Source organism: Oxyura jamaicensis, assembly GCF_011077185.1.
Source record: "Oxyura jamaicensis isolate SHBP4307 breed ruddy duck chromosome 4 unlocalized genomic scaffold, BPBGC_Ojam_1.0 oxy4_random_OJ72816, whole genome shotgun sequence".
Taxonomy (NCBI): Eukaryota; Metazoa; Chordata; class Aves; order Anseriformes; family Anatidae; genus Oxyura; species Oxyura jamaicensis.
The window spans coordinates 550,156-694,334 of NW_023303850.1; the positions used below are offsets into that span (position 1 = coordinate 550,156).

General features: G+C 42.7%; 1 long non-coding RNA gene across 1 annotated transcript; it reads left to right on the plus strand.

The window, feature by feature from the left end:
- The first annotated feature begins 13,180 nt into the window (after positions 1-13,180).
- LOC118157211 lies at positions 13,181-113,939 on the plus strand. The gene is made up of 9 exons (XR_004746580.1): positions 13,181-13,270; positions 16,512-16,578; positions 41,305-41,406; positions 84,229-84,348; positions 85,516-85,549; positions 86,254-86,379; positions 98,270-98,457; positions 101,631-101,742; positions 113,798-113,939. It is a non-coding gene; the product is annotated as an uncharacterized LOC118157211 (long non-coding RNA).
- The last annotated feature ends 30,240 nt before the right edge of the window (positions 113,940-144,179 follow it).

The following is a 144,179-nucleotide window of genomic DNA, read 5'->3' on the forward strand; positions in this document are numbered from 1 at the left end:
TGAGTGGGGGTCCAGGTGCAGGGGCTTTTATAGCCCCCAGGACAAAGAGGGGCGGGCAGATCCCACAGTGACATCAGGAGGCCTCGGTGATGGCCGCTGTGATGGCGCGCCATGCCCCAGGCCCAACATGGCCGTGTTGGGAGGGGGCTTGTGCGGCCTGAAAGAGGCCCTCGTGTGGAAGGAGGAGGAGGGTGAGGGGGGCTGAGGGCCCCTTCCCTGGAGGTGCCTCTCTCAGGCCGTTTTGCTTGCCAGAGAGACAGGCTGCCCCTTGGGCACAGGGACTGCCCTCCGCCTCCCCTCCTGTGCCCTGGCCTGCAGCTCCCTCCTCGTCTCATTCCTGGGGTCCCTGTGCCACCAGAGGGTGGCAACAATGTTTTGGGAGGGTTGGGGGTCTTCCATTGCCCCCAACCTCTCAGAGACGTGGCTCCCTGCAAGAGGTGCAGCCCCCCATGCTTGACAGGAGCTGGGATGGGGCGAAGCATGCAGATATCCCATCTGTGGGAAAGGGTGGCGCGGCCGGCCTGCGCTAGGTCTGCCAGCAGTCGATCAAAGCCCTGCTGGTGTTCGAGTGGTGTGCCAGCCCTTCCTTGCCGTCCCCAGCACCTGCCCCTGCCCTTGGAGCATGAGGAGGTGCCATCCCTTGTGCCCCCAGCCCCAAGGGGTGTCTGGGTCTGAGGACGGGAAGGCTGCCCAGCGGGTGCTTGAAGATGAACCTGCAACACGAACAACAACAAGGCCAATGATAATAATAAACAACAGCCAGTAAAAGCGCTTTCCTCTCTGCTTTGGGGTCATTGGTCCCAGCCAACAGGGGTTCACGAGACCTGTAGGCTTCTGCTTCTTCCGAGGAGCAGCTGTCTGCGTCACCCTTTTGAGGGACCTGCTGCTGCTCTCTGTGCACCGCCATGCAGCTCTGCAGAAGAAAGAGCCCCAGGCTCACACGTTTCCTTTCCCACTACTGGCTTCTTAGCTCTGCCCGCACGTGCCCTGCCTCCAGTCCTGCAGCAAGGCTGCTGGTGGCACAAAGCTGGGAGGAGCGGCTGATCCACCACAAGGCTGTGCTGCCATGCAGAGAGACCTGGACAGGCTGGAGAGCTGGGCAGAGAGGAACCTCACGAAGCTCAACAGAGGCAAATGCAGGGTCCTGCACCTAGGGAGGAATCACGCCATGCGCCAGGGCAGGTTGGGAGCTGGCCTGCTTGAAAGCAGCCCTGTGGAGATGGACCTGGGAGTCCTGGTGGACAAAAGGTTGAGCCAGCACAGGGCCCCTGTGGCTCACGAGGGCTGCCGGGCCCTGGCGTCTCCCTCCGCTGCTTCAAGGGGCCTCAGGGAAGGAAAAAAGCCCTAAAAAATACCAAAAAGCCCTGCCCGGCACGATCTCCTGCTCCGCTGGAGCACGCCTCTGCCCCCGAGCCCACTGTCTTCTGTCAGGGATCTCTGTGCAGGTGCACAGCTCTTTCACGTCTTGGTAAGCAAGTGGGTGTTTTATCAACGGGCCCTTCAGCCTAGGCGCCGTGGTGAAGCGGTGTTACCAGGGTGTGCAACATCATGTCCTTCATTTGTGCTTTACCTTCATGTTTTGGAGTGGTGGTGGTGGTGTAATTTTTGCTGTTGAAAATAGTGCACAAGTGACAATGGTGCTATTAGTCCTCGCTGCTGAAGTGTGTGTATTATTTGTATATGGCTTTGGGCTTGCTATTCTTGGGCCTGCAGAAGTCCCTGGAAAAAGTGAAATAGGTATTTTACACCTCGATTTGGGGGAAAAAATACTGAGGGATACTTCTCTCCTTACAGTCCTCTTACTTCTCTCCTTAAGTCATCTGGCAGTGACTCTGAAGAAAACCAGGTGGTAATGGTGATGATGGGCGGACTCAGATTTTTAATGGAACTGAACAAAAGTGACAGTGAATTGTTAGGTTTTAATTTGAACTTCTTTAATTAAAATCTTTAACCTCTGAATCCCGAAGCTCATTTAGAGAATCTAATGGCGAAAAGTGAAGCGAAACTGTCTCTCATTTTGAGAAAGCAGCAGAAATTGGAGCCAGGGTAAAATTCTTCCTCCTGCTATCGAAGCTGGCTTTATTTGGCTAACAGGCCAAAGCAGAGGCCTTCAGGGATAACCTGAAACGTGTTTTTAGACATGAAATGCACAGAGAAGACCCTGTATCGCAGAGAAGACCCTTTATACCGTCTCTGAATACTTTGATGCTGTTATTACAACCTTCCTATCTGATTTTGTTTATGATTACTTCAAAATTACCCTCCTGGTAAAATGCACTATAAACTTTAATTGAGTTCTGCTAAGCTCGCCACACTGTCAAAGGCAGGAGGAGACTGTCATGGCTTTTTTATGTGCAATATAATTACTCGCTTCTATTTCCTGAATGCTTTTAAAAAAAATTGTAGATGTTAAGAGAAAGCCCAGAGCAATAGAACCTTCCCACGCTGTGGACTCCTCTTAAGCACCTCGCATATAAATTTTTCCATCAAGCATGGTGTCTTTACATCTTTCATCTGAAAGTGTCCACATATCTTCTCGCCTTGCCAACAACAATGTACCACTATGAGAGAGTATGAAACTGTATGAGCACTACCAGAAACCCGGATCCCTGTGGTTCAAAAATACCTACCTGGTCCAGGCAATGGAAAATGGCACAAGCTGCAAAGAATACAAGCCAACTAATAATGTTTTGTGTTCTGAGCAGAGAACACCAAATTTTGGAGGTTGTTTAACCTCGAGTGTGCAAGCAAGAGTGTTCAGTGAAGGAAAAGGGAAAACTAGCAGGCTTCTGTTGAACCAAAAAGAGTGGGTGTGTCTGTCTGGCAGAAAAGTCAGCCCTTGAGGCTTGATATTAAGTAACTCAGGTTTCTCCAGGAGATTGCAGTGGCTGCAGTGGTTTCCCAGTAAAGCAGGCCTTGTAAGCTACCATGAAGGAAGGAATGGACGGCACCACAGATTTGTGGTACATGAACTGAAGGTCTCAGACTACTGGTCACCTGCTCAGAGCATCCTGAAGGCCCCTTCGAGGGAATTGCTGAAAAATGAGCACTTTTAATTTTGGATGAATGCATTTGAGGAGTTGCCAATTGAAAAAGACTTGAAAGAAAACAAACAAACAAAAAAATGTTATCAAGAAAGTTGTGAAGAAGGATCCATCTGAGGATAAAAGTCCCTTCAACCACAGTACCAAGTCATAGGCTGCTGGAGCAGGAGTGCTGAACTTCCCCTGGCTTCCTTAGAAATTGTGGTCTAGTTCAGCTGGCACACTGACCTCTTTTGCAGAAGTGCAATGTTGTTTGTTAAAGTGGCTACCAAAAGCAAAGTAGATGTTTTTTTTTTGCTTAAATTAGCAAACTGAAATGAGTACCTAGCTATTACAAATACATTTTTTGGCTCGTGGGAAAGAGACAAGATCTTTTTTCAAATGAAACGTTTATTCATGGCAAATTTATTTGAAGGAAATTATTTCATTTGTATATATGACGTAGGATCATAATAGGATTTTTCAGGTAATGTTGATCTTGGACAATCCTGTGCTCTGGTCATGGCCGTAGCTAATTCATCATTAATATGTAGGCAGTTCAGATTGATCCTTTAGTTCTCAATCTCATCTTAGTTGTCACCTCTTTATGTCACTTCTTTGAAGTTGAGGAAAAAAAGTCAAGGTAAACCAACTGCAGGAGTGATTTTCTTCTACTTTGATTCTGAAACTTTCTTTGGGTTTCTAAACCATTTTCTATCTACATAAGCTTCTGGGACTTGTATTCAGCAGAGCAGCAGTCCATCTGATTCCAGAAATCTCTGCAATCTGTAGTGTCTCGTTTAATAATGCAGCATAAATAATTACCAACTTGCTCTGCATAATTGATATTTCCCTTGTTTCCACTGCAGCTTCCTGATTATGTTGACAAAATCATACTTCTAGTTTCTCACCTTTTAAGTTCTTACCTTGAAAACTGAGTACGTCTGCTTCGTTAATTCAGTGTAGGTGACAGCAGGCATGGGCCATGGCCCTTAGTGCACTGATTACATGGAGATGATACAGACAGTTTCTCATTAATATGAATATAATCAGTTTATCGTGGTAGGGTCTGGAGTTTGCAGTGAAACAGGGCTCCCTAGTTCTAAAAAGAGCAACCTCAGAGAGCAAAACAACTGAAAAATACAAAAAATGGAATTGGATGGGAAGACCTGCCGTTAGTGAAGTTTAGATAATTGCTGAGTTCCCCTTGGTGCAGTGTTCTTTTTCCAGGCCAGTCCTTCCCAATATTGATTTTTGCTGTTGCTGTTTGTTTGTTTATTAAACCAAAGATCTGCTTAACATCTCTTTGTAATCTTCATCCCCGTATTGTTAAACTAGCATTAGATTAGAACTGAGTGAAGACTTAAGTTGACATTTTGGATTTTGGCCTCCTGTTGTTTGTTTGGTTTTTTTCTCCCATCACTCACTTTTCTTTTGTGAATGATTTTGTTGTGTGCTCTGTTCAAATCCTGTGACACAGCTGACTGATGGTCAGGAGCTTGATCTTCTCGTCTGCCCTGCATTTCATACAGTGAACCCTCTCTGGTGGGACAAGCTAAGTTTTATTCCCTGTCTGTTTACAAGAGTCCTCTAGGGAGTTTGTTTAACATGTTTCCTTCAAAACCTACTCACTGGGACACTCTTCCTACAGGCTCATAAATAAATTAGAAATAAATTGTGGGATGTCATTGAGTTTGGAACCATTTCGGTTCCCAGCTGGTCTATAATCCCATTTGAAATAAGGAGCTGACTTTCAGTCAAAATGAGCAACCTTGCAAGAGGAGAAGATAAATATTTTCTCTGTAGTCATCTCTACCTGTATCTTAGTGTGCTAAAGGTAATCCTCATAAGTCTTAAAGGACATGCAGATAATTTCACCCTGTTTAATTTTCTTAGAGGTATTATGGACTTGGTCCTGGAAGTAAGCCCTGGTTAGGACTTAGCAAAACTCTTGTTCATCTACGGTCCCCGTGCTCCCCAAAGAAGTGGCTTCTTACTTTGAGTTACACACATTTTTTTTCAGCAGGATCCTGTTTGTCCTGTGTCTTGCGAAGTCAAGTACTGCACAGTTGCTGACCATGCTTTTATTGTGCAGCTTCTCAAACATGCTTGGATTTGACCCTGGAGAGACATTTCTGAGGGTAAGGAAGTACTGCTGCAAAAAGAGATTTGTATTCTGTGTTGTGTTCCCACTCGGGAGGAAGCCTGGCACAAGGAAGCCTGTGATGGTGCCTCATGTAAGGCAGAGAGATCAGTCACTTGGCTGTGACAGATGCAGACAGAGCAAATGGTGAAACTGGGATAGAGAGGGGACAGAAAATGAGGGGTAACAAATGATGAATGTTTGGGAAGTGCAAGTGCTTCCCTGACAACTTCTCTCCAGCTCCTAAACAGATAATGTCTCTTTTCCTGGATTGTTCCTATGAATGTGAAGTGGCAATTATCATCCACCAGCCATCAGAGCTGGATGCTGATACGGAGAAGAGAATTATATGCTTCAGCCGGAGACCATCAGAACTGTACAATTCTACCTTCTCTTTTCTGTCTGAAAAGGTATAGAACCGTACAGTGGAAAGGCAGGCAAATAAACCAAGTGTTTGAAGTTCGTCTTTATTTTGATATAGAACAGAATCATAGAACAAACTGAGTTGGAAGGGACCCACAAGAATCATTCAGTCCAACTCCTGGCTCCAAACATGACCACCCCAAAATCAAACCGTATGCATGATAGCGTTGTCCAAATGCTTCTTGAACTCAGGCAGGTCCGGTGCAGTGACTACGTCCCTGGGGAGACTGTTCCCATGCCCAACCACCCTCTCAGTGAAGAACCTTTTCTTAATATCCAGCCTGAACCTCCCCTGTCACAGCTTCTTGCCCTTCCCTTGGGTCCTATCAGTGGTCACCAAACATATAGTGCCCGCTCGTCTGCTCCCCTCATGAGGAAGCTGTAGACCTCAATGAGATCTTCCCTCAGGCCCCTCTTCTCTAGGCTGAACAAAACAAGGAACTTCAGCAGCTCCTCATACGTCTTCCCCTCTAGACCCTTTACCATCTTTGTAACCTTCCTTTGGACACTCTCTAACAAGGTTTATTTCTTTCTTATATTGTGGTGCCCAGACCTGCACACAGTGCTCGAGGTGAGGCCGCACCAGCGCAGGGCAGAGCGGGACAATCCCTTCCCTCGACTGACTAGCGATGCCGTTCTGGATGCACCCCAGGGTGGGGTTGGCCCTCCTGGCTGCCAGGGCACACTGCTGGCTCATAATCAATTTGCTATTGACCAACCCCCCAGATCCCTTTTCACAGGGCTGGACTGTATCTCCTGCTTGGACCATCTTCCACACTACTTTCTGGAAACTGTTGAGCAAGATTGCCTTCCCAGATGTCTAACTTCCAACATTTGATATTTTAGGTGTCGAATGCTTGGCATTACTTACACTGTTTCCCCTCTCGTCCTGTTCTAGAATCTAGGGGCTGTCCTGTTACCTGAGGGCTCCAGGTAAAGAAAGTCTCTGCAATCTGCATAATGCTGATGTGCCCTTGGTTTTGTCCTCAGATGCTGTCTTGAACAGTTAGGAGCTTCTTGTGTTGTGTACGTGTTCTCCCTTCCTAAGTCTTGTACTTACACACCCTCTAATACTGCAGTAAGTCATGTTTCTAGTATCTCTGACTTATGGCTTATCCTTTCCATGAACATAATTTCACATACAGGGGCTTTATTTAGGGTATTTTAGTGTTTTTTTTTTTTTTGTTTGTTTTTTTTTTTGTTGTTATTATTATAATTAAGTGAATGCTGTTTGTATTATAAAAAGGAGCCAAGGGAATGTGCTTTACATTTGAATGGCAGGGAGATAGGTTGTGAGGTTCTTGCATTCCTAGGGTGGAAGTGCAGAGAAGGTGTTTGTTACCTCCCAGAGGTGCTTTACATCTTGTTGGAGGAGATTCTGTTGCCTGAAAGAACAAACAATCGGCCTCGGTGCATGCTCTGTTCCCATGGAGGTATGTTTGACCTCCCTGGTTGCACTCCAGCTCAAAGCACACTGCTGTTTAAATCCATTTGGGATGAGGCAGAGATGGGTAAATGGCCTTCTCTTGTAATGCAGGAAATGTGAAGTTTAGGAATATAAACACAAGGAAATGCATGTTAATTTTCCTTATTTATTCATGCAATTATCTGCCCAAAGCAACACACCTCCTCAATTCTAACATTTTTTTTCATGCAGCTGTAGGTTCACAAGATGCACACATCTGGCTTGCAAGCTGACACAATACCTGTGCTTCTGCTGCTCTGGCTGTCTTGTATTACTGGTTGATCTCCCTCTTGGGCTGAGCTTGCTTTGCTCACCTCCATTTCCCACTGTGAACTTGCCGTGGTGCTAATTTCCATCAGCTGGTCCAAAGAGCTTGTTTTCCAAAAGAACCCAGCAGAGAAATGTCCGTGTGCTCCGCACCTCGCAACTGCTGTGACAAGGCCCTGAGACTAAAACTGTCCTGGCAGCTACGCTCGCAAACCCCAAACCCACCCAACCAACCGGACAGCTGTCGCAGCTGCTTACCTGTACCTCATGCCATGGATACGTGTGTGCTGTCAGCCTGAGTTACAGCAGAACGTTACAGAACGTCTTTTCCAACATCAGAGCGTTCAGTCTTGAATTTTCTTCAGTGGGGAAACAAAAAAGTATCTGAGCGTGAAGCGTGAGTTCAAGCTGTCTGTTGTTCGAAGCTCTGTGTTGTGACATTGACTTGTTTGGGTGCTAGGTATGTTAGCCTCTAAAAGAAATTCTGTTGTGAAAAGGATATAGAGGAAGCACAGAAATGCATGTGTTTTTCCTTTAGTTCTCTGTTTGCTTACATTTAATATGTGAAGAGAGGGAACAGTTTTGATGCTAAATGCATGAAGGGAAAACACCTAAATTTGGGTCACATAGGCACCAAGCAGGTTTATTTCACTTCTGAGGTCACAAACACAAAAAAGTACTGTAAGAAATACATACAAAGTCCTTGTTGATTAACAGGAAAAAATCTTATCCTGAAACACAGATTAGATACTTTCCACTGTCTTACAGAAGGCAGATTTTGCAAGCTGTGCCTCATGTTCAGGTCTCGGTGTCTCAGATCACAATTCAGGTCTCCAAAACTTGCCCAAAAAGAAAATTCTGACTAGAAATATGATTCATTGGGCTCCTGATTTCTGTCTGTCCTGGGGCTCTACAAGGCTTTTGAACTATTTCGAGCCTTGAAATGATTTGTCTGCTCTTCCTACATTACAGCACAGGGTATAAACCTGGATGAGCACAGTTAAGAAACAAAATTAGGAATAAAGTCTGTCTGTCTTTGCCTAGGATATACATCTTGGACTGTGCTAGAATCTGCAGAAATAAAATAAAAACAAATTTAAAAAAATAGTAAAAATAATAAATATTAAAAAAAAAAATAAAACAAGCCCAGAGTGACTCAAGCCTAGAAACTCCAAATAATTAAAAAATGTCTGATGGGTAATGTTTTAGTATAGAGTATATATGAGTTCTTTTAACGTTAGCAAAATAGCCTCTTTGGTAACATCTTCAAGGGTTTGTTTGGAACTTGGAGGCTACAAATACAGCTGAATGAAAATGATGTTTCCTCTCCCTGCTGTGATTATCATATACCATATGGTATGTCTTACCTAGGTTCCCATGAAACTCTTGCCTCTACATAAATGCTGAAAATCAGCATGATTTTAAAAAACAACTAAAGAAATTTGTAAGTCCAATATATGGAGCTCTGGCTCAGGAAGACTGAACCCCAGATGCTGTGAGGCTGAGAGTATGCTGGGGGGAACGTGGCTAGGGAAGAGGCTGAGCCATGCCCGAGCTAACCTTGAAGGGACATGATGTGCAAGTGCCCATAAGGACCACCTGGTGTTGGTGCAAGACTCCTCGTGAGTAGGACCAGCCGACACCTGATGGGTCCTACTGTCTGGGACCGTGTTCCATTCCTCATTTAGCTTAATGCTGTACAAATTAAAAACAGGCCTGGTTTTTGTTCTACTGATGCTCATTCCTTGGGCGTTGTGTTCTAGACAAAGTGCTTCCTTCTTCTCTTGGTTGCCCGATACAGCTCTTGGTGTCACCCAGGCACGTACCTTATGCTGATTTGTGAGCTTTTATCTCTGCCACAGAACAGCTGCTAAACCATTTCTTCCCCTGGAAAATGGATTAGCTGGCCAGATGGGGAAACTGTGATAGCCCAAGGTTTATGTAAATACTGCAGGAATTCCTGTCACCACCCCAGCCTAGTGACAAGGTTTTATACGAGCACTTGTGTTGCTGCGGAAGGAGGCTAGCCAGTGCTAGCAGGCTTGTCTGTGGTGGGAGATGTAGCTTGAACACTCTGGCAGCGATCTTGTTTTAATGTGGGTAAGTCAGTCTGCCTGTGCTTTAGCTCTTTCAGTCGTAGCCTGGGGATACAAGCATCAGGAATCATGCAAGAAAGGGGCTAAAGACCACAGGATGCCCTAATACTATGCTAATGGATGCGTAAGTACCACAGGCAGCAATAGGGAGCAGTACAAGGCTCTTGTGTCCCTGGTATGCAGAGTATGCTGTCTAAGAAATGTGTTTAATACCTGTAGAGATGGTATTCGTTATTGAACTTGCAGTAATTTCTTCTTTGTGCTTGTGATTTCCCTCAGTAGGTTTAGGGCAAAGGTTACCAGTTGGGTTTAATTGTGATAAATGAACATTGTTTTAGTGAGATGGGCTAATACACTAGTTAGCAGGCTTCACTGACAAGCCCCAAAGGAATGTTTCTAGGGCAGCTTGTAACAATCAAAAGAAGGCTTTTTCCAGGGTCTTGGCCAAGTGTGACCTCATACCATCATTTCAGAAGATGCCAGTTATAAGTTTGTTGCTTGACTGCTTTTATTCCTTTTTGTTTTGGGGGCTTTCTTCCTCAAACATATCTTTGTTTGGCAGCCTTCCTGAACATACTGTGCTGCCACACTATGAATGTGTCCATATGCTCTATTTTTAAATAAAGCTTTTAACACAGCTGCTGTTGTCACTGCTATTTGCAGTGGAGCATAGATGCCCAAGCCCTACTGGGGTTGATGTTACAGAGGCACAGCAAGGATACATCTGCCCTGCCTTTCAGTTATGATCTCAGCAGCTGCAGTAACTTTGCTGCGTACCTCTGTCCACAGGGACTTAGCGTGGTAGGAGGCTGTAGTTCTTTGATCTGAGCTCCATTTTCCTCAGATCCTTTGACTCACACTCCTTATTAGTCCCTTCTCGTCTTGAATGGTAAGGATGTATTCTGTGTTGTGATCTCCGAGTCAAAGGTTCACAGAAATCAGGACTGGAAGGAACTGCAAGAGGTCTCTTTGCGCTGAAGTGATGCAGGGCCAGCTATATTTATTATCCTTTATAGCTGAAAAGAATATACTAGTTTTGTTTTTTTTCTTCTTCTTTTTGAAAGGATAGACATAGATCTTCTGATTCGTAATTGCAAACTTTATCATGTTCTTGTGTTCTTAGATGACTGCAACTGCAGCAGCATTACTGTGAAGTTATTTATGGCAGATGATCCTGAAGACCCCTTAGGTCTAGAGAAGCCCAAAGCAATCTATTCTATTGCTTATCCAGAATACTCGGTGGAAATTTGCTCTTGTAGAAGCTGTAACGGCTCTTACAACCCTGTCCTTTGCCAGTGGAGACTCGCAGCTCATTTTGTGCATATTTTGTTTTTATTTTTTCAAGGCAGGATGGTGATAGGTTTTGGGTACTACTCACTTTTATGGAATCTGATAACTAATTCCAGAAGTAACTAGAAAGAAGTTCAGTGTAAGGAGAGAAAAATTCAGTGTAAATCATTGCAGCTTTGCCACTTTGAGTGGGTTATGTTGGTTGGCTGTGAGTCTGGGCTTGTGTTTGACTATATATCTGAAAAATAGTCTTGAGTAGTAAGGTATTTTTCCCTAAGAGTGGATGCAGTGGCTTGATTTTACTAGGGGCTACCTCCTCTTTCCAAAGCTCCTGTTTCCAGCAGGACAATTTCAGGAATCAGGGCTTGTCTTGGGCAGGAAGTTTTGTCAATGCCATGCTTGTAGCGATGGCTTTGACGTAGGTCACACTCTCCCCCCTGTGTTTTGCCATTTCACAGATTAATGCAGTGTGCTGTGCACAGACCACGTAGGGGCTGTGTATATCATGCTAACAGACAGTGTTTGCAAAAGCTGTAATTCACATAGGCAGAGCCACAGCAATGAATTAGTGCTTTTGGCATTTGGGAGAGAAAGCCCATTTGAAATCCAGCTGCTTGCCAGCTGTGGCTATTCAGAGTGAATATTACACTGACTGCTTTTTTCGCTCCAACTTTTCATTTAAAAAGTGTAATGAATGATTTTATTGCCATCTTAAAAGTCTATTTATAATCCATTCATCACAAGATGAATGTGTGCATCTCGTTCTCGACCTCTCTTTGATACTGTACAAAGCAGTGTTACTTAGTTTAAAGTTTTCTTGGCACAAATGTTAGACATTCACATTTCTTAACAGCTTGACTGACCTTAACTGTTCACTCCTGTACGTCTAAAATGTGAGCTTTAATGGGTATTTAATACATATCTATTTCTCGCTATTTTTTGTTTGTTTGTTTCTCTGTACCTCTTCTTTTCACAAGCCTTGTGCTGCAATATCTGGGGAATGACTAGGAGGGCTTGGAGGTTTTTCAGTATGGGCATAACCCTGTTCGTTCATTCTTAAACTGCTGTGGGTTTTTTTATACCTAGGTGCCTGAAGGAAGGTATCTGATAGTCATTGCTCTGTTTTAAACCTGCTAGCTCAGGTAGCTAGTAGTGAAGGTACTGAAGGTACTGAAGGTAGGTAGTGAAGCAGGAGCAGTGCTAGCAGAAAGAACAGCAGAGGCTTAAACATCCAAGATGGGCAAGGAAGGGGGTTTAGATCCTTCACATGTGTGTCTGGGCATCACACTCAAATATTTCCTCCTATAATTAGGAGGCCATTTTCTGCCTTGTGTTCATGTGTTTGACTGCCCTGCCTCAGCTTTTCCTTTGGAAACTGGGAGATTTATGTGTGTGACCATGTTGTTCTAAGACAGTTTGTCATTCCGTACTCTTCCATGCTGGCTCTTCTGTCCTGTGATTATTAGAAAAATTGCTTTTCTGCCTTACCCATGTAGGGAAAAAAAAAACAGTCAAGATAATTTCTGGAAAAAAATAATAATAATAAAGGCAAGACAGAGATGCCTCATTCCTGCAGCTTGGCAACCTGGGTATGAAGCCAGCCTTGGGGTAGAGCAGGAGCTAGACTTTGTTGCTGTAAATCCTCCTTTGGAGGGGCCTCTCTGACATTGCTGCCTCCATCAGAAGCCCAGCCTCCCAACCCGGGAATCTGAAAGGAGGGCTGGAACAACACCCTCCTGGGCACAGCTGGGCTGCAGAATATTGGAGGCTGCCCTCGCTCCAAGAAAAACAAGCTGGAGGCTGTACAATCTGGCCGCTGGGAGTTCATGGCTCACAATGCTTACTCCAATTTAGAAAAAAAAGCTACTTTTTCATAACTGCCTGCCTAAGCAGCAAGAGAATTGCATCCATACACAAGTGGTAATTGAAGGGAACAAGAGAAAATGAAGCTGAAGGATTTATGACAGGGGAGGTATGAGGTACGGAAGAGGGATCTTAATCACAGAAAGCCAGGCACGTAGATATGCCTTGTGCAAAGGTGCGTGTTTCTGAAGCCAGTGGGTAAGATTCAAGGCTGACCAGACAGCTTGAGCCCTTGTTATGTACTAGAAGATCGAGAAAAATGTGGCATGTACGCAATTTCCCTCTTTGTTTCTTTATTTCCTTGTATGTAGAGCTGGGTCTGTGCAGAATCTTGTCTGGTATGCTGTGGCAAGTTCTTCCCTTGTGCTGTCAGTTTCTTTTTGATAGCAGAATGTGAAGCACAATGGCATGTTCGGAGGCACCAAAATTCAGAGAAAGTTGCTCATCCTTGCTCTTTTATTTCTATTCATGATCAGAAGTATTTATGCACCTAGCAATTATTCTCTTGACCATCAACTGAAAGTACAATTCCAGCAACAAAAAAAAGAGTTGGTTCTTAAACAGCGAGGAGCATATCTGCCACTCTTGAGTCCATGACTTCATTTCTGTAGGGCACATAAGAGCAGGCAGCGTGTCAGCGCTGGTCCCCAAATCACCTCACTTCGTTGTGAAACTTCCAGTCGGATCTGGGCTGTGCAAGGTGAGCCGGACAGTTTGTGTCACACCAGCAGTGCAGGTGATAGTATCCTTAACTCTTTGCGTTAACTAACTCCCACCGCATCCACCTTATCTCCAGCTTCCTTCTGTACTTGCTTACTGGATGCCATATTTTACTGTTGGGATGTATTCAGTGTTACTCTGCTTTCAAAAGTTTCAAGCTTTCTAAAATATCACCGTAACCGTATTCGATAGCCTTCTTTTATCTATTGCTAGCTAAAAAAGAAGGAGAAATGGCCTGTGAGAGGTAGCATTAGGGATAAGAAACTGAGAAAGCAAAAGAACATTACTTGCATATGACTTACCAGGGAACTAATGGACTGGGGAAAAAAAAAAAAAAAAGAAAAAGAAAAAAAAAAGGTGCAAATGCATTTTTTTTAAGTGTGTGAATACTTCTAATGATACAGACAGCGTCTGCTTTAGTTCCTACTTGTGTTGCATGTGATGTACAGCAGCAGGAGTCATTAGCTGCCCAAAGAGCTCCTCGCAGAGTTGCCACTCCATCTGTGGGTCTGTAAGTTGTGCTGTGTCCCTGCTGAATCCGGACTGCATCCTGCACCTGCTTGGGTTAGGAATGGGGGAGCTGCTTGCTTAAAGCTGAGCATGCACACCATTTGGTGGGGCGTCCCGACCATTCTAGAGTAATGTGATATCAATTCTGGGGTTGGCTAAGAAGCAGAAATAAATACTTTTTAGTGTATCATGCAGTTAATTCTGATTTATATACCGTGTTTTGGAAACACACAGATCACCTTGTATCCAAATCTGGTTCCCAGCATAAATGGTATTTTTTTCTCTCGAACTGAGATTGTCTAACGTTCCTTAGAATCCTTTTAGAAAAACAGAATTCTGTGTAAAGCTTGAAGTCAGCTTTCGTTTATTTACTAGTCTGTATTTCATTTTCTAAAGGGTTTCTCTCGCCCAAGTCCTTCAAAGCTATTACCTGACTTCATGAATTTCCAACTTAGATACACCTGCGGGTTTGATTTCGCAGATAATTCTGGGTCTTTGTGGGCTATTTAAAGTGGCTAAAACTGCCCCCTCCTCACAAAGTCAGGCACCTACTTACCTTTGTGCAGATTTAATCTCTCTTTGATGTTTTTGCCAATGTGCTCTCCAGTGCTTAGAAGTCTAGTCACAGAAACTAAGAATAATATTGTTTGGAAGGACCTTTGCACCTTGGAAAGTCTTGCTAGTAATTGTTGTAAAATCACTGTATGAGTTAGGAATATGTTTTTACTTTCTAATATGAAAATCAAACCATGAAATTAATATTCAGACACAGTAGAGTAGTCCTTTTCATTACTTAAATGGGCTTAATTGGAGTTACAGCAATTTTAGATGGCGTACTAGAGCACTATATAAATTAGGTATGCGTTCCTATGAATAATACAGCCATTATCCAATTCCCCTTCTTCTTAATTTCATTTTCCTTCTTAGAAGAAGTGAAAGCTTTTGTCACCTACTTAATACGAATGATATTTTGCTCTTAGGAAGGAAATAATAGAACGATAAATGGTGCCACATCGTAAGACAACAGTGGGAATGTCACTGGGAGCAGTGGTACAAGGCTTTTGTCTTCTGCAGTAATAAGTGCCTTGAATTTTGCCATGGTTTCAGCATGATGATAAAGTGTAATGTGCCATGACCTGCTGCATTTAGCAGACAATGGCAAGATTTGGAGTCAGCAGTAAAACCTCTTTGTTGCTTTTTCTACTCGTGCTCACATCTACACTTGTGCTTGTTTTCCTTTATAACTGAGCAAGAGATGTCTGAATGTACCGCTGTCGTATGCATCCGTTCAGAAATCCTTCCTGAAACAGCGACACTGCTCTCTTGATCCTACCTTTACCAAAGTGCTGCTCCCAGCGTGTAGGTGCTGTACTGGGTGGTGGGTTTGACTCTGTTAGTAGATGAGAGAAAGGAGATGCATCCTCGAGGTCACCTAATATTTTTGCTCTTGGAAGTTAGTGATTTTGTACATGTTGCTTAACCTCCAAATTATCCAGAAGAGTGAGGATCCTGGACAGAGGTGTTCTAGGCAATGCTATAGCTTTCAGATGGAGATGCCACTGAATTAAACTTCCTTGTAGTACCTATTTACTCAGTGTTTCTAATAGGTGACCTCGTATCCCTGCACGGAGCAGTATGTACTTTCTATGGAAAAGGTCCTATTTTTCAGACTTTAGAAAGCCCACCACAACTTCCATTTCCTCAAATGAAAACATCCTCCATGTTGTTATCCTTCAGCAAATGCTTGAAATGATTCTACTAAAATGGGAAATTTCTCTTAAAAACTATTTGTTTCAAAACCTCTTTCCAGAAAAAAAAAAAAAATGGAAAAAATGGACAATTGAACTTTTAATTTGCATTTGATATTTTATCCTGCTTCTCAAGGAGCAGTCAAAGATTTTAGTACCCAAATGAGAATTGGGTTTGCAAAGCTTCTCAGCTTTCTCTGGAACTTGAACGTTTCTGACTTTGAATCTTTCGAACATCCTCTCATAACAAAGTTGCTGAATAAGCATATTCTTTCAGCTCAATTCTGGGCTACGTTTTAGGGTCAGAGTTACTTTTTTAATGGCCATTTGAGCCTTTCTGATAGTTTCCATTCTCATAGTTATTCAGAAATGTGCATGAAATGGAAATGGATTTGAATATTTATCTTGCTTCCCTTTCCAATTACTTGCCATGCTTTTTATAGGCTTAATTTTTCCTTCAGTATTTATGATATATTCTTGTCTGACTTCAGTTCTGAGCAGTTGTCGTAACTGAGACTTAATGATGGTTTTTGATGGTGAGTATAGATGCATTCAAATAAAACATTTTATTGGAACGTGTTCTAAAAACTCACCGGTGGTATTAATTGCACCGTTAGTGATTCAAACAGCGAACTGAATTTTTAGTTTGTAGAGCCTTATAATATCAGCCAAGTAAATCATTGATACAAAACAGTTTGTTAAAGTACCTGAAGTTTCACCTCATGGCTTAGGAAGCAGTATTTGTTTTCTTTCCTATATTCAGTTGAACTTGTTCACAGATAGTCTATCCTATATGCACTTGAAGTTCTCAATTTTTGTAATGAATATTTCTAGAAGTATTTTCTTGATCAGCGAGTTTTTGTGAGCAGTTGATTGCAAGTAATTGGCAATCAAAATGCAAGCTGTGCTGATTCATTTTTATTAGACATATCACTTATAACAAGGTATTGTTTCTCTCCCCAGACAGAGGTTCCATTTCAGGGAAATATTAAAGCAGAAATTTCAAAGGGACTTCAGAAAATGCTTAAAGGTAAGTATGTTCCTAAGCACTTCACTGAATTCAGACTATAATGAGAGTAATTCTTAAAAGCAAGTTTCTGCTATGAATACTTGTGTTTATGAGTTTTAAAATCCACTTTCTGTCTGTGTTCTCCAATGTTAATTTAAAACTTGCTGCTTCCATTAACATCCCTGCCAGGAAATTCACTTGCCAGAAATAGCTGTAGAGAGGGAGCAGAACAAGAATGTGAATGCAACCACAGCAAATGCTGTTTTTGAATGAATAGTCAGGGGAATAGGAGGTACAATTCCAATCTAATTACAGCCTAAACAATGTATGTCATCCATTGAACTAAAGGATTTACAATAAAGGCTTTTTTAATGTCCATTATCTAGCCACCCAAATATGGAATGAATTTGTTCACTCTTTGGTGTTGTGTTTTTCTCACACAATGAGTTATACAAGACAAACGGATGTTTACTGCTCTCAGGTTCTTCTCTTTGCCATTGGTACAAAAGATTTTCAAAAGCAGTGGTATTGAATTAAATGTACCTATGCATATTGACAGATATGACCAGCTCCCTCTCTAGTTTTGTCATGTAATTTAAGGAGTGCAATCCACAGCACTCCAAATGATGTTTGTCATGTAATCTACAGCATGTCATACAGAGGAGCTCAGGCTTCAATAGAATCTCATTCCTAGCTGGAGGCTGGAGGTGGAGTGCTTGGTGCAGGTAAGGAAAGTTCACTGCATGATCAGAGCCTGAGGAGGTCAAATTTCTTCTGCCACCTGCCAATAGATAGGCCTGCTGTGCAGGTTGTTATGAAAAGGCAAAAATGCGTGGTGGACTTTTTTTTCTGGACAGAGTGTGATCTGCCCAAGCCTATGTTTAGGTATCTAACCAGGGGATTGGCAGTTTAGGCTATCCCCAAGTGATTTTAACAGTATCTTAGCTCACTCAATAAAAAAAACTTCATTTACAATATTTTAAAATGCTTTTCAACAGTTAAACACACATGCATGCACACACAGGTTCAGTGAACTTTAACGTATCTGATGTCATGCATTTAACTGCATTAGAAACCTAATCTTATTTTGGATGATTTTCTGAGTAAGCAGTGGATACAGAATTTTCATTATCAAATGTCTGGTTATTATGTGTGTAAAGTATTAATGATGTAATTTTGTAATAGCTGAAAATATATTCACAGTGGTGTTGCATTTTACTTGCTGAGTTTAAAATTGTAATCAACAACCTGTTGCTTAATTTAGAAAAAAAAAATCTGTATCAAACACAAATATTAACCATTGTATCTTTCAGTGATACTTTTAATAACAAAAGAGCTGGAAGTCACTTAAACTATCAAATGAGTATGCGTGTGTCCATCCTTTACTAAGGAAAAGGGAGGTCTTGCTTACCTGGCAGAAATCAAGGAAAGAATAGTTTCTCCTTATTGTTTTACAGGTATTTCTGTGCAGTTTATAAATGCAAACACTTGGAGTATATCAAAATACTGATTTTTGCTTTCTTATCCGCGTTTCCTGGAGTACGAGGGTAGATTTTGATTTGATGAGAGAAAAAGTTCTGAGAGATCGTGTCCCACTCAAAGCATTGTGGCAACTTGCACAAATAGGTGTCACTTGCGGATAACTAAATACAGATAGATGTGAAACAGTGTAAGTACTTTACAGCTTGTTCTCTGCAAGAGCATGGAGGTGGAAGAAAAGCCAGAGTGCCAGCGGCTTGTTGCTAGGAGAGGATGGAGTCCTCAGCTCTGCTACTGGGTTCTCAGCTCTGCTACTGATCTGCTGTACACAGTCATGTTGTTTCCCCTTTCTCTTTCATTTTAAGTATGTTACAGCATCTTTATGGTCACGATGAGGCAGTAAGCTCAGTTGGTCCCTATCAGTGCCTTCTTAAATTTAAATCTAGGACAGCCATCTTCCACTGCAGTGTGGGTTAGGTGGGAGTTTACCTCTGCTGTCACCCGCCATTTTCTGCATTCTCCTCCTGTGAAATACAGCCCCACTTGAGTAGGAGTAAAATGGGTTTATTAACAAAGATGGTTGGAGAGAGGAAGTGTTTTAAAGCTACCTGGAAATTTTAAGTTGGAGGCCATGTGGGACTTCACATGTACTGGCACAACGCTTTGCCCTGAAGCAGCAGAAGGTTAAGGAGCACAGTGTCTCTTGGATATCCATCCCTACAAGCATGGTTGCCAAGGTTATTATACGTAAGCCAAGAAGTCTATAGTTCCTGTTTGATAACAGTTGCTGTTTCAACCATTTTAAGTATTTTCTGTGGTTTTCACACACAGCGGTTTGTGTCAGAAGGACACAGATCCCTCAGACAGTGACTTTTACAGGCCTTGGTAGCTGTCACCTCACAGCAGCCTATAGCTCAGTGTGGCTCAGTTTCTCCTGGGAGCATCACAGGCTGAATTTTTAAGCCTAGAGCCTGGGCTCCTGTGTTGATTGTTGTTTCTGTGCTGCTCCCTTTTGTATCGCAGTGTGATGCTGACCCAGGAGTTCACGGCATGCTGACATGTACCAGACCTTTGAGCAGCATAATACTCCCAGCAGCTTCAGACAGAGGTTGTTCAGCAGCAAATGAAGTTGGTCAGCCAGTGACTCAGCTACACACACACACAAATTCTCATCCCATTAATCGCCGTTATCTCTGGGAACCTATCAGCTTGCCTAGCAAACGGCTTTTGCGGAGGGCTTTGGAGGGCCATCAAATTCAGCTTGCTTTAGACAGCTTTTATAATGGACCCTGCGCAGGTCAACCACAGGATTTGAACTGGGGAATTTCAGAGCATTAGTGAGCCAGGAAAGGGCAAGGGCTGTCATTCTGAAGCAATAACAGAGTCATTAGTGACTGAGGTCAGCTAGCAAGCAGAGGAGGAGGGAGACCACACCAAAATGCATGCAAGCTGTAAAGCAGTGGGCAATCCGTGTAAGGTGTTTTCCCCTTTCACACCGTGCCCTGCTGTCACACCTTCCTTCCTCAGTCACAGGGGAGAGAGCCCAGCGTTGAGGTGTACAGAGGTCACCTCCATGCCAGCCCTTTCACTCTTCACTCTTTCAGCAGTCGGACTGGTGTGCTGGTGGGGTGCACTTCAGCCCGTGAAACAAGCACATGTAGCATCTATTAATGTATTAACCTGGCTGACCAGATGGCAAAAGGCTCCACACTGCCCTGAACTCTCTGAGAAGAGACTAAATTGGCTAGGATTCCCTAGTCGGGGTGAGAAATGACAGAGGGAGGATTACGAGAGACTTTTTATGAAATTATGAGAATTGGAGGATGAATGAGAACCTTTAGTTTGTGCCTTCTTATTAAGTAAGTGGGCCTCAGGTTAAAGCAAATAAAAGGAAGGCTTTCTCTTTACCAGCTGTAATTAAATTGTGCATGCAAGTTGTTGCTTGAGCATACTGTGGGGGTCAGGAAATGACATTAGAGACATTTGTAGAGTGAACGTCAATCCATGCCTAGTAAACATTGTGGTCCATCCTGCCGAGGTCTTCTCCTGCTGGGACGATTTTTAAACTTTGCACAGCCAATATGAGGGGAAATACCACTTTCCTCTCTGCATTGCTAAGCATGGGTACTAGCTGTTGTCAGAGACAACATCCTGGATAGAATGCTTGATATAAATCTATATAGTCACTTTGATGCTTTTAGGAAGTTTCTGATCCATCTCTGAATTAAGACATGGGGTCTGCAGCTTGGTACTTTGTAGCTTCAGCCTGTCAGTACGGAACTTTCTAATGGGGTGAACTCACTTCCCAGCCAGTAGACTGGCTGTCAGCTCACCAGGGAGGAGAGGGACGAATGATTTAAAGTAAATCATCCAAGAGCTGTCTTCTCTGATCTGCACCGTGAACATCCTGTTGCTATTGCAGCAGGATCTTCATGGGAAAATGAAAACACAGAATTTCATCTAAAGCATTCATTCTCCCAGAGTACTTTAAAGCAGACATGATTTTATATTCACAACACAAAAACTTGATCCATTCAGTATTTCACTTGAGCACGTCATTTATTTTCAATCTCCCTCTGAGTAAAGAAAGGTACTACAATAATAAATGAAAACATAAATTCCTTTGAATTGCTGTTCTTTGCTTACTTTTTATATTGCTGCTGAGATCTTTTTTTTCTAGCAGTGGTTTCTCTTCCTTGACCACTTTCCAGTCTATCCAGTGAAATTTCTTAATGTTGGCATTAAGAAGAAGAGAAAATTCTCTCTAAAATGCTGGTGGCGGGGGGGGGGGACGACGACACCAAATATTTAAGGATTGGTATGGAGAAAGAGACTAACTCAGTAGCTTGTGGGCATTCAGCAGGACTGCCTTCAGCTGCATCTATAATGCTGTGCATTTTTCTTCTTATTCTCTCATATCGAAGGTAATTGCTCATGACTGTTTTGGAAAAGTGTGTTCAGCTTGCATGTTGCATCACAATTTTTCTGTGGAAGTTCTTGACACTGTCCTGTTTGTGGAATAAAACCAAACGCCAGAGCCTGAGCATTTGTGATGAAATACAGTTCTTGTTTTCCACGTGGGCCTGCCGGTGACATGGAAATGCTGGCAGCACAAAGCAGCTGTTGTGACACAGCTTGTCAGGAAAGGAAATCTAGACCTTGGGCTTTCACTGCCCTGGGCTTCTGGTGACAGGTGCCCAAATTCTCCTGTTAAGAAAGGCTGAGAGCTGGGGATGTTCAGCCTACAGAAGAGAAGGCTCCGGGGTGACCTTCTTGCAGCTTTTCAATACTTAAAGGGGGGGTTGTAAAAGAGACAGAGAGCAACTTTTTGCTCAGTCAGATAATGACAGGTGAAGGAGGAATGGTTTTAAACTAAAAGAGGGGAGATGTAGAATAGAGGTTGGGGAAAATTCTTCACTCTGAGAGGGTGGTGAGGCCCTGGCACAGGCTGCCTAGAGAAGTTGTGGATGCCCCATCCCTGGAGGTGCTCAAGGCCAGGCTGGATGGGGCCTTGGGCAACCTGGTCTGGGGGGAGGTGTCCCTGCCCATGGCAGGGGAGTTGGAACTGGAGGAGCTTTAAGGTCCCTTCCAACCCAAACCATTCTGTGAAGTGGCCTGACAGGTGTGCTTGCATCTACACACAAGACATCACTAAGTCACAGCAAAGAGGCTAAGCATCCAGGGAGTACCAGTAACTAATGGGATTACCACAGAACAAAGGACTTCCAGGTATGAACAGAGCCATTGCATCTTTTTTAGTTTTACCACGGCAGTTTCAGTGAGCAATTCTTTATTCTAGACAAGGCAGATGCTGTGTTGTTCTTATAATTGTTAGTGCTACTGTGAGAAGGAAGAGCCAGCCTTAAATACTCAGGACCTAGCTCTCAGTGCATAGTGTGCAGTTGACACGTAATTTCCTTCTTAATCTCCTTTAGTGCAGTAATATACCCACATTTAATGTAGCTATGGAATGAGAAACCCCGATTGCTTCTATAGATAAATATTTCTAATAATTGCCAACAACGTGAAGTGGCTGTAATCCACAGTATGGGAAACAAGTGAGGCCAACAGGCTTGGGCTGCTGCTCATGAGGCAAGAAGAAATGATGCTTTTACGAAGTGTTTTGTTCAGGAAAGTCTGTTAAGATTCACCAAGTAGTTCTTTAGATAAATAACTGTCCTCCTGCCATTTTAGCTACATGGTGGATCAACTAACTGTGAGTTGTCCTTATCTTGTAAAACAGAGTCAGTCGTTGAGTGGAAGAAATGTGAATCTTTGCAAGTCCTAGGACATATATTAGAAGCCTTTAGACATTTAGAGTTGCATGTTCTTTACTTGTTAGCTGAAGTTTCTGAAGTATTTTTCCCAGTAAGTGATACTTCTTATACAACTGTCCCCTAGAGGGACAGCTTACAGTTCTAAATTGTTTATAAATTCTAATTAACCTTTACTTCAATAGATGCTGATTTCTGCTAGGTTAACATATACTTGGGGAACATTAAGAAGCTTCTATACAGTATGCTGCCTTATGCAGAACTTGTGACTAAGCTCATCATTTCAGTTGCTGTTGATGTGGCTTCATCAAAAAGCTCTTCTACGTTTTTATTTTATTTGATATTTTATTTCATTTTATTTTCCTGATTGCAGATGACAATGGAGTCGCAAGAGAATTTTCATACCATGCAATACTACCTGCAGAAAAGCACTACCATAAGAAAGCAGGGAGACAGGAATGGGTACACCAAGGGCCAGATTTAAAGGAGGAAAACATCTACATGTCTTATAGGCATGTAAATCCTTCTCAGGGTCTGAGTCAAACTCCCTAAGTCTTTTTAAAAGCTATTGGCTCCTTAAGGCCAGATTTTCAGCAGTATTCATAGGAGTGTTGGGGGACTGTGAACTTCGGTCAATTCAGCATTAAGCACTTCAAGATACAGATAAGTACCTAGTCAGATTTTCAGAGGATTTTCATAATATTAGGTACTTAGGCATTTTTCAAAATTATGCTACTGTCTGTATCTGCATCTTTAAGCCCTTAAATACTTCTGTAAATCCAGACCTAACATCTTTAGGCTGCTTCTGCATGTTAGACTTCAGCATTATTTTTTTTTTTCTGGTGAAACTAAATAAATGTCCTACTTTTTGGAAATCAGCAGGAGCTAGTCAGAACTTCTGAAGGTCAGACTTTGATTAGTAATGTTCTAAGCTCCCTGAGGTTTGTTGCTTTAGGTCTGTTAGTAAATTTTTTCTCGAGTAAATTTCTTACATTGCTTGGCTTCACACTCAGCTTCATTGTGCAGGGTTGGAGCCTCTGAATCATGCTTGGAATATAGCCCTGTGTTGGCAACCCGAGGTTGCTGATGTCAATGGGAGGTGCATCAGGCCCAAATTCCCCATTTGGGAGTTTAGAGAGAAAGCAGAAAACGGGCCAACATGTCCAGGAGTTTTTAGTCTATCTGCTTCTCATTTCATAGATGTCAGCTGAGGATAAGCACAAGACTGGAAGGCATTTCAGTATCAGGGTGATAAGGGGCCATAAGACTTGGGTATGTGTCAGGTTTTGGAGAAAAATAATGTTACTTCTCTTCCTGATAGCGTGAGGGTGTTGATAAGCCCCGAGGGATCATACCGCTCTCTGACAGCAGCATCCAAGATCCTCCCTCTGCTCTGGGGGCGTTTCATTTCAGAGAAATCTAGGTAGAGTAATAAAAGCTTCCTCCCCACCCTCCTCCCAGAGCGATTCCTCAGCTCATAGCTGCCAGTCCAGAGCTACGTCGGTAATGCTCCAGCATTCAGCCCAATAAAAATTTTGTCAAGGAAGCATAAAGTTCCTGTCAGATCTTTCCCATTAAAACTCATTTTTATAGCAGCGAGCTGTAACAAGCGCGCGCCTATGGAGCGGAAGTGTGAAATGATGAGAAATTTGGACAGTGTTACCAGCCAATGGGGACTCAGTGGCAGGCCACTTAGAATGCCTCCAGAGTACGGAGCGTGACAACCAGAATATTTTTCACAACAGATTATAATGTAAGAAATTTATTACAGATCTCAAAGGGGAATAGCCCACACCACTGATTCCGGTCCTGCCTCCCAGATATACTACTCAGATAATATAAAGTCATAACTCCCTTTAAATTATTTATGAGCCTGTCCCACTTTAGATTAGAAAATATTTCTACTGGAGACTTCCACGGTTAATATCTGTAGCCTTGTGTTTGATTTGCTGAAATGCACAGTTATTCCTGTTGTCAACAGGAGGTGCGTAGCATTTTCTTTTTCTGGTAGATATAAAGCCGTAGCTGGCTGTGAACTCATCAGAAACAAGACCTGAAACCATGACCAAAACCCGTAGATCTAATCATCGTCAGCTACTGTGTACAGCCAAGGTGGAGTAAATTTATTCAGTGAAAGAATTTGCATTGTGGGTGCTGACTGAAATGAATCTGATTTCATGGGATAGCTCTGTTTAATCTTTCAGGATGGATCATGATGACATGAACCAAACTTGACATTCATCAGATTAATTCCTCATTTTCTATCCAGAAGTAAGGAATGCTGATAACGTGCAGCATATTTGTAGTAGACAGCAATGCTTGTGTAACAGACAATGTATGTCAACTGGTGGTTCTGAGCATTCAGGGAAGGGCACACGGTGCAGTGACTTAAGAATTGGGGAATCACAGAATGGTTTAGGTTGGAAGGGACATTAAAGATCACCTGTTTACAGCCCCCTTGCCATGAGCAGGGACACCTTCCACTAGAGCAGGTTGCCCAAAGCTCCATCCAACGAAAATGTAAGTACTATGAGCTAGTGGCTTCCACTGTGAAAGTGGAGAGTTAACAAAACCGTGCATGAGTTAGTTTAAGAACAAAGATTGCATTGTTGTGATCTGCACCATAGTTTAGGCTGTCACAGACCAACCAAAGATTTCATATGGTGGTAAAAATGAAGACTTTATGAGCAATGCAGAACTAATCATGGAAGAGGTACTAGACAACATGCTTTGAAGGTAGCAAATTGTTTGGGACAAAGAGAGCCATAATGAGAGAGATTTAGCCACATCTGTCTGCAGGAGTTTTGCCTTTGCCTTCTGAGCATCTTGTGCCTGGTCATTATCAGATATAAGATGATGGGCTTGAGGGCACACAAGTCTAATCTGATCTATCATTTCTTCTATCAGCTGCTTCCAAACAGCAGTGTTCTTCATTTATTAGCCATAGGTTAGGAGAAGGGAACCAGAATGACAAGACAGACCAAGATCCAATTTAACAGTATACTCTCCTAGGGACCCTGTTTCTTAATAATGTAAGAAAATATCTGCAAAAATTCGCTCCCTGTTTTTCCAGTGAAGCTTCATGGTAATACTGACCATGAGCTGTTCTAAGGAGCAGTGCGTACCCTCAAATCCAGCAGTGGTGTGATGGTACACGTGCTGCAGAACTGAGCATGGCTTCTTACTATTTCACCTGTGAAAGAATGTAACTGCTGTGAAAACCATGCCCATGCTGCACAGGTAAGCTAAGAGAGAAATGAATATATCAGGGCTTTCATCTTCAGCAAGGTTTCGCTTTTAGCTCTTAGTAGTGCTGCCCAAAACTCAGTCTGTGTAGGATTGCAGATTCTTTGTTGTTGTGTGAAAGAAGAAAATAAAAGTACACTAAGTGATTTGCAGTAACGGTGAAATTAAAGGGAAAAGTGATAAAGCAAGATAAAGCGGATAATTGCAGAGCAGCATAACCTGAACAGAGCTACAGGTTACTATCTGGTTGGAGAACTTGAGCTTGTATTGCAGAATGCTTAGGAGAAAGTGGCTGAAGTCAGTCCCTTTGGAGTGGTTCAGTACAGAGGGATTGTGTCTTGGTACAATGTGATGGACACAATATAGATAGTCATATCAATTTACATCATTAAACATCATTGATACAAAATGTATGATATATGCGCAGTATTCGGGGTAGGTGATTTTTAACAGTGAAGAAGGCCAATGGGCTATGGAAGTAAAGGAATTCTGTTTTTCTTCTGGTGAGTCCAGTTGTGACTGTTTTGTTAGCCAACTGTAGAATACAGTAAATAAAGGAGGTACTTCTTTACCCGAGGAAAGGAAACCTTGTTCATTTTACTTACAAAGAATGGACAGATTCTCCTGTGGATTAAAAAGGAATAAAATGAATGTAGACGGTATCCCCAGAGCTGTCTTGATCCCTTAGGAAAGGAAAGAGGAGAGATTGGGCAGGAAGGCTCCCAGCAAGAGGTGTGAACCTCAGAAAGCTTCTACTACGTGTTATTTACAGCGTAACACAGAGGTGTAAGGACATACGTCTGACAGGCCAGCTGTCTGGTGGGATAACTCAGTTGTTGAGGGAGAGAGAACTGCTGTTGATTTCATCTTATTATAAGAAGGTTGAGTATGGTCATCATTGATGTCCTTTACAATTGTCTAGTTGAGTTTAGTGCAACTCTGGACAAAATATTTTTGTTGGCTTTGTCAGAACTCGAAAAGAAGGGTCTGTCTGCAAGCACACAGCTCGGCAGGACTCCCTCTTTTAATCTCTAAAGACCAGGTGGAATCAGGTCGGGGACTGAGAGGAAGCAGAAATGAAATGTCTCCCTAACATGCTCTAAAGGTAGTGTGGTGCTTGCTTAAATCTGCTTGGCAAGGACATTAGACCACCATGAACGTTTCAGTTCTGATGGATTTAAACATCCATCTGTGCTTTTCCTTAATTGGGTCACTGCGCTTACTGCTGGAAGTGGGGCTGAGGGCTCAAACTAGAGAGAAATTGCTTGTCATGCCCCTCTTCCAAAGGAAGGTTTGAATGAAATAGCTTATTTTTACTGTAAATTGTGTTGTTTGATTTTATATCCTGATGTATCGGCAATTTCATCACTTGGACATCTTGATTTAATGGTTTTATCTTAACCATGACCTTAATTTGATCATCACATTGTTCTGTCTTTAATTAGCTTGGTAAAATTGTAGTATATTAACTCAGCGATATGCTACTTTAAGTGCCTCTTTGCTTGCTCATCCTCTTCAAAAAAATTCATTTTAAGAAGTCAACAGAACTGGCTTCATCTATCAAATTTTGCAGTATGGATACTGTATTCATGGGGTGCAAATAACCTTCAGTGAAGAAGATAGCAAGCCAGTAGCTTTTGAGACCAACCTAATGGCCAAGTCCCTACTAGAGAAGAAGCATCTCTGTACCAGAAACCATAGAGTGGTACGAGGAAAATAAGCCATTCCTGAAAGCAAATCACAAGCAGAACACCTGCCGAAGTGCTCCCATGTGATGAGTTGTATGGATTAAAAAACAAAACAAAACTGTAAAATCATCTGGTCCAACCTTTAACCTAGCACTGAAATTCATTAAATAATTAATGTGCAGTTAATCACTCAGATGCTGCCCAGCGGTCTCTGTTTTCTGGTACCAAAGACAATTCAGTTATGGCTAGCCCCTAGAAACAGCCCCAAAGAAATGCTGGGAGGTGTCTTACGACGATATAAAAAGCCATCTAACTGTGTGCACCAATGCACAATTACATGTGCACAGCCACGCAGATGCTTCACGATTATATAAGCCATTTCAAATGTTTGTGGGATGAGAGGCATCGTTGCTGTCTTACAATGGACAGTAAGGACCCTCAAAGTTCAGTAGCAAGTAAGAGGTGAAAAGAAACTTAGAGGAAATACAGTTGAAACTGCTCCAGAACTTACAGTTTGACCAAGAACGTCTGCCTCCTGATTGTGAGTGTGGGATTTCATCTTGCACCTCTGCAAAAGCCATTGTGAAAAATACCTGGGGTTTGTGCTCTCTTGTTGTGTTTGCAAACTCCCTGCCCTGATGTATACCTCAAAAATGGGGATACACAGTCACAGAGGAGAAAGCAGTAACTTTCTAGAAATGAGCACTGAAGTAAAAAGTTCTAGTCTGAAGACTTAAAAGCAATTTCCTTTGTATTTTCTACCTCTCTGCATTTCAAATGGCAGTGTGGTGCAGTGCAGGGATTTACACTGGTGTCCCATATTAATATTTATCTATTCCTGTAAACCAGTCTCCACTATTTGTATTCCTATGGGCAGCTCCAGAGATTTTAGTTTATTTTTTCAATTAGCTCACACTTATTTGTAAAAACATACACATTTTTGCTTGATCACCTCTAATGCTTATACTGTAGGAAATGGATGTGCTAGAATAATTTTCAGGCTTTGTACTAAAATACCTATGGAGGTGTTCCCACTGACAGTAGCATGCTGTGCATATTCTCCAAGCAAGTTTTCAACACTTTATGGTTTTCTTCTGGATTCCTTGATACTGGTGCGTAACTTTCTGGAATTGTGGTACCTAACACTAGACACGGGGCTAAGCTGGTGTGGAGCAGAGCAGAAGGATTAGTTCTATTTGTTGTATAGGCTTGTCTTCTTTTGCTGTGTCTCAGACATTTATGTTTGCATGTTGGCAACAGAATTCTGCTGTATCATAGAATCATAGAATATCCCAAGTTGGAAGGGACCCATAAGGATCATCAAATCCAACTCCTGGCACCGCACAGGTCTACCCAAAACTTTAGACCATGTGACTACGTGCACAGTCCAATCTCTTCTTAAATTCAGGCAGGCTTGGTGCAGTGACTACTTCACTGGGGAGCCTGTTCCAGTACGCAACCACCCTCTCGGTGAAGAACCTCCTCTTGATGTCTCGTCTAAACTTCCCCTGCCTCAGCTTCACCCCATTCCCATGGGTCCTGTCACTGGTGTTTATGGAGAATAGGTCACCTGCCCCTCCACTCCCCCCTGTGAGGAAGCTGCAGGCCGCCATGAAGTCTCCCCTCAGCCTCCTCTTCTCCAGGCTGAACAGGCCCAGTGACCTCAGCTGCTCCTCATACGTCTTCCCCTCTAGGCCGTTCACCGTCTTTGTAGCCCTTCTCTGGACCCTCTCCAGCAGTTTCATGTCCTTTCTGTACTGTGGTGCCCAGACCTGCACACAGTGCTTGAGGTGAGGCCGCACCAGCACAGGGCAGAGCGGGACAATCCCTTCCCTCGACCGACTAGCGATGCCGTGCTGGATGCACCCCAGGGTGGGGTTGGCCCTCCTGGCTGCCAGGGCACACTGCTGGCTCGTGGTCAGCTTGCTGTCAACCACAGCCCCCAGATCCCTCTCTGCGGGGCTGCTCTCCGGCGTCTCGTCGCGCAGTCTGTACGTGTAGTGAGGGTTGCCCCATCCCCGGTGCAGGACCCGGCACTTGCTCTTGTTAAACTTCATGCGGTTGGTGATCGGCCCCATTTACCACAGCCCTTTGAGCCCTACCCATCAGCCAGTTATTCACCCATCATATGATGGTTTTGTCCAGCTGGATGCTGGACATTTGGTCCAGTAGGATCCTATGGGAAACTGTGTCAAAAGCTTTTCTGAAATCCAAAAAGATCACATCAGCTGGTTTCCCTTGGATAGATAAATGCTCAGCTTTTGGTCGAATATGTGCTTATCAGAGGGTGTTTTAAACATGCACAAAAAGCAGACCGAGGGTGGGAGAGACTTTGCTAGTACTTAGGATTTGAAGCTGTTTATCCAAAGCAGAGTTTGGGTGCAGCAGTCACACTTCAGGCCAGATTTTGAATCCATCACTCCAACCATAAATCATATATTCACAGGAGTGAAAAACTCAAATAGGTAGCTGCTGTCCAATGGAAAAAGTTTTTAATTGCCGCTCTAAACAATGTTGTTTTTAGCTTTTCACCAGTTTGGAGGTACCTGAAGGGAGGTACCTGAAGGTACCTGAAGGGAGGCTGTAGCGAGGTGGGTGTTGGTCTATTCTTCCACGTGCCTGGTGACAGGACGAGGGGGAATGGGCTAAAGTTGTGCCAGGGGAGGTTTAGGTTGGATATTAGGAAGAACTTCTTTACCAAAAGGGTTGTTAGTCACTGGAATAGGCTGCCCAGGGAAGTGGTTGAGTCACCATCCCTGGAGGTCTTTAAAAGACGTTTAGATGTAGAGCTTAGGGATATGGTTTAGTGGGGACTGTTAGTGTTAGGTCAGAGGTTGAACTCGGTGATCTTGGAGGTCTCTTCCAACCTAGACTATTCTGTGATTCTGTGGAGTGAATAAGCTCATGCTCTATTACAGCTTTGGCAGAATTTGAGTAAGTCCAAGTGGGTTAAATTTTTGTTAAACTTCATTTGGATGTTTATGCATTTTGTTCTGCTATATTAAATAGACCATCTAATAGATTTTGATTGGTAATGCAGCCTGAAACCTCCCTACTTAAAAGCTTTATTGCTACCAGAAGTGTGTGTTTTCACACTGTGATGTGGATCTTTCTGGTTGGAGGCTGGTGTTTCCAAACTGAGAGATCAATAAATTGCCTCTCTTTTTATGACAGAACTGAAATTTCCACTCTGTGTGCCCCAAGTTGCTTGGGGATAGTGCTCCTTAAAGGAGAATTCAGCTGTCACAGTGGATGAGATGCCAGCTTTCAGTCTGCTACTGAAAAACTCAAATTTGCCAAGATAGGAAAGTAAGGCTATTGATTAAGACAAGCAAGAGCCATCAGCTTGTATGAGCTGTTGCCTTGCCGGCTTCTGGGTGGTTAGTTCATATTTATTCTACTGAAGGCACTCACTATTTTTCAAAAGCATTTTCCATTCCCATTTTCTTTTTTCTTTTTTTTTTTTTTTTCTTCTGTCCTATTTATTTAACATGAAAGCCAGTTAAAGCATGATAGCCAAGTGGAATCAAAGTGAAGGAGAATTGTTTGCTTCTTCGTAACCAAATGGAGAAAGGTGTTCTAAGGAAACAAACAAGCTGTCTGCTATTCAGTGCCACAGGTGTGCTGCTTTCAGATTTGAAGGCATCCAATGGTGCCCATGTTCAAGGCTGCTCCTTAGGAGGAAATAAACGGTGTTAACTAGGAAGATGCCCACAAGTATATAATAATGCTGCAAATATAGTATCTCAGTGACTTAAAATTGCTATGAAGTTGCCCTTCAACGGTGTGCTGAGTGTCTGAGAAAAGTCTTAGTAGAACTGATTGATTGTGTTGAAGAGAATGACTGCTGCAAAGCTATTTCTTTTCTTTTATTGAAGAGCTGGGATTTTGTGTCATGTTTTCAAAAGCATCAGTTACCTGTCTCATGCTGAATCTGTGACAGGGCTGAAAGCTTCTTGTAATTTGTATTTGTACATTGGTACAGTGAGAAAGTGCCCTGCCGAGATGTTGCATCACTGGTGTGCAGGGCCTGTTTTCCACCAAGGAGAGCTGAAAGTCTTCAGGCTGTACTGAGTTTGGCTGATGACCGTGTGTAATTCAAAACGTGTGGCACTCTGCTTAGTTGCAGGAGTTTCTTCAGACCTTTCTGATGCCTAGGAAGGGGTCATATTGCAAGTTGCAGCCTTCTGCCTTGAAAAGTCAGTGTGCATCTTATCCCTCAGGCACAACCTTCCGTGTGTCTCCAACACAGAACGTTCCTGCATCACTGCCGTGCTGCAGATGAAGATGTAAGGGGGTGGCTGGCTGATAAAGAGGGCACTAGGCCTCCCTTTTGTGCCTAGGGGTGCGCACAGGTGGATGATACGCAGCCCTGCTGTGCATCAGTCAGCATAGCCTAAGTCCTTGCAGAAAGGAACTGAGCTGTACTTGTGTGTGGAGCATAGGTCTATGGACAGAGCTGGGCATCTTTTGCCAACAAAATGCTGCCTCTTCCACAGAGCAGGCAGGAAGAGCTGTAGGCTTTTAGATTTACCGCAGAAATATTCCATGGCTCTAAGTGTGTGTAGGTCATTAACAGAGTGCCATCTACCGGCCCATGGTGTCTGCGTCTTCAGGACAGGTGAAACGAGTGCTGTAGCTCACATCACATGGCTTCCAGGTGAGCCCTGAATGCAAGGGGACGGTCTAGCTATAACTCTTCAGCTGGTCACAACTTTTATTCCTTTTCCAGGCTTTACAGAGTCTGTAGCAATCCCCACATGCTGTGCATGGCAGAGCTCATGGACTTAGACCCACCTCCTGCTGCTTGAATCATAGAATCAGAATCACAGAATGGGTTGGGTTGGAAGAGACCTTAAAGATCATCTAATTCCAACCCCCTGCCATGGGCAGGGACACCTCCCCCCAGACCAGGTTGCCCAAAGCCCCATCCAGCCTGGCCTTGAGCACCTCCAGGGATGGGGCACCCACAGCTTCTCTGGGCAGCCTGTGCCGGTGCCTCATCAACCTCTGAGTAAAGAATTTCTTCTGAATATCTAATCTAAATCTTCCCTCTTTTAGTTTAAAGCCATAACTCCTTGTCCTATCACTACACTCCTTGATAAAGAGTCCCTCCCCAGGTTTCCTTTAGCCCCCTTTTAGGTGCTGGAAGGTTGTTATAAGGTCTCCATGGGGCCTTCGCTTCTCCAGGTCCTTGGGGCCTTCTCTTCTCCAGGCTGAACAACCCCAACTCCCTCAGCCTGTCTTCATCAGAGAGGTGCTCCAGCCCCTTAATCATCTTTGGCCCTCCTCTGGACTCGTTCTTATATGTCCATGTCTTTCTTGTGCTGGGGGCCCCAGAGCTGAACGCAGCACTCCAGCTGGGGTCTCACAAGAGCAGACTAGAGGGGGAGAATCACCTCCCTTGACCTGCTGACCACACCTCTTTTGATGCAGCCCAGGATATGGTTGGTTTTCTGGGCTGCAAGCCCGCACTGATGGCTCATGTTGAGTTTCTCTTCAACCAGCACTCCCAGGGCCTTCTCCTCAGGCTCTCAATCCATTGCTCTCAATCCATTCTCTGTCCAGCCTGTATTTGAGCTTATGATTGCCCCAGTCCAGGTTCAGGACCTTGCACTGGGCCTTGTTGAACCTCATGAGCTTTGCACAGGCCCACCTGTCAAGTCTGTCACGGTCTCTTTGGAACAGAGTGCCGGGTTGCCTGGACAAACTGATTTGATGGGTGGCTGAGACAACTTGTTTAAGGGTTGTGACATCTCACAAAAGGGGGTGCATACTTAGCTTCTACCAAACGTACTGCATGTCTTGTTCCTGTGCATGGCCTCAGGTACGCTCCCTTGGGTCTTCAAATACTTGGGTGGAGAAGCTGGGAAGTTCAGCTGCAGCACCAGAGAAATGCAGTTCATGAGGTTTGTGGTTTTTGTTGCTGTTTGTTTAATTAATTCAATAAATGTATTCAATGAAACAGGAGCCATATCAAAGCAATCAGCGCCAGGAGGTTCTTTATTCTTTTTTTTTTAGTTCATGCTGCTAAGCTTTATTTCCCATGCAGAGCAGATTTCTGTGCAGCACAGGTGCAGGCTGAGAGGATGGCAGGGGCCATCCTGCCTGTGTAGGAGACAGGTAGGTCTTCTAGCACTTGGGGAAGGCAGGGTATGACTGCGGGATTTGTAGCTCAGTGTTATAGTAAGAGGCGGCTGTGTTTCTTTTTGTTCGGCAGAGAAGAGGAGGTAACTTTTGCGTTTCTTTCTGTGGAAGTCCTCTGACAGAAGTCTGTAACGAAAATTTATCCTACAGCTTCCCTTGGTTAGGAGAAAGCAGTTTTTCTGCCTTGCAAAAATGTTTGCATTTAAAGGAGATATGAAAAAATCCATTCTTCAGTAAGAGGAAACTAGAGCCCTAGATAGTTTTTCACCAAGAATAGCAAGTACTAGAATAGACTGGGCAACTCATTCAGGTGCTAGAAGCCTCGGTCTCAAGCTCCTGTTAGAAGAAGGAGCTCAAACTCAAGCCTGGGCAGACGCCCAAACCGCACAGATGTTCCTGAGGAAGGTCTTTGTCCCTCAGGCATCTGCTGTCCATCCACTCTTGAGAATCACGGTGACAGCAGCTCTCCTTACAAAAGAATCTGGCATTTTTCTGCTGGAGAAATATATTTTCTAAAAGACTGCCATATGTCTTGAGCACACACTTTATTTAAACATCCAAAATATTGAAATAAGAAGCTGCTTGCAGAACAATCGCGTTATCATAAAACACACCCTGCTAAGAACATGATTTCTGTTTCCATTTAATGTGAGGCAGTGCTCCTCATTATTCTCTCTGCACACCGAGCTTCATCTAAATCAAATTGAACTGAAAAGGACAATAGTGCCATTGATTTCTAGTACTAAAAATAATGCATAATAACCTCACTGTACTGTCAAATCTGTTCAGTGAATGAAATTGCTATCACAGAAGATGTATCATTATTCATCAACTTTATTATCCTTACCAAGCAGGCTGGTATCTTCATTCAGGTCATTTCTATGGAACTTGACTCAAGCAAGAAGTGACAACATGATTGGTGTTTCTTGGTCACCCATGCACATCCAGGAGGTGTTCAAACATCTTTGTTCACGTGCGGAGAGCAGGGAGGTGCCTCCTGCTGAATGTGTAACTGGGTAATGTGTAACTAGGTGAGGGCATGCACACTGTTTTCTATTTTTTTTCTGTTTTTAATCTGTAGGCAACTGTGCCAGCCGCAAAGATTCTTGGTTTAAAAACACACAGGATTAAAATCACAACTAATTTGCTCTATGCTGCCAGCTAAATTATGAGCTTTTTGTTTTCTTGCTTGTTCAATACAGGGGAAGTCCTGTGCCATATTCCACTGGTGCGTTGGAGGCTCAGCTGCCATAATCTGGCATGGGTTCACAGATGACATCTCTGTTCTCCGAAATGCCCTATGACATGAATTGATGCACAAGTCTGTGCTGCTAGTGTTGGTTATTTGTAGATGATAACCGCCTCATTCTGGAGGGTCTTTTAGGCAGTCTTGGAGACCATAATAAGTAGGAAGTCCATGGCATCAGTAACATAAAAATTGTGAGAGCGTTACTCAGGAAAAGTGCTCAAGCCAGGTTCTGGTCAGAGAGAACCAACAAATGTTGACATCAACAGTGGATTTTATTGTATTGTATTTTTACTTCTTGCATTATTCTTCTTCAAACATTCACTGCGAAGAGTTCCAGATCTAATATACCCTGTGCTGTATAAAAGTTTTATCACTTCCAGCTGAAATCCAAAACTAATCTCCACCTCCTTGTTGGTGTTCGCATTTGCACTTCCAGAGGACCTACTGCAGAAGGGCAAAGGTGCCATGAGTGGGGCATGTTTCACTGGTTCCCAAGTCTGGCTGCTAATGGGAAATACCGGCACAGGAAAGCTTTTTCACGTGGTCATCTCAGCCTCTCTTGTAAGCTCAGGCTGACTGCAGGGCTTGGGGAAGGGGAGGTAGCTGAATCCAGCCTCTAATGTTTAAGCTGACTGGAGACATTTACAGAAGGTTGCAGTTCTGTTTCTGTGTGGGTAGTCATCTGAAGATGCACAATAAAATAAAAATATAGTGTGCACGATGTCCAAAGACTTTCCTGATAAACCCCATGTTTCTGCTCCCAACTTCTAAGGGCCCTGCACAATCCTGCCAGCATTTGGTTTAAGTTTCTGATCCCCCCAAAAAAGCCACTTATTTCCGTTACGCTCTTCTTCCCAAGCCCTCTTTTTCTCCATCCCCCTTGGATTTGTCTGGGGAGGAAGAGGATGTGAGTGGGAGGAACTGGCATAGCGCAGAGCGGTCTGCATATGGTGAAATGCTGATGGTGGGGCTGGAGACCAAAACCTTTTACCATCAGAGGCAGTGGAAAACTTACTGGCTTACCAGGGCCTTTCGAGGCATGGAAGCTCTGTTAGATGGCCTTGCAAAAGGATAGGAGCTCTCGGAAATAGAGCGGATCTTTAGCTAAATGCGAGGCCAGGGTGGCACGCTGCTCATTTAGAGGGCTGCTCTCCAGCAAGAAACTCCTTCGGCTCTCCTTGTGGCGTGGACTAATTCAGCACTGAGCTGGCCGTTTGCTTCGCGGGACCTAAGTGACACCTGCTGCGGGAGCGTGCTTCACACAGCAAGGCTGCTTGGTAATAACCCAGCTCTTGTGAACTACTGGCCACCGTCAGAAGGCATATTTTCCTAATAACCCTAAAATATGTTTTGTTTTAATGTGATTGTGGATATTAGGTTGAACCTTTCCCACTGTCGGGGATTTCTGAAACCTTAATTGCTTTTCCAGCTTAATTGCCCCTGGAATGAGATCAGGAATTAGCCTTTTGCTAATGGGGAAATATTTGAGAGCTGTTATGGCTCTGAAACTATTATTTTTAGACCTGAATTAAGATGGGGAAATGAGATGCAGATAGCAATCAAGGTTTCACCATATATACACTAGAATGCACTAGGAATTACAGGATTAAATGCAGCCTAAAATGAGCCCAAGAACCTGTTCCAAATGAGTGTTCTTGAGATGAAACGCCCAGCACATTCTCCCAGCTACATGCATGATGCTTATTTTAATGCAAAGGTCTTGTTGATAGGCCTCATTCCATTAGTAAATTCACTGGGCTTTTACATTAAAAGGACTGAAATCATTCTTCATTGGAATAATGCGCGAAGATTTTAAGGTTTGCATTTTTCCCTCGTCTTAAAGAAAAACTATGAGATTGAATAATGACCTAATTGGTTTTAGCAGCTGCTCTGCCAGCATGTGGAGAATTCACGCGGTATGTCTTGTCATTGGGAGACTTTAACCATTTTGGAGCACTCTAAAGCTCTGGGAAGCAAGGCAGTAATACCTTGCAGTACTTCTGAGGCATATGCAAAATTCGGGTTTCAGCAGACACAGCTTAAAGCACAGCAGTTGTGAGAGTGAAAACTCGAGTGTAGCAAATTAGCAGTTTTATTTTATACCCAAGTCATTACTCAAAGATAGAAAACTATGCCAGAAAAGCACAGCATGTGATAAAAAAGAATGTTATTTTTATTCTTAGGAAGAAACTTCCATAAAATTGTTACTAGTGTTGCGATTCTCATTACTTACTGATTTGTTTAAAGGACCCTTCTCATTTGTGGTGGTCCCTTTGACAAGAGAAACCACGCAAAAACCAAGAAAACAAACAAAAAAAAAAAAGCAGAGCCCTCAGTCAAAAAGTCTTGCAGTTGGAGCTGATCATTCTGTGTGTTAGGTCCTTCAATCATCTTTCTACCAAGACTTTTCAATTTGTGGGGCCTGTATAAACTAATATTTTGAGACCCTGTAGAAATGTAACATATGGTTCTTTAATTAAAGGCTGTCAAAATGCATATGTGCAATATGACCTAACTAAGATTTCATTGGGGGAAAAAAAATCACTTAAACCTGAATGTAAACAATTCTTGTTTGTTTTGGTGAAGCCAATGGGAAAAAAAAAAAAAAAATCCCACAAATTAGTCTCTAGTTCTTGCATTGCTTTTCTCTCTCTCGTTTCCTTTTACCCAATAAATGGGGCTGTTCCATGCTGGAGACCTCAGAAATCTTTCAAACCCTCTGGGAGAAGATATGCAAACATTCAGCTCAGAGATAGAGACAGGAAAATTAACTGGACCATCCTGGTCCAAGCAGGTGAGCTCGCAGACCTCTTTTGGGAGAGGATGGGGAAAGACATGAAGGGGCCCCCTGTATCTGAGACCTCCTGTCTTATGGCTGAATATGGTGAAAAGGGAGGAGACATACTCCCAAGGCGGTGTACGTGCCCAAGCACACCTTGACTTTGCTTGGAAATACAAATATGCCATCAAACTGATCCTGCTTGTCAGCAGAATTGAGGGGTCGGCCAACAAATGGAGGTCTTCTCCATGCCCTGATGTCGGAGAGGCCATGGGTTGCATCTCAGCTGTCATGGGAATGTGTGGTTGTGCTGCGGATCCCTTTCCGGGTATTTTCTCCATTAAGTAGGTAGGTCTGTTCTGGATTGCTCCTGGCAGTCATCTGGTCAAACGGGGGTTCCTGCAGGATTTTTGCACACTGTGCAAAAGCAGCACGAACCGCTTCAGGCTCCATGATGGCATGCTGGTTGTGCTGGCAATGCACCACTTCTGTTTCTACAGGATAAATAACAGAATTTCTAGGAAGTCTGAGAGCTAAAGCGTATCTGGCTCTGACAGGGACAATCAGATTTATATAGTTTTCTGACAGACAGTTAAGCTTAAAGCTGTACGAACTGGAAACACACTGTCAAGTTAATATTTTAGAAGCCAAAGGTTTTACGAGGCGAGACACTGAGGCCTCTTCTCACAAAGATGCTGCTGCTTTCTGCTGCGTTTCTAGAAGTCCTCAAATGTTGTGCAGCTATCAGACAAGATCCAACGCACGCGGATCTGATCCTTATTAATGTTAGTAAAAAGAACATTTTTAATGAGGGGCATGTTTGGACTATACCATGACTTACAGGCTTTGGAGTGTGTGTGACAGGCAGCAGCAGCTCTCCTTTATTTGCAGCAGGAACAATAAGCATGTTTGAAGCTCACTAATGCAGGAGAGATGATATGGAATGACTTAAAAGCTGAAGTTGGGTTAAGACTTTCCAGCCAGTGCAATGCTCTGAAGGTGTCCAGAAACGTGATGGCAGTTCCTTATTGCAGCCCCCTTATTGCACTGTTCCCCTCAAGTAATTTAGGAGTTTCATGGGCACTGGCACAAAGCCTCAAACCTAAAGTTTAGCTGCGATGTGTAGGTGCCAAGGCCACGAGGGACATGTAAGGCTGAGCATGGTCTGCTGGAAACAATTCTTCCATCCCTGTCCGTCTGTGTCCTGCCAGGAGGGTGGGTTGCTTTATGCTTCCTGGCTCTTTGTCGCAAGCTGCAAATTGTGATGGTGGAGTACGTTTTTCCAAGAGAAGACTGCTGAAAGTTAACGTGAGGTTTGTGCTGTGGAACAGGCACAACATAGGTTCTGCACTGTGGCTGGGTGGTCTGACTGCCCCTGGAAATGTGCACAGGGACCTGATGTGCACCGGTGACTACAGACCCTGGGGCCCCAAACTAAACTATTTTAAAGGAGTCTGGCTTTTACAAGTCAGGATTTGACCAGAACAGCTTGTACCCTGAATTTTGTCAAGATCTAACAAAGGCAAAATGATCTGGAGATGCCAACCTGTCTTAAGACTGTTGATGTGCTTTCTAATTTATTTGTTTCCTCCTGAAACTTCATAATTAGAAGAGAGTTTCTCTAGGTGACTGGGTTTGTCACACAGTGCAGGATCAAAATCAGGAGGCTTTTGGTACTCTATTGTCCCAAGTTCAAGGGGCATTCATATTTCTCCTTATGGTTGCTGCGTGTGGCATAGGATGAGGACAAAAGCTTGACGTGTACGAGTCTCTGTCAGGGTGAAGCACACAAATAATTATGTTATTTAAAAACTAAAAAAGCAAAACTGTTCTTGTGAGTAGCACAGCTTGTGCTCCGACTGTAATTCTGCAGCAAATTACAGTACTTTAGGATCTTCTTGCTGGAGGCACGGCTTAAACCTAATTTTCCCTCTTCTTATTATTACAAAATAATTGTACCTGTTTCTTCTACATTCTCATCAACTTTCAGTGTAAGGGTTTAACCAGCTATGATGCTAGCAAACATGTTTAAAGATGACAGGTACCTTTCCCCTCTACAAACACAATCTACTGTGTTTTTTGTTGTTATTGTTGTTGTTTATAATGAAGTAGTTCTGAAACCTAAATGTCTCCTTCATGCTGTAATATCTCCTTCAATTACATACAGCACCTCAGAAAAGAAACAAGTATGCAGGAAATGAGCAAAGGAGATGGTACAAGGAGTACGGCAGCGAGAAGAGCACTGGATTACTAAAAATACTTCTATTTTTGTCTTCAGCTGTAGGTATTCCACTTGACGAGTCCTGATTTATCTGTCCAACAGCAATTGACAGGAACACATTTTGAAGGCTTGTCAATTTGAGTTAGGTGCCTTCCTGCAAGTTGCTGTGTGCTGAGGAAGTGGGGCTCAGCGTGTTATTGGAGAGAAAAAAAAAAAAAAAAAGGGTAGTTTCTGGAGTCATGATGCTCTTCCAACAGCTTGTTTAGGAGAAGCAAAATAAAAAGAAAAAATCCCTTTGGGAATTGTACAGTGTAGCATAAATGTGTGTCTCATTAAAATGCTCTTCCCTTTATTATCCTCGTGTTTACTACAGTAGGGGTTTTGTTTGATGTTGTGATGATTTATGAGTGCTTCTGGAATGGCAGAGAAAGCAGAGTTTTGGGGAAAGGAGAGATGAATGATTGCCCTTATAAGACTATGGGATGCAGAACTGTAGTTTTGCTTGGCAATGCTAGTCTAGTTTGTAGAGTTCCAGTATTTCTGTAGTCTTTCAATGGGATACAAGCCTGTAATCATCAGTGCTGAATGCATATTTTTCTGAGTAAATGTTTTACTTAGATTTTAGATGTGTTTCTGGTTTGTGGGGGGGGGGGGACGGGGAGATTTACTTGGTGGCGATATCAAAAATACATTTGAAAGAAGCAAGAAGCTTAGGAGCATTTAAAATATTAGTGAACCTCAAGCAGTTTAGCAAAATTGATGGGATTTTATGAAATGCTTCAGTGTCGTTGAAGGAACATTTTTCTCGCCCTCTCCCTGTCCTTCCCTGCAATGTTACCTGAAATTTTGGCAATGTTGGTGATGATTTCTTTTGGTTTGCTGTTTGAAAACCTGAGTGCAGATGGTCACTTGCCATGAGTGACCCTAGCTCAGTAAAACGAGTGGCTTAGCTTTTTTCATTTCAGTGGAGTAAATCCAGAAATCAGGGGCGTGCTGGTGACTTGAGCATGTTACATGTTGAAGGTGAGGTTAGATTACATATGTATGGAAGCCACAGAGGTTTTGTGCAAAAGCTTTCATGTAGCTACACCAGCTTGGGTCAGAGGAAAATATTCCCTTTGACCCAAAGCCTTTGAGCCTCGTTGCTTACATTAATTTTTGATGAGATCTTTATATCTGTAACTTTTCTGTTTACCATTTCCTATTGACTTTCTTACAAATCCTTTGTTTGTAATCTGCTTGCTTACTTTTTGATGGGTACTTTAATAACACTTTTTTGAATTTAAATTTTATTTAATCCTTCCTATTTCTAATTACCCATATTCTGTAACATTTTAAAAACAGACCAGAAGCTTTGGCCCTGTGTGCCCTACAGTATATTAAGCCTTGTTTGGGCTTACTGCAACACTGCAGTCCGAGTTCTTGTAGCCTTGAGGGAATTTTCTTGTGTTTCTTAATTTAATTAAACATTTCCCATTAAGTTTAATTATATGTTAAGATGGAGAATTCTTCCTGACCCTACAACAATAAGCATTTACAAAACAAAGTACAGTTCTCACAGAATTTCTTCTGGGACATTATCTTGTTTGACAGAGCAAATAGTTTAACAGAGATTTTAATATTCAGAGTTTTTGTGAAACCTCTTTCTTTTTATCTCCATTCAGCTCACTGGAACCAAGTTTGCGAGACAGGTTTCCACAGCACAGTCGTTGTTGCTATTAAAAAGTGAGGATCACACCTACGCTGTCTGATTTTGTCCAGTAGTGGTAAGTTTGCACTGGTGTAGTGCTCACCCAAACATTTTGACACACAGTCACTTCCTGGGGATTGTCCATTCCCTGTTTTGAGGACATGGCAGTCAGACCGTATTGAGGTTATGCTCTGAGTTTGTGTGCTGTCAGACTGGCTGTTGGAAGCTTTGGCTAATGAGTAAGGTAACTAGGTGTGCAGGTAGCCATGCTGATCTTCATTAAAGTGCTGCAGTATCATCCAAAAGCTCCTTCAGTATTTTAAGAGAGTATTGTTGCAGGTATGTCACCAATATCCCATGTATTTCCGTATATCTCCTCAGTGGGGTAACATTTTTTTCCTTTATCTACATGAGAGCGATTGAAATTACAGATTGCTCATTGATCTATTGGGCAGAAGCTATTTCGTACTCCGTTTCAAAGTTTTGCGTTTTGGGGCTTTTGTGTGTGTTAAAGACAGTTTGCTATTTAAGGACCAAAAAAAGTGACATGAGAACTGTACATCTCACACGCTAAACGCAAGCTTGCTGAAGGAATTTCTTGAAGGCTGTTTCTGTAGTCTCCCAGCTGGCTTATGATAGCACAACATGAAATTCTAGAAAGAGCAGAGTCCCATCAACATCACATCTGTTCAGATCACTCGCTTTTTAGCTTCCATGCTGAAGTTCATAAATATGAAAAGAAAGAAGGCTCACAGTTCTGTCTGATATGCAGCACATTTTATGGTATCAAAATTTACTGTAACTATTTTAGTCAAATACATTATTCTGGCATGACCTAGATATAAACACAGTAATTTTACCTTTTATATAAACAGCTTTTCACATTAAAAAAAAAAAAAAGGGTTTGTAGGTTTGTTTTACAGTATTTATATGCACAGAAATACCTGCTATATAAGGTAAGCTCCTGGCTGTGTTGGTTTTAGTGGATTTCACTATAAATTGCCTTTATAAAGCAAGGAGGCTTGGAGCCAGCCCACCTTGCTTTCTCTCCCAGGTTGAGCTGCTCACAACAGGTAGGAAGTATTCAAAGGATGTTTGAAAGCAAGTTGTCTGTGGGGAGAAGCTGTTTCTTCTCTGTGGCCTGCTGGAGGTATGGCCTGCACTGTTGGTTTTAGGGGCTGCATTTTAGTGTAGGGCTGAGCTTGGCCCTGATAGTCTCTGCAGTGTCATTTATGAGTGGAAATGTTGTAGGTGAGAAATACCCAACCAAGTCCTATACCTTAAAAAGTTGCTCTAGTTCATGAAGGGATATTCATAGGCCACATCACAGGGGCAGCCTTGCTTTGCCAAGCTTCACAAGGTGACTGTACTTTGAGAGGTGACTTGCTTGGTGCCACACCTCATATAGCTTTCAGGATCAGCAGGTCAGAGCCTTGTTGGTTTTACGCTGCTCTGAGCACAACGCTACCATCACTTGTGGATTTATCATGGTTCTTGTGGTACCTTTTCCCACTGGTCTTGTCTGAATCTGGTCAAGTAAGTCCGTAGCCTCCAGAGATATACTTGGAAATCACTTACGTTGAACACAGATTTTAAAAAAAAAAAAAAGTCAGAAAGAAGGACTTGTCTTTCTCTTCCCATTTCCATTAAAATGCTTTGTTTTTTGAAGCCAGTCTCTTAATTTTGCAACCTAACTTGTCGTTTTGGAATTGTTAGAATTGGCAGCACAGTAAGGGATAGAAAAATGCAAAGGGTTCATGTGATTCCAGGGAAGACTAGGCTTGAGTTCATTCCTGAGGAGCTGTGCCAATGCTTAGAGAATATGCGTGAAAAGCCCATTTTTCTTAAGAAAATATGTCTGAATACACAAGGCAAGGTAGTCTTTTGAATAAGAAGATCCTGATTTTATGCAATCATTTTTCAAGACAAATCCTCCTTTAAGATCTTTATGTAGGTTGTTTCTGTCTTTAGCTCCTGCTCTTTGGAAGGATAAACATTGAGTCATGTCTATTGGTGTTTGAATTTGTAGTTTAAGAGGATCTGATAATGATAAATATAACTTTCCTTCCCTCAGTTAGTACAAGAGCAAATGCTGCAGTAAGTTGCACATGATACGTGTTTCAGAAATGCTGGAGACAGTTTGTTTCTTCCTTTGTTAAATAGTTTCAAGCTGCTAGTAACTCTTACTAGTTTTTGAAAACTAAAATTTTATGGTTTTATATTTGTATATAGGTTTTATATTCTGCCTAAAAAATTAGAAAGTTTTAGCTGAAACATAACACATGCCAAACATTTGTGGAAAGGTCGTGTTTATTTTTTGACAAAGAGCAGAAAGTCAGCAGTGAAGGTACCAGTTCTCTTTTTAATGAAGCTTGCTCCTTAGTATTGAGGTTACTACTTTTTGACTTAACAATACCTGTCATTGGTGATCCACCTGCTGTTTAATAAAACTTCTGATGAATTAAAAATGGGTTTAAGATTCCGTGTCTTACCAAACATGCCACGAGCACACGGATACTTTGTCTTGGAGATAGGGATATTCACACGCTCTTAAGTATTTGGAAAATACCACAGTGGCTGTACCGCATTGTATTTGTTAGGTACACAGATTTGTTAGGTCACACAGATGACCTCCTGGCACTGGATCAAAATTACTTTATCAGAATTCGGCTCTGCTGTTCAAGCGTGAGGGAAAGGGAACGCTAAAGTGGGTATAAAGCCTATCCAGCTGGACCCACAGGATGTCTTATTTCTTACCTGAGATAGGGAGATTTTTCTCATATCACTTGTTGATTCCTCACACCTGCCCCTTTATTCTGCCTGGTTGAAAACAGCTTTCAGGGAAAGAAACAGCACAGGGAAAAAGAAATTCTGCTAGAACCGCACATTGTGGCTGGTAACTCTGCATTTCTTACAGCCATGCTGCATCTTTGCTGTCGCTGTTAGGAATCCACTATCAGGTATGATTCAGGCTGTTGAAAGATGTGGAACTGAATTCTCATCCTGGTTGGCTGCGGGGTCTCCAGAGGCCACTGATCTCGAGAATTTATGCAGTGTATTTCCCCCTGCCTGGTGTCATGGCATGGCTGAAAACCATGTGGTGAATCCATCTGCGTAGAAAAGCTAGCTTATACATCATGGGGCAAGCCCGGCAGCAGGGCATTGGAAGAGCAGGTATAGCAGAGGACAGGCTGAGCATGTCTGGGAGCAGGTTTCCTGGGGCAGCAGCGGGGGAACTCCAGCAGAGACGCTGGATGGGATGGGTGCATGGTGGAGGAGGTTTGCAGCTGTAAGAGCCTAGCGCTGCCTTCTGGCTGAGTCATTGAACAATGCATTTAATAATATTAAAAAATATTGAGCAAGCAGCCACCAGCGTGAGAGGCAAACAACTTGATCTGCTTCAAGGAGACATGAAGGGGTTACTTTCTAAGAAGCAAAGGAAGGCACTTTTCAAGGAGTGGGTATTGAATTGTTAGTGCATGCTGTGTACGTTCCCCTCTCTGAGTGCCTACATTGGGTAGAATCATAGAATCATAGAATATCCTGAGTTGGAAGGGACCCTTAAGGATCATCAAGTCCAACTCTTGACACCGCACAGGTCTACCCAAAAGTTCAGACCATGTGACTAAGTGCACAGTCCAGTCTCTTCTTAAATTCAGACAGGCTCGGTGCAGTGACAACTTCCCTGGGGAGCCTGTTCCAGTGTGCAACCACCCTCTCTGTGAAGAACCCCCTCCTGATGTCAAGCCTAAATTTCCCCTGCCTCAGCTTAACCCCGTTCCCGCGGGTCCTGTCACTGGTGTTAATGGAGAAAAGGTCTCCTGTCTCTCGACACCCCCTTACGAGGAAGTTGTAGACTGTGATGAGGTCTCCTCTCAGCCTCCTCTTCTCCAGGCTGAACAGGCCCAGTGACCTCAGCCGTTCTTCGTACGTCTTCCCTTCCAGGCCTATCACCATCTTCGTAGCCCTCCTCTGGACACTCTCCAGCAGTTTCATGTCCTTTTTATACTGTGGTGCCCAGAACTGCACACAGTACTCGAGGTGAGGCCGCACCAGCGCAGAGTAGAGCGGGACAAAAGTAGGTAGTCTGGACAAAGATGCTCTGCTTCATACAGATGTTACAGCAAGAATATGGATGAGAATGGGGCTTCACCTGATGATCCGTGTTCGTTGTGTTACTAAGCATCTGGGTTAGGTTTCTTATTTTTACTCCTATCCATGTTTTCTTCTAAACAGCTATAGACCTTAAGCACGGAGCCAGTAAGGGTTAAGGGGTGCTGGGACTTGCAACACACCAGTAAGAGCAGAAACATCCCTTCAGCAGGCTAGCTCCAGAAGCAACGCTGAAAATAAAGACATTCAGAGATGAGGTCTGTACCCAGTTGCATTGCCTGGGTTCCTTCTCCAACTACCATAAACTGTTTTATTATTGCTACTTGTACAAAGAGTGCTAGTGGCCACTCTGACCCGTCTTTTTGTGAGCAGAGAGCAAAGAAAAATCAGGTCTGAATCAGGTCTGTGTCTGCAAGATCATGTATGTAGTCAGTTCCTACCCAGAAAAAGATTGTTGGCTGTCTGGTTGAAAATTGAGAAGGTACTTTGCTGATTGTTTCAGGCAGAGGAGTTGAACCTTAGCGTGCTGGTGCCTTGATTTTTGTCTTTCTACATGAAGCATTCCTTCTCTATTGGTTTTTAAATTATTTTTGAGCCATTGTTAGCTGCAATCTTAAATGGATGATACAGCTTTTCTGGGAAGGGGGGGTGTTGGAAGCCGTTTGAAAATTGGTATCGCCAACCTATACGACCAATAATTGAAGTGGTTTCTTGCAAGTGGTGAAATCAAATTAGCAGCCCAATTTGCCTACGATTTTCAAGTGAAAAAAAAAAAAATGGCACTCCTATTTTTGTCTGTGATCACTGCCTTGAAGATAAATGACTTTGCTCCTTGCTGCAGGCCAGTGTATGTAGCCTTAGACACTACACAGTGTTTTTTTTTGTTTTGTAATTGATTTTTTTATCAGAAATTTTCAGAACAATTTCAAACCCGAATATCTTCCCTCTGCCCTTTTATTTCTTAGTTGCTCTCTGCCTGATTTGGCTGTCAGTATAGTGCACTGACAAATAAATCATTGTCAGGGCTCAGCTCCCCAGTGCCGGAGTCGTGAGTCCCAAACTAACCCCGCAGTGCTGCAGAGGTCCTTACTGCACAGCTTTATCAAAGCTTGCTGACTTGGCGGCATCCCGTTGTGAAGGCAAACACACGCCTTGAAAGACACTATCTTCTTTACACAAGAAAAGACTGGAAACAAAGTGCTGTACAATACAATTTAAATACATCTAACGCGAGCAGTGTGACTCCTTTTGCAAGGCACGTGGCCCGCTGTGTGAAGCACTGCAGTGTGAGCTGGGCGACCAATGCCCATTTCTGTGTGACCTTGAGCAAGCAGATTCCACCCGTTTCGTTGAACACTTGCTGCATACCTGGCTCTCAGCTCTGGGCTTTGCTGTCTGATTTCCCGTGTATAGTGCTAATAAGCCATCCTGGAAAAGCCTCACTTTCTGACAGCGTTGGGGCCAATTTCTGCGGCTTGCCATCAGAGCAAGGGAAAGGTACAGCACTGCAACTCCCAGCTTCACTGCCGCCCTTTGAAAGCTTCACACGAGGTTCAGAAGACGCTAGATCATTGCTAAGTGTTTTGCTTTTGTTCCTTTTCCAAAGCATTAAAATCTGACCTTGCAGCCTGCAGAGGAAAGCTTCTTTAAAATACAAACATGTTTAATGAAAGTTGACAAAACTCAGCGAAGCCTCAACTCCGACTGATCATATGGTGCAAAAGCAAATGAGCATTTGGGAATTCTGCGCGAGGCCGTTTCAGCTTTGGCATGCTGGTGCTCGATTTTATGGGGTCTGTGGGTTGCTGTAATCATTTAACTTCTCACCGTACTGCAGACATTTGCAGTGAGCAGAAGGCATCAGATGTAGGATGGTGAACTTTTGAACTGCTGTGAAAGCAAAATGTGCTAAACCGGAGAGTGAAAGGTGATGCCACCAGCAGCCCTGGAAATTTCACTTCGTTTAGTTTTTCAAGGATAAGAAACAGATGAGAGAAAAACTTTGTTGTTGTCGTTGCTTGCTTCAATGAGGAAAATGGTAAATTCATTTTTCAAGACAAATCAGAGATGGGTACTGTTCGCTTCTTCAAGGAAGGCCCGAGAACAAAGACACAAACATTAGAAGCGTAGGAAAGTGTGCTAAGATTCTTGTAACTTTGCTGAAAGGTAATCAAAATAAAGCAAGAGGGGTTAAAAAGACTGCAAAGAACTTAAAAGATGAGTAACCTCCGGAGAGACCCTCCAGGAGATACTACATTTATATTACTAAAAACAATCTTCATCTGCAAGTTATCAGTAAATGAGAATTTTAATAATAAATTATCTCTGTGATCATTATTTTCTTTCTCTTGGAATGGCAAAAGACAGATGGCACCTGAGCTGTTGTGCCTGCTGCACGGTGCACGTCTGATCATCTGTGCTTGGGAACATGCACCTTGGCTCCCCTGCTGCCTGCTCGCAGGTCCCTGAGGAGACCTAGGATCTGTGCCTTGGAGGTAGAGCACAGAAGCAAGCTGTGAAGCCTGCTAGAAGAGCTGGAGAAGGAATCGGGGTTGTAAGCATGACTGGAGGATGGCAGCATTCACGTCAGACTTGGTGAAAGAGGAATGGCACAGACGTGGAACACAAAGGTGTTGCTGAGGAGCACAAAGCCCCTCTTGCTGGTGGCAGTACTTTTGTCCTGCGTTTGGAAGCCTTGCCCGGAGCTATGTAATTAGATACCTGCAACGAGATTTTAGCACTCTGACCCTAGACCCTGTAATTAACATTTTTTTTGCTTATAGGCACTTAAGAGAAGTATGCCTTGGGATGCATTTCTTCTTAGGGTGACTGCCAGTTTGTGACCTGACTTCTGGTGTTCGTCCCCTCCAATCTTACGCATGTATCCTTTGCTTTCCTGCAGGGAAAAAGAGATGCAGACATGTAAATGATCCTTCTGGAACTCTTGTACAGGATTTCATAGTCTGTCACAGAGGAGCAATCGTCTGTCACATTAATATGGTTCTTATTACAGTATTTATGTCAAAACCCCTGTCTTTCATCATTTTCATTAGCATGAAAAGTAAGGTTTTAACAACTATGGTAATAGGTAATAATGTAGCATTAGAACATAAATCTAGTGACAATACGGATACCCATGAAGTGACAGGGAGATGTTATGATTTGCTTCCAGCACTTATTTTAGGGACAGATTTGTGTAGGTGGCTTAATTTTTAGAAAGTATTCGCTGCAATTATCAAAGCTAACAGGAACTCTTGGCAAAGAGTAAAAGGTAAAAGAAATCCTCGGCCTGTAATTAAAGGCGAGAGGTTACAGTTCCAGATGAGCAGCTTTCTGGTGGTGCTTGGCACACATTCGCTTTCAATTCTGACCAACATGTGCCTAAATGTTGTAGTAACAGGCGGATTCATGGTCAGGCTTGGGTAAAGGAAGGACACTTTGAAAACAGTGTGTGTTTGTGGCAATGGGTAGGTAAAACGTTAACAAAAGTGAGCAGATCTCTGCTATTGAAGTCAATTATTTTATCTGTTAGGATATGCTTTATTGCTGTCAGAGCTGTGAAGAGGAATTCAGTTATCCAAACCAGGACTTGAACACAGCCTTGCAGTTAATTTGCAATGTAATGGACTGTTTAATGGCTTTCATCGGTCAGAAAGTTGGTTTTAGAAAGAGTGTGGGTAACACTTTTAAAGACATCCAAGTGATTTACAGCACTGGTACACAGAATCCCAGAATCATCTAGGTTGCAAGAGACCTCCAAGATCACCTAGTCCAACCTCTGACCTACAATGCGACATGGTGCCGAGAGGAGCAAGGATCATCTGCTGTGGTGCCAGAGCTGAATGCCAAGCTGAGGTCTCTTGGCAGCTCTGCTGCAGAGCCCTGAGCCCCTCCACCCGAAGCACACGTTGACAGGCCCAGAACCATCTTGAAGACCGTGCATAGCCTTGTGTTGGTCTTCACAGAATAGCCCATTTATTTTAAGGACCGGGACTGTTTCTACCCTGCAGCACTGTCTCCTCTGGCTGAGCTGTGGGATCAAGCACCACATCCTTGTAGCTGAAGATGTGCACCCAGCCAGGCCGTACGCACACTGACTTGCTCCTGAATAAGCCATGAGGCTTGTCTGCACGAGGATGGTGAGGCCCAGGAAAGTAGGACATGAAAGTGTGTGAACACAGGCGCTCTTTTTTTCCACTGCAAATCCCTGCATGCGTCTCATAGAGCAGGCCGTCACCAAGAGCACCTGGCTACTAGGTTCAGCAGCTGTCCTGTGAGCTGAGGCTCCGTCTCGGTGCACTGAACTGTTCCATCAAGCCCTTGATTGGTGACAAGGTGTATTTGTCAACTGCTGCCCTTTTAATTTCCTTCCCCTGAGTTAATCAGTCATTGTCACTGGTGGAACCGAGCTGACTGGTACTGGTGTTGGATTGTGATACAAACTTTTTGTCTGTAGAGATCAGAGTGCTCTGCAAATGAAGGTGAGTGCTCATCCCCATTTAATTGATGGCGAAAAAAAAAACAACCACGGTGATGAAAAGCAATTTCTGAAAAGCAGCAGAGCTGGTAGTTAGCTATTGGGAATAAAATCCTGTCTCTTACTGTCCCTGCGTGGGCTTCATAAATTTCAAGTGTGCATAATGTGCAGCAAGAGAAATGTTTTGATATATATCTTTTTGACAGACAAATCATAGCCTATCTTTGTGTTTCCAGACAGGATGAGCCTTGTTCTTAAAATGAGATTTCCAGTGTGAATATTCATGTTCACAAAACCAAATTCTGTTTATTTAAGTATGTTGCAGTATCCATAGATCCACAGATTGAAGCACATACTCCTGCCTGGTAGGTTGCTCGCTAGGGCACTCACAAAAAGTTTGCAACCTGGAATTAGCTGCAGTCAAACGAAATTCACTTGAATTATACAACTATTATCTTTGCATTGGTTCGAATCACTTTGTCTTCTTTTCAAAATGGAAGTTTGGTTCCACATGAATAATGAACCATCTTTTGTAATCCCCATCACCTTTGTTTCAGTACAGTAGATAATTCATGAAGATGGGAAGCACTGGGAGTCCAGGCTGTCGGCTGGTGCCAGTTTATGCCCTGGGTGGATCTGGCTCAAAGCCCGTCACCTGCAAGAGCCTGTCCCCTTGGAAGCGCACACACAGCAGAAGGGACAGCTGTGTTGTGTGACTGATGATGGCAGCAAGATGGCTGGTTGCACCAGCAAGCATTTATAAGACCCGTGCACGGGCAACAACTTCTCCAAAGTCCATTCTGAAGCAAACTGGCAGTTTTTAGTTACTCTGATAGATTGAATCTAAATGCCTTTAGATTTGCAATGGGCTGCTACAGCCACCACTTCCTAATTATGCTAGACCTTCCAGCAACTGGCACGGTTTTCTTGGGTTAGACTTCTGCTTGCATACGTTAACTTACGCTTACCTCAACATTCAGGAGCGTCGCACTCTACCAGTAACCTTTGTCTGGTTCATGCCTGCGTGCACAGGTGTGCAGATCTGCCGACGTTTATGCTTCCATTGCCAGATGTATCTGCAGAGTGACATCTATCTGCCAACGGTGAGCGACAAGCAGGAAGAAGTGCTGCAGTCTTTCTTATTAAAAAAAAAAAAAAAAAAAAAAAAAAAAAATCTGTTGCCTTTATATTTACATAGCATTGCTGCCTGATTATTCAGGAGCTCTGAGGCTTATCCCAAGATGATGATTTTTACATCAAAAGTAGATTAATGGAAGTCGACAGCCTCATGTCCATCCAAACGCAGTGTGAAGTGATAATAAGTATAGAATTGCTAGTCCGTAGGGTCCCATGTCACATACTCAGACTAGATAAATGATGAATATGTAATGAAATTACATAGAATTGAGACAGATGGCTCTAGCTTTTGATAAATGCATATATCTTCACAATCAGATAATAATGCCAATGTGTGGAAGATCAATTGGGATATAACAACTTTGAAAACGAAAATCATTTTTCTGCTTTCACTTTAAGATGCGCATTTAAATCAGAATCAATCTTAATTTAATTATAAATTTTTTCATCATGAAATTACACAAGAAGAAGAAGAAGAGAAATCCCAGGAAAAAAATACAGGGACATTTTCATCTTATTTTGCTTTGAACTGTAGTTATTTATCCTCCGCGTATAATGAAATACCATCACCAAAAAGAAAAGACAATTATTTTCTCTCCAATAGACGTTAAGATGGATTGATGATCCCCACTATAAAAAGGACTAAATGAAATTCTTGACATCTTTTCAGGAAGATGTCATTTGTTCCTATGAACTCCGGTTATGAGGAAGCTTATAATACGGTCCACCTGTTATTGATAGGGATGTTTAATATTTTACTGACTATTTAAGGTGCAAAGTCCTTGAGATAAATCAACTTCTCCTTCTGTCTCTTGATTTTACCATTTTACTTTAGGTACATCTTTCAGAGAATTGACATGATCGACTAGGGACATGGTGTAAAAATTACCATTTGAAATAACGTCATTACCAAAAAGTAGGGATTTTTGAGAACAAAGTAATTATGAAGCTTATTAAATTCAAAGTTTCTGCATATTGCAGATTAATAAAAAAGTAATGGCAGCAACTCATCACATAATTTTTGCATGGTGGTTGTGTATTGTCTGAATTACTGTCACTTCTTCTGAATTCAAAGTCCTTGCTTGTACAGATAAACAAATATATCTGTCCCTCATGTGCATGGGACTCAGGATATCTGTAGGTGAAGTGGAAAGAGCTCGTGGTTTTCTGCAGTCCATCAGCCAAACTTTGAGTACTACATAATGGAGAAAAAAAATAGTCAGCCAAAAGCGAATGTTTTAGGTACTGCAGTGCACAAAAAACGCCTAGTGTGTATGAAGAGTTTATAGTCTCTGTCTGAAATGGTAGCGAGGTGAGAGGAAATGGGATACGGAAGCAGTTTTGTGAAGTTGGGTAAAAAGTAGTACTAAATGATAGCCCCACAGTCCCCTGTGCTTCATGGCTGCCCGTGCTGCTCCTGTGGGAAACGTTTCAGGTGAGGTGGTGGCTGCAGAAACCCTGAGTCAGGAGCCAGTCCAAGGGAAGGTAAGTCGGGTCTAGCCTACACCTGGGGGCTTGCCAAGGGAAACCCTTGTGTTGTGCTGTACAAACCAGGCTGCTGGTTGCAGAGCCAACATGGCAGAAGCACATCTCCTCCCACACCCATGGGTTTGCCCCCTCAGTGCTTCCAAAAATCACTTGCAATGTTCTCAGAGTGAGTACCTAAAGCTGGAGGGTCCCTAATAAGGCTTAAGCGCCTTGGTACTCACTGAACAAGAATTCTTTTTATTTATCGTTCAAGTGGAAGAATCACTAAGTGGCTCAGGCATTTCTCATGGTATTCATGTCTTCAGCCTGCATTCATGTGAACTCATGGAGAATCTGGGATTTGATCTTAAAAGAGCCTATCACTATGATATGGCCTCGGGAGAAATTTTTTTCTGTGCATCGTATCTGTGATAGCTTATTGATCAAAACGAACCAACTCTGAAAGGAGAAAGTAATGCCATACATTTTACTTAGGATATTCGTGCCGTTGCTGAACAATTGCACCATGGTGAGCAAACTCCTTGCCAGTGGCCAGTGAGGAGTGCTCTGTTCTTGTAGATGTAGATGTCTTTTGTTTTCTATAATGCATTTTAAAAATCAAACTTCATTATCCATTAGGGCAAGTCCTAATCTACCTCGTAGGATGGCAAGAATGGAGAATTTGAGATCACTGGCCCAGATGTAGCCTGCAATCCAGTTTCATGGGGTCTGTAACTATTTAATTCTTTACATTATAGCAGGTTAACACTGTCAGGGTCATTAAAAGTAGTTGGCCACAGGTATTAGAAAAAACCCTTGGCTATCAGCAAGAAAATGATTTGACATCTCTGTGGTTTAGAAAGAAGTAAAAATGTAATTTAAAATCCTTATTTCGATACTTCTACTAGAGTATAGAAAAACTTGGAGAAGTGGAGATTCTGATCGGAGATTGCTGGTGCTATTAAAAACAGATTATCCTATAGGTGGAATTCACAGTAAATAGCTCTTACATATTGTGTGTGACAGTTTTAGCACCTGCACCGTGGATATATGTAGTGAGAGAGGAGATCTGCAGAAACGTAGGAGGAATGCCTCAGCGCTTACCGACCATCTTTCAGTGACACACACAGTATTTCTGGTGCTTCTCAAGCTTCTGCACCACTATGCCAGACCCTCTCACACCCTTCCTCCCCGTTTGCAGTTGCTGGTAGTACAACCCTGAGACACTTTTAGAGGAGGCACCGGGTAGTGAAGTTGGGCAGACTCCTGGGGAATCCCATAGCCATAGGACTTAGGGAACCAGTTGAAAAGGCCCCAGACCAACTCACCTCCAGGTTTGCTTGGTTCGTTTGAAAGCTGGGAAGAAGAGGGAAGGGGCAGAACTCATTCTTGTCTGGGAAGAGTAGCTAAAACAAGTTCAGGAAAGCCGTAAATGTGACTGTACACCTCTGTCCAGCACTTTATTTCCTCTGATAAGGTGAACATTTGCCAGTGAAGGCTATCAAATATTCATCAGTAGAAGGCAAAGTGTTGCCGTTCTCTTTTTTGTACCTTCTAATATATTTGCAGAGATGTATATGCTTATATCAGAGTCTCTGAATCTGAATTGTATCATATCCATTTCTGCATCTCTTTGCAATGGAAAATGTGTTTTTCTTCCTCCGTCTTTCACCCCCTCCTAGCTCCAGCTTGAAAGCTGTTTAAGTAAAATTCAAATAAAGGAATGCGCTAGAATTGGAAAGATAATTATAAGACCCAAATCCCTCACACTCCACTGGATTCTTGCCCTCCTGATGCGGACTCTGGATTTGCTTGTGAAAGCAAAGAAAAAGCTTTCTTTGGTGCATTGTCATTAAAACAGTTAGAGTCTGCAAATCCTGTACAGTCAAGACAACAGCAGGATTACGTTGGAATTAAAAGAACGAGCAACGGGTTCTGCTTAATTACAGAAGTTAGGGAGGGAAGGGATTTACAGACCACCCCATCCATCGCCCCTCCAGTGCAGGATTGTTTTCTCCAGAGTGCCACTTAGTCGTTTTCCATGGCGTTGCATGTTCCAGGTGATGGATCATCCGCTGCTCTACTGCTTCTGCAAGGTGGCCCACTAGTTTTAAAATGACGTTGGATGCCAGATCGTATTCTCAGCATGGACTTAGCTTGTGCTCATCTGGGGCCACTGAAGCCGGATGAAGAAGGAGGGGTAGTATCTTAGGTCAGTGTCAAGATCTATCCCTCAGAACTTAGTTTTTGGGTTGCTTTTTCAATTTTACCGCAGATTTCTTCCTCTTTACTTGCTTCTGAGCATTCAAAAACAGTTTGCCCCCATTATTTGGGTTCATGCCCTCTGGTTTCTTGGCCTTCCCGTACTGTTTTGGTAATGTGGACTTTGCCTATAAACAATAACAATACTTCTCTTTGATCATAGCTCAGCTCCTAGGAAATTTCCTACTGAAATATTGTGTTTGAAAAAACATATTGGAGGAAGCATTGGAATTCTTAAATATATATATATATATATATTTCAGAAAGCTGAAAGCTTTTACTTTTTCTCTTATTTAGAGGTTTGGGTTTTTATGGGTAGATTTTTGTGGCTTTTATCTCTGATTTAAAAGCCGAGCATTTTTTGTAGATAAAAAAGCTTTTCTCACTCTCTGTAACTAATGGCTTGCTCAGATTTCTGGGCAGTTGAATCTTCCTCTCAGATATCAGCAGGTTATATATAAAACCTTATTAATTCATCCTAACACTTAACTCCTCCTAGATGTGTGGCTGGGAACCACGTGAGAAATCCAGCCAGTACTTTGTCCAGCAAAACTGCAGTTTTCTATATATCTAGGCTCCTGCTAGTGTCCATTCAAGGCCTGGTTCAGTATTGTTTCTGTCAAGATTCTGTTCTCTCACAAAGGATGCAAACATTTAATCGCTTTTCCCTAAGCACTCACTTCATGAAGTTGGTCAACATTTCTGTAACAGTGGTATTTTACTGTCTTTTTTTCCTTCAGACACAAACTTTAGTGAAAAAGTATTAAGGTGTGTAGACGTTCTTACTTAGAAGTTTTCTGTTTCATATTTTGTATAATCCAGAAGGAAGAAAATTCCTAGCTTGAGGAAACCAAAGCATATCTTTCTCCCTGAAACCTCTGATCCTCCCTGACATGAATAGAAAAAGTCCCCGTGCTCAATATACCCCAAGAACAATATGCAGCATTTTCTGAACAATCCCTGCTTCACTCCAGGTTACTCAAATTATGTTCTTGTATCTTTCCGCTCCTTTCACTCCCTGTAAAGATGAGTCAATTATATTTTTGCTTCCTGACATTCAGTGTCCCTGACATTCACATTTAATACTATCTGTAGAATGTTATTAGCAGGATGCTTATTCTACTTTGAAGTTGCTCCAAGTGTTTGAATAGGTACATTGGCAAGTTTGTTCCTTGAAAGCAAGCTTCTCACAGACAGAAGGCTAAAACAGCAGACGGTAAAAACTCTTACATAACAGATGAAACTAAAGGGTTGAAGGGCAATTACAGTTAACATACAGCTAATGTATACCTCTAGAAATGATGCTACTGAAAGAAGAGCCTTTTTGCATCTCTGTTGCTAAAACAGCACACCAGCAATACTGACAGCGTCTCCCCCAGTGCTTCAGAGAGTGCCACAGAGAGCTTGGGGTTTGGCAACTAGGAGATGCCATGTTAGCATGTAGCTTGGCTGAAAAGTGCACTTTCCAAATTCTAAGCTGTTGGGCAAGATCTGCAGTGGTATTTTATATTTCAAAAGCAGATTGGTTTTATCAGGGTTTAAGGACTGCATCTCCTGCACCTTCGGTGAGTTAACCATCTTGATTTTAATAGGCTTCATCTGCCTAAGTAGTGTAGATGGTTTTGGAAGGATTTACAGCCTCGTTATGCACAAACAGGGCCCTTGCAGCTCTGATTCATGCTGCTCATCTTTGCCTCCATCTTCTCAGAAGTGCTATGGTTTAGCCAATCCAAGTGTTGGCTCAAAAAGCTATCAGACTTGTAAGGTCAGGAGCCACTAATTTAAGATCAGCTGTCTGAAGTATGTGTTTTGTCTAAACCTCTGTGTCCTCTGGAGAGTGGAGAGTGGGGTGGGAGGGAGCTCTTCCAGTCCTTTCTTTCAGTCTAGGACTGGATGGCATATCTATGCTCTCAGTTGAAAGAGCTTAGGAAAACTAACTTTTATAGGAACTAAATTCATCACAGTCGTTTTGTCCTGTGCTACAGTTTCTGAACAGATCCCAAGGAATTCCGTGTGCACAGTCCTGTGCTTGTGGCACTTGGAATGGTTTCAGCTAAGTATCATAATGAGAATAGAAATCCTAAAAAATATGCTGTTCTTTTTTCTGGATCCCTAATGTAAAATAGTGATGCTTTGGTTCCTCTTAGAAAGTTGAACAGCCAGCCAGCTTAAAGGTCTCTCCATGGTTGTGCTGTAGGCTATCTAGGAAGAGAGAAGATTGAACAGTCCCTCTAGATTATAGTTTTAAGTCCCAGTAGAACAAAATCCCAGGACAATTCTTTAAAACACCATTTGCTGTGGCAGGGGGAGATTTTCAAATGGGTAGAGATCCATCCATTGCAGTGATCTGTCAATAAACAGGGTCGAAACTAACTTTATCAGTAGCCTGAAGTATAGTTATAGAGTTGCACTCTTCCAGCATGGAAGAGAATAAAATGCTAGTGTAACAATCCCTGGAAGTAGTTGGAATCACAAAGCAGCCATCTTTTCTATAAACTGGATTAGCCAGAGGCAAAATGCTTTTATCAATCGATGATTGCCAGGACTTTTTTGTTTGTTTGTTTTATTCAGAAAGCTTTAGAAAGTAGAAGCTGAGATAAAGAGAAATGTTTTGCTTCAAAGTGTTCAAATATCAGTCCCTGCAGGCACTCTCTGGGGATTATAGTATTGTTTAGCAACTCCCTGATTGGGGGATTTGGAAACCTGCAACCACAGAACTGCAGTCGTGCTAGGAAATCATCGTCGTGGCAAAGGAGCAGCTGTAGTTTCTGGGCCAGGTTTCTTTGACTTCACAAGAAGGCCAAAACACCTTTAGAGAAGCAGCATTTGGGGTTAGAGTTGTAGGCAGTATCGGTCCTGTGAGGTTTTTAGGCACCAGCTCCTCTGTTGGAGAAAAGTGGTAATTCTTTTCCGTGGTCTTTTTTTTACTACATGCTTTTATGCCAGCAAAAACTTTCCTGTACTTGGCTGTGCCAAGGCAGGAGTTGTTCCCCCAGCTGTAGTGTACAGAGTTCTGTGGGGAGGTGAAGTCACCGAGATGTTCCTCAACTTTATTTCAGTAGTTATCTCCAAAGCTGCTATTCTCTATCATCAAGTAAGAGCCTGAAGAACTTGTTCTTTTGGGGCACCCACCCAAAGCAAGGCAAAATGCGGTGGAAGCAGCTTAGCATTGTTATTAAGGCCATGACACGACACAGTCTCATTGGAGTTGTTTTCGATGTGTAGGACTGGGGATCCTCAAGCTTTGCAAACCTTCATTGGTTTCCCACAGTACTGGCCTCTGACAAGCCCCCTGTGCTAGATGGGGAGAGTGACAGCTCTCTGTGAGAGTTGGATTAAAATTAAACACGTCTCCTTTCATTGGCATAGATTTGGTATCTTCCACAGCATTTGTTGGGTTCGGTGTTGTAGGAAGGATAATTTTTAGAAGGTAAGCATATAGGCTCTATTTTGGCTCTCAAAGGGACTTTCTTCTCCCATTGCCAGCCCTGCCGTCGGCTCACCCAATATGCTCATCTTTGAGTGAGAAACTATTTGAAGAATGGTGTGATAGGAGCATAAGCTGTTCCTCAGCCAGCCGATGCTCTTGGTAAACCTTCAGCGCTACTGTAGCTTGGAGATCTCAAGAAGGTGGTTGGAGACTGGATATTGATTTATTGCTCTTACATTTTGGGTCATTCACATCATTGCTTGTTGGAGTGCTGTTGTTGTTTTTTGTTTTCTTTGAAGTTAAAACTGCTGAAAATAATACAGATAGTGAAAATAGCTTAGCAGAAAAGCATCTTCTCTCTTCATCAAAACTCTCAACAGATCTTCAGTAAAGAGCTTACTTTTTGAGATCCTCTGTTGGGTTAAGTAAGGCAAGGACAACAGCTGTGATCCAGAAAAACAAACAACAACAAAACAACCCACACAACAACAGCCACAACGAAGCCCCACGCCACTAACACAAAATAGGCTGTCAGGATTTTTCAAATCTGTTACGTGACAGGTTTGCGATTTCAGCAGTGAGAGCTCTTGGCTTTTGGGAAGCCATGATCCTGTCGTGGCAGCCTTCCCAGCATGAAGTATTCCTGTCTCGTCAAAGAAGCTTTGAAAGGAACAAACGCCATTTCATCACTGTTGTGGAAAACTCTTGTGTTCGTGGCATTTTGTGTACTCTTTAAATAACAAAGAGAAATTATGTTTTATGATAGCCCAGCGATCAAAGGGCACAGTCAGCTGTCATCTGCAGCATCACCCTGCTCGTGTCTGTGGAGCTGCCAGGGTTTTTACACGATGCTCTAGCACAGAATTTCCCCACAGGCAAAATCCTGTCCGTCTTTTATTCCACACCATAGAAAGGACAGAGGGAGTTTGTTCCAAGTTGTGCTGTCCCTTTTTTAGGCATCTTTCAAAAATGAGGCCAGAGGAGATGAGCCTCCTGCAGATGGTGCCTGCGTTTACTCTCAAGGGTTGGCAGCCAGTTTGCTGCCATTCCTGATCAATGCTGTGGTGACATGGATTTTTGCCACGTGCTTATTCCTCTGTTGTTTCACTGTGTTTCCAAAGAAAATGGTTCAAGGAAAAGAAAGCAAACCCAACACTGTCGCCATGATAAGTTTAGATGTCTACTCAGTAGTTTTAAAACCTTTGTCTCTGCAGCAGGGTTGTGTTTTGGTCTCGTAGCTGGTGGAGAAGCTGTGTCCCAGCTAACTGGTAGCTGGTGTCTTTCAATGTCCAGGCAGATTGCTTCTGTAAAGGGCAATTTCTCTTCCACATGCTGCTTACTCCTCATCCGGATTCAAATACAAGATGGGAAATTGCAGCCTGATTTATTTCCTGAAAGGAAAAATCCTCTGTTATTGGAGTAAGTGTTTTGAGGTCCTCTTTGTTATTTGGTGCATCTGTGTGCAGCTACTGCATGCTACTGATTCTGTTTACTAATAGTTTCTGATTTTTGTTGTATTTTGAATGTAAAGAGTTACCAGAACAGGCCTACATTGGAAAAAATACAACAAAGGATTTCAGTGACTATTGTTAAACCATCTTTCTTCCTCTCCCCCGTATTAATATTCAGCCCTTTTCAAGTAGTGGTGTGCTTTCTATATAGCTCCAACCAATTGGAGAGGTAACAATAAAAGCAAATGTCGAGATGGTTGGTCCTTCATCAGCAGAGAATCGTAGCCTTAGGGGAGCATTTAAATAGCATTTTTTGAAGGACTCCTTGTTTAGAAGCTAACTATGAAGTTTTTCTCTTTTCTGAGGCCGTGCGCGGGGTATGAGGCTCAAAAGAAGGCAGTGTGCTACTAATGGACTGTGGGATGAAACCTTGTAGGGCTTGTAGGATCATCCCTGCAAGTGTATGTTGCCAGGGCCACTGGGGACCAGGTCTAGAAAGTGACTCCAGAAGCCCTGCAATATTACATTCCCAAGCAGAGCTACCTCTGGGTACATGTGGGCTTTGCTAAACCAGCAACGAAGGGTTTGGCTTCAGTTGGTGTCAGTCTGAGGTCACTGATCTGTCACTTGCATACAACAATCTGAGGGTCAGTGAGGGACAGACTGCAGCTGGATGACCTGGAGAGGTGTGGATGGAGCTTCAGAGCTGCTCAAACTGCTTCCTACCGTATTGCAGTTTTATCTCGAGTGATGAAAGATTTCCCATTCCTCAGGCTAGCCCCTTCTTTTCAAGTCTCCGCATCCTTCAGACTTCTCTGCACCCCCTAGTGTTGGTTTGCAGACACTAAGGAGCTTGTACCTTTCTGTAGGTGATTCATTCCTTCCCTATCACTTCTCTCTTGACATTTGAAATTGGATTTTGCAGAGGTACCACTTGCCTCTAACTGATAAGAAAGGTTCTTTCCTAGCAAAATGGATTTTCTGTCTTGCTCCTCTCCTTGCTCCCTTTATCTGCCCCCTTTTGCATTGTTCATTCTGTTCTTTGCATTCATTTTTGTCTCGTTTCTTTCCTCAAGCGCCCCTGCCCCCCTTTCCTTGTCTCCGTTTCTCTACTTTCTCCTCCATTCTTCACACATCCCCTGGGGCTCCTTTTGCAGACACTGCTGCTGCTCAGCCCAACCGTTTTTTTCTGGTGACTCCCTGAGCCTGGAGCTCCTGCAGTGGCCGTGCAGACTGCAGAGAAGGACGCCCAGCTCCCTCCTCGTCACTTCTGGTCTCTGATCTGGTCAGCTGTGGATCTTTGTTCCACAAACATTGGTTTCACTGGCTTGTTTGTTAGGGTTTCTGTTTGCTTGCTGAGCCACAAATGGGTGTGGTTGGTTAGCACCAGCACATGTGGTTTAAGAGATCCTGCTTGAATTTGTTGCCTTCCCAGTTCACAGAGGCTGTGGTCATCATTTCTCATTGGAGTTTCATTCTGTGCAAATAATTAAATATTGATTGAGGCCAAACAGACTCTAGGCCAAACAAATTGTAGGTTAGGCATTCACCTGGAAGAGGGAAACCCCGGGCATTGGTGAGTTAGCCACTGGGCTAGCTGCCACTCTAGCATTCTGCTGCTGTGTTTTCCAAATGAAATCTGATTTCTGTTCTGCCCCTTCTTCACAGGGATGAAGGGGTTAGGACAGCAGCCCAGATCCTGATCTAGGATCCCAGATCTAGGGCAGTGAGGAGTGAAGAGAAATGGAGCTGAAAATGAGCAATGGGGAAAAGAGAAGGGCAGGAGGGTGGCTGGATGTGCCGAGATAGTGACTGTAGCTGGCTGAGGAGGTCCAGTGATGGTCCAGGCTTGAAGAGTCAGGGAAGATTGGCTGAAGTGTCTGGGGTCTGGATCAGAGCACTGGACATGGAAATACATTGCTGTGGCATGAGGGGCAGCCAAGACAGCATCCCACCGCGGCAAAGAGGGCTGAGGAAAGGCTGGAGCTGAAAGCTGCCTGCAGAGGCTCTTGGCAGCACTTCAGGCTCTTCCTCTGTGTAACCTGGGGCGATTTTCTACCCAGTGCTCCTCAGGACTTACAGAATGGGCTAGGGGAGAGGGAGAAAGGCAACCCGCTGAGATCCTGCAGCTCTTTCTGCCCCTGGTGGCATCACTGCCCAGCATCTGCAACAGCTCGCCTTCGGTAGTGGAGCTTGTTGGGCTCCCACCGGCACCTTGCAGAGTTGAAAGAGATTTGAACTGCATGGCTCTTTTGTTTAGCAGGAATCACGGAGACAAAAACCAAGAGCAGCAATCCTGAAAAGCAACCCCACGTCACCTTCTACTTTAATATCATCTTTTCTTACGCGCCTGTGCTTGACTGTGACTCTCAAAGGATAATTCATTAAAAAACTCGCAGAAAATGTAGCCACATGAAGTGACTTGCCATCTCACTACTTTTGCTGTTCTGTTCATTCAGAACGGGAGACTTTTATCAAGTCTTTAATTTATCTCAAAGCTTTATTCCATCATTGCTCTATTTCCAATTCCATTTTAATAATAACAAGGCTTTCTTTTATTTACATTGGTGAAGCCTTGAATTCATAAACTGTTGGAGTGATTTTAATGTAAAATAAGGTTTTATCACTGCATATAAATATATTTAGCCTGAGATTCATTCTGAGTAACCTTTTGTGGGCTCAGAATAAATGTAACACTTTTTATGTGTACATACCACTAGATTTAGAACTAGATTTATTGCCATTGTTAGAGCGTGGGGGAAAATATGGGGAGTACTTTCCCAGTATTGAAGGCTGCACCACTTTGAAATAATAAACCATTCTTTCTGACTTCAAAGTAATTTTATAGACATATTTAAAGAACACTGAGAGTTTGTCTACTGCTTTTGTAAGTTTTATAATAAGCCAGAAGAAAAGACGCTTTGAAAAACGGTTTTTATTCGTTATTGTTTGTATTAAAAATACAGCCTGTGGACCATGAGCAGCATCAGAGCCTCACCGCATGCTCTGTGCTGAGCACTGGTAAGAAAGGGATAGTTCGTGGCAAAGATACCCTTGGATATTCCAGGCAGAAGATGTTTCCTCATTATTCTGCCCTGTTTTGCAAGCAAGATACTGTCGTGCACAGCCATACAACCTCCTGTTGTAGTGCCTCATTACCAACAGAGAAGGTTTTCAGAGGGAGCTTAGCCAAGGTCACAAGGGTGAGTACACTGCAGAGACAGGAGCTGGACACAGATTCTCACCAGATGCAACGTACCCACTCTAGTACCATGGTTACCTTCCTGACACGCACATTAACGTGGCTAAAAGTTCCTTGAGCATCTTGCCTGCTGCTGGATTTTTCCTTCAGCTTGTTTGATTTTATTGGCAAACTTGTTTGATCCCCTCCTCAAGCAGATATTGCTGATGCTACCCTTTCTCTTGGAAAAGTTTGGAGAAGTTATGTCTGGTGCTATTAGCTCTGCAGGAAACATTCCAATTGATTTATCAATCGTGCTGTAAAATGAACTATGCAACTGCTGTATTTTTATTAGAGAAGTGACACAGACAAATTTTGTCACAGGATTCGCTCAATAGCTGTTTCACCAGGAGCTTGGAGTGCCTTTCGAGCGGCAGTTCCTCTCAGTTATGGATATCCTGTCTTCTTTTTAGTTTTCTTGTCACAAAAAATATATGGTAACTACTGTCTTAGGTGAAATTGTTAGTGACTGAGCCTTTGACCTGTGTGCAAGAAGTACAGAAAGAGCTGAGGGAACAGAGGATGGGGCAGCGCCAGTATTCCCAAGTTGCTTTGGTGCTGTTGAAGAGAAAGGTGAGTTCTGGTGGAAAGCAGCACTGCTGGTGTGACTTTGTGGGTGCAGGGCTGGAAACAGCTGGTCACACCCATTGTCCGCATATTAAATCTTGTCAGTGTTCGAGCTGTGGTCTCCATCTCTGTGGGAATCTGTACCCAGCGTACAAAGGTCTAAAGAAGGAGAAGGAGAAGAAGAAAAAAAGAAAGAAGCAAGCATTATGTGTGTACACTTAACATGAACACACAGGGAATTGCAGCTTCTCTAGAAAAATGTCTGATGGTGCACAGATGGAAGAGTATTGATTGGAAAACTGCACATATATGTAAGTGTCATTTTTGTACGTGGAATACAAAGGTATGAGTTGCACCTTCTGCGTGTGTAACGTGTCTGAGTGGATGTTTTATATTGAATACATGTTCATGTGTCTGTCTTCCGTATGCACTGCGTGGAGCAGACAAGGCGGGTGGTTTCCACGTGTGCCCTGCGTACCTGAAGATGTATCACCTGTAGACAATGCCTGATCTCCACTATAGAGTCGGGATTCCTGGGCAGGCCAATACTGAGCTTTCTGGGTGAGAGCCTGGCATGACAGACATCAGTGCTATTCCTCTGAAGCCAGTATACTGACACTGATGTCAGGTTCGACCTCTTTTTGCTTATATTTTCTTTTGTGGAAATGTTTCTGTCGCTAATGTAGTGCACCAACTGCCTGCCAGATACATTGGACTAGGTTACCAGTGAGCTTATTTCATGGCTACTTTTAGAAAATGCATTTCTCAGACTATTTTTGATTACCTTTGTTCTTGCTTTTCTGGCAGGTTCTGCTTTTGATGTGTTTGTAATCATGTATTATTCCTTAAAGGAAGCGTTTGGAATCTCTCGGCTCTGGGGCTGTTACCAGCTTGGCACTCTTGCTTTGCATAGCTTTAATTTAAAGGGCAATTACTTTTATTTTCTTGGTGTGTTTGTTGTTGTTGCTGCTGTTTTTCCTTTTTTTGGGTGTCCTTCCTTCCCAGTACCAGGAGCTTTGTTCTCTGATTAGTGTCCTGATTGGCAGATAATGGAATTGAACCGCAGTCCCTTAAGTGCAAGAGCTTGCTCATTACCCATTGCATCTGGCTGTATTTTGTAGAATTATAAAGAGATTTTATTTTGCCTGGGTAAAAACAGCCAGTAATTGAATTCATGCTAAAATATTTATTTTCCTATCCATCCTATCCAACACTAGCAGATGGCTGATAGGCACATGGTGCTTAAAACTTTGAATGAGATTTGTAATGTTATTAAAAAAAAATCTGGATGGCTTTTGATTCAGCCTTGATACAAAGCGGAAGATTTCTGGGTATTATCTAGTTTGAATTCAAAATTAACTGGGACGAGCCCCAGTGAGAACAAAGAACTTTTTTTTTTTTTTTTCTTTTCATTTTTTTCCCCCCTGGATGCTAAAGCCAGTTGGGAGTGTTATGATAATCCTGTCAGATCACTTGAATATCACAATTTCATCCAGAGATTCCTCTGTCAAAGCATCTTTCATGTCTGATTTGGTATAGCTGTGAGTTTTGCTGCAGGCCACCTGGACAGTTCCTTGACACGTGGATACATACAGGCACTGCATTTCAGTGGAGTCTTGACATCAATAGCCAAAACTGCCAGCGTAAAGATGGTTTGCAAATGAGTAGAGGTAGTTATGTCCTTGGAGCAGAACTGGAAATATTTTTAAAATGGAAAACACTTAAGGCACATGTAGGGAGTTTATTTTTCTATTGTCTAGATGCCCTAGCACCAGCAGTCTACCTGAAGAACATGTAGAGCACAATGAAGCATCAAGGTTGAAGAAGCTGCAAGAACAGGGACACTGGACAACCTTTGCATGCTGTCTCACTTGGTGACTAAAACTCCTTTTCCTCCAGTTCCTTTTGTGGAATATTGTACGTAGCATTGCCCCTCCATTACTAAACAGCGTAAGGAAAGTCTTACTCTGGGGCCATGCATAATAAGAGCGATGGAGCCAGCTCTGGAGCAGAGATTTTTTCAGTAACATAAGAACACAGTGGAGCTGTGTCGGACTGGTCCAAAAGTCTGGCTCGTCCAGTACTGCCTACCAGTAAGGGCCCCTTGCAGCTGCTCGAGGAGGGAGTTTAACAAACAAGCCGCGTTTTGAACCATCTGCCCCACCTTCTGGCAATGTCTGGCTAAGGGGCTACCTGGATGAGGGGTTGCAACTGGGCTGCTGCACATAAGAACCTGAGAGACCTGGACCCCAGGAACTGAGCTAATCCAGTTTTTAATCTGCTTATTTTTTGGCTTCTGTAATGTCCCTTGGAGTTCCACAAACCAGTTACGCACTGAGTTGAAGAGTACCTCTTGTTTCTTTTAAACTTGCTGCACCGTCATTTCCATGGACGCCTCACTCTCACCGATAGGAAAAACAGCAGACAATAGCTCCATAGTCATCTCCCCACTCATAATCCTACAGACCTCCATCAAAATAATCCCTTTACCACCTCCTTTCCAAGCTCAGCTGTCTGCATCTATAGTCTCCTCCTAAAGCAATGCCTTGATTATTTTTGACAACCTTGAGGTGGAATGGTAAGAGCTGTGCTTGAAGCCTTGGTGTAAGTGCACCAGGAACGTAGATGGAGATGTAAGAAGAGTGCTACAAGTGAGGTCATCCCAAAATATTTTTTCCAGAGAATAAACATGTTAGAAACAGCAATCCCTGTTTTAAAAATAAGTCCTCCCCCTGGCTACTTACAAAGTTGAAAGGTTGTCTTGAGAGATTTAAAATAGTACCATTTTCTTATATTGTAGGTAAAGAAATATCAGATGTACAAAATAAAGGATATTCTGAACTGCCTTTAAACTCCCCATGCCCAGAATAAGAAACCCCCAAGTTCTGAAATACTTGAGTCACTTATGAGGGACAGCATTTTTCTCTGCCATATCTTAATTTAAATTGAATGCGTCATACGACATCAAGCGAAATGTGAGTTGTATCTTGAAAGACAGCATAACTCATAAATAGTGTAGACATAATCCAGTTGATGGCTTACTTATAACCAGACGAATCTAATATCCTTCTTAGCTGTAGGGGATGTGATTTTTGTATATGCTCCACGCTCCTGTAATTGTTTGTTGCAGAGGATGGTGGATTTGCCAGTTGCCATGAGCTCATTTCTTGCCTTAATGCCTTAATAGAGATGAATATATTTTTAAGGGTTCTTTGAAATCTCAATCATATTTTAGCAGTTTTCTGAATATAATTTTCCCATGGCAGAGAGAATCTGTGGAGAAAATGACTACAGGCCAAAATATTTATTAAATTACAGACTATTTATCACTGAGTTTGTTTGAAAAGATCCATATGAGGCTTCAGATTTTTTGGCCAGTCTCAAAGATATACAACTAGATATGAAATTTCTTGTAAAGTAAACTACATCATAACAAATGGCTTTATTGAAATTTGCCCAGAAAGATGTAAAGGAGAATGTCAAGAAAAATTATATTCCAACCCTAGTCTGACTTCTCAATCAGGAGAAGAGACAAAAAGTGCATTTCAGGAGTAGTGGAAAGGATTAATTTGAAAAATAACGTTACATCCATGTATATGTATTGGATCTGAAATGATCATTCATTCAAAAAAAAACCACAAAAACCTGTAACTTCTAGTTATTTGACACGCATCTAAACAAAGTGTTGGATATTGTGGAATAATTCTGTGAAATAAAAATAATAGTAATACTGTAGTTTTTGATACTTCAGATCAACAAATCTGCAATTATTCTGATCGGTTCATGGGCCTTTCATAAGTAACAGCATTAGCTGACATTAGGAGCTGTTTTGTGGTTTATTACCACGGCAGGTTTTATAAATGCCATTAGGAATAAATCACCAAAATCATTTACTTGTCTTGAAAGCAGCAGAAAGGAATAATTGACAACAAAATAGGAAGGTGTACTTTAGACAACTTAATGATGTTTCAGCCATTAAAAAGCCATGGGAATCTCAAAGTTTGAATATAAACTACTGTCGGTGTGGTTTTTGGTGGTGGTGGTGGTGTTTTTTAAAAATTCTTTTTTTTAAAAAAGAGCACTTGCAGTTAAATATAGTGTAAAGTCACATGCCTGAGCAGATACAAATAGGAAACATTGAAAGTCTGGAAGAGAATTTTGGATACACCGTGGTCTCTTCTGTCAACAGGACTATGTAAAAGCATCCTCCGGGTGAGTGTAAATTCCTGGATGCCTGCACTACCCTTGTTTGGATGTAATACCTATCAGTCGATGATATATATCAGTGGTGGAAACAGTGGTACTGTATAGCTCGTTTCTGTGCTAGAGAGAGAGAACCTGGAGAGCTTGGGGCTGGGAATTAGAAGAGGTACCCACGGTGGGTTTCTCCTTTCACTCACCCTTCTTACAACAAAGCAGCTCCAAATAAAACAAGAGGCTGCTCTACCTGAAAATGGCCATTCCTCATGTAGAACATCCTTGCTCCTTGATTAATGGCACATTTTCCTTTGATTTATAACCATGCATCGATTCAGGTGGCATCAGAATAGTAAGGAAAAAAATGAGGTTTATTAATAAGGAAACTTGCCTGCCATGAGCTATGCTGTGTGATTCTATTGAGTCTGAGCCCTGCCCGTGCTAGGTCCCTCTGGCACAGTCTGGGTTTTTGTTTCTCTCCCAGTGGGTAGAGGAAAGGAGCTGATGACCACGTGGAGTGCAAACCCATTCCCTCTTGCAGCTCTGAGCTGCAGCCTCGGTCTGCATACAGCCCTACAGCCAGCCTAGGGACAGGACCTCCTGCTGTTTGGCACAGGATACGTTTTTAAGTAGAAACAAACAGCAGCAGGGCAAAGGAGGAGAAGGCAACAGTAGGAAAGCGGTAGGTTTTACTTCAGAAAAAAAAAGGAACTGCTTCAAACAGTATTTTGATCCTGCTTTTACCCAGGCTCGTGGGATGAAGACACAAGCTCTCTGGTCCCTCTCAAACTGCCTGCTGATGGATTCTCTGCTGAGAAGGCCCATGCTTATTTTAACGTCTGATAAGTCTTTCATGTACTTATTTATCATGATGGTGTAATTAGTTACCTAGAACCCTTTTAAAATCTGATATAATGACACGAGCAGCTGGCTTGATGCAGTTGAACTGTCTGCCTTCCTGAAGTTACTGCAGCACGCGTGGCAGAGGACACGAGAAGCAGACAAAGCTGGCAGTGCCGACTGTGCCTGGAAATGTTGCTTGTGCCACTCTGCAGCTGCTCTCCAGTGGAGACAGGTATCAGCAATTACGTACGGGCATGAGTGTCATTTGTAATGACGGGTTTAACCTCCTGCTTTGCTTGCAGTTAGCTGTGCCCTGGAACCCGGGGTCAAGCGTTAAGGTTGTCTCTAGGATAACCGTCAAAGGGGAGTACATTTGACATTTCCCTGCTATGGGAAGCAGGTTCTGCACTTGACACTGGTGTCCTCATTCTCTGTAGGAAGAAGGCTTGGAAATAGGTCTGGGCGTGCCTTGTGGAGCCCCTGTGCTTTGTCATCTGCAGGCAGACCCAATGTCTTCAAGTGGCTTTAATGTAACAGGAGGTTCAGTACATCACCTAGAAAGCCCATCTTCAAGGTGCTTATGGGGTAGCTATTTGCACTGGTGCTGGGATCCCCAGCTTCCCAGAGAGTGTAGCTGTTCCAGAGCAGGTGTAGCATTAGTGCCTATGTGGGAATTATAGACTTGGAAAATCCAGAACTGGTATTTTTGGGAACAGATCTGGTTATGATATATTTTAGCCAGAGTGAATTTAGCTGCTTATAATTTTCTTGGCTGAACTAAGAGGAAGTAAGGCCAGAATAAGAGAGGAGAACAGGATTAGTTATTTGCTGTTGCTAGTGTTGTTACTGCTGGTCTCAATTATCTTGGGTAGTGTTTCGATGCTCCAGAGGCAAATGCAATGCAGTAACCACTCTGACTTGTGTTTCTTCTTGTTTGGATGTTACTCAGACCCTCAAAATAACTTTAACATCAAATTACTCTTTTTTCATCTGTGAATTCTTTGTATGAAAAGAAATGTGTTTATATACAACTTTGTGCCTTATTTATGATCTTTACATTTCAGTTGAGTGTGTTTATTTTCATTATTTTTCTTAAGATACATGAAATCTGCTAAGGAACAAAGAAGGACACATGCCAAAAGCTTGCCTTCAACGCTCTTTTAGCTGGTGCTAATTTTTTAGCCATTATTCAAGCAGCTGGCCAGGTCAGCAGAGTTCAGACAGCCTTCTTCTGTGCCACTTGCACAGAGCCTGCCACGAAGGAAGAGAGGTCTGCAAATTGTTAAGCACTTGGCAGTGCCTTCCAGTTGTGTTAGATTATAACTGCATCAGTTGCGTGATTAAGAGGAAGTGACAGGTAAGCAAAATGAGAACAAAAGGCTCATGCTGTTACAAGCAAATGTCACCATGTCACACATAACTGTTATGTGTATACCAGTACTTTCTCTAAACACACACATAAGAAAAACAAGAAATAACAGGAGAGGGAACATCTCCGTATGTGTGTGTTGTATACATTGACATTTACCTCATATATACAGGCCTCTTTCTGTGTGTAAGCAAATGTGTCCCTGGAATTATGGCACAGGGAGTACCAGTGTGCTGCAGACAGAGCCTTCGTATGTCCCATCGGTCTGTTTACTGGCTTGCAATTTTCTATATAGGCATTTGGGATATTTTTTTTTCAACAAAATGGATTTTGGAAAGGTATTTATCGAATTTCTAAAGGTTTTATTTCTCTTACAACCTTTTGTGGATCCAAGTAAAATGAGGAAGTATTCCATACTTGTAGTACTACTATTAAGTATTAGCTCTACTCTGAGTAGAAATGACTGCACTTGTTTTGTATCATTTCATAACACTGTTTTTTAAAGTTGAAAGTTCTGCAACTAAAAGAGCTTTCACGAATGTCCAGTAGCATGACAGTTAGTTGTATAGATCACAGAATCACAGGATGACGAGGTTGGCAGGGAAGATCATCTGGTCCAACCCCCCTGCCGAGCAGGATCACCTAGAGCACATTGCACAGGATGGCATCCAGGCGGGTTTTGGATATCTCCAGAGAAGGACACTGCACAACCTCTCTGGGCAGCCTGTGCCAGTGCTCTGTCACCTCTCAGTATAGAAGTGCCCCTCATATTCAGCCGGAACATCCTGTGCTTCAGTTTGTGCCCTTTGCCTCTCGTCCCGTCGCTGGGCACAACTGAAAAGAGACCGGCTCCATCCTCTTGACACCCTCCCCTCAAGTTTTTTGGAGTCCCCACCTTAACCTTGCCAGGTGAGACTTGAGCTGAATGTACAACAGGGCAAACTGGTGCTGTTGGTTTCCAGCATGTATCCCCCCTCTTGTATTTTTTTTTTTTTTAATTAACCGGGAGAATTAATTAATTTAATCAATTTAATTAACCAGGAGAATTTAATTAACAAGCGGCAGAGTCTTGGTCCCAGTCCTACAGTTACGCATACATCCCTGTCAGTGTGGGCCCAAGGAGCAGCATTTGGGTCTGGAGGGAAGTTCAGTTTATATTTTAAAAATACCAGCACACACATACCATATATGAATGAAAGTGAAAACATGAAAAAGCACAGGCAGCAAGTTGAGCACTGAAAGTAAAACAATGTTCAGGAGATAAGATCGCCTAAGTAACAGTAATTCCTGTCTGTTTCTGACCAGTACTGTCATGCACGGTTAATGGTCACATCACAGAAGGAGTGGGCTTTAATACTCAAGATTCACACGAGACACTCATAAATCCTAAAGAAGAGTGTAATTTTGCATCCTGGAGATGCCCAAGTTAAGTAAATTCAGAAAATATATTGACTAGCTTGAGCTTCTCTCATCATATTTCCACAGATAGAAAATGAAAATGCCATTCAGCTTTCCTGCTACTATACATAAAAGTTAAATCTACGCATATCATTCACTCACAGGCCCTTTGGAGGGAGATTTCTTGTGTTGGTAACAGCAGGCAGAAGCCTTTGGTTGCTGCTGGATAGGGAATTTTCATTTCTTCATATTTATAGTAATAAACCCACATAAATTCAGATACAATGTCCCATTTTGTGAGTACTTAACGTATGCAAACACCGGTGAGAAAGGGCTGTTGCTTTTGTTTCACCACCAAAAGATTATTTTGTTAAGTGTTTGCTTCTTGAATTTTCTTAGGAAGTTACCAGAAAATCTTGACTGATGAAATCTCAAGTGTGCAAGGGGAAAAAGCTTCACTAATTTCATTCAAAGAGAGATGAACAGATGTTTAATACTAGTATACCTGCCTATGCGTGGTTTGAAGCTAGCTTGAGTGCCTGACCCGGAGGCACCAGAGCTGGTCAGCCAAGCTGCCGGGAGTACATTTCTCACTGCAATTGAAGCTGATGTCTGAGCGTCTCTTTATTTCACTGGAGCCAGTGTTTCGCCCAGGTGTCGGACTCTGCAACTTCATATCTTGGGATGCTTTATTGATTAATATTGTACAAGGTATGTGTATCTTTTTTTCCAGCAAGCATACCTGTACAAGTCAAATATTAATGCCTAGGGTATTCTGTAAATAGCATTCATAATCCTTCTCTGAAGCAACTTTCTGTGAAGCCATTTTCCACTCTGTTTCTCAGAGAAAAACAAATATATAACAGAACTATGAAACTTCTTTCCAATATTTCATTTGCTGGCTTTCAAGCGTCATCCTGGGAGCAATGAGACAAGAAAAGAGTCTTTTCTTCCTTCAAGGTCTGCAGTGAACAGTGTAAAGCCACGCACAATGGATTTGGAAGAAGTTTTATATATTATGACAAGCAAGTGTATCTCCAGGGTGCTCTGCTGTTGTGGAATGTAGTTATAAGCCAAATCATCCATTAAGTCACTGAATGTGGTAAAATTTCTCAGGTTCTTAGAGACGAAAAGCACACAAAGAGACACCCCTGACTCAGTTCTTATTAATGCAGTGAAGTAAGGTTATCAGCCTAAATCATCCCTAGTAATCAATAGCGTAACACTCCAGTGATAGCCCCTGTGAATTGGTGGAGCTCTGGGACTGAGTTGGGTGGAAGGAGTCTGACTGCTGGTTTTAGGGTCAGGTACTCCATCTGAGTCTCAAACTGATCCAGCTGACAAAAAGAAAACAAAGTATTTGTGCTCTTTTCTGGGGAGGTGTTCACATGGTTAGGAAATGCTTGATTATGACACTGTTTCTACATGGAGAGAGAACTGTTTTTTGTTTATTTGTTTGTTTGTTGCCCCACCCCAGTTTTCATTCTTTCTCTCAGAATTTCTCTTTCTTACCAAGTCCTGAAATTCAGCATTTCAGAATTTGTCATGACAACCAAAGACGGGCATGGCTCTGTGGCAGTATTATTTGTATCGTGCCAGAAATGATTTAGCTTTGGTGTACCTGCAGGGATGCTCATCCATACATTTACATATCCATACCTTCACCTTAACTTCCAATAAAGATACATAAAATGAGGAGAATGAACCCCATTCTCTCTGATAATCAGAGGCCAGTATTGCTTTCACTACTTTCACTTGCAATGCCTGCCATCGAAGGGATAGTAAGTACTTTCTTTAATCTTTCTATTATTAATTTCCATCAGTGTTTGTGTACTTGTCTGTGTATTTTTCATACCTGTGATCAAACTGTTTAGATTATGTCTTTGACTTCAGAAGTTGTATTTTGTTAATTAGCTTTCATAGGAAAGGGACAAATTTCATTAAAAAAAAAAAAAAGATTGCGAAGTTAATTAAGGATGAGAAACAAAATAAAAAGAAAGTGCAACAGCCTGACTAAGGAGACAGAAGAAAACATGCAGTACAAAAATGGTATCAAAAACTACGAGAACTCTTAGCAAAAACACTTTTCAGTAATTAAAATGGCTCATCATTAAAGCATGTCTGTGGATAATTTTAAGATAGTCAGCATACCGGGGCATCCACAGCTTCTCTGAGCAACCTGTTCCAGCGCCTCACCACCCTTAGGAGTGAGAGTCAATACTTGGAGAATTGAGCATCCAAAGAGTGCAAAGTCACTTGTGCTTAGGATTGGTTTCTATACTAAGTAGTCTACACTGGGAGCTGTAGAAAGGGAGAGCAGAAAAACATGTTAAGGTGGGACTGGAGGTAAACCCCATTGTGTATCCTGTGACATCTCTGCAAGATATGATCTCCAGTAGTGAAATGGCTTGCAGATGCCATAACTTGTTTCAGCACGTCATCCAACTTTGCAAGGTCTAATGACAGGCACAGAGTTAACTTGGGCTGCTGCTCTAAGCATGCCTGGGAGCTGCTTTCAAGTTCCAGCAGCATGTCAAGATGTTTGCCTCATCTTTTTAAAAAGGGAAATAGCCATCAGCACGGGCATTTGGAAGAGCATCAGTAAATTCAGGTAGAAACTGAATAGCCATTTCAGTACTTTCCTTTGCATCTGAAGTTAAATGTTATTTAGGTATTTTTATTATTATCATTATTGAATTCCAGTGTCAAGTCCCTGAAGACAGGGAGGATATGCATAAGATTTTTATAGACATTCATTAGGGTTCTTTTTAAACTAACACAAAAGCAATAGAGTAGTTTTGGTAAACAATCATGTTTCTGTGGTGGGATGTTTCTGTTATCTTTAAAAGATGGGATGTAGTTCTCTTGAACTCTGTGGTGTGACTGAGAAGTCAAATGAAGTTATTTTGTTTTCCGTTTTAAGGACAGTTCTTTAAAGTGTTACATCTACGAGATGAATGCTTTGGAGAAGATCTTATCCTCGGGTAACTGTTCCCATCAGTGCAATTACTGTTTTCTATATAGCACTCACATAATTTTCTCTTCTGGTCCTTTTTTTTTTTTTTAAAAAAAAACAAAAACTCAAACCTCTTATCCTAAAGAACAGCGCAAAGTTATCCAAAAGAAGACCTCGTTATACTTTTTGCAACCACCGTAATGAATCCTGATTAGGAACCTGTGCAACGATGTTATCCTGATTGGTGGGAAATTGGTGAAGGAAATAACCAATTTTCAATCAACATAATTGGTTGCTCAGGAGGTTTGAAATCTAGAGAAATGGCATTGCATCTTCTGCAGATGTGTTAAAAGACTATTCTGGAATAGCAAAAGAAATTTATGGTAAGAATTGCACATTTCAGAAAATGTGAGTAGTTGTTCGTAGAAAAGTGATGTTTCAGATATTTTAAGAATCATCAGTGCTGTGGTCTTTCAGTCATCATTAAACCTCAGTAAGTCCACATTTTATAAAAGACGTCTTAAAAGAACCAGCAACTGCAAGCCCCTGCCCAACAAAAAAAAGGATTCTTCATTGTCATTCATAGCTTTTAAGAACATTATGATTTGTTTAATGGGGATTCAGTTCTGTACTACTATCCAGCTCTGGAGTTGGTTACATTACACTACCATCAAGCTGTGATGATGTAGAAGCACAGCAAATGGGAATGGCAAAGTCACTCTGTCCCACATAGCAGAATCCCTGCAGTGATATGGTCTCGTCTTGAACTGGCTATAAATTGGGGGAAGTCCTTGAAGTCAAAGTCTGTGCTGGCTTACCTGGCAGGGTAACTTAGTTCGTTGTGTATTATGAATGCATGGCTTGATGTTGTCCTGTTCTAACCTGATTGAACTTGATAAACAACTAAGTGAAGAAATAGTACATAAATTCCCATACAAAACAAGTGTAGCTCTTACTTGTTTTAGCTGTATTTCACAAGTGTATCAAGGATAGAAATGGGACTACTAAACATGTCAGTCTGCACCAATTCTACTGAAGCTTTTCCTGCTTTACATTTCTCTGTGAATTGATGGGAGGTCAAAGCTACCTTCATGAACAAGCCAGCAACTTCGCTGAGGTAAAGCTAGGCAGCACAGCTGATTGTGTGGCACCACCTCCAGCTAGGAGCTAGCCCTATAATAACAAAGCGTATTTGCTACTTCCCTACGGGTGAATTGTGAAATTGCAGTTGTGTATACACGTCTCAGAGGAGAACATGGCTGGATATACGTGGCTGTATGCATATATCCTTGCACATTCTTGCACTTTGGATTATCCTCCCTTAAATCAGCCAAGACGTGAAATGGCCATGCTGTACCTGGGCATAAAACATTTTTACATCACTGTTCTTTCTTTATCACCTTGAGCTGTCCATTCAAATGTAAAGAGAAGTTTCACTACCCACCTTCAAAATTATAGTTTCCATCTATTAAGAGAAAGAGGCTCAAAATCCTTTTGAGGCGATAAATAGCACAAAATGCTTTGATTCGTATCTGTGTGCTGGAAGTTTCTCACATCAAGTGAAATACCATGAATACATCATTATTTTGACAGCTTTGTGAAAAAGGAGACAAGAGGATTGTATTGTATGGATTTAATTTCTGCAGTTTTACAGCTTTGTGTTTTGCAAAATAATCAAATCCTGCCATCAGTGCAGAACAGGTGGTAAACTGAAGGGCAGAGTGGAGGTACTATATAAAGGCCTGTCAAATCATGTACTTGGAGTGCGAGCCCCCACCAAGGACTCCCCAGACAGAGCTCCTGTGTCTCACACCTTCTCAGAATAGTACCTTTTGTATTTTTTTCAGGCTCAGCATTTCCCCAGCTGCAACAGGAGGTCACAGAAAAGGAGAGGATAGATAGCAAGAAGAGAGTTTCCCACCAGGACTCTAACAGGCAGAAGCAAACAGACACACTTTCCCTACTGGAAGATAGTGGGATTTCCACCACCACTATGCTAGCTGACGTGAGAATGCCAGTGGGGGAAAGCTGAAGTGCTGAAGACATACAGCAAAGCTCTCAGTTTTCCCCATTGCTGGCACCACTGTTGAGAATGTTCTATAGCATTAAGTTAAATTTGGGTGTATTACACAACAGAGTGAGGGTCCTGTGGACAAGAAGTAACATCCCACTTGCAGTGAAGCAGTTTAAGTTGACGTAGGTGGAGGGAGACTGGGAAGAGTCCTTTGTTTCTCTGAGCAGTAGTACCCTCCTTTGTTCTCGTGTCCCTATGATAGCAGAGCTTTACCACCTGAACAGTCATGCGACTTGTTTTTAGAAAATATTAAATTGGAAGTACAAGGACATTTAATTTTCTTTTTACTTCCTTTTGAATCATTGTTTTGAGCTTCTGTTTAATTACAGGATGAGAAATACACTTCTAGAAAGCTGAGGCCTTCTTGTTTTTCCCTCCTAAGCCATAACTTCAGGGCCTGACCCTTTATAAAAATAACAGGTTCAGGCACACGGTTAGGGTTGTTAACACAGACTTCATCTTTTGCTCCCAGTTGCCATGATTTTCTGTTCCCCTTGATACAGGCTAATTTAGGATTTTAGCAAGCATGTCCTTCCTTGTGGAGCAGAAGCCTGACCTTGGATTTGATATTGGCTTAAAAGTATTTATATATTCACCAATATTTATATTCAAGGTATTTATATATTCCTTAGTATTTCACTTGTGGTATTTCAATGTTTTTGCTCCCATGTCTAGCATAACACAAAAAATTGCAGGGATAATGCAAAATCACAATTAAAACTAAAAGTGCACTGAAATTTTGTCAAAGCTCAGAAAACTTTTTGGTAAAGTTCACATTTTTATGTGCTTGTTATTTTGTACAAATCCATTTTCTTCTTTCCTGTCACATCTCAAGACCTTTTTATAAGGAATATCCGTCTCTTTTCCCCCTAATTTAAATTCTGCTCTGTCTCTTTGGAATATTAGGTATGGCTTAGCGGTGAAATTATTTTAATGATGTGGCTGAGTGCTCGTATATATTCAGGCAAGCAAACATAAAATGATCATTCTTTATATTAAGGGTCCATCTATAGTTTAGAAATGGTAATAAATGATAGACTGAAGGCATAGATGGCTCCAGTAGTGGCTCGTGTGTATTACAGAGGTTATTAGCCCATCAGTTGAAGGTATTGTAGATGGCTGCAAGCCAAGCGTACAAACAACCTATGCAACGGATGGAGTCCATAACAATTGATTAACCGTGTATTAACATGCAGATTAACCCTTTGTCAGCTTTTTTTTTTTTTTTTCTTTTTTTTAATGAAATGCTTGTGAATGGCACCCAAATAGCGAGAGTGGACATAAAAGGAGACACTAAATTTCCTTACGAAGGGCAGTTTTCAGCTCTTATTTTTGTTTAAACATGGAGTGTGATGTGCAAGGGTGCCTGTTCCACCTGAGACTGAAGTCTGTTTTAGAAGAGGCATTGTGTGGTGCTAGGCTCATTTCCAGTAGGACTAGGCCTGACAGAGGCCAAATAGGCCTCTAAATCACTTGCGCAGTCCTGAGTGTGATGCTATGTTGCTATGCTGATTTTTGTTGTTGTTGTTTGTTTTTATTGTTATAATTTTATGATTAAAGTCTCCATTTTAAGCCCATACCTTTTCCCAGGGTGTGTGGAAAGGGAAGGGAAGGAATTCCGTGAAGCTCCAGAGTGGGCATGAATCATGCTGTTCAGCATCTGGGCTCCCACTGAAAGGGTGACTGGAGTTTAACTTGTATTTTTGCAGCCACATGTCTTTCATATTCAGAGATTAGCTACACTTAAGCTTAGTTGTACTGGAAAAAGCTCTGTTGAATCGGCTGGGACAGGAGCATATGGTTTAAGGAACCTTCCCTCATCTTTTGATCTATCTCACCCAGCAGATTTGAGCTGTACCTCTACAGTGGTGCCTTTCTTCAGTCTGGTGCAATATAGCTCAAAAGACTAGAAGTCCCTGGTATACATTCTACCAAGAAAATATGGGACAGATCCATCTCTGATGTACTCTGACCCAAGATGGGCAATTTCATCATGAAAACAAGAGGTCTGCAGAGCTTTTACCACTTGTTCCCAGTAGCTATATATTCCAGTAGCTCCTTTCCATAGGCAGAAATCTTCATTCTCTCCCTATATTCTAGGATAACAGTAATGCTAATAACTGAAAGAACAAAGTCAGAATGCAAGCTGGAGAGCTAAGAAAATACAATAGTTATATTATCAAAGACCCTCACCCATAACTTTCCAAAGGAAATAGAGGAGCCTTAGGTACACAATTTGGGATTTCTCATCCTGCAGCCTGTTCCTGGGCTGTGGAAAAATAAGCATGAAAGAATTGCTAGAAATGAGGCAGAGAAGGGGCTTAGGTAGTCCAGTCTGTCCAGTGCTTGGACAGAGCCAGATGTGCCTGAGCTGCTTCTGTGAGAGATCCAGGTAGGGTTTTTTGTTTTGTTTTGTTTTGTTTTGTTTTTTCCTGCAACCATTTATGCGTTTGATTACTGTTGTTATGTCTCCCCTCAGCTCTCTGTCTAGTTGCAGTGGTTGTCCTTGTTTCATGGCTTCATCTTTTCCAACAGGTAAATTCTGTTACGCAAAGTGACTTTGGATCAGGCCCTTTTAGAAGAGCAGCTAGTTGCTAAATAAAGCTCAGTGTTGAAAACATCGTTTTAAGTTGATCAGACGTTGTATATTGGGATGGCAAGCACGTGTTACTTAAAATCCTGAAGAAATGTCATTTGCAATAAAGAAGGTCACATCCAGACTGCTCCCAATCTTTATTTCTCTTTAGCTACCCAGCCCTATTTTCTCTATTAGTGTACCACTATTTATGATTCTTCAGTAACCAACACTGTAGGCTTTTCTTAAATTACCATAAAATACCCTTCTATTGACCAGGGACAATAAATCCGGAAGACTACAGTATTAAACCTTTCAGTGTTTTGGTTGGTTTTGTTTTTACTTTTGTTTCTTTGCTAACGGAGCTTTTTATCATCATAGGTTTCCAATAATGACTCTAGAAAGCATTGATTATTTTTCTGCCTTCACTTAAATTTATAAATTTGGTTTAGCAGAGAATGAGAAAGAGTAAAGCAAAGGTATGAAGGGGTATACATGGCTCCAGGTAGTTTTACTGATTTGCTTTGTGTCTTGTTCTAATACTTTATATAGGTATAGATACAGAAAAATAAAAATCTGAATAAATGGAAAATTATATAGTTTCTCCATTTATTTTGATAATTTCTTTATAGCATAGAGAAATGTGAACAAAGTCGTTGTGTAAATCTTGGCAGAGAAGAGGACTGGGCTCTATAATACATGGCAGAAAAGATGAAGGATCCTTGTGGTTCTTAACAGCCATCTCTTCTGTTGGCATGGCTGTGTGGAAGACAGAGGAAGTAGTGAGCTGTTTTACACTCGGTTTTGTAGCTGAGAAGGACGTGCTGCTGCTGTCTGGTGCAGGTGGGACCACCAGGGCAGAGGGGAGGGAGACCCAGCTGGGGAGCATGGTCTTCTGGAGAGGCTGGCAGTGAGCAGGGAGAGAGCAGGGCAACAGAGGCAGGGAGGCCGAGGGTGTATGGAAAGAAAAAGGACTTGTGAGGTGTTTTCCTGTGCCAAGAAACTTCTCAAGTTTGTTGATCTGGAGTGAGGCAGGCTCAACTAAAATTCATGAGTCCCAAGGCCAGGTTCCAGATTGATATGTTCAATTTTTCTTTTATTACAAATGTACTATGTTTTTGTAGGGGATATCAATAACCTATATATTATTTTGAGTGAACACATTTATAGGTATTTTCTGAAAAAAACTGCTGCCTTTATTCCCAAAGGGTGAAGAGCATACTCTTCTTAGCAGGCAGTCCTTAGGCCTGGAGAGTTCAGGAGAAGGTGAGGCTGAATAGGTTTATAAGGACACACTGGACATAGATGTATGGTGCAGAGGCAGCAGAGAGAGAAGATTTGGTAAACTGGAGTAAAAGTTATTGAGGGAAAAGGAAGGGGAAAGGGAAGGGTTATTTAGTTCGAGCCCATGGTTGTACTCTGAGAACTTAGCAATTCACATTCCCATTGTCTTTTTTGCTGAGAGTAAATTAATGTCTCTAGAACCAGGCTCAAGTTGCCTTTGGATAAACTCTCCTTTGGAGGAGAGTTTGCTAATCCCCTCCTGTGAGGCTGTCAGTTTTTTTTTTTTTTTTTTTTTTCCTGTGTTTTGTTGTTGTTGTTTGGTGTTTTGTTTTGTTTTGTTTTGTTTTTGTTTGGTTTGGTTTTTTAGAAATTCTCATGAGTATTCATCTCTGCAAAGCTCCAGGTAAGATGGCTGTGGCCAAGCTGTGGTTATGAAGTAGGTCCTCTTCAAAGTACCTTATGAGCACAGGATTTGACAGCCACATCAGTGATACCTCTGATCTCCTGCTTGCTAAGTTATTCAGATCATGGAGACATGGAGAAAGCTTTGATTCTTCCAGTAGTGGAGGTGGGTTGTACAGAATCAGTAGGGCACAAATGATAATCAGAGAAGATTCCAGATGGGAATTGTTGTTCAGGTTACAGGAATTTTGCTTGAACTTCTCTCCATCTTTCCTCATCAACATTAATAAACCAGGCAGTAAAGCATTCAGTAAGTAATGGAAACAAGTTGAGTATCCTGCAGATGTCTGCCTCATGGCTACTTGTGAGCTCTGAGTGGGAACATTTGTGAAGATACCTGATGCTGGTGAGCCCCTGCTGTCCATTAACACATTGGCACAATGCTGGTCATATCGAGTTCCATTTATTTTTTTTCTAAGTTAGATTTTCTTTAAGAATTCTACTACTTTGTTGGATTCGTTTACAGTTGATCAGAGGTTTAAAAAGCTACCAGTATAGGAGAGGTAATAAGCACACCTACAACCCTGTTTGCCTGAGTGAATGTTACTTCCTTAGGAAAATATGCTATAAACATTAGGTTTGTCATCTTTTATACCTGGCTTGTCTTTACAGTGGTCTAACAGAGGAATATCTGCATGCTGTTGGAGGTGGGAACGAGTCCTATTATATGTTTAAAACTTGAGAGATTTGGGAACATTTGTAAGTTATTAGCTTAGGTTTGCCTTGTACAGTCAGTTTCCCCCATCCAGATGAAGCCTGAAACAATTTGGCATGTGCTCCTGATCCTCTGCTATTGATGGATGCCATTTAGCGAAACATTTGCATGATATTTTGAGCAGAAGAAATGCATACTTGAGTCCTTTTCGAGGCCTTGACTTTGGATTTGTTCCAGAAATCCAGTCTTGCTGCCGTTCTTAGTTCCCATCCCGGTTGTTATTTCCCACATGGTATGTCATGAGGTCACGGTGCTGTTTATTCAGGGTGGCCTTTGCTGTGGCCTGCAACTTCTCCCCGCGTGCTGGGAGAAGAGAGGGAGGGACGCTAGAGCCTCCCAGCGCCGTCCCCTGCTTGTGCACACTTCCAGGTAGGCTGTGAAACACATGCTAAAAGATGAGAGCTGTAAAGCTCTGGGTCCGTGCTGCTGGGGAGAAAACATCTTAGAGAGCAGATGGTGCTGAAATCATCTAGAGGTGAGCAATTGGTAAACACAGCTAGCGTGTACAGGATGGGGCGGAGGCGAAGTGCACCTCCTCAGGCTGTGCCGAGGGGAGGCAGGTCTCGTGCAATTTGCTGCAGTCATTCAGACCACCATCACTAGATCCTGTGGGCTGGGAAGGGCTTTGGCATATGCAGCGGTGGATGGCTGCACTGCCGTTTTGTGTGGAAAATAAAATTCTCCTCAGAAGTCCCCGGCTTACAGAGCAGGGCCTCTCTCGGTGTCCCAGGCCCACTCTCCACAAGGGCTGGAGGCATGGCTCGACCTCGTGTGGCGCTGGCTGAAGGCAGCTGGGGAGAGCGAGAAGCCTGTTAAAAGCCTTTTTAAGCCCTTCCTTAAACATGGAAGCTCTTCCTATGTCTGTCAGGAGAGCGGCCTGCTGGGCCTCCTGTATGCCCAGCTAAGCACCGGGCAGGGTCTGTCTCTAAATGAACTGATCTTTATCTGGCTGTTTACAGCTCTTGTGCCATACTTGTTATTTATTTAATGAAACATTCTAGTAAAGTAGAACAGCCATTCATAAGCCCCTGACAACAAACAATCATGAAAATTGCCTTTGAATTTCCCTAATTTGCTTGTAAGAGTCAGAACAATGGGAGAGAATAATTGCAGTTATTAAAAGAAATTGCTGCAGGCAAAATATAACCCATTTTAAAACTCATATCCAGGAAAACAGAAAGGGGGGCAAAAAGGAGAGCCGCCCGGTAAGATGCCTCGTGCTCCCGGCCTCCTTTTGTCTGGGAAATGAGAGGCTTCACCTTGCTTTTTCCTCAGGCCCTGTTACTTACAGGGAAAATCGGAGCTTTCAGTGTCAGCATAGTCCAGCTGCGCGTGGCAGCGCCTCGCCTGGCAAAGCCCTGGGAAAGCTGTTTTCTTCCCGTCTGCTTTGCGCCAGTTCAGAGCTATCCCTCACTGGAAGCTAAGTGTATTGGAAACCAATAGGAAGAAAAAAAAAATATCTCTAGCATAAACTGCTGGACAGGGAGGACTGAAACTCCTTCCTGGGCCTGAGCTGGAGTGCTTGTAAAGCTAGGAGACCTGTAGGGTTTTCCAAAGAGCACAACTAGCTTTTTGTGTCACGTAACTCTGAATGAGTTTTGTGTCGCTGGGTGACTAAAGATGTATCTCTAGAGTCCCTGGGAATTTCTTTTGGCTGGTTTTGGCCTGGCTGACTTTGCACATGAGGTGAGGAGCTGCTGTGAGCCCTTGCCTGGACAGAAGACCCCTAAGCAATGCCGGAAATAAATGGGACTTTGCCTTTTGTGTGCCGAACTTCCTTGGAAGAGTCAAGCTCCTGAACCGGTTAAACACTGCAGCACTAGGCAAAGAGATGCTTAAGCACTTGTAAAACTTGTGCCTCAGAAACCAGATGGCATTGTAAGAAGAACCCATGCTTAACACAAACTGCATGCTTTTGTCCCAGCCAATTCAATAGGGCTTTGTCCGGTATTACTGAGCACGGGGGTAACTCTCCTCTCTGAGCACAAATGAAATGTATTTGGCTCTCCCTCCATTTTATAAGGAGATAACAGAACAAAGGATTGCTGCAATTTGAGGGCATGAACCCTCATTTTCTCTCCAGTCCACCTAAATAGAAAAGAATTTCTTGTTGGCCTGTGATCTTCCCTTCTGCAAGTCAAAGCCCTTTGAGTCCCTGCTGCAAGTAATGGCAGTTTACTCGCAATTTTTCAGCTGCATATGATACCCCAAATTGGCCCTCCTGATGTAATGAAAAGCAGCCCGCCAACACAGAGGTCCTTCCAAAGAAGCCAGGCTTTTGTAAGAGGAGAGAGCGCGACTGTGGTAATACTCCTGGATCGCTGTTTCACTTCATGCTTCGCCACAGGAGCAAAACAAGGCAGCGCAGACTGCTGTAAAGTGTTTATGAATGTTGCTTTCTGACAGAAATGATTGTCAGGCAGTGGGCAGTGACTATAACAAAATTTTAGCAGGAGATAGGGATTTTTGATGTGTGTGCAGGCAGCTGGCAGTCTTAATTGCTCTGAAGGGAAAAAAAAACAAACTAACCACCAAACCCAGAAATTCATGTTCTCTTGGTGTTTAGGGATGTAAATCCTGGTGTTTTAACTCTGTGCCTCCCTGCTTTATTTTCCCTTATCAAAATAAATGTGAGTGAAACTTCCTCTTAGTTGCCTTTTTGTAGATGTCAAGAATATCCAGTAAATATCTATGTTCTGCATTGATTCAATGTGAGTAGAATTTAACCTATATTCAACATCCAATACTTTCAGTCGTTTTCCCAGGTTAGTACAGAATATTGAATAGTCAGTTTGATCAGTGTAATTCAAGGGGGAGCTGAGAATCCATATTCACAGGAATTTTACCCACTGTTTACATTTATGCACTTTTTTTCTTCAGGCTGTAGAACCAAATACTGTTTTGCTGTCTGAAGAGATCTCAGCAAAGGGACAGGAGTTAAAGAGGAACGATTACATTGTAAAAAGTCATAAAACCTTCCAGGATTAAAAATCTCAGGTGGTAAGTGTGTCAATTAAATTGAATTAAAATATTCCAAACCATTCCTTTCTCTGTTTGCCACCTGCCAGCATGCTACAATTCTCTGTGCAGAGTGTCATGGGTTGGTGATGCTGCAAATATACATGTGTTTATAATGTCATTGCCGAATAAGAAATACTTATCTTAAACTCAGACTGTGGCAGAAAAGAGCCTCTGAATTGATTTTTTTCATTTTTATAGTCTCCATTTTCCTTTGCATGTTAGGTTTAGGCCAGCATGCAAGAGGGAGTAGGAATAGATAGCCCTAATGAGGAGGCAGCCAAGGAGCTTCCTTGAGCACATCCTTGGGTGAGGCTGATCTGGGCTATGCTCCAATTAGCTGTTCTGCACCTCTCAGGATGAATCCTCACCTCAGACACTGTTGTTCAGTCATCTAAGATGCAAATTCCCATTATCTACTCATTGCCACAAGGATGTTTTTCTCATAATGATGTTTGAAGATCTAAAAACATTTTCTGGGAAACTGAACAACCAAACAGGTCATCTCTTAGCAAAGACCAGAAAGCCTCTTACATGAGCACAAATCTAGAGGATTTAAACAAAGCTCCCCGACTTTTTACATCATGCTACTTCTGCATCCATGCTACAAGTTACCTTTGCATGTTACTGTCCTTTAAAAGCAAGGCTACCTTGCAGTCAGTGAGTACATTGTGCTTAGTCATAGTCATTGGAAATTTGCTTTCTGTTCCCACTAATTAATGGCTTTATACTAAAAGAGGGAAGATTTAGATTAGAGGTTAGGAGGAAATTCTTCACTGAGAGGGTGGTGAGGAAATGGAACAGGTTGCCCAGAGAGGCTGTGGATGCCCCATCCCTAGAGGTGTTCAAGACCAAGTTGGATGATGCCCTGAGCAACCTGATCTGGTGGGTGGTGTCCCTGCCCATGGCAGGGGGATTGGAACTGGATGGTCTTTAAGGTTCTTTACAATACAAGCCATTCCATGATGCTATATAATCAAATATAACCTATGTTTCTATGATTCAAATTGATAAAACAAACAAACAAACAAACAAACAAAACTGAGAAACAAGGTTTATTGTAGAGTTTCTTGTAATGTTTAAAGCAACTGAGAAATGGGGGATAAGAGAGAAACAGTGGGATGTTGAAATTCAAACTTTTTTCCATAGTTTACACTGTGTCTATGAAGAGATTTTTGTAAAGGTAAGTTTGCCACCTAGACACCCTTTTCTGTGGAAATACAGCCGAAGTTGAACACCACTGGATCCATGGCAAATGTCAATACGTGCTTTTCCATATGTATACTTTCTGCTGCATTTTCTAGAATGATGATAAAGATGCTTAGAGAAATATGCTTAATGATTTTGAACAGTTTCTATAAATCCAAATAAACACCTCTATAAATACTGGGGAATGTTAAGGCAGTTTAAGGCTGATGTACGAATATTGCAGTTTTTCTTTGGCTTGCTCAAGTATTCCATTGACTTAGATATTTTCCCTGCATTTTTGTCTCATGGGTGATTTTTATGACGTTTAGTAATTTCCTTAAATACGTTGGCACAGACAATGTGACACAGCAAGTGGCCTCAACAAATCATCAGCAAAATAGGCCTCTTTTCTCTGTATTTCCTATAGCCAGGAGAAAAAAATGAAGGGATGAAGGTGGAATAGTCCAAACAAATGTATTTTGGTCTGTAACTTCTACCCTCTCGTTTGTACTCTGGAGCCATTATTTCTAGAGTCATTGAAGCAAGTCATGTTAAGAGTAAATAGAAGTGTATAATGGAAGAAAATCTCTTAAGATTCTTCTGTCATCCTTTCTATTTTTATAGGAACTTTTGCTGTTTTTCTTGCCAGTCTAAGACAGACTTTGTTTTGTCTCTCATTTTCTTTTTAACGCGAGACAGCTTCAATATGGAGCCTCACACACAAGAATGCCAGAATGGGGACCCTCACCTTGTTGGCAATGGTTTTCCCAAGTACACTGGCTCCTGGTTAATCCAGAGGTTTTAAAACAGAGCTTCAAGCCACAAGTAGGTTTCCTATGAAGCTGTTCAGTAAATGTCTTTCCACAGAGTGTGAATTGTAGATAAAGCAATCGGTGCCAAGGGGTTCAGGCTGTTAAAATATGCTTTCTGTTTTACATGGGTAGAAGGCAAAGCAGTGGCAGCTCAGACACAAGAGAAGGATATTTTTAGTTTCAGGAGGAGAAGTGCACAGTGGTGGAACTGTTGATAAAACAAAGGATGACGGTTTGAAACCTGGAAGGGGATATAATATATGAATCTGTAGAAGGTACAGGATACGAATCAGTCACAATATTCCTGAAAACATTGAATTTAGGGACTTCTTTGTGACATCAGAATATGCTTTGGGCACATTGGAAATTCTAATCTTATTCATATGGTCACTTCTATAAAAGAAGCCAAAAATAGTTTACAGCAAATAAAAGCAGTAGTGAAGCAAATGTAGCCCTTTATGTATTCCCATACTAATGGATTCACCAGACTCTTTAAAACTACAACATAGTGTGTGTCACTGCTTCCTCTCCGCCTCAGCAGATAGGATCTACAGCTCCTCACCTTAAAACCCTAGGAATAATAAAATGCATTATTAACAAGTAGTCGATTAACAAATGCCCCTCTGGTAAATCCAAAAAATAATGTTTTGAAATACTGCCACCTTCTGATAAGTTTGGGACAGACGACTGGAAGGAATTTGTCATTTTTTTTAATCAACAGTAATAATTCACTTCCTGATTTTCTTATGTTAGAGACATGTTGCACCATCTGTTGCAGTGCTAACTTTCACTCCATGTGAGACTATGTACACAGTAGTGTAAAGGAATGAAGAAAATGTAGTACGATTTCTTACAAGTGATGGGAGAAACAGCATTGAACTTGTTTGAAGTAAGGAAAAGCATGTTGGTGCTTCATGTGTGAGTTTAAGGATTTAAAAACACAAAGCCTATGTTTTAAATTGTGTGTGTTAAATGCATTACAGTATTGGGGCTAAAATGTTGGTCTGACCTGCAGGCTGAGCTTGGCCAGAGGAAAGCTATGTGTACTTTGGGTCTTAGAGAAGAGGACTTCCCTACTCCTGTGTAACTCCTGTCTCCAGCATGAATGCATCATTGAAGGGTTAATTCTTTTTAGCAGTTTTACTTTGCTAACATTCAGATGATACTTGTCCCCATACCACCTTTGTGAATATTTTAATTATCCAGATGGTGTTTTATGTGTCCAGCCCCATACCATTACAATATTACTTAAACTTGGCAGTGATAGTTGGAAATAGCTTTCCCCAAGCTGGCTTTTTCTTGCAAAGTTCATCCAGTTTCAGCTTTCTAAAGGTCCTTTGTGCAGTGACAGTATATATTGTGTACCTAAATGGCTCGCATATCATTTAAATTCCCTTGATAGGGAAAGTCTGCTTGGCAAAGACAATAAGCTTTTAAAAGTACTAGGAATTAATACAAAATCTAAGCTAATGTGACCTTAAAGTTACCATTTCAAACTCTCAGAATTTAGGCAGTCCGAAACTTAAATTTCTTTTGATTCACTTGGATTTCCCTGAGTCTGTTGGGCTCCTGTGAGATGGGGATGTCTGTGCCATGCTCCACCTGTGGGGGTGTTACAGACATGGATGATGCCAAAGGCCTGCCTGCACCACGTGTTTCCTAAAGGATGCCCTAAAAAAGTGATTTTATAGTAGGCACGGTGTTTTTTCCCTAGCAAAATGGGTATTTTGAGATGGTGGCTGAGAAAACAGATTCTTCCTTAAATTGTTTGTTATTTGGGATGTTAACAGGACTTCCAGAAGCAAAGAGAAACAGTGACTCAGAAGCTGCAGCATTGCTTTCTTGTGAATTCATCCCATATCATAGCTCTCACCCTACTAGGAGCTTCTGTGACTGGGTACTATGTGCAGCACCTAAGGGATACATGGTAGGAGTATACAGACCTAAACATACATGTTCCAGGCACAGGGGCAGTACCAGTGGTTGGGCAGGGAAAGCACGTCAGCTGTCAGTGAGGATCGAGGCCCTTCTTGCAGTCAGTGTGTTTGTGCATTTTATTTATGTTCTGCTATTAATCTTACTACTACACATAGCATGGCCTTGTGTTTCGCTTGATTTATTTATTTATTTATTTTTGACTTTCAGTTTTCCACCAGGGTAATATTTTAACTCATGAGGCGGTTTCAGCCTTATTTTAGGGATGAGAAGTCTGCAGTGTGCTGTGTTTCAACAAAGCTTCTGAAAATAGATGGGCAACTAAAGGAGTCGAACACATATCAGTGCCCCACTGAAGGGGAAGACTGAAATTTGAACTCAACTCTATAATTGTCCATCAGGGAATCCATGTGCGAGACAGATGTACTGAATGAAAGCACTTGGAAACCAGGCTTCAAAAGCTCTTCTGTGTATGTATTGACTTGTATGTTGGCTTTGAAGGTTCCAAAGTGGGTAAAAAGGCTTGTGTTCAGCCAGAGAAGCCAAGTCCTGCAGCAGGACCGGTGCTGCTGTCTGTCTGATAACGGCAGGGGAATGTCAAGCTCTGTTACCTGCAAAGGGAGCACCTTGGAGATGAAGCCTGCTATGACCAGTAGTGGGCCACTGGGAGAGGCAGGGGGAAGGACTTGTTTGTGCCTCATTCACAGCTAGGTGTATTTTGTGAGTTCCCATTCTGCTCAAACACAACTTTTCCCTGTAAAAATGATACGGGATAACTGAGCATCTAGCCTTTGGGAGTTGTTTGCCAGGCCCTAGAGATCTGTTGCAAAGCTGTAGATAACCTTGAGTGGCATTACAAACCGAAAAGAAGAACCCTTTTCTCATCAGAGAGGTAAGTACACTTGACTCCTGAACACCTGCTTAATGCAACAGATGGAGCTGTGCTGCCTTCTGTCATCCCAAAGAGCTTATCTTCCTGGCTAAGGTCTAAGTACGGGTTTCTCGTTTCCAGTTCAATATAGAAAATGTCTTCCGTGGACAGCAACAATTTCATCTATTGAATTTTGGAGAAGGGTCTATCCCAAAGCTGAGTTCCAGGGCTTCCCAGACTCTGATAGGTGCAAAGGACACAAGTCACACAGCCAGATCTGATAGCCAGCTCCGAGTGTCTTTAAAACAGACCTTAACCATATGTGCAGTGTGCCGCTTCTGCTGTTGTATATCGAGCTCAGGAGAAGGAAAGTAACATAATTGCCTTCAGCAAAATTGTCAGACAAGGAAACCTTTTAAAACTACATAGAGGGGGAATGTAATGAGAGCCCTGGAAGGAAGAGGCTAAGAGAAGAAAAATTGGCAGGGAACATTAACATATACTTTTAACAAGCCTTTTTACAGAAAGAAGAATGACCCAGAGGTTTGACTGTTGCAGTTCCTACTTCAGTGAAAGGTTTTTGTACGTGCTGCGTTGTAGGAGATAAATGCTTATTCCCCCTGTGTTATTTTATATTTCAGCTTGGAAGAGCAAGAGGAAGCTTTATTTAGACTATTGAATCCAACCCCTCAGTAACATAGCATGTAAAACTTCCAAGATGTGAAAGGCATGCAGAGCTCGCATTGCAGATAGTTTCAAGGATAACTCCTCAGCTGTTATAACCGTATGTCATACTAGTCATGAATTATTAGAAATGATTTGCTACAGTCTGCATTCATATTACCTCCCAGGGACCTTTCAGACTGGATTTTTGGAGAGAGATGTTTCCTGAACCTATTTTTTTTTTCTTCTTCTTTCTAAAGAATACTACAGATTGCAGGACAAATCAAGGTTTGATAGAATAAGGACTCCAGATTTGAATTGCCGACTGATACCTAGGAGTTAGAGAGTGCACCCTCTGGGGACAATTAGGGATAACTATCCACGAGGACAGTTACGCCTTGCAGCAATTCCTGTTACAAGTGGAGGGATGATTGTTTGCTTTGTGATAGAGGTAGATCCCACTGAGGAGCAGTCTCACAGCCTGTTCCTCTCCTGAGGCAGTTCCTTGGAGAACACCTGTTCTCACACAGGCATGTGAGAGGAGTCCTAAACATCTTCCTTCTAGGTGAGCTGGAAGCTGTGGATTGAAAGCAGCTTTAGGTAAGGGCAGGTGGTGGTCTCCTGGGCCTTAGTGGTTTGATATAAACCTGCAAATATTAACCTGCAGGTTTAATATAAACCTGTGAAATGCAAGTGAGTCATATGTTTTTGGTGGTGGTTTTAGTTGTCTGCATGGAGGCTCTGTGCTCCACCCGAGCTGTTTCTTTCTGTCATGTACCTTTCTAGAAAGTTTTCTATATCCTTCCTCTTCCACTGCAGCCTTTGCCTGCACATTGAGCAGCTCACGGATCACACATAATAGAAAGCCTTTGCCCAGGAGATCTGCTGTAGGTGGCATGCTCTGACCATTGCAGATGTTACCATTGCTTTTCCTTTCAAGGTTGTCACTGCCCTTTGAGGAAAGTCTTGCCTGAATCTAGAAATGTCATCCATCCCATGTATTCTTGTCCGGATCCAAAATCTTGACTGTCCCAGATGGGCATTGGTGAACAGCCTGGATCCCATATTCCTCCAGGCCGTGGCAGACCTGAGTCACAGCTAACCCTGCGAATACAGGGAGGGCAAGACAGTGATGAACAGGGTTTAGTCTGTATTTCTGGAGTCAGTAGGGATAAAGTGTGTAGCCACCTGGCTCTTTGTGAAAACCTACTGCCCACTGCGTGGTGCTTCTAGGTGTAATATATTAACCCAGTCCTGGGTGATAGGGGAAGGAGTCTGGTGAGAAAAGCTTTTCATATGGAGGCCTGTGAATAGAGAAGTGCCATAATTAACAATAATGACCAGTGCGGGTGACATTCCTTTGTGGTTAATAGCTGGTGGTGTGAAAGGCCCTGAGGCAGGGCCTCAGGCTGTTACGTTAGCAGGTGAATTGCTAGGCTGTTTGACCGATGGTTCATTCCTAATATAAATGTGAGGCTGGGAAGAACCTGAGCAAAATGTTCATGAGGACAGTCAGGTTTGCAACGACTCTTTAAGAAGAATCAGAACTGTAAGCATATCAAAAAAAAAAAAAAAAAAAAAAAAAAAAAAAGGCTGGAAACAACTGGTACTAAGTGATTTGATTCTGCAGGCAGGAGAACAGGGCTTTGGGCTGGGAGCGGGCAATGGGGCAGCTGTATGTCAGCCGGACACTACAGGGGTGTTTCCCGGGTGTAGCTTTCATTGGTGGTTCAGAAATAGTTTGTATTCTGCACGGGTGGTCTTGCCAAAGCAGCCACATTGCCTATGGCATTGTACTACCACCCCACCCAGGGCTGGCAGGGTGGGATGCAGCAGCCAGGTGTGAGGCTACGCCAGGGGGGCTCCTGTGTCACAGGCTGAGCAGGGTAACTTTATTTGATGCAAACGCATTTCAGACTGAGAATATGGTTTCTGCAAGTCCTGGCCACCTCAATAAATTCAGCTTTGTCCATCTGGTGTGGGGGAGGGAGAGATTTTAGTGGACCCTAAATATTCAGGCAAGCAAAAGCCAATGCGTTGTTTTTAGAGTGCTGATTAAAATACTCCATCGTGCTGAACTTGGAGTAGAGGTTGTTCTTAAGGCTTGTTTTTGATTACCAGCTCACCACAAAATCCATTACTGCCCACATTTAATCCTGACTGTCAAAACCATTTGTCTCCATACATTGCCAAGTGAATAGCTACAGATGTTTATTGTGCTGAACACAGGGAGACACGCTGACAAATCTGCTGTAACAAGAAGCAACCCATTACAGCACGAGAAGACTTTCCTCTGAAACAAATAACTTTAGACTTCAGTCTGAAATACAGCCTACTGTCGTGTTTTCTGCACAGCTAGCAATTTTACTGTATGACACAACAAATCTCCATTTGAAAGAGCTGGCTTTTATACTCCACTCAAAATTGGACCTGCTGCAGCGGAGCGTATTGGAGTGAGACTGAAGGAGTGGGCTCCTACCTATAGTTGAGTTTTCACAAAGCTCTGTGGAGAGAGTTTTGAATAGTGCCTTACTCTCCAGGGTCATCGGGTTTACAAAGCCAAGCCATACCATTAATACTGTATGGGTGCTGCTCTAAAGCAAAAGCTGGGGGACAAGTTCATGGCTTGTATGAAGAAGTACACCACCAGGCGTGACATTTTAAATAGTTCTCTGATGGCAGAAAGATTTGCAGCAGTTTGAATTTGTGTTAGATCCCTTCTTACCAGATGCCAGGGGACCCTGCCCAGCCAGGCCTATCTGCCTGCGCCCTCCCGCCTCATCTCATCAGAGCATCTTACCTGGTGGCTGCCCAGTTCTCTTCACAGCTTCTCCTATCGCATTCCTACTGTTGACTCTTAGCACCTTGCTGAAATTCTGGTGGATATTTCTGCTGGGTGCATTGCACATCTCTGTCACCCAGACCATTAATGTACGAAGTCCTGGCTCCACCACATGAAGAGATGCAACTAATTAAAGCAGACAGTTTCTAAGTCCATTTTTTTTGTTTGTCAGTTCAGAAATGTAAAGCTAATGAAATCATTGTCTTCCTGTCTCTTCTATACCCCCTCCAGCCACTCTCCAGTAACTTTGCCTATTGACCAATTTCACCCAGAATTAACATGGGACAAAGATCTTGTAGATACTTAGTCACTGCACGAATCATGAAAATACCTTTCCGTACCAGGGTATCTATTAAAAGCAAAGACTGCTATATGTACCTGCCAAATATCACACTAGAGAACTCACGGGGAGGAGATACAGCCCCCATTTCAGGAAAATTTCTGCAAATGAGACAGCAGAGTTACCAAAAAATAAGCAAAAGTCCTGGCCAGGCTGGAGTGAGTCACCTTCTTGAGGTGGTGTTTGTTTCAGCCTGGGCCAACTTTCCGCACCTCCTATGGGCTTTTCAGGAGTGATTGTCTTAAGGCAAATACCTGGTGTACCGTAATACAGGTCAAGGGATAAAACACTAGCAGATTTTTAAAGTACTGAAAGCAAAGGCGCACAAATAGTCTGCTGGGGAACTTTACTTGGTGGTCTTCTTAGGGTTGGTGAATAACTGGATTAATAGATGTCAGTCTGCACAGCTCCAGGCTTGCAGCGACATTGCTGGAAAGAGACTCGGCAGCTTCTGAGTTAGGCTGCTAGAGGAGCACCTTTTACATTCTCTCCCTTCTTTCACCCGTGTGGTTTTCAGTCTGCCTCTGTTCATGATCCTTTGTTTTGGCTGTGAGCCTCTCCGGTGACAGCCCACCTGCTGAGCAGCTGACGTATCGGTTTGTTTCTATGGAGTTAATATTAAAATTAATGTAAAAGAGCAAACCCCAAAGATTAAATTAAAATAACAAAAGAGATATTACTCACTAAAAGGAAATGAATTGACAAAATTAAACCATAGACCACCAATTAGATTTTCCATGGAGCTCAGGTCCTATTAGGCAACTGTTAGAGCAGAGGCACTGAAAGGCCCCACCTCTCCACACTCCCCTGCTTTTCTCTATGAGCAACTGCACGTAGCCTCTTTATGGATCTGGCCCCTTACTCTTGGGGTATTCATCCTAGTTCGCCACTAATTGAGGAGATGCAGCTGGGGGTCCTAGCACAGGTCTTGCTGTGTGTGAGCAGGTGTGGGATGGGGTGGCTTGGTGGGAGCAGGCCCTCTCCAGACCCCGGCATGTTGCAGAACTTCCTCTGTCAGCATTAGTACAGTCTTAACCCTCAACGAGTCTATCCATTGGCCTGACTCCAAATTTTTTTATTTGTCAAGGGCTGTAGTCTCATTGTGAGGTGCATATTTTAGTGTTTTTCTAAAAATGAATGGATTTATAGTTCCTCTTCAGGCAACTGTTTCAGCTGAGACCTTGGTAGCTCCCGGTGTGACCAGTATTACATTGATGCTCAGCAGATACAGTTCAGCTCCATGCTACATGAGAAAAACAGTGTCCTGACAGTACTGGGGGCTATGAATTAATTACCAGGTATAGCAACTTGGTTCCTTCCTGCTCTAGGGGTTGAGACAAGGACAGGCTTCTCTTTTGCTTCACCTAGCAGCGCTCACAGGGTACGGGACTGCTTGGCTCTGATGTGGGGGACACAGGTGGGTCGGCGTTTCAGGAGCGGTTCTAGGTGGGTGCAGGTGGAGCAAAGTGGCCCTAAGATGAGAAGGAGTATGATGGGCCGGGGAATATTTATGACTAGTAGGGTTGAGTTGCTGTCAGATCTGCAGCAGAGGTGGAAGTATTTTGATAGAGCAACCTTGTGTATCTGCAGAGAAGTCTGAAGGTGAAGATAGGCCTGCATTCAGGTTTTGCCCCTTCCATTCTTCTATTATGGCGTGGGGCAGGGCCTTTCTTTATCACGGCCATGTTTGTAAAATGAAAACTTGGAAAGGACAACTTATAATACCTGTTTGTAGCCCTGTGGTTACTCCCCTGCCTTACTCATTCTTGACCAGTCCCCTTTCACGCAAGGCTGTGCTGTAACCCGGTGCTGTGCCCTAGGCTGATGCCATGTGACGGTGAGGGTGCCGTGGGGCTGGCACGGACCAGGTGGACATCAGCTGGCAGGTATGTGCATGTGGCACTGCCACAAAGAGCTCGGGCTGTTAGGTGCTGGATGGGCCCCAAATCTGAGGAAGTACAAGGTCCTTGTTTCCCATTTGTGTGGCAGAAGGAGTTGTTAATTTGAACGTATGTCTGGGGAAGAGAAGAAAATGTGCTTTATTACCTAGTCTGTATATACCAGGTGGGCATGGAAAAGAGATGAACTAATGTCATCATGCAAGACTGAAAAATGTAAGCGCTGAGGTGGCTTATTCATCTCCAGTCTCTCTCTTATGCCCTAAATTTTTACATCCTTCCCAAAATGTATTTCTGTTGGCACAGTAGGAAATCATTGTAACATAAAATATGGGCTAACTATCCTGTAACCGCCTTTATCTCATTCACAGTATAAAAAGCTGCTATCAGTGATTAGTCACCATCATAGTAAGTATGTATTCATTACAGAAATAACGTGCCGTCTGAAGTCTGACACGAGCTTTGAGAAAGCGATGTGTTTAAACACATGGGTAATCAGCTACCCCACACTGCAGCACAGGCAGCAGCCGTGGCCTGGTACCTGAGTTCTGCTGAGCTCAGGGGGATGTTTCGTTTGCCTGCTTCCCAAATTTTCCAGAAACGTCTCAGAAAACCGATAGAAAAGGCTGGCGATGGGTCTCTAAAGCCAGAGAGCGCTCTTCTGTTCTGCTGGTGCTGAATCCCGTGTTCCAGTTACTTGAACAGCTTGGCTGCTGTCTCCCATGTTTGGAGAATAATAATCAGAATAATAAAAGAAAAGGCTATTCCTGTGCAGGTATGGTAGGCTGTAACATTTTCTGAGTGACTTCACATTACTTCTTCCCCAGGAAGCCTATGTTTCAAACACGATATATTTGCCATTAATGGCTGTTGCACAGCAGTGAGTTTGATTTCAGGTAGGCACATCATGTCAGGCGTACCTGATTGTTGTGGAGAAAGCAGGGTGCAGATGCAGTTTCCTACATACCTGTGTGAATCGCCAGGTGGTAACTTTGAGCATGCTGCATCTCTGACCCAGATCTGAACATAGCCAGCTAATCTGTCTCATTTAGCTGGCAGCGCGTCTGAGATTGTAGGTGATATGTCTGGAATGGTGGAAGGCGTCTCTGACTCAGCAGTTGACTAACATTTCTCAGACTGCAGTGTTTCGTCTTCAGTGAAGACTATAGATATAGATATAGATACAGATACACACATTTATATTTTTTTTGTTAGCAGGTGATCAAGCACACACCAGAATGAATCAATTCCACTTGGTATGCAAGAGGATTTTTCTTCCTGTGCATCATGCCTTGCACTCGGCCATTATTTTTACAAGTCAGATTTTGGGGTGCATTCAAAGCCTGGTGGAAACCACTGACTTGAGGTGCTTTGGATCAGGCCCTGTAGGCAAGACCAGACATTTCCACTCAGCAGGCAGGACTGAATGTAGGGAAAATCCTTTGTATACGTTCCTGCCCTGTGATCTATTAAGGTGTCCCAAAGCAACATTTCTCTCTCTCTTTTTTATTTCTTTCTTTCCAAAAAACGATGTTGTATTGGAATAGGATGAGATGGGAGGTGTGCGCCCTTGAGGCTGATACAATGTACAGTTTCGCTTCTTCCACAGTCTGTTGTGGTTTTTGTGCCTTTTTTTTTTTTTTTTTTTTTTTTCCTAGTGTATTACTGTGCTGGATAAAACAAAAAAGCATGTGTCTGTGACTGGCAAAAGCTGTTTGCAGGCTTTCTTGGCTCTCAGTGCAGGGAAGGTCCAGCCCCTCGAAGAAGGAATTGTGGCTGTTTCTGCCGAGACCGTAGTTTGCCATCCCTGTAGTAACCCAGTCCTCTGCCCAACAGGGGATCAGTACACAGTCTTTCAACAGTCCGTGCTCTGCAGGATCGTGTAATTTTTCTTAAAAGGGCAGGATATGTACCGAAGTTTGGAAGGCCGACAGCGCAGCACTGCAGGCCGGTTACTGCTCAGCACCACTGGGGTGTTCGGCATCTCCAGGGCTGCGCTCGGGGCTAAAGAATAATAATTCTGAAATGGGGCTCAGAGAGGAAGCAGGGTGCCTCCCTATGTGAGTTGGCAGTCCTCAAGGAGCCATAGGAGAGAAAATGCTTATCTGGTGAGTTAGCAGAATGCCTAATGGGAAGGGAAAGCGATCATCTGATTAGCATTGGCACGTTATCCTCCAGCAGCAGGTTGCCTCAGGCAGTGGGCACAGAGGTGTTCATCCTGCACGGGTTTCATGTTGTTCGGCTCCGTTTAGCTTCTGCTTTGTTTTGCTTCACTTATTTCACATTTGGAGGAAGATATAATCAATAAATGTTGAGTACAAGTTGTTCGGCAGAGGGCTGCACTGCTGCAAAGCGCTGTTTTTATTCTTTGTGGGCATGCACAGCTGCACACCTGTCTGCATGTGCTGTTAGCATGTTTGCTCTTAAGGATGCACAGCCTTTGATGTCAGTGGGAATGCTCTCACTGCTGCTGGCCACTTTTTATTTTTTATTTTTTTAAGAGCTGAATCCCCACAGTGCAAATCTCCAGATGTGCCTGCTGCTGCCGAAGCCACACGAGTAGCGGCACCATCAGCCCAGTGCTTGCTGGTCAAAATGCTGTGGGTGGCAGATCCATTAGTGCAGCATGGAAAATGGCAAGCATGGATTTATGTCACTCAGCCACCGTGCTCCAAGTTGCCTTTCCTTACATGAGAAATCCAGTAGGCTTTCTTCTGATTACCAATAATAATTTTAAAAAACTCTTTAAAGGACAAGCAAAATGTTGCCTGAAATGGTGGTTTGCTACTTGCAGCTCTTCCCAAATCAAGCACTCCCGTTCTTTCTCTGTTAGTTAAGGATGAAACTAGGAAAGGGAAACTTGCCTCCACCTTCCTTGAGTGTCCTGGAGCAGAAATTACCATGTGGTGAGCAAACAGCCCAGCAGGGCAATGATGCTAGATGTGGGCCTTTTCTCTACGAGCAGCTGCTGAGTGCTTGAAGTAAATCAGAGCTCTTCCTTGTTTGCCAGAGGAAAGTGTACGTCGGGAAGAGTTAATGCACGGTGTTTATCTACCTTTCTTGGACTGTTCACCGTGCAATGGGGATGATCTGTGATGCTATTGATTCTCCAGCATTTACTGGAACGGCAGCAGAGAGAGCCCTCTTAGTTCAAAGCCTTCCTGGATTTGGGACATAATACAGGTTAGCAGAGGCCTCTGTATGGCTCTGGTCCCCCTTGCTCAAAGTAGGACCTATAAAAGCAGGTTGCTTGGGTCTTGTCCAGTTGAACGTTGAGTATTTCTGAGAATGAAGATTCCACAACTCCTCTGGACCCTTACCTCCCCCCTCACTCAGGATACCCCCTTGTTACAGGATTGCCAGCAGAGGAAACAAAACTATTTAGCAAATACTGGCACCTCTGCGACACTTCTGTGTCAGTGCTGGAGTGCTTCAAACTTCTTTAGGGCTGAAGGCAAACAGGTACATATCCTCATGTGTTCAGTGAGATCAGCGATGCCAAGATTGGCCATGCTGGAATCCAATATCCAGTGTGTAACCTGGTAGGAACATAACTAAAATAGCTGCTAGATTTTGAAGTGGTTGCAGAAGAATTTCATGGGGACCGAGCACACAAAGAAAGCTTCCTTTGACCTTGTAAATCTCCCCTGGGTTACTGTTGCTGGGTGCTCTGAATTTGTGTGGGTTTTCTGAGTTTTATTGGAACTACGGAAAAAAATTAAAACAGGTGACAGGTATCTATGACAGTTCAGACAAGTAGGAAGCTACCATCATGTACTGTGCTAAAACAATGCCAAGAAGTAGTTCTACGTCATTGCGTTACAGCTTACAGACAAAATGCAGATTGCTTCACTTAAAGGTAGGACTCAAAGAAACTATGATACTGTTATAAAAGATCTCATTAACCAAGATGATGTTTGCCTGATAATGTTTCTGCGTCGTCCTTTCATTAAAATAATCAGAGTAAAACTCCTGCATGCAGCTGCAGTTCCTCCCTCCAGCAGTAAGTGCACTAAGCCACAGTTTTGAGAACACATCAGTGACGTGGGTTGCCTGGGCTGGGGAACTGTAAACGAGACTGATTTCCAGAGAGAAGTTGATCATACGCTTTCTGTAAACCTTGTCCATTTAAGCTGAAATACTGACTTCTATAGCTTTTATTTCCCTTTACACTGGTGAATCTTTTAAATTGAAAATGAGTTATTTCTTTTAATCTGCCCGAATATTGCAGTTCAGTTACAACTGCTGTCTGTGGAGGTGAGCTGTAGTGCTGCTGGCATTTGTCACGCGAGCACGTGCTGCAGCACAGGATCGGTGCTGGAAATGCTCGTGCCCACCCTCTCTGTTAGTGATGATGGGAGTCGAGCGTCCTATAATTAATTTGCATGTGGAAAACTGCCTCTCTGCCAAGAGATAAAGCAAATGATTTCGAGTTAGCACAATTATGTCATAAAGTGTATCTATCCAGAAGCCTGACTCTTCCAAAGTAGGTTTCTCCGTAGCACGTATTCAGTGCTGTGTCCCTTTTGTGGTTTGCACGCCGTGGCTGCGGTAACTGACAGCTGAAAACATCGTTGAGAGGCTGTCAAATATGCTGTCTGCATAACTGGTGATAATCTAACCATTCTTCAGCTTCACGTATCAAACTGCTGGGATAATGCTCGTTACTGGCAGCAGTAGGTGGAACTGAGCGGTGCGGTTGGGGTGTCAAAGGCCTGTGATGCCGACAGGAATATTAACCTTACATCAAACCCAGCACAACAGTGGTGCCAGGCTGGACGGAGGGTAAGGCAAACCATCCCGTGCCTGCCTGGACCTCGTTCACAGGACTGTTCCCAGCACCTGAGAGGAAGAAGGAGCAGTAGGTAGGGGCTCCAGCAGCGATCTGTCTAACTTCAAAGCAGGAAGGAGTGATAGAGACCGAACAAGTGACGTGTGAGGTGGCTGTGTGCTCTGCCGAGCACATTCCCAGTTGTCTTGCAGCCTTGCCCGGCTGCAGAGGCTGGTAAAGAGCAGGGGATAGCTCCTCTCCCATCTGGCCACTGTTGTAAAATCCCTCAGTGATGGCTAAGCCTTGCGCTTGCTGTATTTTGTAGCGTTTGCAGGGCTGACATTTGAAATATCCTTGATTTAGAGCCAGCTTGCGGCATTATTTCCTGCAGCAAATAGTTCCCGGTTGCAGAAGGGACCACGCTGCCTGCGTTTTTGCCGCTCCTAGCACCCAAGGTGAGCTGGGGGGTGGAAGGTGTCCGACTCCAGCCTCTGTGTTACAAAGTGAACCACAATATTGGGAACTGTTGCTCCCGAATTGTGAGGACATTTCTGGGTGGCTGGTATAGTCAGCTTGCTGACTGTTAACTTCAATGGCATTTGGTCCTTCCAGATGCCACTGCCCTGTATCCTGTTGCCTTCATTGAGTGCCTTCCAACACAGTTGCTCTGGCGACAGGCTTGGCAAACTCCGTTTTCATAATTAGGGCCTAGATTATCGCAAGTTTTACATGCCCTTGGAGGTCCGCGACTTTGGTTTCTTTGCTGGGTTATACTGAGATGATGCAAAAAGAGCAAACAGCGCTGAAACGTGGGGCAGAAATCTAACTCTAGCTACCTCTGTGCGAAAAACCTTTAGGGAAGGGCACTGCCAGTTTTTCTTATTTTTTTATTTTTTGCAATTAAGCGGAGCTTCTCAGCAGGGAGTCAGCTAACAATATCCAGAGCAACCCAGCGAGCAAGAAGCATAAAGCCAGGAGCTAAGCAAAAGACAGAGATTTCATTATAAATTAGTGTTGGAAATTAGAGCCAGGCTGTGAAATAACCCCAATTAAAATTCAGAGAGCAAAGAACAGAAAGCTTACCTAGTGACCCCTGCTTGCTGCACAGGGTTAGAGATGAAGCTGTGCTGCTTTGGTATTGTAGCAGAACTTGTGCTTCACTGAAATCCTCAGGAACATTAATGGAAAACCGGGGGCCTGAGCCTTAATGGGTGAAAAGCAGCTTAACCAAACTGACACCAAGGTGGACAAACTGATGTATGGGATCCATACTCAACTGTGCCAATGTGGTCAGAAAAAAATGAAATGGCTCTTACTTTCTGGTAAGCCTCTGTGCCGATCTGTGTACATCTGTTCAGTGGGTCTGAGCTGCTTCGGAATAGAGGCAATGCTCTTGAAATTAACTCCTGGGTGAGAGAAACAGATGCGTAATAAATCAGATCATTACAAGAGGATTTTTTGTGGTGATTGTTTGTCGAATTGCTTTCGGTCAATTTATTTTACCAATACAAAACGAAATTGTTCCCAGTTCAGATTTCTAACGAACATTAAAAAGCTAAAATACCAAACCAGCAAAGAATTAATACTGGAATTCTAACGCAAGAGCTCCCTAGAAACAAATTCAAAGGCAGACAAATAAAACAAGAGATTAAAATATACAAAATACTGCAATTTAAAAAAAAATCACTGAATTATTGATACTGCATAGAAGAGATGTCCCAGCAGTGCTTCTAATCAGCCTGATTAAAAAAACACACTATCTTTTTTTTCCCCCTCCTTTGATGTCAAGAAGTGTATTGTAAACTTAAAAAGATGTATGTAGTTCAAACAGATTGATCTGGAAAGTTCAAAGATACTGTAATTTTCCAAGTATTTATACTCTATCCCATGTGGTCTGAGTATGTTGCGTGTATACACAGCGTAATCCTTTTAATACTCTTGTAGGACTGCAAACAGAGACGGCTCTTGTACAGAGTGAAAAGAATTAGTAACCTCTATACAACAGCTCCGTGCTGACCTTCCTTGTGCTGTGTCCGTACCCAACGCAATCCATGCAGTAAGTGCCTCACTCGCAGGAGTGCTTTGTTCTCCCCAGTTGATTATTTTGGTATAAATTTCTATACAGACTTTGTGAGCTGCCTGATAATTGTGGCACCAGCTGGAAAATTGGAGCTTGAGGGCAGGCTCTGGAGCCCTGCTCTCGGAGCAAGGCTGACGTCCTCACTGCCAACGAGGTGCACAGGGCTCGTGGTGGTGATTTTGGTGAGTGATACGCCATCCAGTCGCCCTCTGGGTGAATGTGTTCGGGCAGAGCTGTCTCCACAGGAGGCTGGTAGCACTGTGCTACTCGGTACATAGGGGGCCAGAAGGAGTGCTGCCAGAGGGGCTCTACCAATATTAGCTTTTGCAGAGAGAGGCTCATGTTTTAGCAGGCAAAAACATTACTTCCCCAATGGGATGGGCCAAGGTTTTCCATATATTAGGTGCTATATAACACAGAGAAGCTTTTTGCCCAGGCAGGGAGTTCTTGCCTATGCTTCTGGCTGGTGGAGCAGCGCTAACAACTTATGCTGGTGGTGGTGAGTGATGGTTATAGGCTCTGCTGGGGCAAGGACTTCTCCAACTGACTTTCCTATTGTGAGTGCTAGATGTGCCAGGGGTTGGAACCCCTGCCCTAAAAACTCATTTAAGTAAATGAAATGGAGAAAATACCATCATTCCCCTTTTGCAGAAGAAAAACTCGCTTGTAGACCAAAGGAGTACTTTAAGGCCCAGTGAAGTAGATGGAAAGGCAGCATTAAGTCGTGGCAGGTTTTGACAAGTTGCTTAGGGATTTTGTGTCTTTGCAAAGGGCTGACTGATCTCAACACTGTCAAGAAGAGATTCAGAGCCCTGCTTCTAGTAAAGACAAAACTGAATTTAAGGACTAGTTTTAAGGATTAAAATCTTACAGATTTTTCTCTTCATTATATATAATTCGAGGCAGGATTTATTTAGATTTTTTTTTTTTTTCACAAGAAATGTCATGAGCAAAGTAAGACACTTGGGTTCTTCATCTTTTTATGAAAGCTTTCAATTTATTTTGGCATTTCTGTAGACCAGTGGCCTGTGGACAAGCCTGCAGAATGGGCCTTGCTCGCTCAAGGTCTGTAGCAGGGAATAAACCCAACTGGCATAATTGGAGCTACATCTATTTACACCAGCTGAAAGATGTGACCCTCTGATCTTTGATTACTCTGGCGAAGCAGGATGCTGTAAGGCAGGGATTTTTCAGTGGTCCTTTATCTGCTTGAATTGCCTGGCCAGCTTCAAGATACAGAGGCTGTAAACAAAGGGAAATTGGGACGGCAAACCGATCAATTACAGAATATTGAAAAGATCAAGGAAGTGGCAGCAGTGCTGCTAAAGCCAATATGGAAAAGCCTTTTTCATCCAATAACCTCCTTCTCGTGACAAAGGTTATAACAAGATGGAAAATGGCACAAGGTGAATGCATTCTGGTGGCAATGATTGCTGTGTGAATTGGGACTGGGTCGTACTTCACCCACTCTGCCTGTCTTCCCTAGATGCTGTATCCCAGGCAACCCAGGCAGAAGGTGTTATATTTATTGTGTCCCCGTTGCTTTTTATCTCTCCTAGCGAAACCCGACATTAAATTCTCTCTCCAGCCTCCACTCTCTTAAACAAGCAGGAGCACGTGGCAGCGTTGCATTCACCCAGTTTCCTAGTTAGACCAGCAGAATCCATTTCTTTCTTTTCTGTTTGAGAAAGTCTGTGCGGCTGGTCTCTATTTTCTTGCCCAAATTGCCAAAAACCAGTAGCATGTTTTCTGCCTCCTCACGGCCAAGGGGTTACCCTGTGCTTTTGGAGACAGCCTTGCTTTCATTGCCACTACACTGGAGTCTGAAGGCCTTAAAAGAGGCAAGGTATGGAGCCTCAGAGGTGGCACAGTACCTACGTGCAAGGGGTAACACTTGCCCTGTTTGTACTGGATCTGCTGCATAGCTAAAGGCCTTGTGGTTAAAAATACATAAGAGGTGTCAGTCCATTGCAAGATTCCTAGGTTCAGCTCATGAAATTCTTTCTCTTTTTTTTTTTTTTTTTTTCTGCCTTGAAAAGGTTTCTTTGAGCTATTGAAAAGGCTTTTTACATCCCAGAGGTTGTTAGCAAAAGGAGGTGTGGAGGGAGAATCCAGCTTTGGCAGTAACAAGATCAAGCTTGCCAGGTCATATTGGTATTATTTTTGATACGTAAATGGATGTTAAGGTCATCTGGATAAGATCAGAGCTGGTAACCAGCAGCAAGAAAGTGACAGCTTCTTACAGCTGTCCTTGAACGGAGCTTATGGTGCAGCTATTCTCTCTCTGTGCAAAGTGTAATGTGTCAGCATAAACCACTGCCTGCAGGCTGTTGTGGTGGCAAGTTTCACCTCCAAGGTGAGAGGTTGGAGTGCTTTAACCCAGCAGGCAGCTCAGCACCGCGCAGCCGCTCCCTTGCTCTCCCCATGCGGGATGGGGGAGAGAATTGGAAAGGTAAAGTGCGAGAACTCATGGGCTGAGAGAAGGACAGGTTACTAGGTAAAGCAACAGCTGCCTGCACAGCAAAGCAAAACAAAACAAGGAATTCATTCACCGCTTCCCATCAGCTGGCAGGTTTTCAGCCACGTCCAGGAAAGCAGGACTCAACTCTTGTAATGGTATCTCAGGCAGGCAAATGCCGTCACTCTGAACATTCCCCCCTTCCTCCTTCTTTTCCCTGGATTTTATTACTGAGCATGACACCATATGGTGTCAAGCGCTAGCACTAGCTTGTGAGCTGCTTGCTGTCTTGAATCTCTGGTCACTGCTCAGTTCCAGTGGGCTGAGGGTGGAAGTGGAAATGCTTGCAGCCTGCAACTGCAGCTTGTAATCCTGGCCTGGAAGAGCTTAGCTGCTGCTGATTGGAGATCACGTGCAAGCAGATAAGCCAGAAGAGGATCACACATTCACAGAGCCTGAGAAATCCTGCTCTAATCCATCAGGGCTCCAAGATATAAAGCTGAGTGTAGCAGTTTGCTCTTCAACATAAAATTCCAATTCCCTTTTGTTTTGCCTGGTGTTCTCCTTGGTGGATTCCTCTACACCCCTCAGCACACCAAGGGTCAGGACTTTGGTGCTCCTTGGCACTTATCTTAGCCTAGAAGAATACAGAGGGTCCTTGCCACATGCCTAGGGGAGTCCTCGTAAGGCAGCTAGGGAAGAAAGAAATTCCCTGCTCTGGTGTTAAGAAATGCCTCCTTCTGTGCAACGTTCTGATCTTCATCCTTACCAGTGTCAGGTTGTTCCATTTCCCTCCCTGTGGATGATCAGCTTGTAGCTCAAAAACCACAGCTGCCATTTCAGAGCCCTTTAAAAGCTCATCCTTTCGTTTTCCCTCCTTCTTCAGCTAGGCCAAGACAACAGCTTGTTACCGTTTAAATGAGCCCATCCATATTTTTCCATGAAATTCTCAGTCATTTAAGCCTGGTGTCTGGTCACTGTAATGTAGTTATCTGCTCTCTATTTCAAGGCTTTGCTTTTAAACCTAACTAGAGTGTAACACCATTTTATGGTCAGAGGCTCCCAACGGAGAGAGAACTGGGAGCCCAACCTGCCGTTTCTGGGGGAGGGTGGGTTTGTTGGTTTGTTTCGGTATTGCTCCCAGAGAGCAAGGCCCAGGAGCAGGATTCTGCACCATTTAGGTGAAAATAAGGGGTATCAGAAGAAAATCTGGAGCAGAGCTTGTATAAGGTGGTATATGCAATATTTCTGATGCTTCCCTAGAAGAAGCTGCTGAACAGCTTGTCTGTCAAGTCCTGCCTAACGGGACACGCTACCTCCCTAGCCAGAAAGGATATGCCCTAGCCACCTTGTCTTGGGAGGCCAGCTCTAAGTCCACTGCAGATATGGACATGGATTGCAGAGCTGTTGGCACCTGCTGACCCACCACAACCTGATGCTGCTGCCTCCTTGCCTGCCAACTAAAAATTACAGCTCACAATCCTCCCAGCTCGAATCATTCAGCTTCAAGATGCACGGGGCCTTGGCATCTCCCTCTGGGGCAGGCATCCAGGTTGCCTAAGCGTGTGGTAGCTGTCCTAGCAGAAAAGGGAAACTCCAGATCCTGAGTGCGGTGAAGTTCTGGGAAGCCAAAACAGGACCATGTGTGGCTTTGGGATTTTGCCTTTTCCCCTTTTCATGTTTTTGAGGCTGTTTGCCGCTCCTGTTTGCATTAGAGCTTACGGGCGCTACATGCCAACTAACAACACGCATGTCATGAAATCGCCAGCTGATACACAAGCCAAACTGCCGTAGTGATCCTCGGGTTGCATTTTTGTAACTGACTTGAATCCAAGGCTCGCAAATTTTAAATAAACCCACGTTGGCAGAGATCCACCTCCAGATAAGTATGTCACCATTCTGCTAAGTGTCTGGCTCTTCCCCCAGCAGCTCTTCTTTGGTCTCCTCTGAGGCTAAGTCAACTGTGGCTTCAGGGCAGGACATGACTATCCCAAACGAGCTGAAGAAAACTCTCGAGTATCTCCCCTCTTCTCCATTACCTTAAAAAAATTAAACTTCTGTTTATTCTGAAGGGCTTCTGTTGCTCTCGAGCCATATCTTCTAATGGGTTTCTTAGAGAAGCATTTTTCTCTGTGCAAGTAATTTAAGCCTTACATGCCCTCAAGCCATTTTTTAATTAAAAGAAAAATAGGAAATTCTTGGCCCAAGTAGGGGGCTTACGCTGTTGATTGACTACAGTGAAGAATTCCATAGGAGTGTTGAATTTTGCACCGTCAGATATGAAATCAACCCTATAAGTATAACCCTGACCCGAGGCTGGGATTTTTAAAATGAGTTTCTTAATAAGAAAGGGAAGAAATAAATTTGACTTTGAATAAGCATAATGCAATTTCCCTTCACACAAATTACTCCTTTATTATAGCACAGATATTCACATTTATCAGTCTAAATGCTGCAGTCATATGCGGCTTCATTTTGCCGGACTCAGCTCGGTCCCGCCTAAGAGAGAAAGCATTGCTAGGGCAGCTTAGTTCATAGGGGCTCACCCCATCCAAAAAGGTAGGGACTGTGGTCAGAGCGGTGGTGTGCATGCAGCTCGTCTTGGTGGTTCCCGTGGGCATGGGGGGCATCCTCCACTGCCATCCTGGTCTTCGTTTATGGGAGAAACTAGTACAGGGCTGGCTGGTAGCAGTACAGGGAGCTGGTGGATATGGCAGGGCATGTCCAGTGGAAATGGGGACATTGGGTCAATAAACCAGTCGGGAAGCAGTTAATGGTAGAGCTGCCACTCCTCTCTATCAGGAGTTGGACCCAATGATCCTTGTGGGTCCCTTCCAACTCGGGATATTCTATCATTCTGTGATCTACCTGCGTTATATTATGTGCTTTCTCAGAATGGGCTGACTTCATAGCAGTGGCTGGGGGAGAAAAAGGCTTGAGATCATTGCTCTTTCCTATATCTTCCTCTTTATTTCTTTTTCTTTTTTTTTTCCTTGTTAAGGCTGACTTTCTTAGTTGAGAACAGGCTAAGTATGTCCAAAGCAACTCAGCAGCCAGTGAAGATAAAGCCGGGGCTGTCAGAAAACGCCAAGCAGAGGTATTTTTTGTAGGCTGAAATGAAGGATGAGAGAGCCCATTTGGATAAAAAAAGAATTAACCTTGAACCTCTCCCTGAAGTCTGATTCAAACATGAATCTCATTTGTATTAAAAAGGAAAAGGGAAAAAAATATATAATTCACTTAGCTCTTTTGTGCAGTGTCTGCAGTTTCTGATTGGGGCGACTGATGAGCTCAAGAGAGACAGAGCGTAAGAGAAGGTGTTGAGTACAGACATCACCTGCATGGGGGCAGGAGTAGAGACACCATTCAATTTTTCCCCAAAAGAGTGGTTTGTGCCTTGTTCTCTGTGTGGTATGCCAGGACAGGTTATCAGGTGGAGGGTTGCCCCTTGAAGGCCTTGATGCAGGTTATTCTTTGCAGTAGAGAGGGATACCTGTGATGGCACCAGAGACAGGCTCCTTACCTGCGGGGCTGGATTAACCCAAGGCTGTGTTTAAGATCTGGTGAGGTCCTGGTGAGGAATAATATTCCCTGTTAATTAATCCCTGGTTTAGCTCGAGCATCTCTGCATAAAGCTCCTTTGTACAGGGAGTGTTGGTTGTTGGGTACTCTGCTTCACCCAAAAAGTAGTTTATGAGGGAATGAAGGAGCAAAGAGGAGAAATGGTGGAAGATTCAGCACACAACCAAGCAAAGTTGCAAGTCAGACAGGAGCAGAGAAATGAATCCGATTTCTTCTTGGCTGATGTGGCTGCGTGATGCTCCTTTCATCGCTCCTGAGCCAGCCGATTCCTCTAAGCTGAACCTGCTGATTCAGCTCAGCCCTTTGATGAACAATGATCCTGGGAGTCATTTGTTGTGGCTGACAGCCCCTCCACGTGCCAGCCAGTCCTTTTGGAAGTGAGCAGTCATTTTTGTGGAAAGGATTATCAAGGTACTGGCAGCACCGTGGCAACAGGCTGTCCTCCGGCCCCTGTGGTACAGCCATAAATCACATGGAGAGGGACAGTGAGGAACTACCACAGCCGTTAACTGCTCTGCTTTTTTGAGGGATGAATGTTTTGCCAGTTTTTTCAAATCCAAAGCTTGACAGGTGCCAGTTTCACACCTGATTTCTTACAGGACGTGGATGTGTGTGTCAATATTGGGAAAGAAACGCACACCCAGGAGATGCATCACCAAGACGCAAGGAGCTCGTGGGCTCCTTCTCCGTTTGGATTTTTGGATTCACACATGATTTGGATTTACACATGATTTTTGAGTTTACACGTGATTTGGACTTTGAGTGCAGCATATGGTACAAACTAATGAGATTTACTACCAGGGCTTAGTGGGCTCCTGGGAATAGTGATACTGCCCTGGAGTCCCACCTCTCCGGTCAGCTCTTTACCCAGGATCTTGACTCCAAAGCACTGTGGCTTGAAGAAGGACGTGGCACAAAGTAATCTGTGCTCAGTTCTGATGGTTAACGTGCTCCCAATTACATACACATTGATTTACAAAAGTGCTGGTGTATGTACTCATCCATAATCCTGTACATTCATAAAATACCTTGTGTGTATCAAAAATCCCCACTAAACTCCACTCCCCCCACTTTCAGATACCTAAAGAAGAAGGGGCCAGGGAGGAAGAAGTTCTGCAGCGAGCCCTGAACAAGTCTACAGGGATGTCAGTATCCATGAGTGGGTGAACCCCCATGTCTGCTTTTGCCTTCAGGTTTACATTTCTCTTTTTCTGTGCTTGAAATCCTACCTGAAGTGTATTTTCGGTGATTGGTGATAAGTGATTATTCCTTGGAGAGAGGTGGCAGCTCTCCCCCAGAGTCCCTGCCCGTGGTGTGAGCTGCCCGTGGGCAGAGCAGCTGGGCTGCTTGGCTGAGGGGGATCTCAGAGGATGAGAAGGGATTTAATTTTCTTTGAAGCGCTGCAGGAGCAAAGTCCTAGAGAGAATTTCCATTTGGGCCACTTTTTTTTTTTTTTTTTTTTTTGGTGGAAAAATGAGCTTTTTTCCTATTTAATCAAAAGCCCAGTTTGCTTCAGCAGTTTTGATGGAAAATTTTCAACATAGGTCTTTGTTGTAAAATACCAACACATCAGAATTATCCCTTTATCTCAGCAGATGCACTTTCCAGAAGGGGAGTATCTCAGGTGATGAAAAACACAGCAGCTTTGCTGCCTTGACTCAGTCAGACAGGTTTTTGATGATAGAGAATTTTGTCTAAACAGACTCTTTTCATTAAAACTGAAATGCTTTGTGGACAGGTTTTGGATTTGCTCAAGTTTTCACCGCTTATTTTTCTTTCCATAGTTACGTGCAGTGCTGCCTTGTGTAGAGATGGCGTGTGTAGTGTTGGGGGATCGAGGCCCTGCTTCGCCTGGATTCAGGCTAGCTTGAATGATTCAGATGAAGCCAAGTTGTGGTATGAAAGGCTCTTGTTCCTGAGGCTGCTGGAGGTATTAGACTGTTTGAATCTCCCATCTGGAATTAGGAAGTGGTGTTTGATCTACAGAGAGAAATTTTGGCCTGACTCGGGTTTTGCAGAATCCTTTTTGTGAGGCTGGTTCTTCCTTCCTGAGGGCTGGAGAAGCCTAGAAAGCAGCCCTAGAATGGATGCTTAATTCTGCCAGTGACTGTGCTAGCACACAGATTCATGAGTTTAGGGAAATAAATTGTATAAAATCCTGTAGGAAGCAGACTGGAGTTTCCCATGCTCCAGTCTCAAATAGCCCTGATGACAGGCTTTCCAGCACAGGTTTCATCAGCTCCCTCTTGGCCCTGCTACTACCCTCAGAAGCACATCCAACTGGGAAACACATCTGTGAAGCTGCAGAAATCCCAGAAAGGATGTACCCTTTTACATACAGAACTCGACTTACAACAGAAACAGCACAATCTCATAGTCTAGCAGGGAAGGAACAAAATGAATAGCAAGCAAATTTATTCTGGGGGGAGAAAAAGTCCTATAAACCATTTTTGCACCCTTTTAGTATATTACAGAAGAACTGTCTGTGTATTCCATAGTGTATGAATGATCCTTAATGAACTTTGGGTGCCGCATGCTGTTTCTATAACTTGGTACATACATTGCAGTGATGTTAAAAACCCATGTATGCAACCTTTTGTGATGAGGAGGAACAGATCCTTTATACAATGCCAGCTAAACTATACCTTCGTGTATACCTTGTATCTGAACCACATCTTAATAATGCTGAACAGTGAGTTATTTCCCCTGTTAGCTAAAAGAGACTCCTTACAAACAACCCTTCTGTGTTTCTTTGACCTGAATTTGATTATTTTTTTTGTCAGGGTGCTGCTGGGACTGCTGTCTATCTGTCCAAGTAGGAAGAGCAATCTAAGGAGACTTACCACAGAACTGAAATAAAAGGCTTGCGATGCATTTAACCAAAGATGTCAAATATGTTCTGAGTACTGAGCTTTTCTACCTAGGTTATAACAACTGGACATTACATTAAATGTTTTTACTAACCATTAAACACAGGTAACATTGGCTGAGTTTCATGACCCTGCTGACAAAGGACATAGAAAGTAGCATAGAGTCAGAGTCTGCTGTGACTGGTGCATGTTTTCTGCTTTTCTTTTCAATTCTGCGTAGCAGGTAACAAGGTGACAACATAAGTGATATTCTAAATAAGTGATGAATCAACAGCTTCCACCGGGTAAAGTGCAGAACAAACTGCTTGGCTCTTTCTCCACTTATTTATAACCTACAAGATCAGCTTTATTTCCCTGTATTAGAAAAAAAAATAGCTCACAACCTCTCTTCCTTTTGCTTGGGGATTGGCAGGAGCTCGCTGAAACCTGTGAACCACAGGGTCACAGGAGGAAAAAAATCTGATGGGAAACTCTCCCGGTCTATAGCTTGGGTGGAATATGGATTCAGTTCTATCCCAGCAGTTAAAGCTTTGATTTATTCCCTTGAAATCCTTCAGCTGGCATTTTTCAGAGATTTGCAAAAATCTTACAGCATAGACAGAGACCACTAGGAAGGGACGTAACTGAGAGCAGAGCTTCCAACAGAACTCCTTACTGCGTTCCAGTTGAATGTCATGTCAGTCTGGGCCTCATATTTATTTTCTTTTCCTGCTCATTAAAACTACCACACACGACAGAAAATGCTAGGAACGGCTTTGGTCTAATTGAAATAAATTGTTTCAGAGAATGTGGCTGGGGAAGAAGAAGAGAGAACGGTCAAGGGTAGGGGATCCTGCCCCTCTGCTCAGCCCTGCTGAGGCCACACCTGGAGTCCTCTGTCCAGTCCTGGGCTCCCCAGTACCAGAGGGACATGGAGCTACTGGAGTGAGTCCAGAGGAGGCCTACGGGGATGAAGAGAGGCCTGGAGCACCTGTCGTACGAGGACAGGTTGAGAGAGCTGGGCCTGTTTAGCCTGGAGAAGAGAAGGCTGAGGGAAGATGCACCTGCAGTCGTAACTGGATTTGTCTCTGCGTGGCTGAAATGTGTGTGACGTGGCCGTAGTTCTTCAAGAGGACATGGAAAGTCCTGTGCTGAACGTCTCATCTGCTACCACCTGTGGCAAGTGAAGGTTTTGAAGGGTGCGGGGTCACTCCATTCAGCCAGCCTAACCTAGTGGATTAGAAAACCAAAGACCGATTTTCAACCAGCTCAGATTCAGCCAGCCAGCAGGTAAATTTAATGACTTTCTTTAAAAATCCTTCTTTTTGCCTTTAGGAGCAGTTGGAACTCTAGCCATGAATGCTGTGCGAGGGAGTTTTAAGAGTAGGAAGGGGGAATTACATGTGTTTAACACTCACCAGGGTGCTGCACCTTGGATGTGGTTGCTTTCTCTTGACCAGCGCCGCCACAGGAGCCCCTGCTGCACCAGGCTCCGTGGTGTGGCACAGGGTGGCCATTCAGAAACGGCAGCTGGCTGTTTCTGAACCTTGCACGGGATGGGCAAGGCTCCCCACCTCTCTTACACCTCCTTGGGTTTTGTTTTTAAATAAACTGGCTTATACATCTTCACACTTACAGCTCCACTTTTCTACCTTAAGATATTTCCATTACAGATTCAGGACTCTTTGCTGCATCTCGTTCAGGTTTGGATCACAGTTCCACAGACGGTGTTTTTCTCAATTAAGCTCCCAAAGTACTCAATCTTTCGACAAGATCGTTAGTTTGGTTTCCATAAGGCTCAGTGCAGAGCTGCTGTTGTTTTATTGTAATACCTGCAACAATGATAACTGAGAGGAGAAACCATTGTCCATGGTGGGGATGAGGATTTAGTAAAATTATCTCCGTAGCTGACCAAAGTGTGACAAAGACAGTGTGTTTAGCAGTGGAAGAAAAGTTGCCTATGTTTTCCCTGCCAGTGAAGGAAGAGACATCGTGGTGTGTCTGAAGATCTGCATCTCTGCAAGGCCGTGAGACGTAAGCGCTATGTATTCACTCCGCCAGCTGCAGGCATCCTCTGTGGCCATTTCACACTCCCGAACCCCCGGAGGAGAGGTGCCACTTTATGACCCCAGGGCTGTGGTTACAGCACGAAAGTACAATAGCTTTTGGTTCTGCGGGAGAAGAAAATGATGGTAGTGATGAATCCAGCAGCCGTGAAAACTCCCGTTAGCCCTCTTTAGGAAAAAAGGAGAATAAAATACATTTGTTCTGAATCAGGGAGCTTGAGCATTTATTCGGGTTGTAAGAGAAATAGCAAGACCAGACACTACTTGTCTTTTGTCATTATTTAAAGACGGGTTTTTGCAAATTGCTGGTCCACTCCCCCATGATAGGTAGATAGATAGATAGAAAGAAAAATCTTTGTGGCAAATATGTTCTGCCACAGTAGCATATAATTATGTGACAAAAAAAATACATCAGGCTGTGCTGCAGGCAAGACGTTGTGTCTCATTAGTGTTTGGTGGTCTTGATCACAAATAACATGTTTCAAAACTGTCAGCTCCTTCTGATTCGTCTTCTGTGCTTATATGCACACACAATCATGCTCAAAATTAGCCAGTTCTTGGAAAGAGACTTCATCTGGCCGGGCCTGTGTCTGATAATTTGTTTGTGGAATTAAAGGGGCACGTCCTTCAGCCCCTGCACCCAGGGGGACAGAAAGCAGGCAGTAACGGAGCAGGTTAGTGACACCAAGCTGTCCCGTGCTGCAAGGCACAGTAACTGGCTCAGTGCAGTTCTCAAAGAGCAGTATTGATCACATGCGGTGCTGCTGAAATACACAGGCACAGATGATCCACGAGATCCCATGTGAGACTGTGCATCCTTTGGCCTCACAATACTTTCCTCCAGCTGAGTGAGACTGGATGCTGCAAGAGCATGAGCAGCAGATTGGCCAAGGGCTGGTGGTCCCTGCCTTGATGCTCTTCTGCTGCAGGCCGTCTAGGAAAGGAATGGGGAGCCTGCAGCTAAGGGTGCAGTCTCACTGGCCATTTTTGCAGTAAATAACTGCAATAATTGAGGCCAAAATTGCCTGTGCCACTGGTTGAATTTAACACCTTTTTTTTTTTTTTTTTGGTATTAGGACTTGAGCTCGGGGACAAAGGGACTGTGAGGAAACCCTTGCTGCTTCATTTCCCCTCACTAGCTGTGCATTGCATTGTTGCTGAAATACCTGCAAGAAGCCAGCATTTCGCTCCTGTCTCTGTTCCCATCACTTCAGGCAGTAGAAAGGAAAGAGAGCTTTGTTTCTTGGTAGCCACAGGCCTTTGTAGCAGTCCAATCGCTTTTAGTTGAGTCAATTCCTGCTGATTGATTTCTCACATTCTTTACAGATTGTTTCTATTTTCTTGAAACACCAGTATATGAATTTTAACGTGCCATATAGTCAGTGACAGACCATAATAAAGCACACCACTTTGACCTTTTCAGTTGTCGGCACTTTAATTTACTGGCTATTCTCCTTCCTCTTTGTTTATGGCTCCTCAATATAACTGGCAAGGAGACAGTAGGTGGGGCAACTAGGCAACATGCAGATTATTTAGAAGGCTAAAAACGGACTTTATCATTCTAGTAAAAGTTTATGGTCTTTTGTGGGCAATAGTGGGCATTAAAGCCATGACAGGTCATTCTTAGTTGTGTAAAAGATTGTAGCTGGAACACAAAGTGACACGGGTTCAACAGGGGAACACAAACCACAGTCCTAACTCCTGCTCAAGAGTGTTGCAGTTTCCTGGTGCTTCTGGAAAGCTGCAAGTGGGATCTATACATTAAAAAGAAAAGGGATGTTAAAAAAAGGGAGGAGAAAAAAGAAAAAAAAAAAGAAAAAAAAAAAAGAAAATAAAAAAAGAAAAAAGAAAAGGTGGCTTTGGTCATTTGGTTTGTTTCATTTGCCCTCAATCAAATTGTTTTGATTCCAGGCTTGCCATTATGTTTTTAATTTTTATGTCTGTGTAGGATTGCAATAAAAAAATACAACTAGGGAATGAGGAAGGGCAGCCAAAGGTTGATTACAGTCTGTTGCTCATTGCATAGATTTGTAGGTTTCTGTGGCAGAAGGAACTGTGATGATCCTCTAAAGTGACCTGCAGGCTTTAAATTTTACCCTCTGCGGCCTGTACCAAGCCTAAAAAAACCTGTGTGAACTGACTCATAGTTTTTAAAGTCTGCATTCAGCCTTGATTTAAAGACTCTTAAAGAGATGAAGAACATACAGACCAGACCTCTGGATAATCTCTTCTGCCAGTTAGAAACTGAGGGTAAAGAAAAAAGCAAACAAAAATACGTCTTTCTGTTTCAATATTCTGAGTTCGGTTTGCAGCTGACAGAGATACGAGTGACGTGTGTGATGCACTGAGTCTTAGAGCCTTAGAAGCATCAAAAATGCACTTTCTGCTTGCATGAATTAAAGCAGTGGTGAATTCTCCTATCTCCTTCCTTCCTAGAAAGCCAAGGGGAAACCAAGAGGAAATCACACCTCATTGATCCACAGAGCCCGACATCACCAGACTGTGCTGCTGAGACGCATGGCTCAGGCGTCACTGCTGAAGATGCTGACTGCAGAGACGCTGCTTGGCTCTGGGAAACCACGGGACTCATTGTTAAGCATTACCAACAAGGTAAAAATGTCAGCATGAAGAGATGCAGATATTTGGTAGAGTTGGCTGAAAATTCTCCCTCCCAATGCTTTCCTACTGAAAACTGTGGTTTTGATGAAAACATTTGCTTTCCTCAGCAGAATTTATTGTTCAGAACTTGAACATATCGTTTTCATTTGGACTTTGAAACATTCTGGTTTTCTTTGAGGGAAGACAAAGTGAAACTCAGCTCTGCGTTCGAAGTCAAAGCTCGGCAGCAGACTCCGATAAATTCAAACACAAGTCATAGTTGTACAGGAAGAGAAAATCTAATTTCCAATTATGGCTATTTATTTACCTTTTTTTTTCAGCCACTTCTGGTTTTCTTAAAGTATATCAGGGATTTGTAGATGTTCAGAAAAGAACTGGCAAAAAAAAATAATTTGAAACTCTGAGTTGTCTTTGAAATATTTGCTACTATATTAAAGTAAGAGGAAGCTCAGAACATGTTTTTACAAATGTAGACATTTGTCCCAGCTTTCTGCAGTGACATAAATTAGTTCAGCTCTTTTGCAGTCATGGGATCAGATTCCTAGTCGCTCTCAGTCAAATTTACATCTGGAATAAAGTGACCCAGCTCTCTTCATGAAATCAGGTGGGCCAGGTATGCAGGGGCAGAAACCTAGATTCAGTAAGTTACCTGATGTAGATCAGTGACAGATTTGAACTATTTGCTTTTTTTTATTGAACTGGCTGAAATACTGGGGAGTTCTTACCACAGATTTCAGTAACTAAGTAGTTGGAAGCAGGGTGGCTTGGTCAGATGTTTCTAAAAATCAGTCCTTGGAGGCGCTAACTCTGTTACTGCCGTTCTCCATGGAATAGCTGAAAAAGAAACAGAAAGGAACCATGCTTTTATTGGTCATGCGAAGTATGTGCTAAATAGTACAAGGATGAGACCTGCAATACATTCTGTGCTAGCAATTTTTGATTTTCAATTCTGTCCACATTTTTTTTCTTGGATGATTTTTACTGCTACATGGAGAAATCTGAAGAACATTGTCATATGTGGGATGGAGGGACAGAAAGTCTGACTTTGTTCCTTGACCTACAGAGAGAGCTGAGATGTTTTCTTCCACTGCGGTTTCTGCTTTGTGCCCAAGCAGCCTTTTCCTAGTTCCTCACAGGGGATTTTTGAGATGTATTCATTAATAGCTGCTCTGAGGCTCTGCATCCACAAGGTTTTTCATAGCCAGTAATCCTTAATGAAGATCACAGAAATATCTGGAGAGAAGAATTTGAAATCTGAAATGCAGCAGCAAAGCCCAGTTCCAAAAACCACTGAGAACCTGAAGGACCTGATACTGGGTGCTTCTTTTGTCGGAGCTTGTGTTGCTGATCACATAGCTGAGATGAACTGTGCTTAGAAAGCTCACCGCTCGTTTTCCATCAAATTTGTGCCATTTAATTTATTCATTTAATTTTCTTCCATGATGGAATAAGTTTTTGCAGCTCTTTCCTTGCGGTCCCAGGCTAAAGCTCCAGCTTTTATGGTCTGTATTTCTAAGCATTCATTTTAGGCATTTGCCTTTTATATACTGTCTTGAATAAGCAATGTAAGGTAATAATATGAGAGGGTCACTTGTTAGAAGAAGAGTCGCCTGTTTTCATTGGCAGGGCTCAGAGGAGGTAAACTTTGTGAGAAATATCTGTTCCTGATGTGAGGTGATTGTCTGTTTGTGCTGACCCTTAGCAAAACTCATCCTTGTGCGTGTCAGTGAAAAAAAAAAAAAAAGTCAAACAGGAGATGATAAAGAATGCAAAAGTGTATGTGCTTCTCAGAAATTCTCTTGACTGTTATGAAAGTGCTTATCCTTGTACTATGCCCCTGAAATTTCCTGCTGGTCTCTCCCAAAGCATTCCTGTACAAGACCCGTGTGAAACAAAAGTATTCAAAAACCCCTCCCTATGAGGACATCTATTCTTCCAAAGTTACTTCTGCTTTGCAGACCTCTGCTTTGAGGAGGTGAGTTTGCTGAGGTCTGTTTCTAGAAAGATTTGGGCTTATCCCTGCTTGCAGAATGATGTTGTTTTCCGTCCCCCGTATGGTACCTGTCAAACCAGACTGTATGTTTTCTCTGATGGCACCTTGTTATCCTCTGAATCGCTTGGGGAATTTCTTTGGAGGTTGTTACTTGCTAAGGTACACCAGTGCTGATGATTTTAGATTTGGTGCCCTCTTCTAATTTGCCAGATCACTTGGAATTGAGAATAAAAGCATATATTCAGTTAAGAGCAGTGTTTAAGGATAAAAATTAAGGATAAAATTGAGGATATCCTTAATGTAGTCTGCAGCTTCTACCCCATCCTCTTCTGTCAAACTGAAATGTGTATTCATTAACACAAGATGCAGATTTTTTTTAACCAAAACAATTGCTGCTAAAATGTGACTATGTTGCTACTGTTGCATGGCAGTTATCCTTCTTGTCCAATGTGATCGTGGGGCAACTGTTTTAGTACTGTTAGTGAAGACTTAAAAGCTGAGGAGTCCTTTCTTTGTTCATTCTCAAATAGCAAGGAATCGGCAAATAAATCCAAAGTTGTGCACATTTGAAAGAGTTTGTTTTTATCTCATGGTTGTGAGCTCAGGGCACACTACAACATATTTTCAAGCTCTTCAGGAAAACAATGACAAGACTATTTTAAATGAAAATGTGTGGCGTGGCTTCAGGAGCTGGAATTGTAAGAAAGCACACCAACTATCAATATTTAATAAAATGAGATTTGTTGGTCAAGCTACACAATCCATGTTGCTTTTCAATAACCCCTTGCTATAAAGTCCCCGATGCAGTTTAGCGGGGTGATGAGATAAAGTGTGTGTTCTGCTGCGTTACTGCAGTTTGAGATTCATCTTTCCTGATTCATGAGAAAGTTTTAGTGTGAATTCAGAAGAAAATTATTTTATCTACAAAATTAAAAAAATAGAAATAAAATCCTTCCCACGCAGCTCACATTAGCAGAAGCGTTTGCCTCACCTAGGATGCTATGCGATATTCCAGATTTATTGTGACTGTAAACAACAACTCTGCTTGCTTTATGGCTTTTCTGGGCTCTAACAGTAAAACACAGTATCTCTATCTGGTTGGAATTATGTGTTATAACAGTTTTATTGTGGGGGGATAAAGCTCTGATAAAGATAAAATAGAGTTTTGCTTTTTTGTGTGACCTTGTCATTTGAAAAAGCATTGCACTCTAACGAGATATAATTTAAAAGACCTCTGGGAGCAAATTGAGTTTACTGAGATATTTCTAAGAGTAATTACTTACTGTGAGTTGTCAGTGTGCTCTGTTACAGTTCCTTTCCTAGCAAATGTAGATATCTGGGACTGTGTAGAATGGATTAGAGCTCCTACCATTAATGTTTGATGGGAGGCAGTAGTGAAAAAGATGGATGCTTATATAACTGACATTTCCAGCATTTATGGCCATAGACTAAAATGCCAGGCGCATAATTTCAAGTAAAATGGCAGACCCAACTCAATAATATTTAATGATGTAGTAGACCTTGGCTGGGAGAATAGCTAACGGAAGTCATTGCGCTGCATTTATCGAATTGTTAAAATGCGTTGAATAATAATTGTGTTTTGCAGGAGTTTTTGTTTTAGAAATTTATTTCTGAGATCTGGTAGTCAGAAAGTAAATTATTTATCATTCCAGTCAATGCAAAATACAGGAAGGACTTGGAGCTGGTTAACTGATGGCAAGATTTTCACACTGACTTTGTCCCGGTGTTTACAGCGCAGAAATATATTCAGTAGCTCAGGACACAGCTTGGAAGATTCGGTGAGATTGATTTGAAAAGGTAATGAAAGATAAAATTACCTCCCAGAAGGATCTGCTTTTAGTAGTTTGACTCTTTCCAAAGTCGGACCTTTTTGTCTATTGTCGTACTTCCACGAATGTCAGGATTTAGATGCCGAGGAGGTCGTTTTATCAAGAGATCTTTGCATGCCCAGACTGTGACATCGCTGACGATACTGATAAACAGAATATTGACTGCTTCAGTGCCCTTCTGCTGGTATTTTGGAGAGCCGTAAATAGTCTGTGAGGACTTAAGCTGACGAAGAACCTCAAATCAATGGAGGTTTGTAGGTGTCTTGGTACCAGATCTGCAGCCACAGGCTCCAAGGGCTCCCTCCCCGACAGGGTTTGTCTGTGGGGAAGGGATGGAACAAAGGTGGCCTGGAAGAAGAGGTGTGCATGGCTATCTCTTTGTGGGCCTCTAGGGCCTCTAAGATTTCCATCAAAAAGCCAGTGCAGCAGTATGTGAAGTTAACTGTTCCAGCCAGAAGTGGGTGATTGTGCACGCTTCTCAGTAGTTGTCAGGTGAAAAATAGCCAGTATGTACACGCATTCAGGTTCAAAACCACCACCACCAACAAAAAGCACATCTTTACTTCGTCATAGAGACTTCTGAAAGTGTTTCATTTCTGCCAAAATTTAAACATCTTGTTTTGAGTGTTCTACCTATTACCAAAAAAAAAAAAGGGGGGGGGGCTGGAAAGAAATGAAAGAACTTGATTTTTCAGATGCCAAGATTAAGTCTTGAATTTTTCAGGTTAAACAAATACCGGATACATTAGGTGAATAAACAGAACACTGAATCACCTCTTCATCAATATGCATGTGCTTCTTTTACGTATGTATGGAAGAGTTCTCTAGTTGTGCTGCTTAGCCCTAAGACTTCAGGAGGCACAGCAGTTGAGGATGTGAGGTAGAACAGAGGTCCCCTGAGCAGCCCCCCTCCCTCAACTGCATCCTTAGTGTGCCCTGTGCCTTCACTACAGTGCCTTGCACCCCTGAAGATAACTTCTCAGTGGGTACAATCCCCTCAGCCCCAGGCAGAACCAAACAGGTGACGGTGCGTCCCACCCGTTAGGGCTTCACAACAGGCTTTAGCTTTTTCTTGGTGGATTGTCACCTTGAGGAACCGTTATAACTCCATTCCACCATTGACCAGGCTATTTTGTCCTTTTATGATTTTTTTACAGAGGCTATATAACTACCTGAGGTAACTGCAGGAAATGTTTACTAGCTGTATGACCATTAGACCTCGTTACTAGCTATCTGAAAAGCCTGGGTCCTGAATATCCAAACTGATTTCTTTCAGTGAAAGCAAGGCTTAATTCCTTTTTTCTTTCAAAAAGCCTACTTGTCGTGACCTTGCATATGAATATTTGGAAGCTGCTTTGTTGTCTGTAGGCCATGTCGTGGCTCTTAGCAGTACTCGGTGCATGTTTCTGTTCTGTGCAGAAGTAAAACTGAAAAGGGGAATAGCTCGACTTCAAACCTGAGAAGTGGGCCAGGTTAATGTAAAAGTTATGGGAACTTGTGCTAAACTGCAGAACATTTTGAAGTAATTCAAGCATGGGAGGAATGGAAAAGCTGAGGTAAATGGATGTAATGGGTAGGGCTTCCATGAGCCTCGAAAAAACTGAGAGGTGGAAAGTTTCCAGGTCCTACCTAGTGCTAGCGAGCATCCCAAGAGCAATAGTTTAGGTGCTTACTTTTGACCTTGCTTGTTTGGTACTGCAAGAACCATTTTGCCAACGTGGGCGGCATTCTGAGCTGATTTGCCTACTGGGGCAGGGCAAATGGCAGTCCTCAGTGTAAATTGCTGTCAGCGGCAAAATTCCCTCTCGCTTCAACAGGGCCGGGATTTTCTTGTAGTGCTAAGCTAAGAAGCCCTGCAAATCTAAAGTAAACTGTGTCAGAACTACAAAAAATAAAAAATAAACAAATAAAAATAAAAATACAGAAGGAAATCCCCCCCCTGGAGAGTCTCAGCAGGTGCCTAAAAGAAATCCATAGGGTCAGTTAATTCTCTGGATCCTACCCAACTTCTCTTTAAGTTAATTGAAAAAAAAACTCCCATTGACTCGAAGAGGGTTTGGATGTGGCTCAGACAGCTCTTAGTGGCAGCAGATTGCAAGAAGGAACCCCACTGTGCAATTCCAGCCATCTGCCTACGGGTAAGCATTTGATGATACAAATGTATTTGCTTGGAACTCGATGCAAGGCACTTGGCTTCCAATTAGGCAGTATTTCAGACTGAAGGAGATCTCTCCCTCTCACCTGCGGCCTTTGTTGTCTAAGGTCTATTCTGAGCTAGGGATCTGTAAAGCAGCAACACAAACGGATGCCCAGCAATGTCAGGAGTTCCTTATCTCTGTTCTCCATTTGTAAAAGATAACCAAATGCTGTGTTAAGTCAGTGTGCGGATTCCTGTGTCTCTGCTGGCTTGATGCAGGGCAGTTTGCGTAAGACAGGACAAAATGTCGCTGCTTCCATCACAAACCCAAGCTCAGTGATGTCATTATCGTTATCAGTCTTTTACTACGTTAACAGTGGCATTAGATAAGAGGACTGTTTCGGAAACAAAGCAGAGAAGTATGCTGAGTGCAATGTATAAGGGACTCTTAATTAGCGCCCACAGCTGTGTGTTGCCCTTTTCAGCTAAAAATGGTGAAGAAGGGGAATGATGTGTGCAGAAAGCATATTTGAAGGATGGTCGTCTTTAGTAGTATTGCAACATACCAGAGAATCAAATGAGGTTTGATGTAAAACACAGCCAGAGACTGTGTAAATTGCCCCAGCTGATTAGGAAACAGCAAAGCTGTTAGCATCCTGGAACATGATGCGTGTAACAAAATTGCTTGATGGTGTGAATTTAGAGGAGAGCTACTGAGCAGCCTTATTGTGTGCCAGGCCTCAGTGGTGTCCAGTGCCTGGTTTAATCATCAATTACTGTAATGCTGGGGCAACCCACCAACAACTTAATTACTGTCTGGAGCTCCAGGCCATAGGTGGCTCCTCTGGGCTATGTTCCATAGGAAAGCAATTCAGCCAGTGAGCACGACTGCGGGAACTGTGTTGTAGCCTCTTTTTCAAGCAATTCTTGGGCTTGGGCTGGAAGCATCACAAGGTTTTCCTCCATCAGACTCTGTGTGTATAAGGAAGAGACATTCTCTAGTTGGGGAACCCAAGCACAAGGCTAAAATGACTGCAATGTATAGTGCAGACTTGGGGCAGCTGTGTACTCCCAGTGCCGGCAGATGTAGCAGAAGGCACTTCTGGCTGTGGAAGTCATTTCTTTCTTGAGAAGGGTGAGTCTGAGAGCAGCAGAGGTTTTGCACCGTGTAGAAAAATCATAGGAGGAAGTTCATAGGGGCTGCCAAGACCCTTGCAATGTCTGTCAGTCGGTTGGGTCAAGCCCTTGGGCTCTCCTCCAACCAAGTGTTTGTATGCATCCAGGCATGAATGTGTGTTAGTAATCTATCTTTCTGTGCTGGGCTAGATTGTGTCCTTGCTAGAAATATCCAATATGGGTAACGTAGACATTTGCTGCTTGTGTTGTTTTGTTTATATTGGTCAGAAGTACATTCAACATCCACTGCTTTGACAAACAGACACCACAATAAATGTGTTTAAGCAAGAAGAAGATTCTCTGAAGGAGAGAACCTTTAGCTCAGCTCTGAAAACCAGCCGTGATCATGAAGCCAGCAGTAGGACACTGTCAGTTTTTCTTTGCTCTGTGGTTGCTCTACAGTGTCAGGGCCCGTAGGTCATAGGTGGGTGTTTTTTTTTGGGAAATCGCTGCCTGGATGAAATACGATACAACACATGGATGCGGAGTGAAATGTGAGATTTCACCTTGTTACAGGCTGCTCTACTGGGCATGGACAGTACAGTGCCAGCCAGCCCCTTGCCCACTCATGCCAAGAGTGCTTTGCAAAGCACCGTCTGCTTCTTAAATGTTCTTAAAAACTTGACATGCTAGGGCTCAGGTTATGGACTTGCTATTCACGAGACTGTCGCTTGTTACAGAATGGTGTTGCTGCTGCCCCATTTAATGGAGCAGAGCCAAGGAAAGGGTGTCTGATGTCTCAAAGAGCTGAGTTTATGAGATCCAAGAAGCCTTTGAATACAGTGAGGTGGGGGCTAACTGGCAAGAAAGCCTAATTTAGGGTGAACAAGACTGTGCTGCCCCAACATGGTGCTGCTCCTTGCCCTGAGGATCACGTAGGGATGTGTACGTCCTGAAAGCTCCTGGTGGTCTCTGTGTGTGGCACGTAGCAGCTGTAGAGGCCTGCAACAAGCCACAGGAAACTGAGAGTTAATATGCAGGCCAGCAAGTCCAAGTTATTAAAATTCCCTTAAAGATAATGGATTGGAAGAGCTTGCCCAATGTGCTAAAATGCCCACTTAATTTGAGAGACAAACAGATGGGAAGTTTTGAGAAGGTAGGAGAGAAAAGGAGACGACAGAAGCTGCAGTTACATGTACAAGATCTGAGAAATAACAGCGATATATGGAAATAATTTGCAGGATATTGCCCATATGCTTCCCAAACCTGAGCCCTGGCTGCAGTGCTGTCGATTACATCCCTGAATGCTGTCACATCTTTGGCGGTTCTGTAGCTAAGAGGAATTTTGGACGTGAAGCTGGCCATGCAGCAAGATTAATTTCAGTATTAAAAGCTGATGTCCTTGCCACGCATCCGCTCTTGTAGAGGCAGAACATCAGGCCCAAATCTTCAGGGACCTGCACTGGTCTCCCCATCCCAGGTAAACCTTCCTGTGCCTTGTGTGGCCCTTACACATCAGCTGGTCTCCAGATGTCAACATCAAGATTTTAGTTGGTGGTTTAGATTTAACTTGGCTAAATTTAACTTTGACAGATGCTTTTGAATGTCTTGGCATAAAGCATGTAACCCGCTCCCCACCACCACCACCTCCTTGCAGACAACTTGTGGCACTTTAAGGACCTGTTTGTCTGTTCTTGCTTTCTTACAATCTCTTAGGGCTAGGATCTAATATTCTATCCCCTTGTTCTTTTGTTGTTGTTGTTGTTTTTCTTCCCTTCTGTATATATGCTTCCACTTCCGAAAGCAAAGGGAAATACCTTTTTTTGTGTGGATCCCCTCACACACTCCAGACACAGACAAATAACCAAGCAGCTTTGGAAGGAAATGTTTTTTTTTGACATGGGGGAAAAGCGAGGATAAAACAGACCTGTCTCCGCTCTTAAAAACCCTGAGCAAGCCTTCATTCTTCTGTTTCTCATCTGTGAACAGTGAGCCAATGTCATTAACCTTCGTATTCTGGGTGGTTAGATGATAAAATATCAAATGAAATTCAGTGTAGAAAAAAAAAAATCAAGTGCTGCACATTGGGGAAGAATCAATCTTAGCTGTACGCTCAGCAATGGGTCACCAGCTACCTGTTAGCCTTTCAAGGGAAAGATGTTGGGGTTAAAATAGACAGTTCTGCCACAACATTGGTTTAATGATCAGTAGCAGGTGTAATGTTAGGAATTACTATGAAAGAACAGACAACAGGGTAGAAGTCATTATTATAGCGCTGTATAAATTCATGACTCTCACATCTTGAGCACTGCATATTTCTGGCAGCCTTACATTTTAAAAACGTTGCCGTAAAGCTGGAAAAGATCCAGAGGACGCATCAAGGGCAATCAAAATACGGAACAGCTTCAGCCCAGGGAGCGATCAAGCAGCTTAGGACTTTTCAAGCTGGAAGAGCAACGGCTGGAGGACTGTGAAATGAGTTCATGTAAGAGAAATGGTAGCTCAGTGTTTCTTCCAGGAAACAAGTCAAGTGCTAGAATTCAGTGAAAAAAGCTGTCACACAGGGGCTTAAAACAATTCTAGGAAGTTTCTTTACGTTTCATGTAGCTCAGCCATGGAAACTCTTGAGGCAGTATATTGTAACCACTGGAAGTTTACAAGCATTCAAAAAATAAACAAATAAATAAAAACAAAAAACCTGAAAAATCCACACAGAAGCAAAAGCAAACTACTAGAAGAATGACGACACTTCTGTATCTGAAGTCTCCTGAGCTTCAAGTACCTGTGCAGGAAGGGAGCGTTACTAGAATCTGTAGCTTTTAATTTCATTTCATTTCAACCCTTTCTTTTATCCTTGCTAAGTTCTGCAGGAGAGCTTGTTCTTTTCCCTGTCAGCACTATGGAGAAGTGGCTAGCCTGGACTCCTGCCTCTGGGCAGGCCTGTTGGAGGACTGCCTGACAGAGATACCCATGACCTAATGTTTGCAGGGTGGGTACTGATTTCTTCCCTTCACAAAGGACTTTCTTGAAGCCTTGTGCTGCAGTACATAACATGAAATTGGTCTTTTCTGAAGGAGTGTTTTCTTCCAATGGTTCTCGGATCTTTGAAGGGAAAGTTAAGAAGAAAAATACAAGAGATCACAAAACACTTATTACTCACAGTGGGATGCAGCAGAACCAGAAAGGCAGGAAAAGGAAGTAAAATACAGATCGCTCAAAAGGGGGGTGAGGAGAGGAGGCAGGAAAAATGCCTCCCATCTAGCAGGGAGGCCAGAATTAATCACTTGTTTATTGATCTTATTAAAACCTGAAAAGGTGAACGCTGAAGTTGGAAGCAACAAATGCCCCAAGATGCTTTGCAAAGCTATCAAATTCTCATCACCTCACGCAATGCTGCACCAAGTGGAGGTCCTTTCAGACTAAGGGAGTTGCCCATTACTCATTGGCACCAGTGTCTGGTCTCCACCAAGTGGATTATGGATTCATTCCCTCTTCCCCATGCGATGTAATTGGATTTCTGGCTTCTTTATAGGCTGGTCTGGTTAATAAAAACACAGACTAGGAGTTGTGACCTGATTTATATGCTGGGCTCTGCTGCTGAGAGCCTGGAGGTCAGTCAGCTCCTCGTGACTATGTCTCAGTTTCTCCAGATGTTGAACAGAAAACACAGGTGTTTTATTTTATTTTTTACGTGGTGTGAGATCAATGAGAGTGAAGAAGAACTTAGATAATCTCTGAGCTAGCCTGCTTCACAGCCGTGTGCCCCCCTTGATTTAGGCCACTGCCAAAGTGCTCCTGTGGGCCTGCTAGGAGTTGCTGGAGATATTGTTCCACTGCCTGCTTGTTTTTCTTTTTTCACCCTCCCAGGAAGGATGCCTGTCCTGCTGGCTGTAGTGTCTCCTCAGTCTGTGCTAGGTACCTCATCCTCTTCAGTTCTGGGAATCTGTGTTGCTTTGCACCAAAATGAACTGGGAGTGATTGCACGAGCCATCCAGGTACATGGGCTGTGGTGTGTTACAGGCAGTCAGGGCAGTGATAGCTCAAACTTGCATGTGCCCTGTGTATGGCAAATATCATAGTTGCCCTACTGTGGAAGCGAGCTCTGAGGAGAAACACAGTCAGAGAGCTGCTTAGCAGCGTAGGAAGCTTTGAGAAAAGCTGCCAACTTCAGTAGCTCGGAGGAGAACAGCTGACAAAACACAGAGCTGAAATTCTCTGACGGCCTCCACATCCATCTGGAAGCACCCAAGAGGCTGTGGAAACTCAGTGTTGAGTTATCTCAAACAAAATGAGGGTGTTGGGGCCATGGTCCAACCAAGAGGTACCAGAGCTAGCTTGAACCTGCTTTTTACTTGGAGAACCAGCAATGAAGCAGCATAGAGCTTGATGCAGGCTGCTTCATGAGCCTGGACACACAGGCTGCTTCTCCCTCCTCCAAATCAGAGCAGTGGAGAAGGCTGATCTTCTCGGGTCTGTTCCTCCCTCTTCCCAAGTGACAAACATCTGGGGACAGCAATGGGCAGGTAGGGAGGGCAGTGCCAGCACATGGCTTCTTGGTTGGGAGTGCAAAGCTGAACTTTGCTGCTCCCTTGATGAGGACTGATGACAGGGCTCACCTTCAATAACAGGCTTTTCTCTGCCAGATCTCAAAGGTCTGTGTTTATAATCTTTTGAGGAGAGATGATTTGTTACATGCCTGCAGCCTAGGCTCAATGTAAATGCCTGTGAGGGGTTTCCTTCTGTAGTTCCTGGCTTCTTTTTCATTAAACAAACAAATGAACAAACAAACAAAACAAACAAAAACCAACAAAACTGTCTCATTTACAGTCATCTACTGAAAGGAGATATTAAAGAAAACTTGAAATGCAATGCTGAGAGCACAAGACTGGGATTTAGGCTCTAAGTCTTTTCCTGAAGATATCAAGGTCCAGTTACTACTCAGTCCTGGGAGAAATTTTTGTATAAGTTGTCCATGCTGATGGGCATGCATGATTTTTCTTCAAGTATAATGTGCTTAGGGGTTGATTATTTTTCTGCAGTACTTAACTTCTTTTTGCAGGCTACAAACGCTGGAGCATCCTTAAATTTTTTCCACACGATTATCCTTGTGCCTCCCTGTGTTATAGCACCTATTATTTAGAGGGTAACTGAGACAGAGAGGCTAAGCAGATTACTTTTGTTCTGTACAACATCCAGCTTTGAAACATATTCTTCTGAAGCCATGTACAGACAAACACTCACCAAGCTGTCTCCATCTTCTTCTGCAAGAGAAAGAAATTCCCACTGAGAAGTGCTGAGAAGAGATCCTTGCAAACAGACAGGCTGAGTAAAATGCAGCAGGACATGGGAGTGTGTGCCTTGCTCCTCATCAGTGGAGGAATCTGCACAGCACATCACAGCACACACAGGCTCATGTGACAGCTAGTGTACCTCCAAGCTCTAATACATTCAAGCTGGGAGGACACAAAAGTGAGAAATTTGCCTTTATTTTCCTAATATTGTTTTCAGCAGGTTTTAACTTATGCAATCTCTCTAAATGTACTGACAGCTGCTTTTAAAGATGAAATTTTAAGTGAGGCTGAATTGCGTTGTGCAGGAAGGGTTTGTGGCCACATTTTCAAGTCAGAATTTTAAAAAGCCAAAGCCAACAAGCATTTATTTTCAAGCTATCTATTTTAATGTAAAAAATAAAACAAACATCAGCCATGGTCTCTCTTTTCAAGCAAAAGAAATAAATACTCAGTTTGTGCTAGGGTTTTTGTTGCTTTGTTTTTTGAGATTCGGTAGTGGGAAAGTGTAAAGCTGCTGATATTTACAGAAAAGCAAAACAAATGATTGTTGTGGAATCATAGATTTTTGTGCTCTGAAATGTGTTCAGTAAACACAGTAAAGCACTGATAGACCAAAGCAAGAGAAGAATACAAGCTTATAGACTACTGAATAGCTGCTAAATAGCTTGTAAAGGGTTTTGTGTAGTATACATTTGACCTCAGTAAATGCATTAAAAATGCAATAAGAAAATCCAGGAAGAATGAAAGAACTCGATCTTGTCTGCTGTGTTACCGCAGCCCTTTATCAGGAAAGCATCAGCCCATGTGTGTTTATCACAGATTCCAACTTCTAATGACTTCCTCGGTACAAAGGACCAGCAGTACCATTCTTTAAAATAGATGTCATCTTTCCAGTGAAATCCATAGGGACTTTGCCTTTGTAAGACAGAAAAGCCCATAATTTGTTCTACTAGAGTCTGTGTAAGCTTGTGTATCATGAAATGGGAGAAATAGAGGCTGGACGGAACTGCACTGTGGTTCTTAAAATTGGTAAGATTGACCCCAAGCAATAGATTTGTCCCTGTGTTGCATGCTTTAACAATGGTATTTCTGTACCTAAACTTGGTACTTTGTTCAGTGGGAGAAACACAGGTTTTCAGTATTTGTAAGCATTAAGCTACAAATACGTTCCCTGCTGCTATTTTCACTCAAAATACGGGTACCAATGTGAACACTTGTACGTGTGGTTTACTTGTCAAAGTTAGGGTTTCCGTTGGTTTTGGTTTGTTTTACTTCTAAATACATGACTGGAGACAACCCTTTGGTGAAAGCGAGTTTGGAAAGGTCTCCGACCACTGAAGTCAAGGAATTACCTGTCACTGAGTTCACTTTGACAGGTGAAGGATGCCCCCGTGGCCCAAAGGGCTGCAGCCTGGAAATTGCTACTCAATCAGAGCCTTGCGTGGAGAGATGCACTAATCAAAAACCACTCGGAGCCATGTCTCAATAATGCCTCTGTGTGAGTCCTAAGTCAGAAAGCACTGCCGATTTTCATCATTAAAGCCTGACTCAGATCAAAAGGTGACAGCTCTGCTGCCACAGAGCTGAGAAGCATTAATGCCATTCATATTTATCTTCTTACAAAAGAAAGAAATTACAGCTGAGTCATGTTTTCAAATTTATAGGTGGGCATCAAGGTTTCTGAAATACACCGGAGCATAAATGTGATGCATTTAAGTTACAGAACTGAAGGTTGAGGCTGGTGAGAGGCAGCTCAGGCAGGAACACGGGGCTGGGCACCTCGCTGAGTGGAAGAGAGAACGCCAGATCATGCCTCCTAAGCACGTTGTCTTGTGTGTGCAAGTCTCAAGGACCACTACATGAAAATCCAAGCTCATAAAATTAAAACAAATTGAAAGGACACCATCACGATATTTTCATGCTCTATTTTCGTCCTCGTTGGTTTTTATTCTCATACAGTCTTTAAAGCCTGAAACTGAAATATTTTCTAAAAACAATCCCCACCAAACACCAAAAACAACGAGACAGCTGCCCCCGCTCCAAACAAAACAAAACAAAAAAACTTCCTTCTCCCAAAACTGTACTCTTTTTATTTATTTATTTATTTACTTTTTGTCTTGGGGCTACTGCCTGGCTAGGACCTGGTCTAGTGCCCATTTCAGCACTGAAATCTTCTGCCATTCATCATTAGAGATTTTGGATCAGGCTTACAGGTGAAGACTTTCAAATTGTTTTCCCTGCTGGAGCTCAAACATTACACATTCAGAAGCTCCACTGTGCTGTTAGCTGTGAGAGTGGGATCCCTGATCTGTGGCTGCACAATTATGTTGATAAATTGTCCAGATGAGATCTATGCCTAAGAAGAAAAAAAAAAATAAAGAAATAAAAATAAAAAATAAAAAAATTGGGGATTTGAAAGGTGACCTGCCAGTTCTAAAAAAGGACACAGTAAGGAAAGGGAAAGGGAAAGGGCAAGGAAAGGGAAAGGGGAAGAGAAAGGGAAAGGGAAAAAAAAAAAAAAAAAAAAAAAAAAAAAAAAACAAGGAAATAAATATTGAGATGTTTTCTATCTCATATCTCATTGAAAAACCTATTTTGCCAAAGCCCATACTGAACTATTGTGTTTTGAATAAGACTTCTGAAATATTTAAAAAGAAGAAAATTTCAAGGATATTTCCAAGCAAGTAACTGTTTCAAAAGGAAAAATTAAAATGTTTTGTCACAAATACTTAGACAGTTTCAGAGCAACTGGTCTGGTTCAGAGTAAAGATTTGTGACATGCTTGCTGGCACTGTGAAATCTGCAGTCTTCTTTTTTAAAAAACAAAAACCTTCGCTTGTCCCAGTTGAGAAGAGAAGCACCCTGATTTCTTGTCACTAATGATAGCAACATCTTATTTTGTTCACAGCGTCGTGTCCGCTGATGATACACAGAGCTCTCAGCAGGCATATTTCTGATAGAGTATTTCTCTTGCTTCTACGTAAAGTTAGATTTAGACGTGAGTACCGTACTATCTTACCAAATTTGTAGGTCAATGCCAGATTTTTTAATTAATATTTAATAATTAGCCTTGTTTAATTTTCCACCAGAAGGGCTCAGAATTATGATACTGGTTCAGCTGCAGTCTTGCTGCATCCCGGGCTGCGATGTGGATCCTAACAGCAGCACGTCTTTCAGTCCCCATTACTGTGCAGTATCTATAAAAACTAAAGCTGCTGTTGATACATGTTCCTCTTGGGTATGAGATACGAACAGGTCCAAGGAGCTGCGGCATGGGCAGGTATCTTCAAAAAGTCATTTTGCTTAATTATGTTAAATTTTGCTTGTCTTAATATCCGGTTTTGAAAATCAGCACTGGCTGATGCAGCAGTGGGTGTGAAGAGCACCTCAAGGTCTCTCGCCATTGCTCCAGTTTCAAAGTTTTTTGGTTTCTTGGCAGGGACAGGGCAGTGGTAAAATATTTGATAACTTTCCAGAGCACCTCTGTTAACGTTGAACCTGCTGCAGGAAAACAGGGATTACAAATGAGATTGTAATGACAGCATAGCTGCACAAAACCGAGGAAGTAATTTTTATTGGATTTAGCAGATACGGAGGTATTCTCCAAAGATGACAGTTATTTATACCTGAGATGTATGGACTGGAATGGTTTAATTACAGTGTTTTCTGCTAAGCATGCTTTATGGATCTAAGCCTCACATCTGCCACAGGCCTTGGCGGTTCAGTCAATCCGCGCCCCCAAATTCTTGGCTCTGCCCCCGGTGCTGACATCTGGGGAGAAGTCCCTCGGTTGCAGAGGTGCAGAGGAGCAGCAGTGCTGGTCTCAGTTTCAATGGGACTGTTTCCATACTGGTACTAAACTAGCCCTCCATTAAACTGATAAAGCTTTTAACAAACGATGCAACGTGCTGAAAGGTTACCTGTTGCAGCTACTGACTAGTCACTTTTCAACTCATTAACAAGCTATTTGTGACACCTTCATGTGCAGGTACAAAGCCTTCTCCAGGATCCCTCCAATTTAATTTCTCTAGCTTGAAGCAGAAAGGAGAGAACAAAGGCAGAGCACGCAGTCACTAATTAAGAGGATGAAGAAAGGCAGAGGGGATGCTGACAGGGGGTGACAGGATCATTGCAAATAAAAAGCTACATCCTGAGTATTGGGAGATATTATAGACAATTCTTTGAGGCTCGCTGCAGTGCAAGACTAATCCGTATCTTGCTACCTCTTTTTATTAAAAACCACTTTGTCCTTAACTATTTACTTAATACTGCTCAAAAGCAGCTTAAAATTTCACCTCTGAAATAATACTGAGTACCAATTCTGATTTACTTTGCCAGAGTACCTGGGTAGGACACGGAGTCCCTCGATTACCAAATGCTTCTCAAGACCCTTTCAGAGGAGCCAGGCAGGGAAGCATGATTCCCTCAGTCCCATGAGCGTGCTGTATGAGGCTGGCACGCCATGCATGTCAGAATCTCCTCCTTCTCAACTTAAAAGCGCTTATTTAAAATAAAGAAATAAACAGATAAATGAATAAATAAATAAAGATCCTTGCACGCCCCCAACAAACAAACAAAAAATGCAAGGAGATCAGCAAATCATTGATGATTCACTTTGGTGTAAACTCTTTGCCAGTCTTTCTACTGTCCTCCACCTATTATTTATTTTCTCCGTGGTTACTTGGCCTCTTCATTCACCATTTTTCCATCCCTATTACCATTTATCCTTTAATCCCCTTGTCTTAAAAACCTAAGTTGCTGGGGTTTGTGCAGATGTGATCGTTGCCTTCCTACATTGCCATGATAATTGCCATTTTGGTGGCAATTATTGCCTTCCTAAGAGAGGTGGCAGAACAGGACATGCCTTGACTGCTGCTTTCCTCAGCCTTGCTTATTGAACGTAAGTAAAAATTGTAGTTTGTCAAGCTGTGAAGACAGATCCCCATCAGACAACCGAGAGGTGGATACCCTACATCCATAGAGCCAACAGAGCTGCTCTGTTCTCACCACTGCTTTGCCCAGTTGAGTCCCCATGAAGTGTCTGCCAGAAGTGGGGACCCTTGCTCAGCCCATGACACAGCGGGCTGAGTCCTCAGCTGGGGCTCTGGCTCTTCAAACATGACTTTATTATAGTCATTGCCACAGGTCTGACTGAAGTTGTTCTTGGTAAGTTCCTATGGCACCTCTAATTGGTCCATAATCCTGAAGAGAAGGAAATCAACAGTTGAAGTAGTAAAGCTTAAGCACTGCTAAAGTGCTGCTTTGTGGCACTCGAGCTGAATGGGAGCCCTAGCTGAAGAGGAGGGCTTCTTTGCACAACTGGCTGTTTTTTCTTTGCCAGTTTCTAGAAAATGGTATTAGCAGAACAACTGTTTCATTAGCACACTGATTAGCTGCAGAATATCTCTGCTGAAGAAGGTGTGTGAAGGACAGTCTCTTAACAGAAAAGGAGCAATCAAGGGGAAGCGGCTGGTTGCAGCGTGCATAACTGATTACTCTCACACCGCACCGTCCTGATGTATTTACTCGTGTACACAGACCCGGCTCTTTGCCATACGAGGGACGGGAGCCAGGACAAACGGTACAGGTGGGTGAGCAAAGAGGTAGGAAGCTCTCTGAAGCATACCTGAGTATCGCCAGGCTGAATGCAACGAGGAGAGCAGGGCATGGCACACTGGAAGATCCCCATCATGACAGCACAGGATACAGATGAGAAATGGGCTGGAAGGGAATACAAAGGTTGGCTGTGCTTGGCCTTGCTAAGGAGGCCAACTCCAAAAAAAAGATTTTTTGCTTTTGTGGGAAAAGCAGTCAGTCTCCAGTCGTGAGAGCTCCGAGTCCTTATCACCAGGGCAATGCTGATTCTGACGCTGCTGACTCAGACCATCTGTGCTGGAGCCATGTGCAATGCAAGCAAGACACACCTGAGCCCATTTTTGGCCTTTCTACTGGCCTTTCTACCTTACATATTTGATAAATAAAATGAACATGCTATGAATTTTGAGAAGTTGTCCATAGGACAGATACAGTATAAGGATCTTTTCTTATCTGTTAGCCTTAATGTAGAAGGAATGCTTCAAAAGGTGTTATTAGTGCACACTGAACTCAGTGGGATTTTTTTCTTGTTCAATGTGAAGATTTTTTCTGTTTTTTTCATTTTTTAATAATTCTTTTTTCAACAGCAACTAGTGCCTGATTTTCATGTTGTGCAGACACTTCAGTTTTGAAACCCCTTTTAATTTTTCTCAGTAAAATCAACTTGGAAAAGTTGTTCCTTTCTAATTAGTTTAATCTTTATTTTCCAAAAGTGAAATTAGATAAAATGTTTGCCCGCAGGCTATATTATACTCATTTCAATTTTTCACAGTAAAATAATGATCTCTAAAACGATACTGCTTTTTTCTCTTATAGGATGAAAGTCAGATTCTCCATCCACCATATGTCTGGTGCCGTAGTTAGGGTTCTTCCTGTTCAGTACCTCTCACTTTCATTATCTAAGCAGCCACTTTTTCAGCGCAATAACTGACTTTTCTAGCATGTGATTAATGTCCTTAACCAGGTACAGCTATCAGCTGGCTTGTATGGGCTAGAAGTATTAAATGAATTATGCAGACTCCTGGGTGAAGTTGGCATTTGAATACAATTCCCTTTATAAAAATTGATCTCTCGTTTTTCTCCCTTAATCAGTCATTCATCCTCTACTTACTGTTTTACTCTGATCCTTCTTTTCTAATTAACTCTTTCATCCTCTGAGAGCTTTTGTAGCTTGACTAGAAGCAGATCTGCTAAGAAGGTCTGTCTGCTTCTGTCATTGAAAATACCACAAGTCTGTGTTAAGAACGTGATAAATGGGGCAGTTTGTTTCAATTAAAACTTACAAGGAGTGGTGCATTTGGTAAGATACAATTTTGCTTCAACTTTTTTTTTTTTTTTTTTTTTGGTACAGTAACCCTAAATATAGAAAAGTACCGTGCCAGAAAATTACCAGTGTTTATGCAGACCCTAGCTTTTGAGCTATGCAAGGGAAGTTGTATAAATATATACTCAAAGTCTTTGTCCCAAAAAAACTTGTAGTCTTCCAAGAGAAGAGGAGATGGAGGAGATGGAGATTTTGCTCATTGTTGAAGTACCAGTTTGTGTACAGGATCAACTGGAAGCAGACCTTTTTTAGATGTCGATCCTAAAACCCCAAAGTCAAACAAGTTGTGCGTTACAAGTAGAAGTGCTGGCGTTCCTGCCCGTGTTGCATTGGTGTAAAGGACGCCAGGGTGGTGGTGATCGAGACATTCAGAAGAGGTTGAAAAGGTTGTGGATTTTTTATAATGATGAAAGCACACTTTGTGTTTGCAACAAAGATGTAATTATTGCAGTGCACTTAATTTTAGTAAAAAAAAAACTTCTTTCTACAGCTGCAGTGTTCTCTACGCCAAAGAAATGCCAGAGGGTTGTTTGGGTTGTATATATACATGCCATGTATTGTTTGGTTGAAAGCTGTCATGTTGAAAGTGAACATATATGTCTGCACTCATATTTCAAGCTAATGTGAATACCGTACTTGCAGTGTAATTGCATTTTAGTTACAAGATAATGACCTACTTTTTCATATTTGTAGTTTACTGTTAATAATATAATCAAACATCTCTCTGCTAGATTTATAACAGTTGTAGAGTAAATATACTTGGCTATTAGCAGTATATATCTTAGTTTGTCAAATGTGTAGTATGTATAATATCGTCATTACCTTCAACTTCATTTTGATAACCTTTAATTACATGATGAAAGGGAAAACTTCACAATCGAACAAGTCTGTAGTTACCTAAGTCTTACTGAAAAGTGTGATCACGTATCTATTAATACCCATAGCTAATCTTTACTTTTGGCTGATTCAAACTCTGGCACGTCTCTAGTGACTGCTCTGGAGTGTGGGTGTAAGGTAATAAGCTCTTTTGCACTAAGTGATAATCACTACGAGGTCCTGACCCAAATTGCCTCCCAGCACCAGCAGGTTATGAAATGTTAAATAAATGCATATAATGGGAGGAGAACGAGACCCTGAGGTTTAAATGAGACATGCTTATAGCAAATGAATAGTTATGTTGTGTTTAAAGCAGATTAAAATACATCTTAATGGATTTCATTCTTCTTACAACCTTCTCTGCATAAAGTTGTATTGTAAGTACAGTTTGCACTCCAAGCCTGTGGGCATACAGAAATAACCTTGTACTCTTAATGTTGTCACTTCTCTACTGGTGACCTTTTTTCTTTTAATTTCCCAGAGTTTATTTTTCTTCCACCTGCTCGGTTTTTGCAGGCACGGAAAGAGGTGAGTACCTACTTTGGCTTTCCCTCTCTCCGTGCCTTATTTCCCAACATCTAAAAAGGGAATATTGACATGACGCCAATTTTTTTTGTGAAGATAAAGTTGTGGCTGTCTGTGAGGCTTTTATATATTATGGTAATGAAGGTTGTCATGCTTAGAGTAAGTGGCAGATGAGCGAATGCTTTTGTAGGAAAGTGTCTCAAATCATAGGGGAGCTCTGATGAGGAGTTTTGGATGAAGGAATGCATTTCACTGTAATGGTATTCCGACCCTGCTAATATTACTGATGTATGGTATCTAATATCCCTACACAAGATAATTAGATGTAATTAAAGTGAGCAGACTTCTCAAGTAAGTCAAGATCCTCTTCTCAAAGGGAGAATATAGCTGAGTAATCACTGCTGTTCAGTGTTCTTAGAAACTAAATAGAAATGCAGTGCTATAAAATTTATACTGGACATTTTGGGCCCTGAACTCAGCAGAAGAAAACTCCAGGCAGAACTACATCTGTCGATCAGGTCTGAGAGAGGTCGTGCTAAGAAAAAAATACAAAATAAAACCCATCAGCTGTGTGTAGACCTTTTCATTAGTGCTGTCTTAGCTGGTCCCAGTTCTGTACATGTCTATCTCCCACTTGTAACCCTGATGACGTGTTGTGAAAAGGAACTGTGCCAGCCTAGGTAAGACACCTTATTGTGTTTTGTTTTTAGAATGGTTGATGAAGATTTTCCTTCTTTTTTTGACCCTGTCTCAGATGGAAATGTTGTTTTTTTTCATAGTGGCAGGAAGTCAGTGCCTATACAGTGTGAGTGAGCTCATGGTGCTTTTATTCATGCTTGATGACCTGTTCTTCTTATGCCTTTTTGTCATTTCAGAAAACATTCTTCCTGGAGTTTGAGGGACACACACCAATGTTACTCTGCATGTTGTTTTTTTCCCCAGCCTCCCACTCCCCTTGCTCCGCAAACTTGCAATTTCTGTTCCTGGCTCAACTTTACCCACTTAGCATCCTTATCATAGCAACATGCTTCTTTCCTTCCCAGCTAACATGTTTGCATCACACAAAAATTATGGCTTTGACTTCATAGAGAAGTCAGGATGGCTTTGTGCATTTAAGCTGATGGGAATAGGTAAGCGTATTTTACCTGCATGTTTAAGATGGAAAGAGAACAGCAGCTGATTAATGAAACAGTTCTTCAAGTTCATTGTAACCTTTTAAGTCAAGATTTTGAAACGTGCCTGAGATTTTAGGTGGTTGAATGCTAGCAGCCTAATTTAAAGTGGCTATGTACTTACTCCGTACTTTAGATCAAACTCCTTTCTGATAGCTTCATTTGGAGGGCAAAAATAGAAACAGCTGAAATATCCCAAATTAGTAGTGAACCATCGGTCCATTTATTATGGTTAATTTTTAACAATGCCACGTATTATGCCATTTGGAGATGCGGGAGGCTCTTGTTTTTTATGAAAACAGCAGTGCTTAATTTTTGTTTGCTTGGGAATAATTATGACAGCTTTGGACGTATGTTTTCATACTTCTCTTCACAGTGCTTGATGACAGTCAGATGCTGGTATCAGTCAGTAAGCCACTTCTTATTTGAAAACCACACAGATAATTTCCAAAGGGTTCTTTCATTGACATGGCATAAATATGATTAAATATGCTATAGCTAAGTTACAGAATCCGTGAGCTTTTAATCTCAGTAAACCTGAAAAGTTAAACACCTCATATTGCTTTCAGCACTTTATTCCACCCAGAAGAAACCATCTGCTTTCCACCAAAAGTCACTCTGTCTCCTTGATCTCTTCAAATTAATCCTACTGTGATTAACTTCAATCCAATTAAAAAGAACGTGTAGGCAGCTGCACAGGTCTGATTACATGTGGACAGGATAGTAGGGCTCCTCATAGGGGAACCAGATTAAGGGCAAACGTGTTAGGCTGGAGGAGGCAGGTAGCGATACTTCCAACTCTGATATCCTGGCACGACAAGCAGTGTATAATAGCACTCTGTTGCTACCTATAAAGCTCCTTGCAGTCAAGGAAGTCAGTGTTTTTCATGTCTATATATATCATTACATGTGCCTTTCAAGATGCTGTGTGTTGGAGATTGAGCATTTATGTCTCTAATAAGAAACATGGCTTTATTTAGTGCATAAGGCAAGAGTGTGTTTCAGGGTACAGGCATTCCCCTTGGCATTCCCACAGGTCTGTGGCAAATTGCATCTCCCTCGTCTCATTTCAGGGGGACTGCCAAACCCAGGAACTTTGAGGGGGATTTGGAAGCCCGTAAGAATTGCAGGAGCTCTTTTGTCTTACTACATAACTTGAAAAGCCTGCAGAAGAGGGACAGAATTTTAGGCACAAATTCAGAGAGCACAGCCTCCCATCCTGTGCTTCTCTTGAGCTACCTCTGGCTTTCCCATTTGCCTTTCTCCAGGAGTTTGCCATGGACATTTGTCTGTCTGAGTCTGCGCGTTCCTCTGTTTTAACACGCAGGCTCCCAGCATTACGAAAGCTTGTTCCACGTCACAGAGGGATTACCATCAGCTCGTGCCGATAATTTAATGAGAAGCACTTCAGAAACATTCATCGTTATGAATCGTATCGCCGTGAGTAGCCCTGCGGTTGGTGTTGGGCCAGACATGGAAATGGCTCAGTGCCCAGCACATCTGCTTTCAGCTACCTGAGCACGGAGGTTGATGGCTGGGATTTGATTGTTCCCAAGTGGAACTGCTGGAGACCAAGTCTTTCTGCAAATCCAGCCTTGGAAAAAAAAGCAAGAGCAAACACAAAATTGGGAAGTATTTTAGCATACATAAAGAAAGGAGAAATGCCGCTTTCAATCTGATCTTTGAGACATCTTTGGAGGGCCTGACCATGGTATGACCAAAGCAGAAAATAACTCGAGCAGCATGATTATGAAAAGACAGGAAGAGAAGAACACTTTTGAGTAATGAGGGCAGCATTACTAATTACGGCTGAAATATTCTGTGATTGAATGCTGCCATTACAACCTGAACGTTGCCTTCTTTTCTGTGTTTGGAGTAGGGCTTTTTTATTACGGCTGTTTGTATATATCCATAGCTTGTCATGAGGGGTTATACACTGGTTTGCAGGAAGACAAAATTATTCCATTGAGTGTCACTTCCACTCCTACTCTTATTCAACTTCTCCTTCCTCCCTCCCTCTCTTTTTTAACAGAAAAAGGTGGAGAAGACTATTAGAAGAAGATTTATGTAAATGCAGACCTAATTCAGAGTAGTGTTCTAGTAGTCACATAAAAATGAATCAGTGCCAAGCTTGTTGATGTGTTTAATAGCTCCTGGGATGTTAGGAGTCCTCTTCCCAATGAGGCCACTTCTGAAGGACTGAAAACGTTGAAGATTTTTCAGTAGGGCTGCGCTGAATAGTCGGGTGATGAATCAGTGACTGCAGGAGCACCTAATTAAATGCTCTTTGTCCAAGAATCATGGCTGTTAACATGAGCAAACAGGTAGGCTGGTTTCCTGTTGGCCTGAGAATTTAAGATGTTCATCAAAGATTTTGAGAACAGAAGGACAATATTCATCTATGATTAATGCAATATTAGGCCAGGTAGAAAATACGAAGCTAAGTGTTATCTGGTTAAATCTGATGGCTAGTAAAAATAATAATAATAATAATAATAATAATAAAAGCCAGAATGTGCTGTTTATTAGTTTCTTAATATCTAGCATATTTTTCTCTCTTTCCCACTATGCTTTTTGTGTTTCTTTTTTCCATACCCTTCCATGTCGGTATTTTTCATCTTCAGACTCTGGGCTGCTGACTTCAAAAAACATACTCTGTTTTCACTTTCCTGACCTTGTACAGCTTTAGCTCATGGACCTTCTCACACCGTAACAACAGCTTTCCTAGTAAAACTTGGTCAACCAAGTGCATTTGCTGTAAAAAATCACCACCGTTAATATTTCCTCCACCTCCTCCAACTCTCCTCAAGCGTTGATGGCACATTGAATCGAAGGGTTTCCGAATGCTCATAAGAGAAAGAAATGAGTGGTCACCCCTGAGTCTCCTCTGCCTTTCCCTCCACCACCAGCATCTTTATAGGGACATATTTCAGCATGGGGAGGTTGGTATATAGAGGCTTAAATAGCCAGATTTCCTAAAGCACTGAGCAGTAACATCTACAACTACAACTTTGTAATATGTATTTGGAATATGCTGAGAAGACAATATCATATATAGCATAATATTTACATCTCAATTTTGTTCCAGGAAGGTGGTGTAAGGCAGTTCACAGAACTGAGGAGTGGGCTTGGAGGCCTTAAACACTGTCTGCTAGGAGCTCTTGTTAAGAATGATCTGGATTAAACATCTTCCCTGCTCTACTGGAGTGTCCTCACTGCTGCTGTGGGTAGGTTAATTGACTAGATGTTCTCCTGAGGTCACTTGCAACTCTATTTGCTAAGATTTTAGGATATCCTAAAGGTAACAGCAATTGCAATCAGAGAGAAAACAGATCTATCGAGAAATTAACAAACCGTGACATTAAGTAGCACGCCTTGCCACGTCAAAATACGCAGCAGGCAGACCCCTGTTCCACACGTGGGAATAAAACACGGGGAACACCACAGAAGGCTATGAAATTACAGCGACACAAAACTGGCCTTGGAAATAATGTTTGTGTGGATCAGTGCTTTCCCCTGCACAGACAAAAAAAGTGAATGAGGATCTTCAACCTTGTGCAGGGTCTTTGCTGTCTAGGTTCAAGAGGTGCCTTGCTGTTTTTGTGGCAGATGGAAGGGTATTTTGCAAGTATCACTTCTGAAACTCCTCCAGCACCTGTCTAGCAGAATTGCTTTTAATATCTGAGTTATTAGGAGGTTATCAACATGAGGTCATTCCCAGTAGCATCCTTTTCATGTGCTGAATGATCCCAAGCAAAGGCAGATAAAATGAAGTGAAAGTAGACATTTGTTAGCTAAGGAAAACACTCTTTTCTGGCACCCCCAGTCACGTGCACAGACGGAGGGAAAGAAAGATTCAATCATGATGAAGGCATTGGTCATTCAGCTCAGCTTGATTTTTCAATTTTTTAAACAGTAGGAGGCTCAGAAAGAAACAATGAGGAAAAACAGGGCTATAGAATAAGCAAATAGAGTCAACTTTCGATTCCTATGCCATTTAAATACAAATTATAGTCATTTACTCAGTCCAGAGAGCCTGAATTTTTGCTGTTTTCCAATTTAGGCAGCTGTGACAGCAGAATCCATGAAAAAATCCCGCTTCAAATTTAATTGATAAATTCACACGTCCTTTTTTTTCTCCTCATTCCACTATGGAAAATGTAATCTCACGTAGTTGTTTGCGTGACAAACATTACGGACTGCATCATAACCTTTGCAGTTAGCAAGATAAAGGATGTGTCATTGATAAACTCGTAGCCCCTGACTCCCATCCTGCTGGATCTCGACATGATATCAACACTACAAGAACACAGCCTGTCTTTGGAGACCTGGTTTCTGCACTGCTCTCCTACAAGAGCTGCACAACCGAGGCTTCGTCTTCCCTGCAAAAGAATAATTTCTAAAGACAAGAACTATAACAGTGGTAATTATTTATTGTCAGATTTTTCAATCTGAAATGATTTTTTTTTTTCTCTGTTTTAAAAATTCCGGGCAAAAAGACAATGTTCCTGTGCCTAAGAAACACTGCCCTGTTTATCAAATTTTAATGCCCGTAGATTTGTTAAAGTTAACATTCAAGTAAAACAATTTATTCAAAATCAGAAAAAAATGTGATGAATAGCTTTGTTTGACCTAAATCCTTCAGCAGTTCAGTACTTTTGGGTGTTAGGGCATAATATTTTGTCTGAAAGAGTTAAGCATAAATGCAACTAATTCATATTCCTCAAGATCCTCATGTTTCCCGTGGGCTGGCTGGAGACCTTCCCATTCTGCTGGTAGGACGAGTGGGCATGGGGATTTGGGTGGAATTTCAGTTGTTTGTGCCTAAACTCTGGCAGGCAGGCTTCCACTTTTTTTTTTTTTTTTTTTTTTTTTTTTTTAATCTCATCTTGTGGCCTTCCCTATATTCAAAGACGTTTTGAGCTGGATTAAAATCCCTTTACAATTTTTGAAATGCAAACTCAGAAGCCCTCACGCTGGTTTTGGCAGTCCCAGCAAGTGGCTGTGTGTAAACACCACCGTTACCAGGGCATGGTACATCCGTGGGTTCAGCGAACACAGGACTTATTCTAGTTATTGTTGAGCACCCTCTCCTGGCTCTCTGCTCTTTGCAGATAAGTCATCTCATCAATTAGGAGTGCTCTGGGATGAACTGCAGTGCCCATTTGAATTCAGAAGGACGCGATTTTAGATGGCACGAGCTGCTGCTCTGCTTTAAGCCGACCAAGCTTTGTAACAGCCTGGCTGGTTTACAGCCAAGAAATCCTTCTTCTGGTGGTGAGATTCCTCGGTAAGGTTTTTTCTCTTTCCTCTAATGCTGCTTCTAATTGCTCTAAGAAAAGCACCTGCAGACCTGAGAACCCAATGCACCAGGCATAATCTGATAAAGGGATTATGCCCAGCTGGTAAAAGGTTGTTTATTGGGTGACTGAGCCTACATTCACATCTGTCAGAGGATCTTATCTTTCTGTTAATACCTCAGGAGGCCTAAGGCTGAGTCTAGGGATGAATCAGTATGTCATAAAGCAAGTTTATTTGCAGGGATTATGGCAACAAGCAGCAGCTACAATGAAAATAGGTGAAATTGGGGGATTACCACTCAGTTAAGAGCTCCAATGTGAGAAAGAGCCATCTGATTTGTGGATCTCATAATAAATAGAGGTGGGACACAGGAAAGTTTTCTTGCACTTCTGTGACTGTCTGCTTGCCGTGACTAATGCAGTCCAAAATTGCTTTCAGAAGTCTTCATAGGAAGGGCAAAAATCCCTCACACTTCCTTGCTTGCCTGGTATTCTACAGCTTGGCAGCTGGACAACATTCTTGCTAAATTTAAATATTCCTAGGAATCTAGTCCGGATCCACCCAGTATCTTCAGGTATCTCATGAAGGCACCTATGTCTTGACCCATCATCATCTTTGTTGTTTGTGGAAGGAGGTAGGCATCCCTAGAGGCGTATTTGGATACTCCACATGGCCAGGTTCATGCTTTAGAGCCATCTTGCCTTCTCTGAGTTCAGCAGGAGCCTGGCGAAATCACGCTCCTAATTTCAGCCCCTGATGGCTGGGGGGGGGGGGGGGGCTCTGCTGTCCATCCCAGCCCTTGTCTGTGATAACACTTAAGAGGCTGATTTGCTCTTGCTATGTACTGCACCTTGAGGCAATCATAGCCTACAGAATCCAATAGCCAGGCTTCTCCGAGGTGCTAACAAAAGCTTCAAAACAGCATCACAGCCAGTCCCTTGGGTGCTGAAAAGCTTCAAACATGCAATTTAAAGTCTATTTTAAGTGCTTTCAGGCTGTCTTAAAGTTGTAGCATCACCAAAAGTCTCTGAGATATTTAGTCTAATTATCAATAAATAAAACTTTGGACAAATCTAAACCTAAATTATTCCTCCCATGCTATTCTCAGGCAGTGTTCTTGCTCAGTACATGGTACTGGCAGAGGAAAAGGCCACGTCTGAGCACTGGGAACATCATCACAGAGTGTGCTCCGAACAGTAGGAAGCCAATTTGTAGTAGCTGAAGATTACGCTATGTCACCTTTTTTTTTTTTTTTTTTTTTTTTTCTGCCTTGCACTCATTGGTTTTACATTCTAACACTGTGGATATGACCCTGGCTTTTATGGAGGGAAGCTATCATCCTCTCCTAGATGCTATCATGGGGCTGTTTGGTGTAAGTAAAGATATCCTATTCAGCTCTTTGATTACAGATCTCTCACAAGCTTTCATTTTGGATTACCCTCAATTAAAAGGTACTTTGAATTTTTCTGCTGTTTAATGGGAGAATAGGAATAAAGGAATAGGTAAAAACAAAGAGAATACAGACGTATTTTCAGGCCATTGCTAAATCAGAGCAGCAGTGTTACTGAATTTGAGTGGATGTGAGCAGGGGCTATTTCAATTTGTGTGGGACTTTGATACAAGAAAAGAGACCAAAGTCTTACAGATTAAGTCAAGAGG